Source organism: Phyllostomus hastatus, unplaced genomic scaffold (genome assembly GCF_019186645.2).
Source record: "Phyllostomus hastatus isolate PE091 unplaced genomic scaffold, TTU_PhHast_1.1 phas_scaffold_93, whole genome shotgun sequence".
Lineage (NCBI taxonomy): Eukaryota > Metazoa > Chordata > Mammalia > Chiroptera > Phyllostomidae > Phyllostomus > Phyllostomus hastatus.
In genome coordinates, this window is record NW_025334042.1 from 27,672,807 (window position 1) to 27,816,985 (window position 144,179).

A 144,179-nucleotide genomic window follows, 5' to 3' on the forward strand; every position below is an offset into this window, starting at 1 on the left:
TGAAAGCTTTGCTGGATAGAGCAATCTGGGATGTAGGTCCTTGCCTTTCATGACTTGGAATACTTCTTCCCAGCCCCTTCTTGCCTGTAAGGTCTCTTTTGAGAAATCAGCTGACAGTCTAATGGGAACTCCTTTGTATGTGACTGTCTCCTTGTCTCTTGCTGCTTCTAGGATTCTCTCCTTCATTTTAATCTTGGGTTAAAATGAAGTGCCTTGGGTAATTATGATGTGCCTTGGTGTGTGCTTCCTTGGGTCCAACTTCTTTGAAACTCTCTAAACTTCCTGGACTTCCTAGACGTCTATTTCCTTAGCCTGATCAGGAAAGTTCTCCTTTATTATTTTTTCAAATAAATTTTCAATTTCTCGCTCTTCCTCTTCTCCTTCTGACACCTCTATGATTCAGATATTGGAACATTTAAAGTGGTCCTGGAGGTGCCTAAGCCTCTCCTCATTTTTCTGAATTGTTATTTCTTCATTCTGTTCTGCTTGAATGTTTGTTTCTTCCTTCTGGTCCAAACCATTGATTTAGTCCCAATTTCCTTCCTGTCACTGTTGGTTCCCTGTATATTTTCCTTTATTTTACTTTTCATAGCCTTCATTTTTTTCCTCTATTTTGCAACCATACGCATCCAATTCTATTAGTATCCTGATTACCAGTGTTTTGAACTGTGCATCTGATAGGTTGGCTATCTTTTCATCACTTAGTTGTATTTTTTTTTGGAGCTTTGATCTGTTCTTTCATTTGGGGCTTTTTTTTTGTCTTGGTGCACCTGTTATGTAGTAAGGGGTGGAGCCTTATGTATTCACCAGGGTGGGGCAATCCACGTTGTGATGCTATATGTTGGCGAGGGGTCTGAGAGGGAACAATGCCGCATGCTTAGCTCTCTGCCAGCTTTCAGTCCCTCCCGCCAATACCCACAAGCAAATTGGGCCCTTCTGGTGCTGATTCCCAGGTGGGTGGGCTTGTGTACATTCTAGGACCTTGTGGGTCTCTCCAACGAACTCCCCTGTGAGGCTGGGAGTTTCTCCCTCCACCTCAACCCCCACAGATATTTTTTAGTCAGAGGTTTTGAGGCTTTATTTCCACGTGCTAGAACCCTGAGTTGTGCTGTCTGCCTTGCTCCCCAGTTGTTCCCCAACCACAATTCGTGTGGTTTATCTGCACATGAATGTGGGAATGCCCAGTCCGCCAGCTGCTGTCTTGCTGTGAGTCCTCTGCACCCAGTTTTCTGTCTCTGCCCCCTCCTACTGGTCTGGATGAATGTTTCTTCCTTAACTCCTTGTTTGTCAGACTTTGATACAGTTTGATTTTCTGGCAGTTCTGGTTGTTTTTTGTTTTTAAATTTGTTGTTGTCCTCTTTTTTTTGTGCGAGGAGGCAAAGTATTTACCTACACCTCCATCTTTGCCAGAAGTCTGGTCTCCAATTTTTCTTGAAGGTTAACTTTAAAATTTAGTTGTTGGGTAACAGAATTTTAGGAGTCACTAAAATAGCATAGTGATGGATGGTGTGGTTCAATCCCAGAAATGGGTATGATGACTGTTTTGGAGTTGTGTCTCCTCATTATCAGGGGGTCATGAGAATGGAGTGGTTTCTATACCAGATGGCTACATCTGACTAGCAGGGGAAACTCAGAGATGTCTTGTTACTGTATGGATGTTCAAATATATGTAGCAGGTTTTGTGTGGACACTGTGAAAGGGGTCACTGTGGCAGTTATTCAGCTGTTGTCTGTCAGCTCGAAACACATCCTCTATTCTGTACTCACTTTGTGATGCTAGAACTGGCATTCCTGTATGCTCTGGGACCACATTTCAGCTTTGTTATGTGGCTCCAGATGGCTGTGCCAGTAGGTGATGTCAGGAGGAGACTGAAAGGCAGAAGGAAGAAGGGACTTGCTTCTTTTCAGCCAGCTTCCTGTTGCCTTTTTGTTGTCCTCCAGTCCACTTCCTGCTCCTCTGAGCATCAGTCCAGCAGCAGCAGTTTCTTTCTTTGGTAGAAGCTTAATTCAGTTTGCAGTTTCCCCAACATTTGCAGTATGAGCTTTACATGACCCTGTCAGAGACACCAGCACTAGTGGGCCAGTGGCCCTTCTTCAGAGCTGTGGTTTCAAGCCTTCAATCATCTTCCAACTCCTTGTTCAAGTTTATCTCTTGTGAATACATCTTGTGTTCCCATTAAACTCCTCTCTGGATTTGGGGAAGGGGAATGAGAGCTGAGCGTAGAAATGGGAGGCTATCCCGAAGCTAGCGCTGGAGTGGTTTGGAGTAAAGAGGAAATGCAGGAGGAATAGAGGTGGATGGGTCATTTAGTCAAGGCCACACCATGGGATGAAATACAGAACTGTTAGAAAGTGGTAGGATATAGGGAGAGTCTAAGGAACAAAAAGTCAGGAACTGACAGTGTAATAGAAAGGTTGTAATGTGCTGAAATAAAATTGAGACTGGTAAGCCACCATTGATGTTTTGGTGTGTTTCCTTTTGATCTTTTTTCTATGCTTTTAGTCTGTATTGTATATTCAATTTTATATCCTGCATTTATCACTTAACATTACAACATAAGCATTGCCACTTGTTGCAAATTCTTCATTGTTATCAGTTTTCTGTTTTGTGTTTTTTTTTTTTAATTTGGGCAAGAGAACAAGAGAGAATGTAAAGGGAATACACAGAGCAACAAATAATGCTTACCCTACATGTATTTATCTTTGAGTCAGTGCCATTTAATTTAATTTTTTATTGAGGTACAATTGACGTAGCACTATATTAGTTTTAGTTGTTTAATATAATGATTTGATACTTGAATATTTGCAAAATTATCACCACAATATGTCTAGTTAACATCCATTACCCTATGTAGTTATAGAACTTCTGAATCTGCTCTCCTAGCAACTGTCAAAGAGGCAATACAGTATTATTAACTGTTGTCACCATGCTGTACATTGCATCACATGACACTTATTTTATAGCTGGAGGTTTGCACTTTTTGACTTCTTTGTCCATTTGCTACCACTGCCACTCCCTGCCTCTGGCAACCACAAATTTATCCTTTGTATCTATAAGCTTGTTTTGTTTTTGTCTAAAGACTATAATGCCCTTGAGGTCTACCCATACTGTTGCCAATGATGAACTTTGTTTCTTTTGTATGGCTGAATAATATTCCATTATATATATATATATGCATATATTTCATAATTTCTTTATCCATTCATTCATCAATGGACATTTAATTTGTTTCCATATCTTGGTTACTGTAAATAATGCTGCAATGAATATGGGGGTGCTTGTTCTTTTGAGTTAGTGTTTTTGTTTTCTTTGATAAACACCCAAAATGGAGCTGTAGGATCATATTGTAGGTCTCTTTTTAGTTTTTGGTGGAAACTCCATACTACTTTTCATACTGGCTGCACCAATTTACATTCCCACCAACAGTGTGTTCCTTTTGCTCCACATGCTGGCCACATCCGTTATTTCTTGTCTTTTTGATAATAACCACTCTAACAGGTGTGATGCGATATCTCATTGTGGTTTTAATATGTATTTCCCATATGAACAGTGAGGTTGAGCACATTTTCATATGCTTGTGGGCCATCTGTATGTCTTTTTTGGAAAAATGTCTCTTTAAATTCTCAACATTGTTTTTAGTGCCTGCTTAAAATTTAGCTTTTTGGTTAGATCATTATTTATTTAATTATTTCTCTTCTGATGGGCATTCAAATTATTTTCAATATTTGTTAAAATAACTGCAATGATTGCCTCTGTGCAAAACTTTTTATGCACTTCAGGTGTCCTTAGGATATATTCCCCAAAGTGGAACTGCAGGGTCAGAGAATATGGATGTTTTTAATCTTAGTATTTTCATTCTTAATTTGCCCTGAAATTCTTTTAGATGAACTTCCTTTTTCCATAAACCTGTAATCCAAAAAGCCCTAACAATTGAAAGTATCTTCATATTTTACCTGACCTGTAAGCATTTAGCAGTAAAACCTGAGCGGAACTGATGAAGGTGATTTGTAGACTTTATTTGTCAACATAGTGTGAATATTTGATATTTTGCATAAACAGTAATGCATTTGATTATGGGGTACTACAGAACTCCCTCATAGGCTTAGGTAATTGTATAGTATTTTTTACCATATTTCCTTTTGAAAATCCCAAAACATCTTATAAAACATATCCAGGTTTAAGGTTTTCAGATAAGGATTGTGAACCTGTACTAGTAATGTTGCAAGAATGCTCTGGATATGTTAATTAAAAAAATCTTTGCTGAAATTTTTACCCTGGTATTGTGGACTGAATTGTGCCTCCTAATAAATTCATGTTGAAGTCTTAACCCCCACTACCTCAGAATGTGACTGTATTTGCAGATAGAGTCTTCAAAGAAGTAATTAAAACAAAATGAGGTCTTTAGAGATAGGCTCTAATCCAATATGACTGGTGTTCTTAAAAGAAGATATTAGGTCACATACATGCAGAGGGGAAGAGAGAAGGCAGCCACGTACAAGCCAAGGAGAAAGGCCTCAGAAAAACCCAGGCATGTGGATAACCTTGATATTGGGACATCTAGCCTCTAGAATTGTAAAATAAATTTCTGTTGTTAGGCCACTCTGTGGTATTTTGTTTTGGCACCCTAGAAACTAATACAGCGGTAACCTATAAATTTGATAATCAACAAAATTAGTAAAGTTTAGTAAAGTATCTCCATTTTGCAAAAACAAAATACCAACCAACTAAATTACTCTACTCCCAAAATCAAGCTTTTGAAATATAATTGGTTTTAAAATTGTTGCCATCACTTTTGCAAGTAGATGATATTTCAACTCAGTCTCCTTGAACATTCAGCCAGTTGAGGAATTTAGAAACATCACAGTGTCTTAGGTCTGAAAGGGACCTTAGTTGAGACAATAGTTTTAACTCATTTAATTTACAGGTGGGAAAAAAAGAAGTGACTAATCTAAGTTTACCCATTGCATTACTGAGAGATTGAAGACTAGGCCTCAGATCTTCTCTTGTATGCTTTCTTTTCTTTTTTTCCATTCCATAAGTTTATTTGCAAACATATCTAGTATGCTGTGTTCAACAGTTTGATCCATTTTTCAGAGGAAAACATTCCTCTTCATATCTGTTTCATGGATTAACTAAAACATTCCTATTTTTAAGCAGTTGGTATCTTACTATAAAGAAAGGTGTGACAAATCCATATCCAAAGTACAAAGTCATCATAGCTAGTAACCACCACTTGTTTTCCACTGACAATGGCAAATTCCTCCTGGGACTGTTCTCATAGTGGCTCCCACAGACCATAGAGGTTGTGAACCTTCAATGCTCTGTCCCAACATTTTGCTGTTGGAGGCCCTGAGAAAGGCACAGGAACTGAAAGCAGAAGAAATGATGGTATCACACTAAGTCCCTTTTTCACAGTCTTGTTCCTCTTTGTGCAAATTCTTTTGTACTCATTCCTCATGCTTTCTGTGCTTCTGAATCAAGGTCTGAGTCTTAACAACTGTCACTTCCAAGAAGTACAGATTGTGCCGTGAGTTCAGAGACCCCTATAAACTGGGGTGATATGGTTAATTAGAAAGCAGTTTTGGTGAAAGTCTGAGCTCTAATCCTGGCCTGTTCATTAAATAAAGACCACTTAACCAGGGCTCTAAGTTCCTTGTCTTTCAAATGAAGGGATAGGCTAGTTGACCAGAACATTTGCATAGTACTTTGAGTTCTTTAAAATAAGCGTTTGTTTAGAGATCCACAAAGCTCTTGGCATGTAGTGCTTAAAAATGTTAGTTATTATTAACCACACCACCTCATAAATATAGATGTCATTTTGCAGATGAAGAAGGTAACAATTCCTGAAATTAAGCACACAATTTCGAAGGTCTATCAGCAAAAACACAGGGAAAATAGGCCAAGAACCCAGGACTTCTGTGATTATTATTTTAAAATAATTCAGATTTGCTGTGAATCTAGAAAGATGGATGGAAACAGTACCATCAAAGAGAAGAGGGAAATATTTTATGCAGAAGTAAGCCAATTTTTTTTTGAAGGAGGGTTTTGGGAGGGTAATGAATGAATATCATCTGCGGTCTTTGCTAGGAGGCAGCTTTTCTGACGGGGAATGGGGTGGGGAGTTAGAGGGAAGGTGTGGAAATCCTTAATGCCAGGCTAAGGAGTCGAAGAGCCTTAGCAGAATCCTTGATCAATGTGACGGCACATGTTAACCAGCACTATATTACTAATCTGGTTGTGTGTTATTGAATAGATTGGGGAGTTGGGGCTGGTGCTTCAGAGACCAGTTGTTGCTAGCTTTTCTAGTGTGTTAAAGACGAGGGCATTCAGTATGTTCAGGTAGGCAATGAGACCTGGGAGGATGGTGTTCTATTTTAACCAACAGATTGCGTTTATGTACATGTAAACCCGTTATTTTTAAAAAAAGGGCTTATGAGTACTTTAAAAAATTTTTTAAGCAGCGACTCTAGAGGCTTGGGAAACCAAAGCAACGCATTTGGAATTAAAGCCAGGGTTAGATTCTTGGCTGTTATCTTCTAATTATGTAACACGGAGGAAGTCACCTAATCTTTTGAGCTTCGGTTTAATTTCCTCTAAATTAAGGGCGACAATCCCTACTTGGTAGAGCATTTGCGTGCGTAAAACCAGACAGTATTTTAAAGCCCTTAGTAATGGCCTTCAATGTTAATTGCCGTCTTCCCCCGAGGTATCCTTCGGGCTGGGTCTGAGTAGCCAAGGGCGGCTGAGGACAGAAAAGAGCTTCTACTTGGAGACCTCACCCAGGGACTCTAGTCCCGAGCTGGGACTGACCTCTAAATGCCGCCCCACCTCGGACCAGGCTTCCTGTTGGAGGGCAGGGCATCCCCGGCCATTTGGTGCGACAGAGGGGGCTCCGAAGCGCAAGGCACTCCCAGCTCACCCAGGATGCTGCGGGTATGCGAGGGAGCGCGGACACGAAAAACGACAGCAGCTCCAGAGGCTGCAGCGTCACCCCCACGCCTCCCGCCTGCCAGCGAACTCGCTGCGGGTGCTGGGCCGCGCTGGCCGCGTTTGAAGTCTCCGGCGCGGCTGCTGATTGGCGGGTGCAGATCACGTGCGCCGAGGCAGGAGTTTCCCCGACAGCTGGAGGCTGCGTGGGATCCGGCGGCGGCTCGGAGCTCAGCGGTGCGGCCTTCCCCGCCCCCTCTCTCCCTCCTCCCCCGCCCGTTTCCGCCCGGCTTATTATCCTTCTTATTGACAAACAGCGGCCGCGGCAGCGACTCTCAGCGTGCATCTGTAGCCAAGCCATGGGAGACAAGAAGAGCCCCACCAGGTAACAGCGCTCGGCCCATGGGCCCGGACTGTGCGGGCGGCAGGGCCCTCGCGCTGGACTTCGGGCGGCCGCTTCGCTCGCAGCACAGGCAGCGGGGAGAGAACGAGGGCGGCGCCGCTGCTCCGCATGAGGGGCCGGCGGCAGCGGCTGCCGCCCTACAATGGAGCCGCGATGGCGGCAGCCGAGCCGTAGCCGGGGGTGTCAGCCGCGGTGGTGGCGGCAGCGGCGTGTGCGGAGACTACAGCTGCTCTCCCGCCCTCCTCCTTCCTGACTCCCCTCCCCCTCCCCCTCCGAGCCGGAACGCGGCGTGCTGGGGGCCCACGGGGTGGGGGTCTTGGAATTGGGACAGGGGGCGGGGCGGGGGTGGCTGCGGGGCCTGGGAGCCGGGCAAGGCCTGCTGGTGACCCTGCGCGACGTCGCGTCTTGCAGGCCGAAGCGACAGCCGAAGCCGTCCTCGGATGAGGGTTACTGGGACTGTAGCGTCTGCACCTTCCGGAACAGCGCCGAGGCCTTCAAGTGCATGATGTGCGATGTGCGGAAGGGCACCTCCACCCGGTGAGTCCAGAGCCTGCCCGGGGCAACGCCGGCCACCGGGTTGCGGCCAGAAGAGGCCCTTGCGGCTGCTGCCCCTTCCCGTGACACTCGCGGACCTGGCGGGGAGGAGGCCAGACTGAGGTGGTGGCTGTGATAGGAATTGGGTCAGATTGATCGCGACGCAGGCGATGGTTTGTGGTGAAGGGTAATTGAAGAGTGTAACGTTTTTTGCTGCCAAGAGAGAATAAATTATTTAAGGGAGGCATTAGCTACTGCGATTTAATTCGTATCGCTGGGTGTAATGTCCCCCCTCCCATTCCGGGTATAATAATGTTGGCTGCATTGTTGTTAGTGTAGAAGACCTCTTTAGGAGCAAAAGATGTAATTTAATTTCGTTCCTCAAAAAAAAAAAAAGTATATGATTATATAATACACAATAGATTTAACTTATTTTTTTAACATGGATGCCTGGAAGGGTCAGATCAAGGTTTTGTTTAGTGTTTGTATTCCAGTTCGCTAATATTTTATAAATAGATAGTTGGAGGTGAGCCCAGGCACGGGCATATTTTTGTTGAAAGTATCTGAATATCTTTAGATTGATCAAATGGCAATCTGTTAAACTATATAAGTAAGATTAAATGATCTCTGCCTATTTTCAGCCTTTATTTTACTGTAAGCTTACAATAACTCAGTCTTTTAAGAAACACTTAAGTTAATTAAGTGGATAAAGAAAATCATCCAGGAAATTGAAAGTCAGTGATATTTTGATATGCCAGCACTTAGTTACGGAGTTTTTTCTTCTTTGTAGGAAAGTAGGCTTTAAATTAATTCATTATGATCATGTTATTTACAGCCTGATATTTAGATAACATGTATTTTGATATTACAAAGTCTGTTACAAACTAAATTATGACAAAAGTATAAGCATACTGATATGATATACCATCTTAAAAAAAACTGACACAATATTGACATTAGATTTATATTCAGTAAAATTAGATTTATAAAAATGAGATATCCAGATTTTTAAACACCATTTAGAGCATTTTATAAAGTTTTAAAATGTAGATCCAGATACAGTTGACAATAATTTAAAATTGTAAGATTTGCTTAGTGAAGCTAGCTGCTTTTGATATGTCTTTTTGTAATTCATAATAGGCTTTTTGCACATCACTTCCCATTTACATTGGGTGAAATGAGCATTTTTTCATGATATCCTTTAAAAAGCAAACTTGCAAACATCTTCAGAATTCAAGGGAATGTAATAGAACCAGTCTAATGAAAAGTACCTATTTACTAAAATGAACGTGGTAACTATTTTTGGACCCGTGATTTAAGCATTTTTGAAAAGCAGAATATCTTTATATTTTTATGTCTGTATAAGGTTGGATTTGGTTTAGATTATATTTATATATCTGTATTAGTACCTTGTACTTTTAAACATGCTTAATAAGAAATCTTCGGAAAATTTGGGTTTTGGAGGCAGGAACTTTGAAGTGGAGACAGTTATTATAATCTTAATTTCTGGTACGATATTGTTGCTTTTTGTTGTTCCCTCTATTTTCTTGTAGCCTTTAGAAAAATACTGAAACTAGAAGAGCCTATATGTTTATTTGCAGGGACAGCAAGGAAGGGGGGAAGCTGGTGGCCTACTCCACAGCCAGTCTTGGGGTTAGAGGAACCCTGAGAAATAGAGTAGGTGGTGGCAGCTCAGAAGAGAAGAAACAGGCCGACTACCTGGCACCTGGAAGAAGAAGGAATATAGTGCACAGGGGAGTTGGCCCAGGACAGAGAAGTGGGCCTAGTTTAAAAGAGGCTTGAGGCCCACATGGGGGCCCCTGACATTTTTTACCAGTACATCTGAGCTCTTGTAGATCCAATTTTTAGTGGATTACTTGAGGAGGACTCAGAGAAGCATTGTCATTTGGATTGAAACTGAAGAGGCTCTGGGCAACTCACCAGAAGTCTAAGGGACACTCTGTTCCTAAAAGTAAGTGTTCTACACTACAACCCTCTCAGCTGCTTCCTTCCTCTCTCTGAATTGTCTCTTCTCTTTTGATTTTGGCCAAAAGTTAAACCTAAGAGCTCTAATTTCTCTGTCTTTTATTTTCCTACCGCTGTTTCTGAAAATCAGAGTGGAATCCATGTTTGGATAGAACAATGGAGCAGGGCTTTGTTACTAGGGCAGATATTGATTACACCACAAAATATTGCCCTGTCTGGTAATGTTAGAAAACAGGATTAAAGGCCTGAAGAGCACTATTGAGAAGCAAAAGTTTCAGTAGTTGGAAGAGATATATCTCTACAATGAACATGTTATATTAGCAGTTAAAGCAATTTCAAGGATAAGGTTGAGGATTACCAAAGCTGGATGGCTGCAGAGCAAAAGGATGCAGATTGCAAATGCCTTGTTTGCGACAGAAGGGACTCGAATTCCTTGGGTCATGCTGACCTTTGAACTGATTCTGTCTCAGTGTCAAATGGGAGGCCAAGTCTGAGCCATCCCAGACATTTGAAAAATCTTTTCTTTCTAAACCTCCAGAGAAGAGGGGGTTTATGGTCTCGCTATAAAGTCTTCACTGACATTTTTATTTTCTTTAAAGAATATCTAGTTCAAATCTTTTATATTGCAAGAGAACATCATTTCCTTTGGCTATATCCTTGATGTTTTTCTGCAGAGTAACTGCATGGAATGAAATGAGGTTATATTCATGGTAGTATTTTAAAATAAAATGTGATTTGATGTTTTAATTCCTGAATTGATAAATTACATTCTTTAAATATAAACAGTTTCTGCAGCTGAACTTTAGTTTGGTACTTGCTGGCCTTAATTAGTTTAAATTTTATTAATCTTTTTTAATCCAGAATCTAAATAACTACATAATCCAAGTACCTCAGGTTTTCTACATTTTGCTTTTGTGAACAAAAAAATGATAAATGTTAAAATGACTGGAAAAATTTTAAAAAGAAAAAACTATGGTGACAAATTATTATCAGTGGTACTACATAGTCTCCTTAGTTCTTAAAAGGCAGTGAGGGTCTCAAAGGTAAACCCAAGAAACTTTACGAAATTGAGAACCATTCTGAATCGTCACAGAAAATGAAATATTTAGTATAGCATGTGTGTGAGGATAGCACACACACACGCTATGTGTGTGTGATGTATGATGATTGAGTTAGATTAGTATCTTATTGCCACTTTTTCATATAGGGTTGGAAATTCTTATTTCAGATAGCAAATATTAAAAACAATAATTATGAACTGTGATCTAAAGGAGAACCTATAAAGCACCCAGTTCACAGCAGGCTTTTTAGTGTAATTTCAAGCATAACTAGTAATAGTATATCTTCTCAAGGTAAACTGAAATAGTTCCCTTAGATTCCTGACGTGTTATTTTAGAGAATGATGAACAAGATTTCACATGGTAGAAAGAGCACTGTATTGTACTGGGAGTCTGGCAGCCAGGGTTCTTCTCTTTCCAGCCACTTCAATATCCAGCATTCAGAAGTGTTTACTGAACATCTTATTTTATACAAGGGCTGACCTAGGTTTTGGGAATACATTGGTGAGCAAAATACATGTTTTGTTTTTTTCTGTGAAATTTTATGATTTTTGTCAAGTCAGAATCACTTTGAATTATACCAGCTTCTGTACATGAAGTAGTATTAGTAACTCTTTTCGTTTGAGCTGAGGAGGTAAAATTTACTCATTTAAAGAAAAATAGTTTTTCTAACTGAATACAATGTTATGGTTAGGATGTTATTGTTGGTAAATAGAATGAATTATTTCAGCTTCTATAAAATGTGTAAACTATAAAATTCACATTTTGAAGAAACCTTAAAGAAACCAGTTATCTGATGAAACTCATTTCAGTATCATTGCTGTCTTTTCAAACTTGCTTCTTATCTTCTAATTTGAAGTGTGGCACAGATTCTCCTAGAACTTTTGGGAATGGGAAAAAAAACTGAGGACCATCTAAGTCAGCCCGTTTTTCAGATATGCAGAGTTCCTGAGCCTCCCCCATCTGTCTGAGGAGCCTTTCCAGCTACCACACAGTTGTTCAGAGACTCCTTATTCTAGGAGGTTGGTTGGTTTGTTTGTTTTCCTCCCTGTATCTTGGATGAGAGTAGTTACATGGGTTCAGTGTTTACAGAGAAATTTTGAAAATGATTGCATTTGGATAGTCTAGAGTAGTGGTTTTCAAAGCGTGATCTGAAGAACCCTGGAATTCCCTTTTGTGATCATTTTAAGAAGATGGTGAGGGTCAAACTATTTTCATAATCAGAATTCTTAAGATTTTTTCTGCCTTTTTCACTGTGGTGACACTTGCAGTGGTGGTACAGAGGCAGTGGCAGGTAAAACTGCTGGCCTCTTAGCATGAATCTGAGCAGCCATGCCAAATTGGTATGTTTATCGTAATCTCTACCCCCATGCACATGCAGCAAAAATAACGTCAGCTTCACTTAATATCTCTGATAAACAGTAAAAGCTACTAATTTTGTAAAGTCTTATGTCTTTTAAATATTCTATCTCCTTATCTAGGAAGTACATGTAAAGCACTTTTACTTCATAGTAAAGTAGAGTGGTTGATTCAACGAAAAGGATTTGAGTAGTTGTTTTAGTTGCAAACAAAACTAGTGGCATTTTTCCCGAAGAACATCATTTTTACTTGAAAGAATGCCTGGCAAACTGTGGTTGCTCAGACTTGGATATTTAGCAGATATTTTCTCAAAAATGAACAAAGTGAGTCTGTCACTTCAAGGAAAACAATTGATAGTATTTGTTGCCAATGATAAATAATGAGCTTTCAAGTGAAAATTAGAGTTTTTGAAAACTTGTAACCGCTACAGTGAACTTAAGAACTTCCCAATACTTTAAAGATGAGCTTGTGTGGTAATGTCAGTGAATGTAGTTTCTGATATTTTATCATGAAATTTGTCAATACTTGGAAGATCTCTGTAACTCAGTGACCCAGTATTTCCCAAAAACCTATGTACATTGTTACAAAACCATGCATGGATATAATCCATTCAAAGTACTAAATAAACCAGCGAGTTTTAAGGTAACACTGAAAATTTCCTTGATGTGGTTTCAGATTTCACATGCAGCTAATCTTTGAGAAACAACTACTTGTGTTTTTCTGTCATGCCAAAGAATAATATCCACAATTATCTGAAAATGTTACAGGTGGGCATAGGTAACCAGGTTCTTGGTGATCGTGGACAAAGAATTGAACTGAACACAGATTAAAGAGAGGATTTATTAAGCAATAGTACGCTCCACAGAACATGGGAGTGGGCCAACTCCCGGCAGAGACTGACCTCAGAGTGGAGGGATTCTGTTCTTACAGGGTGGGTCCTTCCTGGCTAGTTTTGGCAGGCTTTCATTGCGCATGTACAAGTAGCTGTATTATTTTAAGCCTACTGTGCATGTGATCTCCCATGATTTTCCTTGATTGGCCACTGGAGAAGGGGGTTGCACAATGTTAATTTATTATAATGCCATTATAATGAAGCACGGGTCATGTAGCATGTTCTGTGAAGGTGCTTTCTTGAGTCACCATGATTCAGCGATTTTCCAGAAAGCAGGAACAACTGGTCTTAGAACAGGGTCTTTGTCCTGTATGGATGTCCTTTATCTTAGGCCTGGGGAACTTCTGGAGTTTCTTCCTTCCTATCTCCTGCCTCAACTTGGCTATTAAAATACTCCTCTCATATTTCAACTACATATTTGTGGGAGTCCAGTTTTCTTCATATTGAACCAAAACAGCATCATGCAACAAATTGAATGCAGAAATAGATATGATAATCCAGATATCTTCTGTTAAGCCAGATGTTAAGAGGTTTTCAAAAATATACAAATGCCACTCTTCATGCAAAGTTATCTTTGTTTTGGAAAATAAAGGATTTTTCCCATAAAAATATTATTTATGTCAATATGTGATATACTTTTGTTAGTTTTTAAATGTGCTAAAATATATATATTTTTTCTGTTTTGATTTCTAATAAAGTTTTTTATTTTTTGACAGATAAGATCTACATAAACAGAAGCTCTTTTAACTTTTGATAGTGTAAGGAGATACTGAGACCAAAAAATTTATGAATTGCTTGGTCTAGAGTTTTACTAACTTGGTTTCTACAACAACTGGTTTGCTTCAGCAGCATTCTTTTCCCTTCTTCATCCTTTGATGAGTTGATCTCTCTGATAATGTAGTGACCTAATTGTTAAACTCAGTCACTTAATCTCAGTCTTCTTTCTCTGTCACTTCCTAGTATTGGTATCAGTAACTTTCTTTTTAAATTGAAATTCTTCTTTTCATTTGTAACACTAATTTTTCCTAGTTTTCCTTTTACATCTCTTAAAATCAATTTCTACCTACCCCAACTTGGCTTCTTCTCTTTGTATGTGGCACAAACTTTCTGGAATCTAAGCTAGAAACTATCATTGACTCATTTTTTATTCTAACTCATCATCATCCCTTATGTTCAGTCTTTCTCTGGATTTTTTCTCATATCTGGCCTTTTCCCAATTTATGCAACTGTAGTTTAGAAGCCCGTATGATTTCTCTTATGAGTTATTGGACAAATCAGTCTTTTCTCCAGAATGCTATGTTATCTTCAGTATATATTTTTTGAAAACTATGTAATTATGTTAGCCCGTGTATTAAAAAAAATAGAGACTCTCCATTTACTCCTGAATAAAGGTCGAGCTCCTGAGAATGGTATTCCAGAAAATAATAAGCTCTTCCTAAACTACTTTCCTAGCTTCATTTTCTGCTGTATATACCAACCGATCCTATGCTGCATTAACAGTGAAGTATTTTGATCAGGTAGTAGTTAAGAGAAACCCTCTGGGATTACACCCAGCCCCAACTCATTGACTCGTTCTATCTATGTATATATAATTATTCCTAGGTAATCACCATAGCATGCTACTGTCTAGATATTTATCTGCCCTACCAGGTAGGATCTGTCTTTACTCACTTTGGTATCCCTAAAAGCTAGTAAAATAGGCATTGTAGGCATTTAAACTTTTTCAATTAATGGGTTTTTTTTTTAAACTTGACTATTGTAATTTGACATCTGGCATTGCTTTTCTAATGTGTTTTTAAAAATATTATCAGACTATTTTGTCCATAAATTATAGGTATATATTAGTTGTTTTAACATTATTTTCACAATTTTGCTTTATATTTTGATGTTGTATTATTTGATTAAAAGCACAACTTTTGCAGTTAGACTGGTAACTGAGATGAGTGACTCTGAGTTTTAGTTCCTTTATCTTTAAACATGACAATAGTATTTTTATAGCACAATAATGTTATAACACAATATGTTTTATTAAAATATTTTTTAAGATTTTATTTATCTTTTGAGAGAGAGGAAGGAAGGGAGAAAGAGAGGGAGAAAAACATCATTGTGTGGTTGCCTCCTGCACACCGCCATCTGGTAACCTAGCCCACAAACCAAGCATGTGCCCTGCCTGGTAATCCAACTGGTGACCCTTCGGTTCGCAGACTGGTGCTCAGTCCACTGAGCCACACAAGCCAGGGCAATATATGGTTATTGTGAAGATTAAACTAGAATATACTTGAAGAACTTAACATGTCTTACTTTTTCTTTACCATATTTATTTTCTTTGTTCTTGTCATGTATATTCTTAAAAACGTGTGTGAAAATAGAAAATATACTTTTCTTCTCAGTTTTTGAACATTGTAAAAAAAGATTTTATTTATTTACTTTTAGAGAGATGGGAAGGGAGGGAGAAGGAGAGGGAAGGAAACATTGTGTGAGAGATACATAAACCAGTTGCCTCTCACATGCTCTCTTACTGGTGACCAGGCTGGCAACCCAGGCGTGTGCCCTGCCTGGGAATTGGAATGGCGACCTTTTGGTTTGCAGACTGGCGCTCAGTCCACTGAGCCACACCAGCCAGAGCAGTATTTGAATATTTTTAGCTTTATCATTTTTTAAGTTGACATACAACATTATATTTGTCTCATGTTTTATTAGTTTAGATATTTTATTACTATTTTAAAGATGAAATAAAGATTTATTTATTTTAAAGATGATATTATATGAATACCTTAGCATTTTTAAGGTTTAACTTTGGAAAGTTTTATGTTTATTTTTATTATCTCATTTACCACCACTTATTTAGATCTTGTTATCCAGACTATTGCAATTTATATAGTATAGCTAAAAATGAGAAGTATTCTGCTGAAGTCAAGAAAGAGTATAGATAGCATATTATATATTTTATTTCTCAACTAAATTATAAATTCCCTTTTGAATTAATTTTTTGGCATGTGTATATACTGCTCCCTTTTAAGAATCTTTATTGTATATTTTTTAATTACCATTTAGACCCCTTATAATACCCTGCTGCCAGCTATCACCACACTGTTGTCCATGTCCATTAGTCCTTTTTCCCTTTTGCTCAATCTTTCCACCTCTGATCCCCTTCCCCCACTAGCTGTCATCTGTTCTCCATCTATGAGTCTGTCTCTGTTTTGCTTACTCAGCTTGTTAGATTCCACATATGAGTGATATCATACAGTATTTGTCTTCTCTGACTGGCTTATTTCACTTAGCATAATGTTCTCCAGGTCCGTCCATACTGTTGCAAGTGGTAAAATTTTCTTCTTTTTTTATGGCTGAGTAGTGTTCCATTGTATAAATGTCCCATAATTGTTTTATCCACTCATCTATTGATGGACTCTTGGGCAGCTTCTATATCTTGGCAATTGTAAATAATGGTGCAATGAACATAGGGGTTCTTATGTTCTTTCACATTAGTGTTTTGGGTTCTTTCAGATATATTCCCAGAAGTGGGACGACTGTATCAAAAGGCAGATTCATTTTTAATTTTTTTGAGGTATCTCTATACTGTTTTCCATAGTGGCTGCACCAATCTTATCTGCATTTCCATCAACAGTACAAAAGGGTTCCCTTTTGTCCACATCCTTGCCAGTACTTGTTATTTGTTGATTTTTTGATGATAGCCATTCTGGCAGGTGTGATGGTATGTCATTGGGATTTTAATTTGCATTTCTCTGATGATTAGTGATGTTGAGTATCTTTCTTTTTATTTTATTTTAATCATTGTTCAAGTACAGTTTTCTGCCTTTTACTCCCATTCCAGCCCACCCACCCATCCCTCCCCACTTCCCTCCCATTACCCCCCCCCTCCTGTTTTAGTCCATGTGTCCTTTAAATTTGTTCCTGTAAACCTTTCCCATTGTCCCCTGAAATTCCCTCTTCTCTCCCCTCTGGTCACTGTCAGCCTGTCCTCTATTTCAGTGTCTTTGACTATATTTTGCTTGCTTCTTTGTTTTGTTGTTTAGGTTCCTGTTAAAGGTGAGATCATATGGTATTTGTCTTTCACTGCCTGGCTTATTTCACTTAGCATAATGCTTTCCAGCTCCATCTGTGCTGTTGCAAAAGGTAGGAGTTCCTTCTTTCTTTCTGCTGCATAGAATTCCATTGTGTAAATACACCATAGTTTTTTGATCCAGTCATTTACTGATGGGCATCTAGGTTGCTTCAGCACTCAGCTATTGTAAATTGTGCTGCTATGAACATTGGGGTGCAAAGGTTCTTTTTTGTTGGTGTTTTAGGGTTCTTACGATATAGTCCCAGCAGTGGAATTGCTGGGTCAAAAAGCAGATCCATTTTTAGTTTTCTGAGGAAGTTCCATACTGTTTTCCATAGTGGTTGTACCAGTCTGCATTCCCACTAACAGTGCAACAGTCTCTACAACCTCTCCAGCACTTGTTTGTTGCTTTGTTTATGATGGCCATTCTGACTGGTGTGTGAAGTGGTATCTCATTGTGGTTTTAATTTGCATCTCTCTGATAGCTAGCGATATTGAACATTGTTTCATGTGTCTTTGGATCCTCTGTATGTCCTCCTTGGAGAAGTGTCTGTTCAAGTCCTTTGCCCATTTTTTAATTGGGTTGCTTGTCTTCTTAGAGGGGAGTCGTGATGTTGAGTATCTTTTCATATGTCTGTTGGCCACATGTATATCCTCCTTGGAGAGGTGTCTATTTAGGTCCTTTGCCCATTTTTTACTTGGATTGTTTTTTGGTGTTGAATTTTGTAAGTACTTTATATATTTTGGGTATTAACGCTTTATCAGATGTATTGGTGAGTATGTTCTCCCATTCTGTAGGTTGCCTTTTTATTTTGTTGGTGATTTCTTTTGCTGTGCAAAACTTTTTAGTTTGATGTAGTTCTATTTGTTTTTTATTTTCTTTTGTTTCCTTTGCCTGGGGAGATATATCTGATGAAATATTGCTATGAGCAGTGTCTGAGATTTTACTCCCTTATGCTTTGTTCTAAGATTTTTATGGTTTCAGGTCTAATATTTAAGTCTTTGACTCTTTGAATTCATTCTTGTGTGTGGTATAAGAAGGTGGTCTAGTTTTATTTTTCTGCATGTATGTGTCCAATTTTTCCAATACCATATATTGAATAAACTGTCTTTTGACCATTGTATGGAATTGCATTGAGTCTGTAGATTGCTTTGGATAGTATGGACATTTTAAGGATGTTAGTTTTTCCTGTTCATGAACATGGATGTGTGAATTAATTTTTAAAGTTAAGATAGTTGATATTGAGGGTCTATCAAAAAATATAAAATATACTAAAGCTATGTAGACAGAGATTTGTTGTATTTGAGATTGTGTAATTGAAAAATACTGTATTTTGCTATGTATAATGCACACCCATGATTTTGGTCCAAATGTTCATGAAAAATCTTTTAATTTTTTATTCAATTGTTTATTTATATCTAGATACTTGTTTTTGCATTATAAAGGAATTTTAAGATATATTTTTGAATATATTATGGTAGAAGAGATTTTATGTAACAAACAGAAAACAGAAGAACAGATACAAGGTACAAGAAATTTTATGTTTTGTTGCAGTTTCATCATGAGATCAGCAAAACAGATGATCATATTCCTGTGTATTATTTTGCATACAGATATCATTATTGCTTTTTAGCGTTATGCTTTTAAAACATAAACATAAATAAAAGAAAAACATTTATATAGATACAGAATTAGTACTACCCATGTATAAGGTTCATCTTTATTTTCTCTTCAAAAATTTGGGCAAAAAAGTGTGCATTATATACAGCAAAATACGGTAATTTAGAATTCAGAGTTTTCATTTGTTTGAACTATACTGAGTTTAAAATTAATGGAAGTTGCCCTGGCTGGTGTAGCTCAGTGGATTGAGCACAGGCCTGTGAACCAAGGTGTTGCTGGTTCAATTACCAGCAGGGCACATACCTGCGTTGCGGGCCATGTCCCCAGTGAGGGGTGTGCTAGAGGCAACCACACATTGATGATTCACTCCTTCTCTTTCTCCCTCTTTTCCCCTCTCTCTAAAAATAAGTAAAATAAAAAATAAAATTAATGGAACAAATTAAATTGAATTATAATGAAATTTGAGCTAATTTTTACCTTCTGATTGAGGTAGTATTGTTTAATCTGTGAATTTACTACTTTTAAAGATAAATAAATTATACAAATCAGATAATGAACTACTATAGAAATTGGCAGACATTAAGAAGTACTTCATTGTGTACTTCTTTAATACATAATTGTCCAGAGTCAGGCTAACAAGATTAGTTGCTGATATCTTTTTTAAAAATTATATTATACTGATTACACTACTACAGTTGTCCCAATTTTTCCCCCATTGCCTCCTCTGGCCAGCCTCCTCACTCCCTTAGGCAATCCCCACACCATTGTTTATGTCCATGGGTCATTCATATAAGTTCCTTGGCTACTCCATTCCTATACTGTACTAACATCTTCATGGCTATTTGTACTTCTTAATTCCCTCACCTCTTCACCCATTCCCCCACATATTCTCCCATCTGGCAACGATCATAATTCTCTCTGTATCCATGATTCTGTCTCTGTTCCTTTTGTTTACTTTGTTTTTTAGACTCAATTGTTGATAGACATATATTTTTTGCCATTTTAATGTTCATAGTTTTGATCTTCTTCTTTTTGTTAAGTAAGTCCCTTTAACATTTCATATAATAATGGTTTGGTGATGATGAACTCCTTTAGTTTTTTCTTGCCTGGGGAGCTCTTTATCTGCCTTTCAATTCCAAATGATATTTTTGCTTTGTAGAGCAATCTTGGCTGTAGCTCCCTGCTTTTCATGACTGTGAATATTTGTTGCTAGTCCCTTCTAGCCTGCAAAGTTTCTTTTGAGAAGTCAGCTGACAGCCTAATCAGCTGACAGCCTAATGGGAACTCTTCTGTAGGTTACTCTGCTTTTCTCTTGTTGCTTTTAAGGTTCTCTCTTTATCTTTAATCTTTGGTATTTTAATTATGATGTGTCTTAGAGATGGCCTCTTTGCATTCATTTTGTTTGGGACTCTCTGTGCCTTTGGACTTACATGTCCATTTCCTTCACTAAATAAGGGAAGTTTTCTCTCATTATTCTTTCAGATAGATTTCTAACTTCTTGCTCTTTCTCTTCTTCTGGAATGTGTATGATGAAAATGTTGAAATGCTTGAAATTGTCCCAGAAGCTGCTTATACTATCCTTTTTTTTTCTTTTTTTTGGATTTGGTGGTTTTTTGCTTTCTTACGTTCCAAATCGTTAATTTGATGCTTGTCTTCACCCACTTTACTGTTTACCTGTAAATTTTTATTTATTTCAATTACTTTATCCTTTGTTTCTGACTAGATCTTTTTTATGTTGTTGAGGTTCCTTACTAAGTGCCTTGAACATCCTTATGACTAGTGTTTTGAACTCTGCATCCGATAGGTTGCTTATCTCCATTTTGTTCAGTTGTTTTTCTGGAGTTTTGATCTGTTCCTTCATTTGGGCTATGTTTCTTTGTTTCCTCATTTTGGCAGCCTTCCTGTGTTTGTTGCAGTGTATTAGGTAGCTGCTATAACTTCCTGTCTTGGTAGCATAGCCTTGATGTACTAGGTGTCCTGTAGGATCCAGTGGCATAGCCTACCCCATCACCCAAGCTGGGTGCTCGAGGTGTGCCTTTGTGTGGGTCAGATATTCTCTCTTCTTGTAGTTGAGCCTTGATTGCTGTTGACAGATCAATGGGAGGGATTTACCCAGGCCAGTTAGCTGCAAGGACTGGCTGTGATAAAAATTGAGCACTAACCTCTACCCTCCATGGATGATCAGCTGTGTAGGGGCAGGGTGGTGATGCTCTGATGTGGTCTGTAGGTGTTAAATGGATACACAGGCTTTAGGGTTTCCCTCATGGTGTAGATCAAGGTCAGTCCCCACCTGTGTTTTGCCTAGGGCCACCCTGTCTGAGCTATAAAGCCCTCTGAGATGGCAGCCACTTGTACTGGGCTTGGAGATTCCCTGGCAAAGCCAATTTGTGAATCTAGGATGGCTGATGCTAGTGTCAGGCCTAGGGCCACTTAGCAAGAAGAACAGGGGAGGAGGGTTCACTGAATCTGGCTCTTGCTTATTTGAGAGGATTTAGGAAGCTGTGAACCTTGAGGCAAGGCCAGCCATTCATATGGAAAAACAGCTTGGTCTGGCCTATAAGTTGAGTGGGACAGAGTCTCTGGGGGTTTCTAGGACAGACCTGTCCTAATGCTAGATTATCTAGCATTAATCTGGCTAAATAATGCTAGCCAGATTGTAGGAGTATCAGATATGGCACCACCAGTTAACTCTGTGGCCCTGTGCAGGGAGGCTTCAGAAAAGGGACAGTGGTCTCTGTCCCCCTTTCTGTCTGGGAGAAAACTGTCCTCCAGCTCTCACCTTGATGCCAGACACTTCAGTTTCTCCCTGTTTGCCACTGGTGCCTTTCAAGCTGCTATCTCAGTGCTGCAGCTAAGAGGGAGTGAGTTTGAGTAAGTCCGTGTGTGGGTTCTTTAAGAGGAACTGCTTGGGACTCTGAAGTTTCTTCTACCAACTCAGTCCCTGCAATTTTTGAGCCTGAAGTGATGGGGTTTTATCTTCCTTGTACTGGAACCCTGGGCTGAGTGGCCTGATGTGGGGCTGGATCCCTTGCTCCTGAGATATCCCTTCTCAATTTTTATCCACCACACATGGATTTTTGACCTTCCTGTTCTGTGTCTGTGCCTCTCCCACCAGTCTTAATGGATGTGGTTTCTTTAATTCTGTAGTTGCAAGACTTCCCTTCTAGTTGATTTCTGATGGTTCTGAGTGATGCTTGTTCTGTATTTTAGTTGTAATTTTGATGTGGTTGTGCAAGGAGGCTAGCCCTGTTTACCTGTTGCCATCTTTGTTCTTTAGATTTTATTTTTTGAGAGAGGGGAAGGAGGAGGGAAGGAAGACAAACATCAATGTGCCAGGGATGCTGCCCCTCACATGTCCCCAGTCGGGGACTTCCCTGGTTTTGTCCCTCAACCCAGGCATGTGCCCTGACCAGGAATCAAACCAGAGATCTTTTGGCCTGCTGGATAATGCCCAACCCACTGAGCCATATCAGTCAGGGTGTTGCTATATCTTTCTAGGATTTCACTGTCATTTTGCCTGCCTAGTTAAGTGCTTAATCTTCAAGACCCAGTTCACATGTCTATCCTGTGATATTTTCCTAGGGACATCCCAAAGTTGCCTTCTCTTGTGTGTCTTTAGTGCATACATCCGATTGTGTTTTCCATCTAGTTTTACCATTTACTCATAAGTCCGGTGTTGATTTTTGCTTGGGAAGCTGAATATGTTTTCTTGAGGACAAATAATCAGTACTGACTTCCAGCCAAGATTGAGGCATAGGTAGATACACTTTGCCTCCTCACAAAACAAAAAGAAGGACAACAGAAAATTTAAAAACAAAAACAACCAGAATGACCAGAAAATAGAACTGTATGGAAGTCTGACAACCAGGGAGTTAAAGAAGAAACATTTATCCAGACTAGTAGGAGGGGCAGAGATGGGCAGTGGGGCGGAGAGTACTCAAGGCAAGTCTGTGGCTGGAAGACCTGGCGGTCCCACATTTTTGAGTGGATAAACTGGGAGTTACAACTGTGGAGCAAGACAGACTTCGAGACCCAGGGTTCCAGCTCAGGGATATAAAACCTCAAAACCTCTGACTGAAAAAAACCTGTGAGTGTTGAGGTGATGGGAGAAACTCCCAGCCTCATAGGAGAGTTTGTTGAAGAGACCCTCAGGGTCATAGAACACACACAAACCCACACCCCTGGGAATCAGCACCAGAAGGGCCCAATTTGCTTGTGGGTAGCAGGGGAAGTGACTGAAACCCAGCTGAGATGAGCTATCAATGCAACAAGTGGCATTGTTCCCTCTCTGACTGCTCCCCCACAGTCAGTGGCACAGTGCAGCAAGGGGGGTTGCTCTGCCCTGGTGAATACCAGAGGCTCTGCCCCTTACAATGTAACTAACAGGTGTGCCAAGACAAAAATATGGCCTAAATGAAAGAACAGATCAAAGTTACAAAATAGAACTGAGCGATGAAGAGATACCTAACCTCTCAGATGCATAGTTTAAAACACTGGTAATCAGGATGCTCACAGAATTGGTTGAGTATGGTTGCAAAATAGAGTAAGAAGTGAAGACTATACAAAGTGAAGTAAATGAAAATATACAGGGAACCAACAGTGATGGGAAGGAAATCGGGACTCAAATCAGTGGTTTGGACCCGAAGGAAGAAATAAACATTCAACCAGAACTGAATGAAGAAACAAGATTTTAGAAATAACAAGGAGAGGCTTAGGAACCTCTGGGGCAATTTTAAACATTCCAACATCCAAATCATGGGATGCCAGAAGGAGAAGAGGAAGAGCAAGAAATTGACAACTTATTTGAACAAATAATGAAGGAGAACTTCCCCAATCTGGCAAAGGAAATAGACTTCCAGGATGTAGAGGAAGCTCAGAGAGTCCCAAAGAAGTTGGAACCAAGGAGAAATATACCAAGACACATCATAAATAAATTACCCAAGATCAAAGATAGGGAGAGAATCTTAAAAGCAGCAAGAGAAAAGGAGAGAGTTATCTACAAAGGAGTTCCCATAAGACTGTCAGCTGATTTCTCAAAAGAAACTTTGCAGGCAAGAAGGGGCTGGCAAGAAGTATTCCAAGTCATGAAAGGCAAGGACCTACATCCAAGATTGCTCTATCCAGCAAAGCTTTCATTTAGAATGGAAGGACAGATAAAGTGCTTCCCAGATAAGGTCAAATTAAAGGAGTTCATCATGACTAAGCCCTAATTATATGAAATGTTAAAGGGACTTATCTAAGAAAAAAAGATAAAAAATATGAACAGTAAAATGACAACAGACTCACAAGTATCAACAACTGAACCGAATGAAAGTAAAAACAAACTTAGCAAACAACTAGAACAGGAACAGAATCACAGAAATGAAGATCACATGGCGGGTTATCACTGGGGAAAGGAGACGTTGGAGAATGGGAGAAAAGGTAAGGGAACAAAAAGCATAAATGTTAGGTTCAAAATAGACAATGGAGGTTAAGAATAGTATAGGAAATGGGGAAGCCAAAGAACTTATACGTACAACCCATGGGCATGAACTAAGATGGGGTACAGGATAGAGGGGAATAAAGGGGAGAAAAAAATGGGACAACTGTAATAGCATAATCAATAAAATATTTAAAAAATAAAAAGGGAAAAATAATCAGAGGAGGATGGCTCTGGTTAATGCTGTGAGTAACTGTATTCTCTAATATCTGCATAGTCCCTCAGAATCAATTTTTGATGTTTTTATACCACTTAACATGCCACAGTTCTGTTATATATATGTATTTAGTCTTTATGCTGTCAATTTCTAAGGGAAATACTCAGCTTTTTATTATCTTTTACAAAGATTGTTGACAAGGTGCCTGGGAGGTAGTAAGTGTTCAATCAAGGTTTGTTAGAATAGAATCGTAGGTTCTCATAAGAAAGGTTGGCCTGGCTGGTGTGGCTCAGTGGAGTGAGTGCTGGCCTAGGATCCAAAGGATTGCTGGTTCAATCCCCAGTCAGGGCACATTTCTGGGTTGTGGGCCAGGTCCTCAGTAGGGGCGAGTGAGAGGCAACCATACAGTGATGTTTCTCACTCTCTCTTTCTCCTTCCCTTCCCCTCTCTCTATAAATAAATAAAGTCTAAAAAGAAAGAAAGGAAAATTTATTTAAAAAAAACTTTGAAAAAGTTGAAATTCTGATGCAGGTTGTATAAATTCTTATTTGGAAAAGACCCCTCCTGTATACATGTGTAAATTATTGGAAGTAAATAGAAGTGAACAAAATTTCTGGAGTTCTATAAATGTTTACTGGACACCTAGTGATGCTAGGAGTTACACTAGCACTGTGGAATTGTGGATGAGACCCAGTTCCAGTTGCCTGACTGTTTGAATTCTCTCAAAGAAGATAGATAATATCACAAAGGAGTAAACAGAAGGAATTTAAAACTAATTTTCTAACATAGCCCTAGGTTTTGGAGAGGTCCTGTGCTCAAATTAAGTATGAAATCAGTTACTGCTGTTGCCATTACCAGTAAAACACTTTTTTCCTTTTCATTGAATTTATCGGGAAGACACTGGTTAACAAAATCCTACAGGTTTCAGATGCACAATTCTACAACACATCATCTGTACACTGTATTGTGTGTTCACCGCCCCCAGTCATGTCTCTGTCCATTACCATTTATCCCCCCATACTCTCCTCTACTTACCCCTTGTAAAGCACTTTTGATAAAATGTGCTTTAATGTCATGGCCAATTTCTAATTTGATGGATTACCTTTCTCCTAAGAAATTTCAGCCAAGTGAAGCTTCCACGTCATTGCTGGGTAAAACCTTCTCTTTCTGCCTCTATACATATGTGTGTGTGTGTGTGCATGTATGTGTGTATGTGCATACAGATGTATATGTCTTTAAAAGAAACTAATGTTTTTGTTATAATAGTTATATAATTGAAGATTTCAGAAGACTAAAATGATTACTTGCTTGTGACATAGGATGTTATAGACTGTTAAATTTATACATATTTCATGCTTACTCATTGCAGAATCTGCCTTTTTGGGGGAATAAAATACTTTTGTAATAGGACCACATTATTAAATTTGATGTGTGTTTCTTCATGTATCTTATTGGTTATACTGGCAGTGGTGCTCAGGTTTTTTTCTTTTCTTTAAAAAGCATTGCTGAGATGATTTAATGAATTAATTTCTGTAAAGCTGTTTCATGGTGGCTTACACATAGCAAGTGCTCACTAAATGGTAGCCATTACCATTAGTATGTATTTGAGAAAATGTAATTTATTACTGCCAAATTAATTTTTAGTTACTGTTGGTTGTTTGTGGGGGGTATAAATTCTGTAAAAGAAGTATCTTTAAATTGTCATTTATATAGTATTGTATTCAGAATTCTTGCCTATATATCCTTCCTTTGGCTCATCAGACCACCTTACTTAGAGGAAAGGAAGATGATCATCTCATCATAGATTTAGTGTTAGAATCCAGATTGGAACTCAGGTTGTTTGACTCATTGATCTTTTCACCCTTCGACCTCTGATAAACAGGTTTATAAAACAGTCCTGTTTGGGCAAAAGGTTTCTTTGCTTATTCCTCTTTCCTTCAAGGTTAGATGTAGAGCCAGCATACTTTGGTAGAAAGATTAGCATTCTGAGAGGTTTCAAGTTTTATTCAAAGATTTAATGAAACCTTAGGGGGTTTTTTGAAAGACACATTTTCCTTAATCATTTTTTATAGGTTGTAATTTTACTGGTATTACAAGTATATAAAATATGTCATAGTGACTTGATAAATTCACTTAATAAATGTTGAACACTTACAGTGTTTTTATTTATTGGCTTTCATGTTTGCTAAAATCTCTGTCTTTTGATATGTGATTGATAATCTGGGTTTTTTTTAGATTTTATTTATTTTTGGGAGTGGCAGAGAGAGAAGAGAGGGAGAGAAACATCAGTGTGTGGTTGCCTCTCATGTGCTCCCCGAATGGGGACCTGGTTGGCAACCCAGGTACATGCCCTGACTGGGAATCAAACCATCAAGGCTATCAAACCAATGACCCTTTGGTTCGCAGACCAGCACTCAATCCACTGAGCCACACCAGCCAGGGCGATAATCATCTGTCTTAAAAGATTTAGTATGCAATTCATTCTGTAATATTGTTTACTGTGGAAAATGACAGAATTACTGAAAGTTTCAGAGCTGGAGGGAACCTTTCAAGAGCTGCCATAATATTTAATCATTTCTCGGGGACAGGCTAGTTTTTATTACTTGGAACCTTACTGGTAGAGGGATAAAATAGTCTTCAGAGGGAACATCTTGAGGGGTTTCACGTAGAGATGTTTGCATTAAAACTTTTGAAATGGGTTGTGGCCACTATTGTTTGCAAACCTTTCTTGATTAGAATTTTCAGCTCAGTTGTGGTACCATCTTAGAGAACTGCCACGTGACAATAGCAATCTGCTGAGAGTGATCTTTTGTATTTGGTGGAATTCATGACTCTAGCCTACCATCATCTTGGCAGGTAAGAAATGTGCCAGAAAAGATTATGCCTTGTTCAAGCTCAGTATGCAGCTAGTGTGAGATTCAGGTATTTGGATTTCTAGCCCTTTTTATTACCTTGCTGTGGTAGCATTTTTAATTTGCTAGCAAGTAACTGCAGAAAGATTCTTTGTAAATTTCAGTATACCTAGATCTAGTGCTATACATCTTGGTAATTTCAAACATCAAGCATACTACTTAAAACTAATATAATAAGAACTTACGTTAAAATCTGGGCTTGCTCTATAATGAATGAAGAACAAAATAACTCAGTTATTTTCCTAATGTTAACTAATATTTTGAAAGTACAAATACAAGCAAACTTCATATTGATGTCTTTTATAGTAGTAATGTTAATTGTGTTGTGTATCCTTTGATATCATAATATTTCTTAGGAGAAGAATCCCAGTAAATATTTTTCCTTTATCTGTGATATAAATACTTAGAGTCACTAATAGTATAATTAATAATCAATTTGATTATATGTATATATATATGAATATGTGTATATGATAAAGTTTATTCAGTCCTTTGACAATTTTTAGGCATGAGTTAAAGCACTTCATTTTTAGATGTTTTGTAATTTGATCCAAGGTACTTTGTACAATATTGTATTTTTATTGGATATACTAGGATTGATTAACTTACAGCAGCAGCAAGTAGGTAATATTTGATGTGAGAGAAGTAGTTGTTCAAGAAGTAGAGCTCTAGGCGTGTTTGCAGAGTAGGCAAAGTTGTTTTGGTCTTCTTTTGTCTTTTTCTATCCCTTTTTGCTATTTATCTTTTGTTTCCCCAAGGCCCCAAATCTCCTCACTAATGTTTGTTTCTAGCCTATGTTCTAGCCTATTCTAAAATGTTCTAATTCCTTTGTTTTCCTTACTCTACCAACAGCTTTTCCTTTACTGGAAAACCTTTTGTGCCTTATGTAAATCTGAATAAAGGAATTCTTTCAAATGTAAATAACCTGATTGTGGTGGATAGAGTTTTTTTCCTTAAGAAAATAACTCTCTGATGACAAAAGTATTCCATACTCATTGATGATACTAAAGAATAAAGAAATATAAGGAGGAAAATGGAATATGCATCATCATCTCCAGCCAGAGATAGCTATTTATTAAAATGTGTTTTTTTTCCCTGTCTTTTTACATGTAGATATTAGCATTTAAAAGTGGTAGTTGAGGTATCTCTTTGGAAAAATGGGAGGAGGGAGGAGACTTTTAAATCTTTGGTCTTCTCTGACTTTCTCCCATGACTGCTTTCACCTTACCTGATTGATCCTCTGTGCTACAGTGTGTTTCACAAACTCTAGCTTTAGGGAATGCCCTTCGGAAACAAGAAGTCCACCAAGTTTGGGAAATACTGCATCTCATACCTTGGTGGAATTTAATAAAGTTTCTGAGAAGTCCTCAGGTAGAACAACTTGTTTTATTTAATTGAGCAGTTCTCAATCTTACTTGACCAGAACATGTTGGGACATACTGTTCTGTAGACCCTTGCTATTGAAGTTGGCTCGAAGACCAGTGGTATTGGCATCACTTGGGTGTTCATTAGAAATGAAGAATCTCAGGCCCCTACCAAGGACTTACTAAGTGAGAACCTACGTTGTAACAGGATCTTTAGATTATACATATGTACCTTAAAATTTGAGAAGCACTGCTCTAGTTTTTCTCAGGATAAGATAATGAGCTGGGCAAGGTTCTCAGGTGTACATTCCACTTCCCCCCCTTTATTGTGTGTGCGTGTGCGCAGGCATGGTTGCAAGAGTGTGTATGTGGGCATGCGTGCATATACAGGCATGTGAGTGTGTGGGTGTGTCTCTGTTTATGGTGTCCCTTCTCTGTTTGGCCAATACTTCCCCCATGAACTTTATGTCCAAAAATGCTTCCTCTATTAATACCTTTTTTCTTTCATCCCTGCTTCTATGTATTTATGCACAACCATACATTTCTTCAACTCTACAGCTCATTCAGGGCCAGCTTTGGAATCCTGTGAGAGAGCAAGTTATAGGAAATTAAGGAGTAGGAGGAGATGGGTTTGCCAGTTATGATGAGGGAACAAGTTTGTTGGGGTAGAAGGGAGCTGGCCTTCTCTCAGAAGGGCTCAGGGACTTTGAATTGTGTTGATTGGAACCCTGAGGTCTCATGGAATTGTCTCATTGATGGGAGTAAACAGGGGGCGCTCTGCTCTGCATTCCACTTCAGCCAGACCACCTGCTCTCTTACACGTTTTCTTTATTAGGATTTGTCTGATTTTTATTTCCTAAACGTGTTTTTCTATCAAACCATTATTTTGAAAATCATTGCCCTGTTCATCCATTTAGCTTTCTGTAATTCAGATTCTTCTGTTCAGCACAGACTGGGTTATTGTGACAAGACTTCTTAGCCTCGCATTTCAAAGGGAAGTTCTGATAATGAGCTTTTTATAGTGGTGGGGAGATTTGAAGCTTTCTCTGTGAAAAGCCTTCTCTCTCCCCTTTCTTTCCTGCATCCTTCTTTTCTTCTCACTCATCTTAAACACATCGCTCTTTTTTTAAGACCTGGGGTGGTAGGGCCCTGAACTACATAATCTGATGAGATAAGTAATGAGCAATACAATTTATAGATGAAAAAATACTAAATTCATAATCAAATTGCACTTTTTCATAAAATTTAATAAGACTGTTCCATTATCTATGAGAATCTGGTTATCAAATTTGGTCACTATTCCTGTGTTGCAACTTTTCCATAAACATAATGTCTTTGTCACACAGCATTTTTCTGTATTAGTCCTTGGTAATTTACACTTTAACTGTAATCTTGCTGTCCTCCATTTTTATAGAATTTCATTATATATCAATGTTTTTAGCACAGGAGAATATACCTAGTTATAGTTTTTCAAATATATATTTATCTTAAATTTTTGTGTGTATTCAGTATGATAAAAGAAAACAAAAAATAGCTATTTAATAATTCTCTACAATTATGTCTTATAGTGGTGTGAAGAGTTTAGACTTTGGAGTCCCACTGTTTGGGTTTAAATATTCCTCTCACCATTTACTGGCTGTGTGACCTTTATGAGCCTCAGTGTTTTCATTTGTAAAATGGAAATAAAAATAACACCTACCTGATAGGGTTGTTGTGAGGACTAAATGAGATAATTCTTGGAAAATACTTGGCACAGTGCCTACTGTATAGTAAGTTCTCAAAAAATGTTAACTAATAACATCAGATACACAAGTGGTAATATAATTCATATAGGGGTATAAGAATCTGTATAATCAAATGTGTGGATTCTAATAGGGTAACTACCAAAACCAGAATAAGTGTTTTCTACTAAGAAAAGAACATCTCCCTAGTAACCTGATATGGACTGTCAAGTAAACATTTAGGCCTTGCCAGTAAAATTCTATCAAGAAAGTACTTCAGTAGTGTTAATAGTGGTAAGCAGTATACATACACCTAAGAACTGAAACAGTTAAAACAGCCGTTTTTACTATTTGCCTTAGTTTTAAAGAGTAAGTCTATTGTCAAGGTTGTATTGGCAGAGAGTGTGGTCATCTCTTTTTTAGGCCACTGTGTGATCTCATTTATGTGTCATATTATGCTTTTTTCTGCCTCTCACTCTCCTGTCCTACACAACTTTCTAAATCTTTTAAAGATTTTATTTATTTATTTTTACAGAGAGAGGAAGGAAGGGAGAAAGAAAGGGAGAGAAACATTGATATGAAAATCATCAGTTGGTTGCCTCTGCAGAGAACCCCAACCCAGGCATGTGCCCTGACCTGGAATTGAATTAGTGACCTTTCACTTTGCAGGACGATGCCAACCAACTGCGCCATACCAGTCAGGGCTTCTTTCTAATTCTGTTTTTTAAATGTATTTATATTTAGGGGGTGGGAAAGGGAGGGAGAGAAATATCAATGTGCAAGAGAAATACCAATTGGTTGCCTCTCACACACCCCCCCAACTGGGAACCTGGCCTGCAACCCAGGCATCTGCCCTGACCAGGAATTGAACTAGCAACTTTTTGGTCTGCGGGGTGGCACTCAGTCCACTAAGCCAAACCAGCCAGGGTATTCTTTAATTCTTTTAAGCATCATCTCTCAAGATGCACTCGTTTATCTAGGCCAGAATGAATGTGCTTTCAATTACTCTTAAAGCATTCTATGCAAAATGTGATGATTGTATTGACACAGTGTATTGAAATATTTTGTTTTTGTTTCTTTTTTCTTCCCTGGACTAATCTTTTTGAGAGTAGTACCATTGGTCCTGGAATCACATTTCAGTTTAAATCCATACCTTGCTATTTGTTGCCATATAACCATAGGACTTTTTGGTGATGATTAAATATGATGAATGATGTAAGGAGATTAACACAGTTCTTAATAATAAAGAGAGTAATTGTAAATATTGATAAAAATTCCCAATGCCTGTCACTGTGTCTTAACATCAGTATTGATAACACTTAACTGAACTGGAAAGGCTCTTTATCATTTATCTGATTCTGTTGCTGCTTTAAACTTTTTTCTACTTCTTGTTTTTTAAGGGACAATGATGTAATTTTACTTCATGAACCTGTGAGTTGGGTGGATTATGTTTATGTCCATTTTATTTGATAAAAGAATTTATGTAAACCCAAGGTACCTTCATGCTCAACTTTTTCAGGAGTTTAAAATGTTTTCTTTTGCCATCAAGTCAATGCATAGTTGAAACTCCAGTTGATACAGGATACAGGATTTTCTTGTCTAATGTCTTGTTTGTTGAGTCTTAACTAGAGGCAGAGAAACCATTTAGTGGACACCATTGCAATAGTCTAGGGGAGAGACAGTAGTGGCCCAACAAGGATAATATCAGTGGAAGAGAGAAATGAATGGATTTTAAATATGTTAAGGAGCAAATTTATAGGACTTAATGGATTGTTCCTGTGGCTATAGAAGGGAGGAAGTTGAGTTGTACAAAGGAAAGAAGCAAAGAAGCCTAGATTCTGGCTTAAGTAGCTGGGTAAGTAAATGGTGGTACTTCTCAATGACATAGGGAACAGGAGGAAGGGCAGGCTTGGGGGAAGGTAATAGTACACTTTTAGATTTGTTTAATTTCAGATATCTGAGAGGGGAAATCTGTGAGGCAGTTGGATATGTGAGGCTTAAGCTTAAGGAGGAGAACATAGCTATAAATATTTATCTGGGAGTCATCAGTGTACATGACTGAGTTGAAGTCATCAGAGTGGTGAGGCAGATCAGGGAGAGAATAGACTGCAGAGCTGAGCAAAGAAAATCTAGGACAGAAAGCTGAGAAACATCACCACTTTTTTTGTGGTGGTAGAAGAAGAGCATCCACAAAGAAGAAATGGAGGAGAAAGAAAAATTAAATATGGAGTAAGAAACCCAGGGAAATGTGATGTTACAGAAACAGAGGGAGGAGAATGTTTTCAAAAGGAGGGTATATCATCAGCCATGTTAAATGGCATTTACTCTCAACAGAAAGAATCCTGAATTTCTCCTTGTGTTCTGTATAATGTTTATTTTAACAAACTTTGCATTAAAATATATACTTTAAGTTGTAACAAGATAATCCTGCATGGTGCTTGTGCTAAGCTTTTCACGATAGTTACAACACTTCTAAATTGTTAAAAGAGGTTAATATTGGTAGGTTGGGAGGTAAGTAAAATTATGTTAGTATTTAACTTTGTTTCTCAAGGAAGAGATTGTTAATTAGTAAAATTTATCACTAAGCCTGTGCTTTTACAGGTAGTTCCTGATTATAGCTACAGAAATTAATAGAATTAATAAAAAACTTGGGTCCTCCTTGGTATCAAGAATTTTTGAAGTGGTAAGTAAATGTACAGTAACTTTGAAGACTCTTGGAAAATTGCATGGTTAATTGTGGAGGAGCATGAATAGTTTGAAGAAGCCCTTTTGTTTTTTATGAGGAATGAATTATATCACTCTTTATGGATCATCTAACCAAACAAATCACAGCATTTTCCATAAATCTGTATTTGGTCTGAAAAGTGATAATTATCTGTGGAGTACATTGGATTATATGCAATTCATGATTTAGATTTTATGAGTGCTGAATAACAGAGTTATTACTTAGAATATAGGTAATAGTTTGAAAACTGCCACTACATTGAAGTTTATGTTAGAAAAGTTTTCCATTTTTTAAATTTATTAATTATTTTAGAGAGAGAGAAAGGAAGGAAGAGAGAAACATTGATTTGTTGTTTCACTTATTTTGCATTCATTGGTTCATTCTTGTATGTGTCCTGACCAGGGATTGAACCTGCAACCTTGGTGTGTGGGGATGATGCTCTAAACAACTGAGCTATCTGGCCAGACATTTGCCATTGTTTTATAAAATCAGTTTTACACAGAAGATATGTGCTTAACATTGTTGAGATGGTTATTAAGAATTGATTTGAAAACTAATGCAGAGCTTAGAATCCAATCAGATTAATTTTAATATTATAATTAGAAGAGATAACAGAAAAGTTGAGAAAAAATGTAATTACGGAGTCAAGGTCACACTTCCTTATTATATTGACATAATTGTTGGTATTTTTGTCTATGAACTTGGATACTAACTATAGTTAGTATATAAAGGGCTGCATATAATGCTCCTGACATTTTGGACTATGGTCAGGAAAATGTTGAGTAGGTGATACCAGCTGTCTAAGGAACTATCCTATTTTAATACGGTTTGAGATATGCTCATTTAAGGGACTGGGGTATCTGTCCAATTAGGAAGATCAAAATGTTAAAGATCAATGAGAATGATTAAGGAATCCTTAGGAAGAATGACTAGAATATAGAATGATATAAAATAAAAATCACACAGAATTACAGCATCAGACAATTGGTCAGTATTTAGCATAGTACAAGAGGTAGTAGAAAGTGATATTATTTGGCATTCACTAGAATGGTACTTTATTCTGGAGTTGTAGAAATATAGGCTTCTTTATATCTTTATTAGCTACATCTTAACATCACGTAATTTTCCTAAAAGTGGTCAGTAGGCACAGCAACCAGTTTCCAGGGCTGCGGCACACTGTGCGTTATGCAGTTCTTTGTCATACGTTGGCCTTGTCTGGATACATTGATATTGGGAAGGAAATCCCCTGGAAAGTGGCATCTGATTTTTTTAATATTTTGGTGAGGATGGTTGGTAAAATTTAGTCATTGAGTTGTACCTATTTTAATATTTGGTTGAATTTTGGGGCCTAAAAACCAAGAGCAAAATTCAGAATTGGGCACCCTACCCATCAACTCATCAGCATTATTTTTCTTTGAGTTCCTTGTTAGGCAGCTAATTGACATTTGCTTTGCCACTTTTCGCTTAATACTAATTACTTTGTATGTCTTCTGTATTAGTTATATATTTGTGTGGAAACAATAGACATTAATTATCTATTAAATTTCTTTTTCTTTTTTTTTTTTTTTGAGTCAGGAATTCAGAAGCAGCTTAACAGGTGGTTCTGGTTCAGGGTCTCTCTGGTTCAGCTGAGGGAGGATACAGGTTAACTCCTGTGGTTTGTCTGTAGGCCTTAGAACATCTGTTTCCAAGTTACTCACGTGGCTGTTGGCCAGACATCAACTTCTTGGTCATGTGGGTCTTTCCAGGGAGCTGCTCACAACATGGCAGTATTCTTACCCCAAAGTGATATCCCCCAAAACAAAAGCTATAAGCCTTTTATGACATTCCATTACTTCTGTTCCTTAAAAATGAGTCACTAAATCCAGCCTGTATTCAGGGGGAGGAGTTTACAGAACAGCATGCATTGTAGGGGGTAGGATCATTTTGACCATCGTGCAGGCTGCCCACCGCACTATCCTTTAACATTTAGAAGTTTTTATCATTACTGCAGAATTCTTTCTTGAAAGGAAAGCATGTGGGAGAATCCCAGAATAACAGTAGATAAAAAGGGAGCTGTTTTCTCCAAAGCAGGAGTCCGAGCTCAACCTGTAAACATCCCTCCTCTTCAAGCTTTTCCAGACAGTTTGAATATTAATACCTTTACCATCAAATCAAGAGCATGAACATATACTGTGTACCTCATATTTTTAATTTAGAATTTGTCAGCAGCTGTAAAATTCTAGCTTGTAAAAATTGGGTATTGGAACATGGAAAATTATTTGTGTAAATGTGTCTGGCAATTTTTAAAGTCTAAGTAGCTTCCTTTAATAAAGTAAATCTAATATAATGGCTGATTTTGTACTATTAGTAAATATAATTTATATATTGGTATGACAGTGATAGTGACTTACTTAATAACTACTGTCTAGAATGTTTTAACTATTTCCAAACTATATACTTTTAAAAAAATGAGGGTCTAGTGATACTTACAATTAAATTTAATATTAATGTGTTCTTATAGCTCTTATATTTTATGCTGGAAATTGTAATTCCTAATTAACATTAATTACTTACTTTCTCTATCTTGCAATATAAAGTATATAGTTTCAAAATAATAGTACCAGAATTAATACAAATGATAGATCTCTGAGTGAAGTTTGGACTTTCTTTATAGTTCTTTTAGTCCATAGACTGCAGTCCTCTGAACAGGTTATAACTGAGATCATTTGAAACTAATTTCATTTCTGGGTAGTCTTGTTAACAGTTTGAAAAATGATTAGATCATGGACATTGTTTTTAAAGGCTTTACTTACATTTAGTTAATGCTTACAGCTGCCCTGTGAAGTAGGTTCTGTTGTTATACTTATTTTACAGATGAATATAGTTTTTGCTGTCTTGATTTCAAGCTAATTTGCATTAACCAGAAAATAATACTGTTTGTTTTTCTTTTTTTTTTTTTTAAGATTTTTTATTTATTTATTTTCAGAGAGGGAAGGGAGGGAGAAAGAGAGAGAGGAACATCAATGTGCGGTTGCTGGGGGTCATGGCCTGCAACCCAGGCATGTACCCTGACTGGGAATCGAACCTGCGACACTTTCGTTCGCAGACCGTGCTCAATCCACTGAGCTACGCCAGCCTGGGCTTCTTGTTTTTCTTTATGTGTTGATATAGGGGAATAGTGGTTAAAAATTGAGGAAAAGAAAAATTTGGATTAAGAAATGAGAGGATACTTATAATTTAGGGACTCTGAGGGTAGTGAAAGTGTATCATAGGCCTGAAAAGTACCAGTGCCTCTGTAAGGCACAATAGACTCAGTAAATTTTTGTCAAATGTATTAAAAAAAGACAAAGTACCAGTCTTATAGTTTTGTTTATAATTGCTGTGCCTTGTAGAACTTTTCTTTTTTGGATGATAATAAGAGAAAGGGTCTAGCTAGGAAAACCCAGAAAAAGTGAGATTCTATACTTTACCTAGACATCTGATGAACTGTTTAAGGAACAAAAGAGAAGACAGTTTCCAGTAAATAACATTATTTAATAAGTTTAAAACTCACTTTTAACCTTGCTTTGGTTAACTGAGGCTCAGCTCAATTATATATATCCATTCCCCTTTATTGTTTTTAAACATCAGTAATATCACTTAAATATGTGTGTGTGTATAATATAAAATTTTATTACACTGTTAGGGGATTTTAAGTCTAGGATTTATTCTGAACAACTTTCTACAACCATAATACCTTACATTATATATATAGATATATTTTTATATAGTATGTAATTATATGTATAATTGTTTTATCCTCACCTGAGGACATTTTTTTTCCATTCCTTGTAGAGAGAGAGAGGAAGGGAGAGAGAGAAACCTTGATTGGTTGCCTTTCATACATGCCCAGACCGGGGACCATATGCGCCTGGGCCTGCAACCTAGGTGTGTGTCTTGATCTGGAATTGAACCCACAACCTTTGGGTTATGGGATAACAGACAATGCTCCAACCAACTGAGCCACCTAGACCAGGACTACATTAAATATTTATATCTTAATGAAAATTAGAAAATAATATACTTGGAATCATGAAAACCAATTGTGATTTAAGGTGCTTCTTGCCAAAATATAATGTCCAAACCAGTGGGTAGTAATGGAAGTAAATGTTAGCTACCACATTGTTTTCTGAGCATTTTTTTCATAAATTTAAATTGATTTTTTAAAAAGATTTTATTTATTTATTTTTAGAGAAGGGGGAAGGGGGAGAGAAAAACATCAATGTGCGGTTGTCTCTTTAGCACCCCAACTGGGGACCTGGCCTGTAACCCAGGCATGTACCCTTGACTGGAAATCGAACCAGTGACCCTTTGGTTCTCAGGCTGGTGCTCAGTCCACTGAACCACACCAGCCAGGGCATAAATTCAAATTGATTTGATGGCATAGATTTTCATTAGTGAAATGCTTGATTTGGTTCTTGATTACTAAGGAAGATGATTTACTTTCTTAGGGAGAGTGTTATGATTATTAAAGTTTACACAGTATACTTTTGAATAGATCATCTTAATTTTTGGAATTTCTTTTCTAAGATATTCTGATAAAATCGGTTGTCTCAAGTTGAGCTTATGACATGGTAACAACAAACATAGCTTTCAGTGCTGGTCTCTAAGTGACCCTTTTGGTTACCTTATAATATTTTCAAGATACTTCAATTCACTTTTTTTTTTTTAAATGCACTTGATTCTGTTTTAAATTTATAAGACCTGAGGTTAATGGAGACTGCATTTGCTATAAATAAAATTTGGAAACTATTATTTAGTTCTCAATGATATTTTATACTAGCTTATACTATCCTTATACTATAAGGATAAAATATTGGATTATTGTTCCTGTGCCTATTTTATCAATCCAAACATTTAAGACCTTTGTGTTGTATACTTGCTTACTCTTCAGAGAATAGAAGTTAACTAGATGACCCTTTTGGTATTTATCCTTGGATTACAGTTAGAAATGAGGTCTGTCTAGTGCCTTTGTTTGCACGAATGACTCATTTAAAAATGAATACATTAGCCCTGGCCAGATGGCTCAGAGCATCTTCTGGAAACTCTGAGGTTGTGGGTTTGATCCCCCTGTTCAGGGCCGCACATAAGGAATCAATTAATGAACGTGTAAATAAGTGGTCTAACAAATTGATGTTTCTTTCTGCCTCTCTCTCTCCTCCTTTCTTTCTCTTCCTCTAAAATCAATAAATTAAAATAAATGCATTAATTGCTTTTTTTTAAAACTCAGATTTATGGAAAAATGGATATAATTTACCAAAGACAATTCTGTATGTTGACATTAAGGAAAGATTTAGCAAAAATCTTGACATTTATGCTCTTAGCCTTTACAACATATAAATATTACCTCATTACAACATTGAAATGTAAGAGTCTTGTTAAAATTACATTTTTGGTTTGTTTTTGTTGAATTTTCTACACCATTTAATCCTGTTTACGATTAAAACAAAGGAAGAGGTGTACATTATCTTTGTTTCCATACACTGAAGAACCATGAAACTGTAATCTTTTGAAGGTAGGGGATAATTATTTAGTAACATAGTGGTAAAAGGGAAGAGTATTACTGAAACATATCCATCTGTGTCTTCACAGGAATTAGTGTTTGAAGTCATCACTGCTGTAGCACATTAAAATGAACATGTGCCTGATTAATATGTTGAATTGAATTACAAATTGAAATATGCTGATTGAGTTAAAAGTAATAGGAGGTCTTAATGGGAACTTGAAGATAAAGTTCTGTTGAGGAGACCTTGTTTTCTTTTGTTGGAAACAGTTGTTTTTTTTTAAATGACAGGTCCATTTTTAGTCAATCATTTAAAAAGTATAACAGTTAATAAAAATGTTGCTATGCTACTTTGTAGAAATATTTAAATTAAAATCAACTTTGTTATTTATCTGTGGCCTAGCATACTTTTATACGTGTCTGTGATTGATTTGTTATAGATGGCAAATTGTCCTTTTAATGACCTATTTAGTGATGAATGGGAATTGTATTGATACATTTTATTTGAAGTCTTGTATATAGTTTATCCACTGTTGTGGCCTTCACCAAAATTCAGTGAACGTTAATGACAATGACTAGTTAGGAAAGGACAAATTTTGATCACGTAATTAAAAGGATAATTTTTACTAATATTAAAAACATTATTTCAGTGTCGATGGTGTTGTTTCAGTGAAATGGCATAGTTTGATAGCTGATACATTTGTATATTAAAGTACAGTTGCCATTATAGCAGAAATTTAAAAATGAAACCAAATCATTTTCTTTTGCTTGTGTTTCTGATAATACTAGAAGTTTTTGTTGACATTGTACTAAGTAGATAGTTTCTGTATTTACTTTGGTGCATGCATATGTAGTCTGGTGAATTTACAACCCTCTTTTCTATAGTTCTATATGTATTAATAATCTCAAATAAAATTATAATCTTCTTATTCTGATAGAGAAGAAAAAGCTGGATCACTTACCAGTAACTGGAGTTCTCCTATTGGGTAATCTCCACAGATCCACATTCTTTGAAGTTATTGTGAATGCCTTGAGGACCAAGGAACCGTTGAAATTTCCAATTTCAGGAAGGTAAGCAAGTGCACTGAAGCATGTCTCTAGCATCTCCCAAATCCCCTCCCCTCAACTTTCTTACATATACGTCTGTACTGCATGCCCCCTCAGTTCCAGTGGATGCCCATCAGGAAGAATGTCATGCTGGAGAGAAGGGAAGAGGTGGATCTGTGAGGGAAAAGACCCAATAGGATAACTCAAGTTACTGGTAAGTAATCTAGTTTTTGCAAACTTGAGATATTTTTTCTCACATTTCTTCTCTTTAGAAGGAGTTCATTTAATTATAAAGAAAGGAAGTTGTTTGCTATAGCTTTTTTTTGTAAGTTTGATGTGGATTACGGAGTTTCTTGTATGGATGATAAATACCTAATTCTTAAATAGTGTGTGAATAAATGTGACATTAATTTCAAAGTGTATCATTTAGATAAAGGTTGTTTATAAAAATTATGTTTATTACCTTATGGTAAATACTATAAATAGTTCTAAAGCAATTTAAGGAAGCTCTTTGTTGAATTATTTTGTTAATTCATTTATTTGGGGTTTTTTTGGTTATTAGTTCATTTATTTGTGACGTTGCTTTTATTGAAGTAAGCACTTAACACTGTAAAATTTATGCTTATGCCAAATTTGGCCAAATTCTTTCGGCATAGTACTGAACAGCAAAAATAGTTTAGTATCACTGGACTATCACTTCTTAATGACATAGTGTTCAGTGTACTTTTTAACTTCACTGAAGGTATATTTGTAAAACAATTCAAGGCATGTGGTAATTCTGTTTACCACTTTCTTGTTCATAGTGGATGGGCTTATTGTTATGAAGAATGGCACAGTTGATTCAGTGTGCACTGTCTGACATGTTACTGTTAGAAATGGATGGAGTTCTTTGCTTCTCATTTTTCTTCCACTCACTTTGCATTGCTACCAGGTTACCATTTCTCAGATGGCACTTTTAGCACATAAAGAGTCTGTAGGGGTGCCCTACTCGAGCTATTTTATAAACTTTTCACCCATTTGCTAGATCCTTAAGGCTTCTTATAATCCAGTCCCATCCTATTTAGCCTGAGTTTCTTCGATTTGGAACTTTTGTTTGGTCTTACTTGCACACTTGTCATACTTATATTTTATATTTTAGTTTGCACTTTTGTATTTTCTTGAAATGACCTTCTTTTCATTCTTTTTTCTATATTTTAAGGTTGAGGTCAAGTCGTACCCCTTAGATACATCCTTTTAGGATAGCGCCTCTCTGATTGCTCTGAGGATTGAACTAATTCATGGAGTGCACTTAGGACAGTGCCTACTGGCACATAGTAAACACTTTTCTCGTTAGCTCTCATTTACTTGTAGATTGGTCTTAAACATTTCTGTGAGTATAGATACAATTCTTATCTGTATGACACAGTTTAACTTTTAAATATTAGCTTCAGGTTATATGGCTATTTCTTTTGAAATTAAACTGTTAAGCTGATTTTTGTATGGCCTTTGAGAGCAAGAATAGGATTTTGTTCTTTTTATCTTATTTAGTTACTAATGTCAGTCACTGAGATTGAATTCATTGAAAAATTTGTTTTTATCTAAATTCATAAATATACCTAACAGTTTTTTCATTTATAAAGAGGTTTATTTGACTTATCAATGCTGTTTATACTATGTGCTTTAAGAACTTTTTTCCTTTAAAACTGGTATAGTGAAATTATAATTGTTCAGTACAATATAAACTTCTATGGAACATTACAAAGGAGTGTATAGTATTAAGAGTGTTAATTAGGTTGGCTGTACTTTAAGGCTTTGTGTAGTGTTAGACAAACTGGAAATTTAGTATACTGGATTTTTGAGATTTGACTATCTTAGAAGGCTATTGCTTAATTTTCAGGAAAGCTTGGATTTAAGTATACCTGTTGATGAAGCAGTAAATTAAGTCCTTTATCAAGGTCATTGAGGAAGGAGATGGTCTTAGACACATTGTCACTTCTAAACCAATTCAGGTCCAATAAATAGACCAAGATAAAGAACATTTAGTCAGATGACTTTAAGTGCTGCTTTTGAGTCTTACATCCATGTAAGAGACTATTCAGTCTCATGGTTTCTTTGGTTTGCTAATAATGTGATGGTTATATTGAGATTGCCCTTATTTGTTAGAGGTACATATTGAAATATTTAGAATTGAAGTATCATAACAGGTTCAGGAATGGGCTCAGAAAAGAAAAATGTGGGTATTTGGGTGTGGTGTATGTAGGTACATGTAAAGAGAGATGAAAGATAAAGCAAATGTTGCAAATATTAATTTTGAGCCTAGATGACAGGCATATTCTCTAAACTTTTCTGTGGCTTTTATATTAAAAAAAAGCAGGGAGAAAGTATTTTAAAAAGTTCACTGTGTTTCAGTTTTTCTAATTCTAAAATGGGAATAATAGAACTTATTTCCCTGTTTCCTTGATGTAGGTAGGCACAGTGGAATAACATTTGGTAGATAGAATAGCAGTCAAGAGAACTTTCAAGTTGGTTTTTTTTTTTACATTAAATAAGAGTTTTATTATGGACAACTTTTCAAAGAACATTTTACCTAAAAGTATAGTAGCTGAAGATATATATATTCTCTTTTTTATTAAGAACATACTGTATTATAACTAAACAAGAACAGTTAAGAAACAGTAAATATATAGATACTGTATAAAGTAACCAGTTGAAATCTTGAAAATGAAAAACATAGTAAGTTTTAACTCAATAAATGGAAATAATAGAAGATTAGACACAGGTAAAGAAAGAAATTGTTGAACTTCTTATCGGGATAAAACTATCTTTTTTGAGATAAAACTGGTGACTTGGGACACAGCACAGGGAAATAAAGAGATAGAGAAGAGCTAAGGAGCCTTAGAGACTAGATTGAAAAGCTCTAAATGAATGTCTTATTGGAGTTCAGAGGAGAGGATACAGAGAATGGGAGAGAAATAGTATTGAAGAAAAAATGACCAAGAATCTTTTAAGAATTAAAAAAGTGGAAATTATGAAGTAATTAGAGCTTAATCACAACAAAACATTGTATCAAAACTTGAGAAATACAAGAAAAGTAGTGCTTAGGGGTAAATTTATAACCTTAAATGCATGTATTCAGTTGAAGGAAAATAAATGAGCTAGATATTCCACTAAAAAAGGAGAAAGTAAAATGAAGAAAGAAGGAAGAGAGGACATAAAAATAAATGTAGAATTTGGTGATAGGAAATAATCAACATAAAAAAATAGTGATGCTTATTCATATCAAAGCTGGCTCTTTTCAGTTGATTAAGTTCTGAAAATACTCATCAAGAAACAGATGACAAATAATAAGATTTAAAAATGAAATATAGTTATAAGGCAATCATGTATAAAAAAGGAATATAATTACAATTATAATTTTAAAAATCACTTGTAATTCATATGTATATACATTTTTTAAACCAAATGAAATGGTCTGCTTTCTAGGGAAAAAAGTCATTCCAAAATTGACTGTACAAGAAAAAGAAAATCCAAAGAAACTAAAAACGGTTTAAGAAATTAAAGCTGTAGTAAATTTCCCCAAGGGGAATTTTTAAGTATAGCTACTATGTTAAGCTGTAATTCACAAACCATACAATTTACCCTATTTATACAAAGTATATAATTCAGTAGTTTCTAGTACTTTTACAGAGTTGTGCAACCATTACCACAGTGAATTTTAGAATATTCTCATCATTCCAGAAAGAAACTCTGTACCTATTAACGTTCAATCCCAATTCTCCACATACAGTGTTAGCTACCATTAATGCACTCTGCTTCTGTACATTTGCCCCTTCTAGACATTACATATAAATGAAATAATTTAATATATGGCTTTTTGTGATTCACTTCTTTCACTTAGCATAATATTTTTAAGGTTCAACCATTTTGTAGCATATATCAACACACTTCATCCCGTTTTATGGCCATTTGTTTATTTATTCATCAGCTAGCTGGTGGATATTTGGATTGTTTCCCGCTTTTTGCCTATTATGAGTAATCCCTGTATCAACATTGTGGACAAATTTTTGTGTGGACTTATGTTTTCATTTCTCTTGGGGATGTGCTTGGAAGTGGAATCGCTAGGTCCATGGTAACTGTGTTTAACTTCATGAGCAACTGCCAGATTACTTTCCCACCAGCCATGTATGAGGGCCCCCATTTTTCCACATTCTCACCAAGGCTTTGTGTGTCTGATTATAGCCACCCTTAGTGGTGTGAAGTGGTTTTGGAAAGAATAGTTTTTGTTTTTTTTTACTTTAAATAATTTTTTACTTTTAAATTACTGTTGACATACAATATTATATTACTTCCAGGTGTATAACACAGTGATTAGACATTTGTATAACTTCTGCAGTGATCACCTCAATAAATCTATTACTTAACTGATACCATTCTATACATAGTTATTACAATATTATCAACTGTATCCCCTATGCAGTACTTTATATCCTCATGATTATTATTTTTTTTTTTTACTTTATTGTTGTTCAGTTACAATTGGCTGCATATTCTCTCCCCCACTCCTCCCCTACCCCAGCCAAACCAACCTCTCTCTTGGTTTTTGTCCATGTGTCCTCCATGGTAGTTCCTGAAAACCCTTCTCCCCACAATCCCTTCCCCCCTCCCCTCTGGCTATTGTCAGATTGTTCTTAATTTCAGGATCTCTGGTTATATTTTTGCTTTTTTCTTTTGTTGATTATGTTCCAGTTAAAGGTGAGATCATATAGTATTGTCCCTCACCGCCTGGCTTGTTTCACTCAGCATAATGTTCTCCAGTTCCCCATGATTATTTTGTAACTTGCAATTTGTATTAGAAGGAATAGTTATTTTACATATTTAATGATTGATTTTTAGAGAGAGAGAGAGAAAGAGAATCATTGGTTTGTTGTTCTACTTATTTATGCATTCTTTGGTTTATTCTTATGTGTGCCCTGACTGGGCATCAAATCCACAACCTTGGCACATGGGGACAATTCCCTAACCAACTGAGGTACCCAGCCAGGGCCCAGAGGAATAGTTTTAATTGTGATATTTGTAATCATAATTTCAGACATACTTTTGCAGAACAGATAATCCCAATTTTATACAACCTGACCAAAATAATAGGAAAAAAAGGGAAAGCTACCTTGCTCATTTAACAGACAAGTTTAGCCTTGAAACCCAAATTGGAAAGAATATGCAAGGGGAAACATATTCCATTCCATTTCATTTATGAATGGAGACATAAAAATTTTAATTAAGAATATAAGGACAGTTCAATATTTGAAAAATATATCAATGTACTTTATAACACTTAGGGAAGAAATCTTGAAAGATTTAGTGAAAATATGCTATAAAAGTCATGGACATAGACAACAGAGTGGTGATTGTGGGGAGGGGGTGGGGGGGTGGATGGAAGTTGAAGAGAGTGTAAGGGATATAAGTGGTAATGGAAAAAAAAAACAGTAAAGAATGAAATATTTTAAAAATCAGTGCCTGCCGTGGCTCGTGTGGCTCAGTGGACTGAGCACAGGTCTGCAAACCAAGGGGTTGCTGGTTTGCTTCCCAGTCTGGGCTCATGCCTGGGTTGTAGGTTATCTCCTCAGTTGAGGTCGTGTGAGAGGCAACTGCACATTGGTGTTTCTTTCCCTCTCGTTCTTCCTCCTTTCCCATCTCTCTGGAAATAAATAAACAAACAAACAAATAAATAAATCTTTTAAAAAATGTCAATGCTGATTGATTTTTTTTTAATAACTCTTAAACTGGGGGTTATTTAAAAAAAAAAACCAGGGGTGTTAAACTCACTTTCACCGGGGACCACATCAGCCTCGCAGTTGTCTTCAAAGGGCTGAATGTAATTTTAACACTGTATAAATGTAACTACTTCTTTAGTAGGGGCAAGGAGCTCGGTAAAAACAAGGTGCCAGGCCTGATAAAACAGCGTTGGCCCGTGGACCTTGTGTTTGCTCCCTGTGCCTTAAACTGTGACGAGAATTGAACTTTTTCCTTCCAATACAGGTTGTTTTCAAACCCAGTCTTTCAGACAGCAAGCATTATGCTGTAATGGTGAAATCTTAGAAATATTCCAAATGAAAGTCAAGAATAAGACAAATGTACTTCTATTAGTAAGATAAGAAAAAAAGAAAAAGAAAATCCAAAAGGATTGGATGGAAAAAAAGGAGATGAACTAATCCCTAGAAAAAAATTTTAAAAAGTCAGCAGTGTTAATATGAGAATTAAATGTAACTGGATATAAGATCAGCATTTCATTTGGAAATAGCTAGTTAGAAAATAAAATATCTCCTTTACAGCAAACTCTATAATGTACCGAAAATTTTATTGAAGGACATAGTTAGACATGAATTAAAGGCAAGATAGACCATATTTACAGGTGAGAAGTACAAATTTGGCCTAAAAACTGTAATTTCTATGTAGTTTTAGACAAAACCCCCCCATATGTTTTTTTAAATGGAAAATGACCTTAATATACGGAAGCAAAGGCACAAGAATGACTGAGACACTTATGAAAGAAGAAAAAAAATAAGGAGGGACTTGTGCTGATGGAGATCCAGACTAATTTTTAGAATGAATTACTGCATAGCCATGAAAAAGAATAAATCACTGCACACAGCATGGGATCAATCTCCCAGACTTAATGTTGAGCAAAAGAAGTGAGACACAAAAGATTACAAATAGAATTATTTCATTTATAGGCCGCTCAAAAGCAGGTGGAACTACTCTATGGTGATAGAGATGGGAATAGTAGTTATCTTGAAAACATGGCATTGGGATATGAGGGAACATTCTGGAGCAGGAGAAATGTTAATATGTTGGTTTGGATCACAAAGGGGTATTAGACATTTGAAAATCAAGCTCTATACATATTTGTATACTTTATGTAAATTAAACTTCAATAAGAAAGTTTAAAAATACGGTATTTAAAGTAGTATAGTCTTAATTTAGGAAAACACAGATTACTATAATGGAGTTCAGAAATGGATGCATATGTACTTGAAGTTAGTAAGTGCTAGAGATGGCATTTTCTCTCAGTAGGGGAAGGAGTGGGAACTGGTGAATTGGTTTTCTAAATGGGGAAAGGAACTAGATCTCAAACCATATGCAGAAATAAATTCTAGTTGAATTAAACACACTGAACATGAAATACTTTTTTAAAAAGAAGAAAATATAGAAGAATATGTGTAAGACCTGTTTAACAAGTCAAGAAAAGAAGACTGAACCATTAAGGATAAAGGCTTTGAGTACCTCAAAAAGAAAAACTTAGGTTTAATAAAAAACGTCATAAACCAAACTAAAAGATAAGTGGCACAACTGGGAGATATGTGCGGTGTAATATCCAGTGGTTTTGTGTCCAGATATATAAAGATTAAAAGGATGAGACAGATGATACAAATAATTAAAATGAACAAAGGATATTAAGGAAATTCACAGCAGAGGGAACTGGAAATTGGAATGGCTAATGAACTGAGAAGATGCTTGGTCTCATTTGCTGGGAAATGCAGTTAAAAATTTAGGAGCCATCAATTTTCACTCATTAGATTGCAAAGCTTAAGGTTGGGTAAGTATTACATTGTTGAAAATGTGCATACCTGTAGTATCCAGCAATTACTATTCAAGGCATTAGTCTAGAGAAACTTGCACATTTACCCATCAAGATTTGTACAGAGATACTTGCTTTGAAAAAAATCTAAACATCTATTAATAAGAGGCAGTGATAAATATGATATAAAATAGTTCTGTAACAGAGAATTACCTAGATCTCTGTTCAGATTATTACCATTGGTGGCTTTTTTGAGAAATAAATTGTACTATCTATGCCCAGGGATTGTTCTAAGCATTTTATAAACATGAACTATTTTAGTCCTCCTAGGAACTCAGAAATATTCACTGTAATCATCTCCTTTTTACATTTGGGCATACTGAAGCATAGAGAGGTAAATGATCTACCCACTCTCACAGGTAGTAAATAGCAGAGCTGGGATTCAAAGGTAGAATTTGAAACTCAGTTGCTCCAGAATTCACTATGCCATGTCTTTTGATGTATATAAATATGGAGAGACCTCGTAAGTGCAAGGAAAAGTTTGTTGCAGAATGATTTGGTCTCTTTTGCATGAAACTCATGGTAGTGGTTACCTCTGGTTGGGGTCGGAAGGTGAGGGAGATATAGTGATAGTGGTGGAAGGAAATTAGCTTTATGGAACTGCCTATTTTTCCTTAAAGAATGTGTGCTCGTATATTACTTTTGAACATCTACTTTTAATCTGTATATGTGATTATTTTTGCAAAAAGAAACACTGGAAGGCCATGGGTGGCTTAGTTAGTTCAAGTGTCATCCCCATAAGCCAGGGTTGCTGACTCCATCCCCTGTTGGGGCACGTAAGAGAATCAGCCAATGAATGCCTAGATGAATGGAACAGCAAGTTAATGTCTCTCACTCATCAATAAAAAAATTTTAAAAAGAAACACTTTCATTGTTTTAATCTTCATTTATTTTGATACTGGTGTATATATAGTAGAAAAAGAAAGCAGTAGCCTTACCACAATGGCTATAATTTAATCTAGTTCTGAGCTAGTGAGCTGCAGATGAGTGCTAGATACTAAGGGGTAGGGAGGTGAATAGGTTTCACCCTCTGTCTTCAAGGAGTTTACAGTATCACAGGGAAAGAGATAGGTAATTTTAATTCAGTATGTTAAGTGCAGGTTTCTTTTCTTCGCTGTTTTTCCATCCTTACTACTTTCCTTCCAAATACAAATAGGAGAAGTGGGAAATACCTTGATTTGGGGCATGGGAAACAGACAGTGAAATGTGAATGGCAGTCTTAATGTCTTATTCTTTTACAAAACTACCAGAGAATAAACTTGTGATGGTCAGAGGATAGTTTATTCACTATTGTATCTCCAAAACTTTTTATTTTAATTAATTAATTTGTTTATTTTATTGTTGTTCAAATACAGTTGTCAGCTTCCCCCACCCTCACCACTCCCTCCCCACCCCAGCCATCCCCACCTTCCTCCTCTGATTCCACCACCCCTTGGTTTTGTCCACCTGTCCTTTATAGTTGTTCCTGAAAACCCTTCATCCTTTCCCCCCCATTATCCCTTCCTACCTCCCCTTTGGTTACTGTCAGTTTGTTCTTAATTTCAGTGTCTCTGGTTCTATTTTGCTTGCTTGCTTGTTTTGTTGATTAGGTTCCACTTAAAGGTGAGATCATATAGTATTTGTCTTTCACCACCTGGCTTATTTCACTTTGCATAATGTTCTCCATTTCCATCCATGCTGTCCCAAAGGGTAGGAGCTCCTCCTTTATTTCTGCCATGTAGTATTCCATTGTGTAAATGTATCATAGTTTGTCGATCCATTCATTTATTGATGATGGGCAGTTAGGTTGCTTCCAGCACTTGGCTATTGTAAATTGTGTTGCTATGAACATTGGGGTGCATAGGTTCTTTTGGATTGGTGTTTCAGGGCTCTTAGGATATAATACAGCCCTGGCATTGCTGAGTCAAAAGGCAGTTCCATTTTTAGTTTTCTGAGGAAATTCCATACTGTTTTCCACAGTGGCTGCACCAGTCTGTATTCCCACCAACAGTGTACTAGGGTTCCCTTTTCTCCGCATCCTCTCCAATACTTGTTTGCTGATTTTGTTTATAATGGCCATTGTGACCAGTGTGAAGTGGTATCTCGTTGTGGTTTTAATTTGCATCTCTCTGATGGCTAGTGATGCAGAGCATCTTTTCATATGTCTCTGGGACCTTTGTGTTTCCTTCTTGGGGAAGTGTCTGTTTAGGTCCTTTGCCCATTTTTTTAATTGGGTTGCTTGTCTTCTTAGAGTGGAGTCCTGTAAGTTCTTTATATATTTTGGAGATTAAACCCTTGTCTAAGATATCATTGGCAAATATGTTTTCCCATATGGTTGGTTCTCTTTTTATTTTAGTACTGTTTTCTTTAGCCATGCAGGAGCTTTTTATTTTGATGAGATCCTATTTGTTTATTCTTTCCTTATGTCCCTTGCTCTAGGGGACACATCAGTGAAAATATTGCTGCGTGGAATATCTGAGATTTTCCTTTCTATGTTCTCCTCTAGGACCTTTATGGTGCCATGACTTATATTTTAAGTCTTTTATATACCTTGAGTTTATTTTTGTGTATGGGGTAACTTGGTGTTCAAGTTTCATTTTTTTGCATGTAACTGTCCAGCTTTCCCAACACCATTTGTTGAAGAGGCTATTTTTGCTCCATTTTATGCTTCTGCCCCCTTTGCCAAATATTAATTGACCATAGAGATTTGGGCTTATTTCTAGGCTCTATTCTGTTCCATTGGTCTATGTGTCTGTTCTTATTCTGGTACCAGGCTGTTTTGATTACAGTGGCCTTGTAATTCTGTTTGATACCAGGTAATGTAATCCCACTTACTTTGTTTTTCTGTCTCAAAATTGCTGTAGCTGTTTATGGTTCCATGTAAATTTTTGAAGTGTGTGTTCTATATCTGTTAAATATGCCATTGGTACTTTAAAAGGGATCTTGCATGTGATCAGTGGCAGGGGGTAGGCAAAATGGATTAAGACAGCAGGAGAGTATTCTATGGGATTTAAAATACCAATAAGTAGAGAAGAGATAGGAGATCCTTTGGGTAAGTATAGAGTTAACTATGAGATTTCACCCAAGTAGCCACATTTTCTAAAAGGTGAAAAGGAGATAAGACTCTTTTTAGAGAGGAGGAGGATTGTGAGCTGAATCCAGAAATGAAAGCGCTTGTGGTAGGTTAGATGATGAGATATAGTGAGAGTAAGGGATAGAAAGTAGGCATAGTATGCAAAAGAATAGAGTTAAACACAACAGTAATAAAGCTCAGGAATATAGTGAAATGGGCTAAGATCAGGGAGAGGTGCTGTGTAGTATTTACAATTGTATGGAACAACAATTATTTACAATAGGACTGGAACAACAATAACATGACAAGAAATATATGATTTGCATAACAAGAATAGAAAGCACATTATCAAGAGAAGTGTGTTATTGGAACACGAGTGAAGTGAAAGAAGGAAAATTAAAATACAATATGAAAGAGAGAATAAGGAAAACCAGTCAAACGATGCAATTAAAGAGAAATAAAACGAAAACTGAACAGAAGAGAAATAAAAAATACTAATAAAATAAGTAAAAATAATGAAAAAAGAATAATACAAATAAACAAAAAAAGGCCAGTTCTCTCAAATAGCAAAGTGAAATTTGTCTCAGGTTCTCAGTTGTTGGGATTAGCCTCTTTAGATCTGTCTTTGGACCTTTCACAGCTCTAGGTCTTATTGTCTGTCTTGGGGGAAGAAAAAGAAAAGAGAGGAAAGGGGAAAAAAGCCTCCTGCTGACTTTAAACCCACTGAGCAAGTCCTGCTGGGCTTCCTGGATGCCACAGGTAGAGGGGAGCTGGGCTTTGCTTTCTTCTTTCCTATGGTTTTATGAGGATGGGGACTAGGTCTGGGCAGCAATGTTCACAGTTGCCCAGCCTCCAGCCTAGGTCCTTTGTGAGCTCCCAGGCCCCCACTGTCCATCTGTGCTAGGTCAGTGCCTTTAATCTACCAGTTGTGTGAGATCTATGCAGTGTGCCTCCTCCTTGCTCTTTGGGAGCCCACAGTGTCCACAACCCACTGAAGGGCAAGCGGCACCAGTCAGTCTCTAGGCAAGTAGTGCAAATCAGCTGCAGGGCCAACAGCCGAGTCAGTCTTCTGGTCCGGCTCAAATCAGCCTTGGGGCCAGCAGTGCAAATCAGCTGCCAGGCAAGCGGCCAGAATCAGCCAGGGCAAGTGGCGCCAGTCATCCTCCTGGCAGGTGACGTGACTCAGCTGCTTGGCATGTGGTGGAGTCAAGCATGGGCAAGTGGTCCTGTATCTCCAAAACTTAAACTTAGAATGCCTTTTGCTTGGTATTAGTAGACTCCTAAATGTTTGAATGAATAACTGATGCGTTTTCACACTTCACTCAAATCAGCTAGCACCTGAACCCAAAGTTCTTCTTAAGCCATCTGGGATGTCTTCTCTTGGTTCCATTTCTTCCCAAAGTCTAAGGTAATCTGACCAAGAGCACTATATGAAGCCTTGAATTGCTTTATGCCAAAGAACTCTTTGACTTGAGAAATATTTTAATCTGTAAGAAATTTAGAATCTCTAAACCTAATTTTATTTTCATTGTGCTAATTCCAATATATATATATTTAAGATTTTATTTATTTATTTTTAGAGAGGGAAGGGAGGGAGAAAGAGAGAGAGAGAGAGAAACATCAATGTGCAGTTGCTGGGGGCCATGGCCTGCAACCTAGGCATGTGCCCTGACTGGGAATCGAACCTGCAACACTTTGGTTCGCAGCTGTGCTCAATCCACTGAGCTACGCCAGCCAGGGCTGATTCCAATATATTTTTTAAAAATCTAGTAGTCTTCTAATAGTGTAATAGTACAGTTATGTTTCTCAGATTACTGTATTCTGTCTTTGAGTCACTGTTTTCTTGTAATGTGTTTATATTCTGCATCTTATTTGCGAAATTAATTTTCTAAAACCACAGTCTCTTGAAGTTTCCAGATGGACCATTGTCTGTTTCCAGACTGTATTAGTGTTCGTTACTTGAGAATTCTGTGTCTTTTAAAATTTGTCATGGTATCCATAAAAGGTAGTTACTGTTATTTCCTTTCAAGTGAGAGAGGTATGTTTCCCTTGGTAGCAAATTAGTCAGTGTTAGGTGAGATCTTTCCCCAAAAGGGCAAATTTTAATATCTAAAAATTGCTGAGAATGGGTATAACAAAACATATTATTATGCTGGATGGATTATAGTTGAACTATTGGCCAAATCCTGTTCCATGTATACATAGTGCTGCTTTCTTACTATGAGGCCTTTTACCTGCGATAATATGAAGAGAGCCTAGTTACTGTTTGGTGGAACAATCCTGGTAGCTCAAGTCCCTGCCCAGAAATTTGCTTGAGTCTCTTTCTGGGCAGTCTGGTAAGCTGTCATTGTTCTTCACATTAAAATCATCTTATTCAGGATGTAACCAAGAGGAGTTTAATACTAAAGGAACAAACAATATTAAATTCAATTAAAATGTTAGAATAGTTAATTAATTTAGGCTTCACATTAAACATGACTAATTTATAACAGTGCTGTCCAATAGAAATGTAGTGTAAGCTCCCTTTTGTGGCTTAAGTAAAATTACATATGTATAATTTTAAAACTTCTTTTGACCAAATTAAAATATAACCAGTGAAATTACTTTTAATATTGTATTTAAGTCAATATATCTCAAGTGTTGTTCTTTAGATATTTTACAAACTTTTTCACATCATGTCTTCAAAATTTGGGGTGTTTTTTATGCTTAGAATACATCTCAGTTTGGAGTAGCACATTTCAAGTTCCCAATACTCACATGTGGCTTCTACATTGTACAGCACAGACTTAGAGTATCTTAAAGAGCATTTGATGCTATATCATTTTTCTGTTACTTCCTATTAAAGGTACTTTGAGTATTTTTTTGTTTTATTCTTTCACCTGTTCATGGTGCTTGGCTTTACTATTGGTCATTGGTAACCTATAATTCTATCATTACTTCCTGAATTTGACAGAGCACTTAAGTCTTTCTATAGCATTCCCTTATATTTAGGTTTACTTAATTTTTTTAGATTAAATGTCAAGTTTCCTTCCTGTAAGCTTTGAATCAGAATATTGACTCCTGCTTTTTATCAGACTGTCAGACTCAGCCCTTTTATATGGGCTTTTGTAGATAGGATTACACGTTATTGTTATCTCCCTCACCCTAGCAGGGTAACAAATCTCTCTTTTTCAGTTTAGAGCCATTGCTCTGAACCAGAAGGATTCCTTATATGATTATTTTTTTTAGACCATTCTTTAAGATATTATTTGCTTTGAGATTTTCAAGTTAATGCATTTTTATCTACTTTTCCTCTAGTAGATACTCACATTGCACAATGAAGCCACATCTAAGGAACAATTAACATGACTTGACATTCTACTAGCCTGTTGGTTTCACCTTTCCTAGATGAGGGTCATTTTCTAGATTATTCTCAGTAAATGAATTTACAAGCTCTAATATATGTTACCCATGTGTCCCAATAACAGCAGAACAGTCTTCCATAATTTATATCAAATAGTGCCAGACTTTTATAATATAAGATTGAACTCTGAATATATAAATAGCCAGATTCTGGGGTTTCTTGTGTTCCCTGTTTTATTGTCTTAATTATTACTTAGCTTTCATACCTGTTCTGAGTTTCTAGTCTTTCTCAGTCTACCTTTTTGTTACTCCACCTTCCTTCCAGGAGTCTTAATCCCATTCTGTTTCTTTCCCAGACCTACTATCCATGCATACCCATTATTTTTGGTGGGTGTTCCCAGCACAGGTATTGCAGCATTTGTGTTACTTATCCCTGATGTTTAGATGGCAGTTTTAGCAACAATATAGAATTAGCATTGGAGGTCCTGGCCTGATGTTGAAGTGAAGCAAAGAATATTCTCATTGTCCACCCACTGTGGTCAGTTTTTTAATTTCAGTTCATTTCTCCTAGGTAGGTGAAAGCTGATAGTCGCTAATTGTGGTCACTGGTGTGTTGGCCAGATTTCTGCGTTAAGAGGCAGTTATACAGCCAAACAAAGAACACTAGGCAGCATGTGGTAGCAGCTGAGAACAAAACTAGAAACTGGTAGAAGGGTGGGCTGGCATTAGGCAAAGGAGCACTGAATTAGTTTTCTTTTTTAAAATTTTCTGCCCTTCAGTTGGTCCTATCTACCGTCATGACACTGATTTTCAAAAATTTCAGTTTTAGCTTCACTTATAAATATTTACTAAATATTTACTGAAACTAATGAAGTGTCAGGTGTTTCTCAGTAGTGAATAAGGCAGACCCTGCCTTCTCAAGTGGTGGTTACTTTCCATTCCTTTTTAAATGTCCAGTAATTCTCTGCTGTCTTCAGGTCCATGTCAAAGGCCTTGGTCTTTGAGGTTCTTCTGCAGTAGAGACTGGAAACTAATGACTGCTGGTTTGACTCTTAGTCTCGTTTTGTTTGGTCCTGCAGTGTTGGTCTGTTCTGTGTTTCAAACAAATTGAATTGCCATTTAAAAAAATTCAGGATATTTCTCTTGAAATTTCAGATTTCCAGCTTCTTTTTATTAATTGGAACATGTAACAACACTGAGTCACACTGTTCATTGAAACAGTTTGCCCCATTTAGAGGGTACTTTTGCTGTCCAGAGTTCTTGCCATTCCCTGTTATCGCCTGGGTTTTTCTTATACCTGGTCCTCTTTCCTCATTTTTATTACTAACCTGGTCTCTGTAGATAATTGGGCTTACAACTTCTGTTTTAGATAACCTGGTCCCTCACTACTGGAAACTTTTCTTTGACATGAACCTTTTAGTATTGCCAAGAGGACATCCTAAGGTAAAGTCTGTACTCTTTAACTTGGCTTATAAGTCCTTTTGTGGTCTGGTTCCTGTTTGTTCCTCCAACCTTAGTTCTTGCCGCTTGCCCCAGTAATATTGTGGCCCAGCCATACCCATCATCTGCCTTTTGGTGTTGTGTTGTGTTGGTCCCGGCCTTTGCACACACACACAATCTAATCTCTGGGTGCTGGTTTGCCTTTCCTCCCATTCTCTATTGCCCTTGCTTCCTGACCCCCACCCCAGGTTTGTTAATTTCTGTTAATATCTTAGTTTAGATGTCACATCCATCAGAAAGCCTTCCCAGCTTTCACAGGATCTGCCTATGTATTTCCAGTACTGCCTGAATTTAACCCAGTCTTAACACTTAACTACAACTGCTTTTGATAGTCTTCTCTCCATACCATTCAGTAGACTTCTAAAGGGTCTTTTCCCCCTTTGGTTTCTGTCATAAAATGGGTATGTAGTTAATATTTCTTGAATGGTTGACTACTTTCTCTAAGCCAAGGGTGTCAAACTCATTTTCACTGGGGGCCACATCAGCCCTGTGGTTGCCTTCAAGAGGCCGAATGTAATTTCAGGACTGTATAAATGTAACTTACTCCTTAACTAGGGGCAAGGAGCTCAGCGCTGCCACCAGGTAGAAACAAGGTGCCAGACCAGATAAAATAAGGTGGAGGGCTGGATTTGGCCCTCGGGCCTTATGTTTGCCACCTATGCTCTAAGCTGTTGTAATAAGTTCTAGTTCTGAGTCTTTGCTTATGTGGTTTCTATTGTATGGAATGTTCTCTTTACTCTTGGAACTCTGTTCATCCTCTAAACTTCAACTTGGAGGCTGTCCTAACATTTTTTTTTTTTTTTGTAGAGGGGAGTGCTCGTTTCAATATCTACTTATATTTTACTCCTTTAAGTTCTGGTGATATTTTTAAGAAACCTGATTTTAGCACTTGATGTTACTTTAACTTGAATTTATATCTAATGTCACAGTTTCATTTGTAAGGTGTTATTGGCCAATAAACTGTGCTTTACTTATGGTATATTGCTAGCTAAAATAATTTATCTATTGATTATATTCATTCATGTGTCAAATATCTAATACTTTCCTGTATATTCTCCCTCATTTATTGAGAAGTATGACATTAGCCAGAAGTTTTTTTCCCTACCTAACTTTCTTCCTCAATTTTGGACTTCTACCATAATGCTTAGTGCAAATATTTTAATTGCTTGAGTATTTTTTCTGTTTCTCACACTAAACTGTAAACTAAGGAAAGGTTGAAACCATGTCTGTCTTGTGATAACCACCTGTTGATATAATATTTTAACCAATATTGGAGTTTATATAATCTTGATGTTCATCATATGCATGTTTAAGATGTGACTAAAAACAATAAGTGTTTTCAATAAGCTTGGCATGAGTATCTCTCATTTCTTTGCGTGTGAATTGTTAAGCAGTCATTTTAGGCAACTCCATTTTTTAGTCTTCCTGGTATCTCATATTTAACACATGTGAAATGCACTTAACATTTCTTTCCCCAAATTTCTCGTCCTCTTTTGATGATACACTCTCTCTTTTCCCTTTCTCACTCTCTACTTCTTGTTGACCTACAAATCCTATATGCTGTATCTCCAAAATATGTTTAGAATTATACCACTTTTTTCCACCCTCTACTGTTGCTGTCCTAATAAAAGCTATCATCATCTCCTGCCTGCCTATTACAGTAAGTTCCTAATTGGTTTCTCTGATTACATACTATTCTCCTACCATCTGGTCTATAATAGCAACCAGGTAATTTCTTTTTTAATTTCCAAAGTTCATTTTTATCTGGTTCTCACACACACCTTTGTAGAATGACTATTATTATAATTATTTTAGCAAGAAAGCAGAGTCCAGAAAGGTTAAGTGACTTACAGAGGAACAGAAGCTAATTCAGTAGTAGAACCAGAATTTAATTATAGATCTTCATGTTTCAGAGCTTTGTCCTGTGAGCCACAAATTCCCATATAACTCCTGCCCCCACACATGCATAGCTTTCCCCAATATCAACATTCTCACCGGAGTGGTGCATTTGTTATAATTGATGAACCTGGACTGATACATCATTATCCCCCAAAGTCTATAGTTTATATTAGGGCTCACTGTTGGTGGTATACATTCTGTGGGTTTGGACAAATATGTAATGGCATGTATCCTCAATTACAGTATCATAAAAAATAGTTTTACTGACCTAAAAATCTTTAGTGCTGTGCCTTTGCATCCCTCTCTCCTCCCAGCCCTTGGCACCACTCATCTTTTTATTGTCTCTGTAGTTTTGCCTTTTCCAGAATGTAATACTTTTGGATTCATACAGAATGTAGCATTTTCAGATGGACTTCTTTTACTTATTAATATGCATTTAGGTACCTTCATCCCTTTTGATGGCTTGATAGCTTTTTTTTAAGTGCTGAATTATATTCTGTTGTCTAAATGTACTACAGTTCATTCAGCCATTTACCATTTTGCATCCCGACTAGCAAATAGTAAGAACTTGAGATGCTGCACATCTGCACCAGCATTTGGTGTTGGCAGTGTTCTGGAGTTTGACTATTCTAATAGAAGAGCCAGGTAATTTTTATTTGAACTTCAGTTAGATCTCATTATTCTCTTGCTCAGAACTTTCCCATTCTATTTAGTTTCTCTTTCTACTTAGAATAATAGAATCTAAGTTCTTTCCATTGTATGAAAGAAAGGCCTTACATAATCTGGCCTAGTAAAAGTAATTTTAGAACTGTCTCTTTCACTCATTGCAGTTCAGACATTTTGGTCACCTTAATGTTCCTTAAACATGCCAGCCTTTTGCGCAGGGCCTTTGCAATTGGTCTAGCCTTTCATGGAATGTTTTACATCCGGTTACTACTTCACTTCATTCAGAACTCTAAAGTGTAATTTTATCAGAGGTGTTTCCCTAATTTCCCTGTAGAAAAATAGCACTTTTCTGTAACTCTCTCTTCCCAGACCTTGTTTTGTCTTTCCTCTCTGACTGTATGTTTGGTTGCCTGTCTTTTCTAGAATGCGTGTATGCTTCATGAGGTGATTTTTCTGTACATCCATAGAATCAGACTGTACATAGATTGTTTTTAGTAAATGTCTGATGACTGAAAAAATGACTGTATTACACCAAAACATGTTTTAGTTGATTTAGAATATTATGGTAGGACATCATTAAAAACATAAAGATGGCTTAGTTTTATTTCACAAAATATAAGCTTTCTGTGGCTAGAAGTTTTTTTTCTTTTTTGCTATATTCCCATGCTTATCATGTTACCAGGCAGTAATAGACATTTAATAAGTATTTACTGAATGAATGAGTTTATGTAAAGGAACAATGATGTTTTTATTACAAGAACAACCAAATTATACTATAGGTGAAAGTAATTTTGGAAGGAGAGGAAGAAGAATCATAGTATTACCTTGATTAAAATCTTTGGATCCAGCCCTGGCTCATTTGGCTCAGTGGATTGAGTTCCAGCCTGCTAACCAAAGCGTTGCTGGTTCAATTCCCAGTTAGGGCACATGCCTGGGTTGCAGGCCAGGTCTCTGATGGGGGGCATGTGAGAGGCAACCACACATTGATGTTTCTCTCCCTCTCTTTCTCCCTCCCTTCCCCTTTGTCTAAAAGTAAATGAATGAAATCTTTAAAAGAAACTTTCTTCGTATCCATTCATTTCTATCCATCTTCACCATTTGCCAAGTACTCCAAGCCACCATCACCTCTTATATGGGTTACTCTAGTAGTGTACCACTTGGTTTTTCCAACTCTCTATGTGTCACACACCAGTTCGTTATCTACATAATATTTAAAAACTGGAAATGTGATAGAAGTCACGTCTCTCTTGAAGAGTATTTAGGGTATCTGTTGCACCTAAAAAAGTAGGTTCTTTAACTTGGCCTATTTATAGACCTGATCTGGCCTGCCTACCTCTTGATCTTTCCCCTCACTCAGTATACTCCAGCCATACAACTTTGAGTTTCTATAATGCACCAAGTTCCTCCACCTTTGTACACTCAGTACTTTCTGTCTGAGATAATCCCCCCTTTTTCATTCAGCAGTTCTATTGTCATATTTAAATCTGAGCATATCAGAACTCATGAGAAAATTTCCTTAATATCTACTCTCACTCCTGTTAGAATTGCTCATGGCATTGGAGTGGGGTGGGGAAGGACAAAACTAGTTTGTAACTGTATATATGTAGCCAACTTTTTTTAGTTTACTATTGTATTCCTAACACTAAGCATGGTGCTTTACATATGGTAGATGCTTAAAAATTTGTTTAATATGTGAAATATCTATGCAGCAAAAGATGGAAAACAAAAAGAATGAACATGAATGGGGAATCCCCCTCCCCAAGAAAACATATAAAACAGGATCAGATATGCTTGTTAAAACAATAAATGCCCATGACATAAGCTCAGCTATTAAAAACTTTGATTAGATGAAATATTAAACCCATCTATACACTTGATGTTAGAAATGCATCCATAACAAAACTATTAAGGGGGTTGGAAATAAATGGGCAGTCAAAACAAAATACTAGGCAAACATAAACAAAAAACTATCAGTGGATTAGTATTATTGCTAGACAAAGTTAAATTAAAAAGCAGTAAACATCAGGTGAGAAAAGTTGCTGTGAGAATTACACAGATTAATACAGGCACAAGCACAATTCTTAGAAAAATGCCTGACATATTGAAAGCACCAATGAGTATGAGTGTCACAAAAACAGAGCAGTACAGCAGGCATAATACTGATAACATCTGATGGAGACCTCATAATAAAATAAAACTGCAGGTTAGTTTTATTTAAGACTATTGATGCAGAGATTCTGTAGTACATTAAAAATGTAATATGCTATTACCCTGTGTGTGTTTATAAAATACGTGCTTTGACTAAGTAGAATTTTTCCCAGGACTACAAAGATATATTAGAATGAGCTTAATATAATTCAGCACATTAGTAGATAAAAGAGGAAAAGCCATATGATCATCTTAATAGATCTTGAACTGCAGTTAATGAAATTGTACATATATTCCTGAAAGTCATCTTTAATAAAACTTTAACATAATTAAAATATGCACCTCAAAACCTGTACATGTGAAAATACTATATATGTGAAATTAATATTAGAAACAAGGCAAGGAAATTCTCTATTACTTTAATTTTGTTCTATATCTGCTAAAAGTTAAAGAAATTAAAGAGGCATGATGTAGAATTAATCCCCTCACACCCTTTGAATAACATTCAGTGCTTTGTTCTGGGCATGTAGTTACTTGTCTTCAAGAACTCTTTGCCTTGTTGAATTTTCAGCCATTTTCTAGTAACTTTCACTCAATGCAGTCTTACAGTGTTTTCAGTTAGCTTATTTTAATAGTTTTTACACTTAAAAGAAAAATTCATGGAGAGGACTTCCAGTAAAGATGGCAGCATAGGCAGACATGGCTCACCTCTTCACACAACCACAACAAAATTACAACTAAAATATAGAACAACCATTGCTCAGAACCAACAGAAATCTAGTTGATGGAAGTCTGACAACTACGGAATTAAAGAAACCACATCCATCCAGACTGAGCCAGCACACTGGTTCCGTATCTAAGATTCCATCAACCTGGCTAACTCTGTTTGACCCGCCTTGGAGATCCCCAGAAATTCTACCCCACCCAACTTACTGGCCTGCCAAGCTGCTTTTTCATATGATCCCTGGAAATCTCTAAACCCAGCACAAGTAGCAGCCATCTCAGATTGCTTTATAGCTCAGACAGTGTGGCCCTGGGGACTGATCAGCCTATGCACCCAGTGGACAGTGGACAGCTACAGACCACATCAGAGCACCACCACCCTGCTCCTGCACAGCTGATCTTCCACAGATGGCAGAGTTGGTGGTCAGTGGTCACAGCCAGCTCTTGCAGCTGACTGGCCTGGGTAAATCCCTCATATTGATCTTCCAACAGCAACCAAGGCTCAACTACAAAAGGAAGGTGTGCTCAGCCCACACAAATGGTGCACCTGGGGTACCTAGCTTAGGTGATAGGCAGGGCCATTCGACTGGACCTTGCAGGACACCTACTACATTAGGCCACAATACCAAGACATGGAGTCAAAGCAGCTCCACCTAATACATGGGAACAAGCACAGGAAGGCTGCCACAATTAGGAGACAAAGAAGCATGGCCCAAATGAACAGATCAAAACTCCAGAAAAAGAACTAAACAAAATGGATATAAGCAGTCTATCAGATGCAGAGTTCAAAACACTGGTTATAAGGATGCTCCAGGACTTAGTGAGGACCTTACCACCGTAGAAAAGGTCCAGTCAGAAACGAAGGGTGTACTAATTGAAATAAAGAACAATTTATAGGGAAACAGTAGAGTAGAGGAAGCCAAGAATCAAATCAATGATTTGGAACATATGGAAGCAAAAAACAACCAATCAAAATACCAAGAAGAAAAGAGAATCCAAAATAATGATAGTATAAGCAGCCTCTGGGACAACCTCAAGCATTTCAACATTTGCTTTATAGGGGTGCCAGAAGGAGAAGAGAAAGAGCAAGAAATTGGAAATCTGTTTAAAAAAATGATGAATGAAAACTTCCCTAATTTGGTGAAGAAAATAGATGTGCAAATCTAGGAAACACAGCGAGTCCCAAACAAGATGCAGGCAAAAGAGACTCACCCCAAGACACATCATCATTAAAATGCCAAAGGTTAAAGATAAAGATAAAGAGATGGGAGGGTGTGTGTAGGAGAATGGGTGAGAGGTAAGGGGATTAAGAAGTACAAATAGGTAGTTACAGAATAGCCATGGGGATGCAAAGTTCAGCACAGGAAATGGATTAGCCACAGAATTTATACACATGACCTATGGACATGAATGAGGGTAGGAGGATTGCCTGAGGGCATGGGGGTTGCTGGGTGAATGGGGGGAAACAGAGCAAAATCAGGAGAACTGTAAAAGCATAATCAATAAAACATGATTTAAAAATAATAAATAAAATCAAGAAAACAAAAAGTAAAAAACCCTCATTTTTGTTTTGAACACGAGTTAGTAAAGAAAGCAAAAGCAGAGCTGCTTTGGTTACACAGGGATTAATTACCTCTTCCTCATCATCCATCCCTCTGGCAGTAGATCCTGGGTATATAATATGCATGTAACATAGTTTAGGAAGAAAATTAAAATATTTGGTTATTTATTTTTAAAGATTTTGTTTATTTTTAGAGAGGGGGAAGGGAGGAAGAGAAACATTGGCACATCAAGAGGTACATTGATCAGTTGCCTCTCACACACCTCCAACGATGGTCCAGGGCCATGGCCCAAGTGTGTGCCCAGACTGGGAGTTGAACCTGTGACTCTTTCTCTGGTTCATAGGCTGAAACTCAATCCACTGAGCCACACCAGCCAGGACAAGATTGTTTTTTTTTAATATATATTTTAGTTAGCTGGAAAATTAGTGTTCTCTAAATACTTCATCCTCAGTTACCAATGACTAAAGTCTTTCTATATTTAATTTTTTGACTGAAGTACAATTAATGTATGATAAAATGCATAGGTCTTGTATTTTCAGTTTGACTACATTTAACTTTGACTATTAATGTGATAGTATCTTTCATTTGCAGTAGACTACTTACTAGTGAATTGAAAAATTTAGTTGATAACTGTGATAACTTAGTAAATTCTGTGTTAAGAAAGCTCTTTTATAGGAGGTTAATGTTATTTCAAAAAACTGAGTTGATTTGTAATCATAACTCAGTCATAGTATTTTTAGTAAATTATATTATGTGTGGGTTTACTAACAAAAATTTTTGCACATAGCTTTTATTTATTAGTACATAATACATGTTACCCGGTGTAATACTGTGTTTAAGATTATAAATTTTTTTTCTCAAGTTGCTTTTTTAAAAAAAAATAGTTTATTTTTAGACAGAGGGGAAGGGAGAGAAACATCAATGTGTGATTGCCTCTCGCGCACCCCCTAGTGGGGGGCCTGGCAGGTAACCCAGGCATGTGCCCTGAGTGGGAATTGAACTGGAGACCCTTTGGTTCACAGGCTGGACCTCAGTCCACTGAGCCACACCATCCAGGGCTCAAGTTGCTTTTTTATTTATTTCATTTGGAGAACGCAGTATACTTCTATTCTTCCCTATACTTCCCTTTCATTGAAAAGCAAAGATCTGAAGTAGTCATTTATGCCTGCTGGTTGGTTGACTCATTACTAATATGTACTTATAAATTTATCAGTTTAGTGATACATTGGTGTTTTAGCTCTGTGTGCTAAAGTGAGTTTTGGCTAGCATGAGCAGATGGGCAACTGTAGGATGGAAGAAGAAATCACAACGTTTTCCTCAGCTGATCTGGGATAGAGGATCCTGCAGTGGTTCCTTATTGTCTTTGGAAAGAGAAGCTGGGAGTTCACTACTGTTTGGCTGAGAATTGCTGAGGAGAGAGGGCCGTTTGTTCTTCCTAAAGAAGAGCTCTCTGTCCATCAGTAGAAATCCCTTCCTTAGTCTTTTCCTCTCCTCTTTTACTTTAGTTAGGCCTCTTTTTTGGTTGCATGTTTCTTTATATTTAATGTTATTGTTAAACCTTAACTTTCCCTTTTTAGTTATTTTGGAATATATCATCATAACACATTCATTCTACATGAATTTAGTTCACTTATATATAATCCCAGGTAGTCACTTAATATTTTCTGATGTAATTTAACTAATTAAAGCTAAATCTGTCTTAGCAAACATATGAGTGTTTATTTTCATTCAGAATGCTGTTTTCTAAGAAATATGATATTCTGCCATAAATTTCATATATGAGATATGCTTGGAAAATGTCCAACCATTGTTAATTTACCAAGAACATTTGTGTGTATTCATGTAACCTGGCAGCCATGGAGAGTGGACTGGAATGCTGATATGTGAATGACGATGACTTCACTATACTAGTCAGTGAGGGTGGTAGACACTGTTGAGTGACCGTGTGGCTGTTGCATTCAAAATGACTGAGCAAAAAAAATGATCAAGTAGAGCAACAAATCTGATCAATTTTTGCATTAAGCTTGAACATTCCTCCATGGAAACTATGTGGATGATTCAGAAGGCTTTTGGGGACGATGTGATGAGTGCAGCACAAATGAAAGTGTGGCACAAATGCTTCAAAGATGGTCAGGAGTCTGTTGAAAGTCATCCACATTCTAGAAGGCCTGCAACAAGCATAATACCCAAGAATGTTGAACACGTACAGGCTGCAGTCAGCAAAGACGAGTGACATTGTGAGAACTAGAAACTGATCTAGGGATTCTAAAAACTACTGTGTCCGATATTTTGACACAGGATCTTGGCATGAAATGTGTCATGACAAACTTTGTTCTGTGCCTTCTGTTGCCAGAGTAGAAGGAATATTGTGCTGCATTTGCTAATGACTTGATTCAAACTGCTACCAATGAACCAGATCTCCTCAAGAAGGTCATAACTTTGAAGGGGGCTGAAGCATCGTTGTCCTATGTACAGTGTTTCTTGTATCTTCTTCAGTAAATTTCTCTGTTTTTCATATTACATGGACAGACCTTGTGTAGCCAGATTTTGGATCCAAATTTTGGAGAACTGAATGAAAGCTGAATTAAATCTTCTGTTAGCAGATAGAAGATGACGACCATTTGTTGATTTCTTATGACTCTTAACTATGAAAAATTAATATGTAGTATAATTAAAAAGAAATAGGCTAGCTGTGATTGGTATTATTAGGCTCAATTTTTTAAAATTTTTATTGATTTTGAGAGAGAGAGAGAACCACTGATTTGTTCTACTTATATTTATTGGTTGATTCTTGTATGTGCCCTGACTGGGGATTGAACGCATAACCTTGGCATGTGGGGATGATGCTCCAGCCAACTGAGCTATCTGGCTAGGGACTAAGCTCAATTTTTTAAATCTTTCTGATTATAGTTATCTTTAAAAGGACATTCTTTAAAATGGAGTGAAATCTCTGTGAGTATGGTCATCATGCTTTAAATAGAAAAGGCAACTTAAAATGGTATGGCATTGTATAATATATTAAAACAGGTGTTTTTGCTCTTTGTGGCTGGACTGGTCTCTCGAGAATCTCTCCGACAGCATGATCTTTCTCAAAAGGCTTCCCGCAGAGATTTTATTGACTTCCGGCAAGATGGAGGCATACGTGGACTCACCGTACCTCCACGTACAACCAAGATTAGAACAACAACAATTTAGAGCCAAAATAACACCCAGAACTGATAGAGAATTTATCTGAATGGAAGTCGGACAGCCAAGAAGTTGAAGTAGACCTGTTCATCCAGACTGGTAGGAGGGGCAGCGAGGAGGAGTGGGTGCGGGTCGTGGTGCGCGGAGATTGGATAGAACTGGGCGCATAAGGCAACTGGGAGCAACTGGGAGTGTGTAAGCCTTCCAGGATGCGCAAGATCGCAGTGGTGGACCCTGAGTACCAAGTGGCGGCTGGCGGACCCAGTGAAGCGGCGATTGTGGACCAGGGCAGAGTGCGCAACCCAGGATCCCAGAGAAGGGACTGAGATCCCAGGAGAACGGAGCTACTGCCCCCGTCCCCACCCCCACATATAATGTCACAATCTAGCTACTGGGGTGCCCAGCCCTGGTGAACACCTAAGGCTCCGCCCCTCACCGTAACAGGAGCGACCAGACTGAAAAAAAAAGGAGAGAGAGAGAGAGACATGTCTCCAACAGAAGAACAGATCAGTCCCCCAGGACTCATCCTTTTGAGTGACCAAGAAATAGCCAATCTATCAGATGCACAGTTCAAAACACTGGTGATCAGGAAGCTCACGGAACTGGTTGATTTTGGGCGCAAATTAGATGAAAAAATGCAGGTTACCATAAAAGAGATGAAGGAAGATGCACGGAGAACCAGTAGTGAAGGGAAGGAAACTGGGACTCAAAACAATAGAGTGGACCAGAAGGAAGAAAAAAACAAACAAGCAGGAAAGAATGAAGAAATAATTTTAAAAAAAGAGGAGAAGCTTAGGAACCTCCGGGACATCTTTAAACGTTCCAACATCCAAATTATAGGGGTACCAGAAGGGGAAGAGGAAAAGCAACAGATTGAGCATGTATTTGAACAAATAATAAAGAAGAACTTCCCCATTCTGGCAAAGGAAATAGACTTCCAGGAGGTCCAGGAAGCTCAGAGAGCCCCAAAGAAGTTGGACCCAAAAAGAAACACACCAAGGCACATCATAATTCCATTAGCCAACGTAAAAATGAAGGAGAGAATCCTAGAAGCAGCAAGAGGTAAGGGGACAGTAGCCTACAAAGGAGTTCCCATCAGACTGTCAGCTGATTTCTCAAAAGGGACCTTACAGGCAAGAAGGGGGTGGAAAGAAGTATTCCAAGTCATGAAAGACAAGGACCTATATCCCAGATTACTCTATCCAGCAAAGCTTTCATTTAGAATGGAAGGGCAGATAAAGTGCTTCTCAGATAAGGTCAAGTTAAAGGATTTCATCATCACCAAGCCCTTATTTTATGAAATGTTAAAGGGACTTATCTAAGAAAAGAAGATAAAGAAAAAACATGTATAGTAAAAGGGCAGCAAACTCACAATTATTAACAACCACACCTAAAGCAAAACCAAAAGAAACGAAGCAAACAAGTAGAACAGGAATAGAACCACAGAAATGGAGATCACATGGAGGGTTAGCAACAGGGGAGTGGGAGGAGGAGAGAGGGGGAAAAGATACAGAGAATAAGTAGCATAGAATGTAGGTTGAAAATAGATAGGGGGGAGGGTAAGAATAGTACGGGAAGTGTAGAAGCTAAAGAACTTATAAGTATGACACATGGACATGACTAAAGGGGTAGATATGGGTGGAAGAGAGTGTACAGGGTGGAGGGGAGTGAAGGAGGGGAAATGGGACAACTATAATAGCATAATCAATAAAATATATTTTAAAAAAGTGTTTTTAATCAAGATTTGTGTTTAACATTTTTGCTTTTATTTTCTAGAAAGTGTATGCTATCCTGATGTGTACATTTTTGAAACTATTGTTTGTCTTAAACTGATTATTTGTATACGGATTATCAACAAGATATGTTTTCTTCTGATACTTAGTAATGGTTTACTTTCCCTATCTGTAGCACATACCATCAATTGGTACTTATGAAATTTCATCTAATGTTAATATTAACTTAAGAAACATAATCAGGAACATAAAATTTCTAAGGATTTTGTGTCTACTGCAAATGTTATATATTTTATGTAATATATAAAGTATAACATTTAAAAGTCAGGTTTTAATATATAGATATTATGTATATATGTGTATGTATATATATATATATATACACTCATATGTACATACACAAGAACAGACAGAAAACATGAAGTATGTTTTTGTCTGTTCCTTATGTTCTCTGGCACCCAACTTTAAACCCTGAAGGAATAATTTCCTCCTTTCCTCTGTCTCTGCAGCCCTAAATCCAGTTAGACTTATGAGGTTTTTTGTTTTTTTTCCTCACACTCTCTCATTTAGCCTATCTAACCCCTTAAGCACTGTTTTAGGCCCTTGTCACCTTTCTCTCAACTATTGTAATAATTTCTTAATAGTGTTCTTTGTTTCAAGTCTGACCCTGATACTCCTGCATTGTCAGCAGTGAGAATTTTAAAATACTATTTCAGTTTTTTAAACTTTTTATTACATAACATTTCAAACATAAAATGTAAAAGAGAAAATAGCATATGGATTAAACTTGTGATAAATAGCTCCCCATTCCTTTAGAATGAAATCAGAACTTTATTTTTTTTAAAGATTTTATTTATTTATTTTTGGAGAGAGGGAAAGGGAGATAGAAAGAGAGGGAGAGAGATCAATGTGTGGTTTCCTCTTGCATACTCCCAACTGCAGACCTGGCCCGCAACTCAGGCATGAGCCCTGACTGGGAATCAAACCGGCAACCCTTTTGAAATTCAAACTTAGACCACCTATGATGTCCACCAGAACTCTCCATAGTCTGGTTCCAGTTTACCTTTCCAGTTTTGTCTCCTATTACAATCTCGGTATTGCACCTGTCCTGGGTTACTTGCTAATTGTGTGTTTTCTGAAAATGCTTTGGAAATTCCCTGTATCTACCTGACATGACTGCTAATTTTGCTCCCTTTCCCTTGATGGCCTTTCTTTCCAACTTTCCGTTGAAATTCTGCATATTACTTAAGGCTCAGTTTAAATATCAGGTCCTCAGAAAGGCTTTCCTGATGTATTTCTTTTCCACTTTGACTCTCCTAGTTGTAGGTGTGCCTTTTTAAGTATTTTCTACCTCTCATATTTCTTCAGCCAATATTCTTTGGGAATATACTGTGTTCTAGGCCGTATTGGATTCCTCATGTCTGTTTCTCCTACTAAATTGAGGCTACGTGATGTTAGGAACCATGTGGTCTTCATCTTGAGTCACTTCTTGCATTTAGCATAGTGATTGCATACAGGTTTGAAGTGAATAGTGATTCTCATCAGTTGACCTTCAGTTGTTTTCAAGTAGTTATTACATAATAAAATTATACATGTGAATACTTAGAAAGTTTTTAAGATTAAAAAGTATATTTTTGTTTTTATTTTGCAAAGTAAACTATATTATTAAAAGTATGAAAATAAGCACAAATAAGAAAATTGAAATGATCTAAGGGATCTAGAAATAATGATAGCCTCAAATATTTTTAATACTTTGCATTGATTTATTCTGTTCACTTTGATTGGCTGTATTTCCATTTCCTTCCTTCTTTTCTTCTACTATGCACCCCCTTTCCATATCAGACACCACTGTTTTTTCACATGGGTTTTTGGCAAACAGATTTATTGCATATTTCCGTCTAACAAATTATCCCAAAGCATTTATTTCCTCACAGTTTCTGTGAATCAGGAATTTGGGAGCAGCTTATCTTGGTAGTTCTGTCTCTGCATTTATCATGAGGCTGCAATTAAGATGTCAGCTGAGGCTGCTGCAGCCATCTGGGGGCTTGACTCAGTGCAGCATGCACACCCACACTGACTGCTGTTGGAAGGAGGCCTCTGTTCCTTGCTGTGTGTACTTCCTCATAGGCCTGTTTTCAGAGTCCTGGTGATACAGCAGCTAGCTTCCTCCAGATCAAATGATCCAAGAGTGAATAAGGAGGAAGTCACAGGGTCTTTTATCACCTGGCCTCGAAAGTCCCACTTAGTCATTTCAAACCTGGTTACACAGGTCAGCACTTTTTGGTGTGGGAGGAGATGGTACAAGGACATGAATGCCAGGAGATGTGAGGCTCATTTGCCACCATCTTGGAGGCTAGCAGCAGTTATCTTGAACTGGGAAACATAGAGATGAAATGAAAATACCAAATAGCTTTTAGTTTTTCCAAATTGGGTATAGTGTACCATTGCCATTTTGTTGGAAAATGACAAAGTATGAAACACTTAAACTCTTGTAAGTATGCATTCCTAAATCAAATTTTAGCAGTGCCTTTACATATTAGCTTTCAGGATTTTATACACTCAATTGTCTGAATAACCTCAAAGAATAAGAATAACTGTTTATTATTAATCTTTATTAGTACGTATTACACATAAGACAGTTGTGTGAAGGTATTTTTATGCTCACAATATTTATTCCTCACAACTGCTGTTTTATAAACAAGAAATGAGGTTTTAAGTAAGTATCAGAGTAGGATCAGAGTCACCTCCAAATACTTTTAAACATTATGCCTTTGAATCTCAGTCTTACAGTAGCTTTGGAACACAGAGGATATACATCGTATAACCATACCACTAATATTTGGTAAATTAAAAAATACTATCACACCTAAATAATAAAAATAAAATAGTATTTTTAAAATAATAGTTATTATTTATAATAAGTCACAATTATGAAAGATATATTGTTAACCAGGTTTTCTATAGGGCTTATGAGCTTGAACTATATAAATCAGGTTTCCCCAATTGTATGTTTCTTTAACTGCTCTTAATTTGTGCTGACTTAAAATTATAGATTGCTGAAGTGGTAGCAAACAATGGCTGGCTCATATAATTCTGGATATTCAGATCAAACATAACCACAAAATAACTTCTTAAGCTGTTTCTTGTACTCTCAGACTCTTGATGAACCTTGTCCCACTAAAATATTTCAGATTGAGGCAATGGCAAATGTAATATTAATTAGCTTTTTGGTTATTAATGGAAAAGTCAGTCTCTTGGTAATCAACCCTGTACACCATATTTGGCTTTTTCTTAAATTAAATATTAAATTTATTGTATTCTAAATTAACATATTCATACTAGTCAACATTTACTGCTCATGTCTGTATACCACTTGAGCAGATCTCTAGAAATCATAGAAACAGTCATTTCAGAAGTTATTAATGCCTTGAAAAAAATACAGTTTTTCCTGCAACAGACAGTTTATATTAAGGTAGAAAAAGCAATATATTCAATAACATTTTTATATAGAAAGACGTTTAAGACCATTCTGATCATACTGAATCAAAATTGGGAAGTGTGCCCTGGCTGGTGTCGCTTAGCAGATTGAGCACCATCCTGCTAACTGAGAGGTTGCTGGTTTGATTCCCAGTTGAGGCACATGCTTGGGTTGCAGGCCAGGTCCCCGTTTCGGGTTGTGCAGGGGGCAACAGATCAATGTATCTCTCGCACATGTCTCTCTCCCTCACTTTCCCCCTTCCTTCCCTTCTCTCTAAAAATAAATAAAGTCTTTGGAAAAAAAATTGGGAGGTGTATTTTTTATTGCTAGCTATACATTAAAGCATAAAGCAACATGTAGATTAGGCAATTAACTGCAACCTCTCTTATAGCTTTACATCTAGACCAGTACTAGGTCTTCTATCAGTAGTAATCCCAACCCACCTTTTGCAGCTGTTTTCAATGTAGTTTCATTCTACTAGAAATAACTTTTCTGTAGCTTCGGATGTCAGTGATAAATCAAACAAAAAGTCATTGATTACTTCTTTCTCAAATATGGTATCTATAATGATATAAAAGATTGATATTTTTTCACATTTGTTATTTGTTCCATCTGTAATGCAAAAATATCTGCTAGAATGCACATGTAACAGTATTAACTCTTCTATATTGCATGCTGTTAATATTATACAGTGCCCAACTATATCATATAGTTACATTTTTTAAAAAGATTTTATTTATTTTTAGAGAGAGAGGAAGGAACAGCGAAAGAGAGGGAGACAAAAATTGATATGTGAGAGATACAACCAGGGACCTGGCCCACAACCCAGACATGTGCCCTGACTGGGAATTGAACCAGCGACCCTTCTTTGCCTTGCAGGCCAGAGCTCAATCCACTGAGCCACACCAGCCAGGGCTACATCATATATTAAAAGAATTCTGTGTCTTCCACTTACTCTCAAAACACATGTCATCAACATTATGAATTTTTTAATTTCTCTACAGTGTTTTTGCTGTTATAGAGTACAGCTGTGAATGACGCCATTGCAGTTTTAGACTTTTCTTGGTGACAGAATACATCAGTTTTACACTGAAGAGCATATTTTGCCCTTCATGTTTTGTAAAATCTTACTTGGTTTTCCAGAAAAGTACTGTATTTTGAAAATTTCACTAAAGGTTTTATGCTTCGTGCCACTGTTTTTACTGTGTGGTCACTAGAGGCAAAAGGATGCTGATTTATTAAAAAGCAGTTTTAAGACATTTATCAATACACTTCCCATTCCATTTTTCTTTTCCAGGTACTTGTGCATACATATCAATACTTGAAGATTTATTTACCTCAGTCATACTGATTGGCATTTCTGTATTCTAGTGAAGCCCTGTTCAATGTTTATATCATTACTCTGAATTCTGGCATTTCTGGAATTGTCTGCTTTCATGAGTTAAACCAGTTTGTTTGAATTTGGATTATACACTAGAATAACACTGTTATTTTGTTATACACAAAATAACACTGAGGTTTCTGTGAAAAATCGTGTTTCATCTCACCTGTTAAATTAATGATTATACCAGCCAGTGTGCGGAGCACCAGTTGGACTGACAGGGCCCACTGGTTGTACACAGACCATGCTTTTGCAAATTGCACTCAGCTGCTCTAGGCACAGTTGTTAAAACAGTCATAGATCTGATTATTATGCAAGTAGCAGCACATCTGCCTGGTAAAAGGTAAAAGAGATAAAATGAAAGGAGCAGTACTACTAGTGCATGTTGATGACAGTGAAAATCAGTTTCTTACTCACATTGGGCCAAGAAGCAGAGGGAAAGCAATAGAGCAAGGACTAAGGAGAGACAATACGAAGTAAGCTGCATACCAGGAATAACTGACAGTACAGCATAATGGCAAACATTGAAAGGGAGTGAAAAACATCAGCTAGAACAGCTCTGCGAGAATGTTAACTGAAGAACAGATCCAGTAACCTCAAGCAAAGGACAGGCAGCTTGTCCCCCACTGAAGGTGCTCTAATCTGGTGGATGATTTGTTGTAGTCAGTACCATAACTTCTGTGTAATATATAAAGATTCAGTGGACCAGTGTGAGGTGTCTCAAGCAGTATGGGTGCCAGATTTTCTATAACGAAGGATGGCATCTCAATTCTTGGAATGTCATATTAGTATATTAGTATCTATTGCTGCATAACAAATTACCTCAAAACTTAGCTGCTTAAAATGAGAAATACTAATTATTTCATAGTTTCTGTGGGTCAGGAATCTGGGCACAGCTTAATTGGATCTTTTGATTCAGGGTCTGTCATGGGCTGCAGTTATCTCAGGGTATCAGGTGAGGAGGAATTTCTTCCAGGCTTCCTGTTGGCAGGCCCTATTCCCTGAGTTCCTCACTGACCTCACTGACCTGTTTGTTGACCAGAGGCTTCTCTCAGTTCTTTGTCATGTGGGCCACTCTAGAGGGGAGCTCACAAGGCAAGAGAGGGTGGGCGAGATGGAAGCTAGAGTCTCCTAGTAACCTAACTCTAGGTCCAGCACACTCACAAGGAGGGGATTAGACAGGACATGAATACAAGGAGGCAGGATTGAGGGCCATTTTAGAAGACTGTCTGCTACAATGAACAACAGAATGAATGAATGGGAGAAACGTAGGAAAAATAACTTGTACACACATGCCTCAATTTATTTTGCTTTGATTTATTGCTCTTTAAAGATACTGCATTTTTTACAAATTGAAGTCAAGATCCTACACTAGCAAAAAGATAGACTTTATTGTTGTGGTCTGGAACCGAACCTGCAGTATCTCTGGGGTATGCTTATGCTAAGTTGTCCATGGATACAGATGACAAGGATGGAAATTGAACCATAAGAAAAGAAATTTGTGGATAAGAACTGTTTTAGCTAAAAGTAGACAAATTTTGATGAGTAAAGAAAGGCTTGAAAAATAGGAATGCTATATTTGCAGATCTACATCAAATGACATCTTTTAATACAGCCAGTCTCTATATTTAGAAATGATATAGCATCCAAATTTGATCATTTCAGTCATTGGTTTTCAAAATTACACCAAAAAAGGATTCCTGGGATCTATCTCAGGCTAAATAACTCAAAGTCCCTATAAAAGAGGGGCTGAGCCAGCACATTTTTTTTTATAAAGGTTTCTCACTGACTCCAGTGTGTATCAGGCTTAGGAACTGCTGATTTCAGTGATTCTCAGTGAAAGGATTTGAGTATGCACCCTTTCTCTGGTTTAGTACAAAGTGAATAAGTAAATAATTTTATGAACAAGCGTTCTTCATTCAGCATGAATTGTATTTATTGTGTCTAGAATGTACATAGGAGTTGTAAGGGATTAAAAAAAGAAATGTAAGTAATTTAAAAATGAGTATAAGCTATACTTCATGATGTAGTTGTGTATGTATTTACTATGATTATCTGACAGTCCACATGTGCCATCAGGATTCAGAGAGGGGACAGATGAGTATAGACTAGAGTAAATAAGAAAGGCTATTTGGACAAGATGGGATCTGGGAGGACATCAGGAAATCACATTAGTGAAATGCATTAGTTTGCTGCCTTTGACAGAAGCAGATCCTGGGATCTGATTTGGAGAGATCTGACAGTTTAGCTAACACCTTGATCTTACTCTGTAGGGGGTGGCTGTGAAAGAGGGGCAACTGAGGAACTTTGAAAAATACCAGGTTTCACTCCTAGAAATTTTCATTCAGTTGTTCTGGGTGGGGCCCAAGTATTGAAATTACAGAAAGACTCCCTGTGGAGCTCCTGTGCAGCCAGGGTTGGAAAACTACTATAGGATCTCTTAAGGTCCCTGGAAATATTTGAGTAAGCGGGTTTAACATCCACCCATCTATGAAAAACACATTAGGTATTTTCTATGTTACAGGCACAGGGCAAACAACAGTGAACAAAATAAAACAGGAAAAAGTCCCTGTTTATATTTATGGGGGTGGTAGGGAGCTTATATTCTTTTCTGGTAGGGGAAGACAAGCAATAAATTAATAATATATGGTAAGTAGAAACAAGTACTTTGAAGGATGTGAAGTATAATAAGGGGTACAGAGTAATGAGCAGAATGGAGTGGAGTGGGAGAGGACAGTGCTATTTTATGTCAGATTAGGAAAGAATTCCAGCACAATTGTCATTTGAACAGAGACCTGGAAGAAGTGAGGGAGTGAGTTAGGCAGAAGGGGTAATGGGAAACCCTCAGGCAAGAGTAGAAGACCAGTAAGGTTGGATAGTATGGATTGAATTATAATCCCCCCCCCTTCAAGTTTATATCAAAACTCTAATCCCCAGAGTGACTGTAGTCAATATTTGGAGATAGGGCTTCTAGGAGGCAGGTTAAATGAGGTTATAAGGGTGAGGTCCTGATGCAATAGTATCATTGGCCTTATAAGAAGAGGAAAAGATACCTCTCTCACTTTACTATGTGAAAACACAGAAGGAGGCCCTTGGCAAGCCAAAAGGACAGCACTCACCATAAGCTGAGCCTTGCTGGACCTTGATCTTGGACTTTCTAGCCTCCAGAATTGTGAGGCAATAAATTTCTGTTGTTTAAGCGACCAGTCTACAGTATTTTATCATGGGAGCCCAAGCTGTCTAAGACACGAGAATAGAGAGTGTCAGAGGGGAAAGGATAGAAGATAAAGTGGGGAGAGAGTCTAAATCATGTAGGGTTGTGGACTAGTGCAAACATTTTGGATTTTATTCTCAATTGCTATATACTCTGGTTGCCAGAGTGTAACAAAGGCAAGGTTTGGGTGGGGAGGAGGAACCCACTGAACAGCTTTAAAGGGAGTAGTTAATAATCTAATTTGATTTACATCTGGAAGGATCTGCTACTTTGTGCGAAAATATCTGTAGCAAGCCAGTTGAGGAATCAGGGATATTAGTTGTGAGAATGTTAAAGGGTGGTATCAGTGGTGGTAGTGAGAAATCATCCAATTCTACATGTGTTTTGAAGGTAGAGTGGAAAGGACTTGCTGGTAAATTAGATGTGGGTATGAGAGGAAGTATGGAACGAATATTTCTAAGCCTTTGGTCTGAGCAAATGGAAGTGTGGAGTACTATTTGCTAACATAGGAAGACTGTCAAAAGAATGGAAGAGAGAGAAAGGAATAAAAAGTATATTGTTAAACAATTGCTGAGTTATTTTGAATTTCTACTAGACATCCAAGTGAAGATGTTAAATAGGCAGTTGGTTATTTAAGTCTGGGGTTTAGGGGAGCCATTGGAGCTTTTAATATAAAATTTGGAGTATCATTGTATAGATGAGTTGTTCTTATCTATGGATGAACTTTACAACCTTGGATGTAATTTACAATCATCTTGGGAACTTTCAAAAAATTGCTAAGCCTGGCTCCACCCCTACAGATTATTATTTAACTCTGGAGTGGGACTCAGGCATTGATGGTTTAATTTGATTTGTGATTAGATTAAAAATTTTAGGCAGCTTTTATTGAGGTATAATTGCCATACAGTACACAATTAACTAGCTCTGGTAACCAGCTGTTAGGGAAATACAAATGAAAACCACAATGAGCTACCACCCACATCTGTTAGAATGGTTGTTATCAACAAGACAAGTAATAACAAGTGTCAGAGAGATTGTGGAGAAAAAAGAACCTTCATACCCTGCTGGTGGGAATGTACAATAAATTGGTGTATATATAGCCACTATAGAAACAGTTTGGAGATTCCTTAAAAAATTAAGAAGAGTTACCATATAACCCAGTGATCCCACAGTTCCTTAATTCAGCTGTTGATGAACATTTGGGTTGTTTTCAGTTTCTGGCTATTACAAATAAAGCTGCTATATACATTTGTATGTAAATCTCTGTATGGACACATACTTCTTTGTCTCTCAATAAATAATTTGGTGTGGAGTAGCTGGATAACATGAATCACATTTGTTCATGTGTCAGCGTGAGAGGTTGTGTGGGTGTGTGTCCTGAAGAACAATTTTTATTATTAAAATTAATATTCATTTGGTTTCATTAAAATTATTAAAATTAATGTTTGATTTATTAGTTTCAGTTTAAAAAATCCAGGGTTTTCTTAAATGTTTGTTCATTTTTACAAATATTTATCAACTTATAAAATTTAATCCCCCCCCAGGCATAGTTATTTTTAAAAAGCATTGGTTAATTGTAATTGGAGTTGGGGCTGCAAATCATTGTGCAAATGGTATATATGGCCAAGACTGAATTAGGTCACCTAGACCAGCATTTCTCAAGTTTTGTGTGCATAAAAATATCCACAGTTTTGGGGGTCAAGGTCTGAGAATTTGCATTTCTAGAAGGCTCTCAGTGTCGATTCCCTTGGTTGGGTTGGTGGACCACACTTCAAGTAGTAACTGCCCTGTAGGGTTAACGTAGATAGAATAGATATCTGAAGACTGAGTCCTGGGGCACTGCACAGTTTAGAAATTGGGAAAGAGAGGAATGAATCAGTAAGTGAGACTGTGAAATAGTAGCCAGTGAGGCATGAAAAAAAAATGGAAGAATGTGGTGTTCTAAAGGCTTGTGAAGGAAGTTTTGCTGGAAGTGGAATGATAAACTAAGTTAAATGCCTTTTAAATGACCAAGTAAGATGAGAGCTACAGTTGATCACTGGAGATGATAAAATGATTCTTGGTGACCTTGAAAGCTCCAATTTTGGCAAATGGTAGGAGGCTGCTGTTGGGCTAGGCTAGAGTGGTGTTCATGGGAATGATAAAGAGGAATTATTCCAGTAATATGGAAGAAAAACTGATGTTTATTTGGCTAAGGGGAAGGAAAAGTTGAGGATGACCTGTTTGTAGCTCTAGAGAGTGCCCTTGGTCTTTCAAATTAAGTGAACTGTGATGTTGTTTAATGATTTGAGGGATTTTTCAGAGACTTAATTGCTGAATGCTCTAACCTAGTTTTTATAGCAGATATAGTCATCTGTTTTGTCTGTACTTACCAAAGACTATTGTTGTGCTGCCAAGGAATCATCTCCTCTGCTGCCATCTCCCAGGAGTTTAGGTAAAATTGTGTTCTGGGCTTCTACAGAAGTGTTTGATATTGAAAATTGAATATATATATAGACCTTAAAGACTCTTCAAAATACTCTGCATAGATTCTTGAAATGGTGAAAGATATTGTTCTATACATTCTATAAGCACACTTAACCAGATGACTAGAAGAGAGTATGTTGAACCTAAGGTGCAATTTAATTAGTATAGTGGGAAATATGTTAGATCAGTGGTTTTCCCATTGTATTCACCACAGTCACACTTCAGGGATAACTGGGAGATTTGAGGTTGAGCACTGAGCACATGGGGGTTAAGGAGCTTCCACATGAACTCTGTAGAGGTAGAAGTTAGATTTTGCAGTTTTATGTATTGAGATTTCTTGTAACATTTTGTTAGAATGATCATTGTGCTGCAAAACAATAACAGACACATTTGAATATCCTTAATCTAGCTAATATTTAAATTTTGCTGATAAGTCAGATTCTGCTGGTATTAACAGAGTAGATGACTTCATTATTTGGAGGTGGAGAAAACTATGTAAAAAGGACTCTTTATCCTTTGATTTAATAATAACTTTATAGAAAGCAGACATGTACATTAAAATCTTTATTCTGTCTTTATGGGAAAGAATTACGTGTCTCAAAGGCAAGATGACATCAAATTTTTTCAAGAAAGTAAGCCCCTAGAAGTTGGCATCTAATCTAATCAGTGTTCATGCTATTGATGAATAGTTTTCCACATCATAGTTAATTTGTATTACTAGTGCTTGTTAACATTAAGACATATTTATGAGCATCTAATAAATATAAGATCTGTTGTACTAGATGCTGGGGATACAGAAATAGGTAAGATGGGATCTTTTCCCATGTAGGAAATAATGTAGTCCAGTTGGTGGGGAGATAGAACACATCATGAAATGATCAGTAGCATTACAGAGAAATACAGAAGACCATGATTCCACAGAGATTCAAGGGTTCTACAAATATTTTTGAAATATTTTAACCATTTAAAAAATAAGGAACTTCTGGCCAAGATGGAGGTGTAGGTAGTACGCTTCACTTTCTTGCACAACCAAGAGAAGGATAACAGCCAATTTAAAAACAAAAAACAACCAGAACTGCCAGAAAATAGGAAGTGTATGGGAGTCCAACAACCAAGGAGTTAAAGAAGGAACATTCATCCAGACTGGTGGGAGGGGCAGAGACAGAGAGGACCTGCAGCTGGGTGGTGGCCGGAGGACTGAGTGGTCCCACATTTGCATGCAGATAAACCGGGAGGAACAACTGTGGAGTGAGACAGACCTTGCAACCTAGGGCTTCAGCCCCGGGCAAACAAAGTTTCAAAACCACTGGCTATAAAAATTTGTGGCAGTTTCCGCAGTGGGAGAAACTCTCAACCTCACAGTAGAATTCATTGGAGAGACCCACAAGGTCCTACTAGAACATACACAAACCCACCCACCTGGGAATCAGCACCAGAAGGGCGCAATTTGCTTGTGGGTAGCAGAGAAAGTGACTGAAAGCCAGCTGAAAGGCCAGCAAGCGGCATTGTCCCTTCTCTGACCCCTCCCCCACAGACAGTGGCACAGTGCAGCAAGGTGGGTTGCTCTGCTCTGGTGAATACCAGAGGTTCTACCCCTTACAATGTAACAGGTGTGCTGAGACAAAAATATGGCCCAAATGAAAGAATAAATCAAAACTCCAGAAAAAAAACTAAGTGACAAGAAGATAGCCAACCTGTCAGATGCATAGTTCAAAACACTGGTAATCAGGATGCTCACAGAATTGGTTGAGTATGGCCACAAAATAAAGGAAGAAGTGAAGGCTATACAAAGTGAAATAAAAAAAATATATAGGGAACCAACGGTGAAGGGGAGGATACTGGGACTCAAATCAATGATTTGGAACAATAGGAAAAAATAAACATTCAACTGGAATAGAAAGAAAGAACAAGAATTCAAAACAAAATGGGGAGAGGCTTAGGAACCTCTGGGGTGACTTGAAACATTCCAACATCTGATCATTGGGGTGGCAGAAGGAGAAAATGAAGAGCAAGAAATTGAAAACTTATTTGAAAAAATAATGAAGGAGAACTTCCCCAATCTGGCAAAGGAAGTAGACTTCCAGGAAGTCCAGGAAACTAAGAGTCCTAAAGAAGTTGGACCCAAGGAGGAACACACCATTACCCAAGATTAAAGATAAGGAGAGAATCTTCAAAGCAGCAAGAAAAAAGGAGAGAATAATCTACAAAGGAGTTCCCATAAGACTCTCAGCTGATTTCTCAAAAGAAACCTTGCAGGCAAGAAGGGGCTGGAAACAAGTATTCCAAGTCATGAAAGGTAAGGACCTCCATCCAAGATGACTCTATCCAGCAAAGCTTTCATTTAGAATGGAAGGGCAGATAAAGTGCTTCCCAGATAAGGTCAAGTTAAAGGATTTCATCATCACCAAGCCCTTATTATATGAAATGTTAAAAGGACTTATCTAAGACAAATAAGATAAAAAATACAAAGAGTAAAATGACAACAAACTCACATGTATCAACAGCTGAACCTGACAAAAACAAAAACAAACTAAGGAAACAACTGGAACAGGAACAGAATCACAGAAATGGAGATTACATGGAGAGTTATCAGTGGGGATGGAGACGAGGGAGAATGGGAGAAAAGGGTAAAGGGAATAAGAAGCATAATTGGTAGGTACAAAATAGACGGGGAGGTTAGGATTAGTGTAGAAAATGCAGAAGCCAAAGAACTTCTGTGTGCAACCCATGGACATGAACTAAGGGAAGGGAATGTTGGAGGAAGAGGGGTACCGGGCAGGGGGTGGGATACAGTGAGGAAAACACGGGACAACTGTAATAGCATAATCAATAAAATATACCTAAAAATAAATAATAAAATGACACGTTATATAAATGTGTTCTTTGCATCAAATGTCAACATGCATAGAAGGAAGACCATAAAGCTAATTAATTTATTTTGAGGAATTACTGTGTTTTTTTTTTTAGTTTCAAAATAAAATAGCAAGCCCTTTATTTGTATTTCTTAAACACTGAAAAAAGACATATCAACCTGGAAGCATCTTTAGTCATTATTTTCCCTTTTCCACCTCTACCCTCATATAATAGTTTTGTTGCCAAGGTACAGTTCTCAAAATCTCTCAACCCCCACAAAGAAACAAAACCTTTTTTAGCAATGTCTAACTTCCTTTCCTTCTGATTGTCCATCACAGATTCTCAGAAACTGGTCTGTCAAGTAAGATCTACCTCAGAAACTCTGGAAGGGAAAGAGTCATTGAGTGGGCCAAGCAAGAGAATGCTCTCTGAGGGCCTGGGAGGAGAAATCCAGGAACTTGACAACATGGAGTAATTTTCATCCCTTTATGTTTGTTAATCCTTGGTTGGCTTCAGGGTGCTTTAGCTCTCTGACAAAGTCTTAAAATGGCAATATCCTAGATGACTTTTTTGCTAACTTGAGTCATTACATGAGCAATATATGCTTAAGGACAAAAATGAAATACAGTTTCTCACATGAGTGAGAAACAAATCCTTTCAACAGAAGGGATTTTATCATGCAGTATTTTGCAATAGCGAATTTGAACCATCTTGTTTCACTATTAGGACATATGATGGTGTTCTTTTCTATGATATTCACATCAAAAGAAGTGGATAGATACTGGATGATAGTTTCGTATACTAGTGTAAAAATGAAAATGTTTGATCATTTTGGAGCAAAGAAAATGGCTGTCCTTTCTTCAAAAAATCATGAGCCATCAAGGTTTTCAAAGATGTTTGGACAATGCAAGTTTAAGAAGTGGACGTAAAGATGTCAGCAGTGTATATGAATACAGGAAACTAGTGGTATAAGATAGATACTCTCCTAGAATTAGACATAATAACTGATGAGTTACTTAACATTATTAAAAAAAAACTTTGTAATCTAGGGTTTATATACCTTTAAAACCATATTATTAGGGAATAAAAATTTGAGTTTACTGTCTTACTAAAACTTTTAGTATTCATTTTTTCTTTATTTCATCTAAATTATTCATAAAATGACAATATATTTAAAAAAGGGTTCTGTGGTGGTGACTGTTTTTGCTACTGTACTGACAGTTTAGACATGAACTAAAGTTGTTTCTATCATGTCTAATAGTAAGTCCTCTGTCTCTTTTCTCTATTACAGCACACTGTTTTCTTCTCAGTGCTTTTGACAAAATTTACTTTTATTTAGTTTACTTTTGTATGGGGTCTTTCTCATTCACTGAGTAAACTCTGTAAGGGCACAAGCTGTCTGTCTTGTTGTATGGTTAATCTGCAGCACCTCACCTAGATTTGTCAAACAGGGTGGGTGCTTATAAACTCTTCCTTGGTTAGATTTTTGGGTTTCTATTGACAGTGGATCAACAGACTCACAGCAGGTTTGGATTTAGTTCAGCCTTTTTTACTCACTGAGATTTATTATATTGCTACAATTTATCATGTTTTAGTGCTGTGAACCAGATTACGTCTTTCTGAGCTATGAGTCATGCTGTCTTTTTTAGAAAAGAACCAGTAACTGTTTTATATGTTTGTTTTTGTTTTGCCTATCCAGTTTGACAAAGCTAAATTGTAATGAGATTGATCCAGCTTAAAGCATTTTTCTTGTATTCGGCACATAAAATTTGTATTGAAGAGTGATGGCGGTGAAGGGCAGACATATACTTAGAAATGGAATACATTAAGCCTCCTATTCACATGAAAGGTTTAAAAGCTCCTAAAATATTTTGTTCTGATGAATAGTAGATATCCATTAAATGGTTGTTGAAATGTTCCTTTTTTTTCTTATGTTGCAGTAAATCAACAGACCTGCCTAACAGTCTCTTTGGGCTTTTAAGATGGATACATAGAGACATGTAGGGATTCTAAAAATTTTGAATACCGTATTTCACAAGTTACTGCCAGATCATGACATATGTAAGAAGATAATAGAGTGCAAATAGGATATGGCTGGACAGCACTTATTGTAATAATTAGATGATTTTTTGGTCTTTTTTATCAAAGAACCTTTGGCACCCCAAATGATAAATTCCTGAACATAAAAAGGCATGCCTTATAAATGATTCCCTGCCCCTTATTTCCTGAGTTAACTATCTCCTACCTCTGAAATTTCCTACCATCCTTCTTATTTTTCTCATTAAGTAGAAAAGGGATCACAGTTAGACCTTAAGTTCCCTGGATATAGAAGGGCTTTCTTTTTAACAGGGCATGGTGAAGATGAGTCACTTTTCGATATGATAAAAAGATCATCATACGCTCTGTTCCCTCTGTCTTCAGTGAAGGATCTTTAAAGCTCACTAAGCTTCTAGAGAGCAGCAGAAAACTTTCAATAGTTAGGCTATATGTATACACATATATTTTGTTCCTTTCTCCCAAATTTAAACCAGAACAAATACTTGTAGAACAGGGGAACAACGTTATAATCTTTAAGTGAAAATCAGCCACCATTAAACTAATAATAAAAGAATGGAATAGTATACATTTAGTAAAGTCTCAGATAGAAAGAACAAGAACAGAAATAAATAACATTTTTCTTAAGGAAGAAGAGAACCCCTATAGAAAATTTATTGGTTACTAAAAAATTAACAAACAACACTAGGTACAATGATTATATGGTTGCTAACAGACCACTAGTCTCACATTTCCACTGGCCCTAATTACAGCTTTGCTTATATTTTTAAAATTTATAAACCCAACCTTGCACCACCAAGTTCATCAGTCCCTCCTGTTGAGAATAGTCCTGTTCTTGGCTTCCTGCAACTGCCTTAGTCCATTTGAGCTGCTCTAACAAAAATACTGTAGACTGTGTAGGATATAAACAACATTTATTTCGTACAGTTCTTGAGACAGGGAAGTCCAAGATAAGATCTTGACACTGGCAGATTCAGTGTCTGATGAGGACACACTTCCTCATTGTGTCCTCACATGACAGCAGGGGCAAGGGATCTGTCTGTGGCCTCTTATAAGAGCATTAATCCCATTCATGAGGGCTCAACCTGCACGACCTAATCACCTCTCAAAGGGACACAACATTCAATCCATAGCACTGTGCTTCCTAATTCCCGTTTTTTTTTTAAAAACTCCCATTTTGGGCAGTAGGTAACGGGGAGAGTTCTAGATACCTGTTACTCAGCATATGTCAGGTTGTATTATTCTTCTGAAATGTCAGATTTACTGCTTCAATTCCATTCCCCTGACTACACCATAGAATTGATCATTATTACTATCACTTACTTCATTTCTAGTTTGATGTGGTAGTCTTCTACCTAGTCTTGATTCTAGTCTTTCACTTGAGTAGTTCAACTAGTTCTTTCTGTGTTGGTTGTGCCTTGTAGGAGAGTGTACACTGACTATTTTGTTCTTACACTGAGAGTTTAACACTTAGAAGAATTCTAGGTTCATAACTTGTTTAGAAATAAATTATTAATTTAATTTAACCTCATGGTTTTTGAAGCAAAATCTGCCTTACTAATATGCTTTTATTTTTACATTAATGAACTCATTTTATATGGGCCACATAAAAAGGGAAAATGATTCTAGGAACATTCTGGAGACATGAAAGTTGTTAAATATAAAAAAGACTTGGCATCAGTTGTATTGCAGGATTCATGAAGCTGGGGAATTAGGATTATCCCTTTCTCACATAGAAGTTGGAATGAGAATCTTGAGGAGCAGTGTCACAAAATAGATGGGTGTACCCACTGGGAGACAAATGCTGAAGGGGAGAAGGGAGAGTGATTGATCATGCTATAAAAACATTGTACCTAACCACAGTGCAGTAGTTATAGTCTTGAAAATCTTCGTGACCTGAGTGAGTATCCATGATGGAGATATGTAGGTTTTATGGGGGAGCGGGGGACAGCATTGATCTATCAAGGTCATTAATGAATCCAGAAAAACCTAGAAAAAGTCAATTTTACTTCAAGGCAGCACTAAGTAAACAATATAAATTATATATTTTAAGTTAGTATTAATGGCTACTGAGTAAGTAACATCAATTTATTTCTTGAAACTTCAGGATTTTAAATGCAAAAGAATGTAAATTTTAATATTTGCATTTTTTTATAATTCAATTTAATTTATTAACCTTTTTGTAAATTAACTTTGCTTTAAATTTTGGGATGCAAAAGGGAGCAACAATACAAAAAGCAGTAAAGGAAGTTGTCAAACCTTCATTTATTGTGGAAGGAATAGATCCATAGATCCCCAATACCTTGGAGGCCAAATGATTACTATACCTCAATTGGGTTTTGTATCTTGGAGTGGCTTTGAGTTTTAGGTGACTCACTGTTCACTAGGCACTAGTCTAAACAAATCTTTTCTCAACCCGGGCACACCTTTGAATTTTCTTTCTCTTTCCATATTACAGCATTATTAGAAGAGAAGTTAATTCTTGCTGCTTTTACTTTTTCATTACTTGTTTTCTTCTCTCTAGTAAGTGGTTGATCCTGGCCAATGAGTAAGTGTAGACATTACTGTACATCTTTTCTTAAAAAAAAAAAAAAATCTTCCCTTGCCATTAAACCTGATTTTATCATTTCTTTAGTCTTTAGCAAATATTAATTATCTAGTATTTTTTCAGCACTATGCTAGGTACTAGTTATACAGTGGTACATAATACAGTCTCTTTTCTTGTGGAGTTTATTTTAGAAGAGGAAACAAGACAAAATTAAAACTGCAACCCTTTCCCCAACACTCCCTGTTCCTTACTTACTTCATTTTTTTCATAGCATTTATCAGCATTTGTGTCTTTATTTTTAATAATTTATTTATTTTTAAAGAGAGGGGAAGGGAGGGAGGGGAAGGAATGGGAGAGAAACACTGATGTGTAAGAGATACATTGATCAGTTACTTCTAACAGCCCCCAACTGGAGACCTGGCCCACAACCCAGGCATGTGCCCGGAGACTGGGAATGGAACTGGCGACCCTTTGGTTCATAGGCCTGTGCTCAATCCAGTGAGCCACACCAGCCAGGGCTCTTTTTTTTTTTTTCCCCTCCCACAGAAAGTTGGCTACATCCAGGATTTCTGTATGTTTTGCTAGAGGAATGTTAGTTGATTGAGAAGTGAGGAAGGCACATCTTGTTTAGTCCATCCTTTTCCCTTGATTCTGCTTCTTCAGTGTCTTAAATAATTCCACTGCTGCTTCCTTAAGTCAAGCCCTTTTTAATTTTGCCTGAGCTAATAAAGTAGCTTCTTCTTCTTTTTTTTTTTTAGAGGAGGACAACACATTTAGTTTTATTTTCAGGTAGCTTCTTAATAGTTTCACTGCCTATGTATACCTTTCCCCTTAAGACTGCTGCCAATAGTCTTTGTAAAATTCAAAACTGAATTTCTTCCATCTTTTAAGGGGAAATCAGACCCCTTTGTTTTTCATGATCAGGTTCCTTCCTAGGCATCCAGCCTTGCTTTTTTTCTCCACCACTTCCCACTTTTCTTCTTAAGCTTTAAGCTATAGTAGTAGCGACATTGTATTTCTTCACTTCCTCGCAAAGTGTGGTGACTAGATGGGGGAGGTATCAGCATATCTTGGAAACTAGTTAGAAATGCAAATTATTGGATTCTTTCTCAGGCCTTCTGAATCAGGAACCCTGGGAGTAGGGCTAATAAGCCTTCCCCATGATCCTGTTATAACTTAAATTTGAAAAATTTAACTCCTTTAACCCCCTTTTTTTAAAGTTCATTTCTTGAATAAGCTCAGCTATTAATTACCATGCTTTCAATGTCACTTTCATTTGTGTAACTCTTAATCTACATCATTAACTGTGATTTCTATGTCCATCCTACCTTTTTAAATTGTGTATTGGACATCTTTCCTGGATATCCTTCTGGTACTTCAGACTCTTCATGCTCTAAACAAAATTCATTATCCATCTGCTGAAATCTGTTTTACACATTACGTTTCCTGTTTCCTTCTTCAAAAGATTGCTCCTTGCAATTTTGGATTGTAGATTATATAGTATTTTCTCATTGGTTTCTATTTTGTCTTGATCTATAGGAACCAATTTTTAGTAACTCTACTGACCAAAATAGGGTCAGGATTTTCCAGACAATAAAATTACTACTGTTTATAGATCATCTGTTGAAATGTATTCTTATCCTCCCTAACTTTTCCCCTCCTTCCCTTTTCCTTTTCTCAGTCTTCTTGTCTCTCATTTTAAGAACTTAAACACTACTTTGAATCTTGACCTTAGTTGCCCAAGTTCTCCCATAAAGCTGAAGGGATCCTTAATCTGTGCCAATAGAGTGATAGCTTGTACTGGCACCAAGGTTAAAGCCAGGCAACATTTCGGGTATCTCTGTGCAGTTCCTACAGTAGTTTTTCAGTAAATATCTTTTAAATTAGTAAGTGAACGAGGAGGCATGTCTTAAAGGACTGGGTAGATTTCCAAGGTTACAAAAGTATGGTGAGATTTGGCTGGATACATCAAGTACCTCAAGGAATTGAGTGCTAAGGACTGAGAAATTTCCACACTCAAATATTTATTAAATGAATAAATTAAAGATTTTAAGGAAAAAACAACAATAAATAATCATTGCCACACATGGTTTTGTGAGGGAGGAGGGATAATTCTAAATTTTTTCAGTGTAAATTTTCAAGTTTAATTTTTAAAATTTGTTTATTTATATGTGTTTTCCTATGAATGTTCAGTTTGATAACACATTTTTAATAATTTTCACATTGATTTATGTAAGTTATATTCTAATGTTTTGGCCATATATCTTGGGCTATAACTTTCAACTATTATATTTCTATTTTTGTTGGATTAGGAAAACAATAATTATGTGTGTATATTTGTTAAATTGTGCATCTGAATTACCTTACATATGAAGAACTTTAATACTTGAAAACCGTAATATGTATCCTCATAATTTGAGGTATTCTCTCATAAAGAATATATATTAAGTGATAATATTAAAAAAAAAAACCTTTCTTTTTAACATGCACACAGGAAGCCTCGGCCTGTCTCCCAGTTGGTTGCACAGCAGGTTACTCAGCAGTTTGTGCCCCCTACACAGTCAAAGAAAGAGAAAAAAGATAAAGTAGAAAAAGAAAAAAGTGAAAAGGAAACAACTAGCAAAAAGAACAGTCATAAGAAAACCAGGTAAATTTAGAGTATTTTATGGCACTTTTGAAATAATAAAATTCACCATTTTATTTCTTTTAACATTGATATATACAAGGTGGAAGTAAAAATTTCATCTTTATTATAAAGTATCATGGGATGGTTTTTTTAAATTTGAAAGATGTACTAGAAATTAAACAGAGGCCACAAATACAAACTTAAATGTGAGGATTTTGTTTTGTTTTTTTTTACTAGGTTAAAAGACATTTACATTTGAGCTATTTTTTTTCTTTTTTATGGGGTGGGGGAGGGGAATCTATTGCTTTTTCACTCATAAAGCCAGGAGTGATATTCACAGTATTCATAGGTACTTGCTCGGGCTTTAATCTATCTAAACTGTCATGGATCTGGGTGGAACAGACAATCTGGGTGCCCTTATTCATGCACATCAGTGGAGTAAGAGCCCTTTGTATAACGAAGCCTTAGCTGTTACCACCTTCCTCTGTGATGCAACTGTCATTGCTGGTCTAAAACATTTGTTTTAATAAAGTTGGCGATCTGTCTGCAAAATTATGATAAAGCTATAAAAGCGCAATTAAGAGACTGTTGCTTCCAGAGTGTCACATTTTTTTTGTCACTTTGAAGATTTCATGATTGGTTTGATTAATGTTAATGATGAAACATTTAATGATATTTTTGTGGCTAGTTAGTTACACATGAATGTGTAACTTTAAGCATAGATGTATTCATAAAAAAAGTAGATGTGTTCATTTTGTTAAGAGTATTTTTACCTAATTTATTCATTATGTGTACAGAAAGTTAGACAGAAAAGCTAGTTTAAAATTTTATCATCTTTTGTATGTTTAGGCCAAGATTGAAAAATGTGGATCGGAGTAGTGCTCAGCATTTGGAAGTTACCGTTGGAGATCTGACAGTGATTATTACAGACTTTAAGGAGAAAACGAAGTCACCGCCTGCATCTAGTGCTGCTTCTGGAGATCAACACAGTCAGAGTGGCTCTAGCTCTGATAATACAGAGAGGGGAATGTCCAGGTCATCTTCACCCAGAGGAGAAGCCTCATCATTGAATGGAGAATCTCATTAAAGTTTATTTTCTCCAGTTTCTTAGTCACTTCTATCATACCATGCAAGTACACAGATTATGCCAATATTACCACATTTTCATGACAAACATACTCATGCACAATCCATAATTTGCGTTTTACATAAAATAGGAATTTGTTAGAATTTGTTAGATTTTATTGCAATCTGTGCCTACCAGACATTTCCAGACTTTAACATTTTGGTCTCCACAGTTAAAGGTGCCATGAAAATGTGTTTGACTTATTCATTATTGCAGTGTTATTGGTAAGTCTATTTTCACTTTTAGTTTAGTGAATTCTAACACATAAATCTTAAATTCTCTACTATTGGCATGTAACGAATTTAAATTTTTATAACATAGTGCAAGCTGCCTAAATATGTATTATTTGAGAATTGTGAAACAAATAGTTATATGTATACAAGTCAAAGATCAACTTAATCAACTATTGCTGCAACAAGATTTTCTTAATGGTTATCCTCTTAATACACCTGCTGGTACTTGGTGTGGTTAAATAGGAAAATTGTTATTAAATAAAGAATTTGTATGAACCATTGCCAATGTTTTTGACACATTTTACTAAATTATTATTCCTGAATTATATTTCTGGTTTTATCTTTTATTTTTTTTTTCTTATCTTTCAAAACATTCATTTATTGTAATGTTTACTCTCACATAAGTAAACAATAAAACATTGACTATTTAGCTTTATAATTCAGGTTTAGTGCTATTGTCATTGAACACTGGTATTTTCTGTATTATATAAAAAATTAAAATTCAATTAATTATAATTGAAGCATTTGGCCAATGCAGAAGAGAAAAGAAACCTGCCATATTTTAAAAGCTGTAATTTTGGAAAAGCTTTAACTTAATAGTTCTATCACTGTTTCCTTGCCCCAAACTTTATCCAGGGTTATAGAGGTATGAATCTAATTAATACAGAAAAGGAAACTGTTGCACAGAACTGGGGAACAAATAGTCTTAAAATCAGTTTAATTGGCCTCTTCTTAAATGTAACAATTCTTATGAAAATCATAGTGCCCTGCTTACAGACACATCTGCCAGTTTATGCATTTCTCAATATCTCCAAGTGAAAAGTATTTACAGCCCCGCTTACTATTATGCAAAATTATGAATAAAATATTTTTATGACTACAGATTTTGCATTTTTGTTTACAACTAATAAAGTGTTTTATGTTATATTTAAAAATCAAACCTAGAAACCACACAGTACTTCCTAAGTTCTCCTAGGGTCTCCTGCTTTTTCTTAGCCATTTGCTTAATATATAGCCACCTGTAGGAGACTTCTGCAGTATAAATGAACTTAAAAACATAAGTTGGATACGAAATATCACATAAAGACATGATAGCATTTCAAGAAAAAAATAAAGCTGTAGACCCTGACCGTTGTGATATTTGGTGGTTTCATGTGGCAATGTAATTTTCTGTTTAATTGCAGTACTTTTTATAGGCACAATGGTACTGTCTTATTTGTAAGATGTAGTTGTGAAAAACAGTTATTTGCATACAGTAAAAGTCTGTGATTAAAGCATTTATATACCTCATTCTTTAGTGTTATTAAGTGACAAATTAAAATTTGTTTTTATTATAAGATACTTTCAGTGGAACCTCAACTAACTGGTTATGTTCTTTTAAAACATGAAGTCTTTTTGTCTTAATTTTTTTATGTGTTTCAAATATTTTTTATATACTTATTTTTAGACAGCAAAAATTACAAGTAATAGTTATAGGGAAAATATCCTAAATTTTAAGTCAAAACTATGCTTTAGAGGTACTGGATCTTCTGATGATGCTCAAATACTTTCAGGATGTATTTTCAATGGACTGCAAAAGAGAAAAATTTGACAGAAGGTGGGATTTTACCTGAATGTGGGGTGGGAGCACAGTCATCTTTCTGTATTACTGGGGAGATAATGTAGCATGGGAATTAAGAGTACTAACTGGTGTCTGGTGTTTGAATCCCTGTTGTAGAACCTAAGTGAGCTTGAGGAAATCACTCAAGGTCATTTCCCATGTGTTAAACAGGGTGATGATAATCATATCTAACTCATAGGGTTGTTGGGAGGATTAAATGCCAATCATATCAAATTCTTAAAATTACCTGACACATACTGGATACTCAGTAAATGTGAGCCTTTACTGTCTTAATCAGTACAATCCCACTACAAAAATACAAAAATCATTTCCATGCCCTCTTGGATGACTGAAGGGAATTGTGTTCTGCAGGTTACACTGAATTTTCTACATCAGGTGTCTGCTCTGATCCCAGAGCAGCCTGTCTTTCTATAATTGAAGCACATGGTGGTATGCACTATGACACAGGAGAAATTAATCTAGTTGGCTAGTTTAAAATTTTGTTTTCCTTTCATTAATCATAATGATCTTACTTGCCTTCACCCTACCTCAAACATTTCCAAATGAGGAAGCAGTCCGAAATCTCCTAAATATTTACACAGAATATTAAAATATTCGAAAAGATTCAGAGCCTGGGTTTAAGGTACATTTTTAGTTCTGTTTCATAAATTTACCCTGTGATTTTAGCAATGGAGGTTTTTTTTAACCAAATCCCTTACAAAAAGAATTTGGATGATTTTCAGAGTTTATTACCATATTTTGATATAAGTAAGAGTGAAGATACAATTTAAGGCATACAAGAGCACATACTCTTAAAGCCTTTTGTATTACACAATAGAAATAGTTGACTTAAATAAAGGTTTTATTTTTATTAAATATTTCCCTAAAGTTATAGTGATGATAGTAGACAAAGTGAAAACATTAAAAAGGAAGAAAAACAGCATTTCTAAGTTGATTGCATATTGCCTTTCTTTTATATAAAAATCCTTATTGCCTAAAAAGAATGTAGTTTTTGCATATTATATGCATTAATGCTAACAGAGGTGTCCAACCTTTTGGTGTCTGTGGGCCACACATTAAATACACAAACACTAACAAAAACTGATGAAAAAAAAAGTTTTAAGAAAATTTCTGATTTTGTGTTGGGCCACATTCTTAGCCATCCTGGGCCAAATGCAGGGCACGGGCTGGACACCCCTTAGTTTCCATTTAGGCCATTTTTTACTTATTTTCTTGGTGTGCAACTTACCTCTTCTCCAGAGTCTTTTAAAAACCTGATGTAGGAACTGGGAAGTTGACAACAACTTGTGCTTTGAAAATTAGGAGAAAGAAAAGTAAGTTTGTATAAGGATAAGGATAACCATAAAATAATACTCTGACTTATTAGCATTGCCCCACCTACCTCATCCCTTTAAATACAAGCACCTTCTGTTGTCTGGAACACATGTAGAAAATCGAAGTGTGGAAAAGTTATCAGTGACAAAAACAGCTGAGCAGGATCGAGAGATGATGAAGGTTACAGAATATAGGACATGACTGATCACTTCGTGAAAGCGGAAGTGAAAGAATGCCTTCACTGGCTATTGATGAAAAATAAGCCCCACTAATACCAAAGGCAAGGACAATAGGAATGGGAAAGAAATGAGGGAAGAAATGGGGGAAGAACAAAGCACAAATAGCACAAATTAGATAATGGGGCGTTGGGATGCAATCTGGATAATAGAGAAAAATCACTAGGAATGGAGAGAGAACAAATAGAGCATATTTGTCTCAATATTTAAAAACATTTTATGATACGTTCATAATGATTCAATCATTGAAGTTTCAGTTGTTTAGACTTCACTAGGGCAGCAGTATGTATAATAACTTCAGAATGATTTTCTTCAAAACCAGTTCATTTTAAGAGCTGCCATAGAGAAGTTTTACCTTGAATTGCATTAACACTTTACTTCCCTGAATGCACATCCCTGCTAGCCCAGGTAATGGAAACTCTATGTTTTAATGTGGCATTGTATTTAGCCAGTGAAGAATATCCCTGCCTTTATGGAATAAGCTAATTCTGGAGCATATGAAAGCTGTGATAAGAACTATGGAAAAATCAAGTATAGCTCTGAAAGGTTTCAGTGCCATGGCACATATTTCATGTTCTGAATCCTTTTCTGGCGGTGGTCCTCGTACCTTACCCTCCTCCTCTCTGACCTCCCCCTTCCTCCACCCCAGTCCCATCCCTGCCCCTCCCATCAGTAGCTGTAGACTATAGTAGCTGTTTTATCATTGTAATACTTTCAGTATTTTCCTGAATATATCAAAGGCAAATCAATTTGCCTTTTCCTTAATCAGTATTATTCAACTCTGAACATTTATTGAGTATTTGTATTCTAGGCACTGGGCTTGGGGTTGGTTACAAAGAGGACAAAGATGTATTCAGAGGAGAGATCTCTAAATTATTACAGTGCCATCAATGCATTAATAAAAATATTTGTACAATACAGAGGTAGCAGTGAGGAGGGTGTGCTTGTTATGCTTTCTTGTCTAGAAAATTCATCTTGGCCAAAGTATCCACTGCAGGTCCACACCGAGAATGTTAGGATCTCACCTTGATAGTTACAGATGGTAATGTTGGGTGTCACAAGTAGTTTTAGCCAGCACTGTTTCATTTCCCAGCTTGAATTTTGCAAAGTTTAAAACTTTAAGCCATGTAATGTGATGTTATTATTTTCTTGAACAAAATTTTTAAAAATCAGCAAACAGCTGAATGAGTTCTGTGGTTGTCTTTTTGTGAAGATTATTGAGGGAACATTACATTACTCAGAATTCAAATGAGGGCTTTTATTTAGACCTGTTTCAGGAAAAGTTTTACTTCTGAGAAATCAATTTGCCTTTTCCTTATGGACAATGCAAATCATCAATTTTTTGCTTTAGTCATGAGAAATCTCAGATTAAAATTAAACTTACTTTTAATAGTTATGTAGGATACAACTGCCTGCATGTCTATATTCTAACTTATTTTTCCTAGATTCAGATTTTTATCTACTTACAGTCTCCCCTGTGTTCTTATAAAGTTCCTCAAATCTCTTCTGTAAATAAGGCTAAATAGTAATATTTTTTTAAAAAGCTAAAAAAACTGCTTTATTTCAGGGTGTGAGGATAAGCCCCAACAGGAGCTTTCTGGGGCAAGGAGCCAGTAAAGTAGTGCCTCTCCAGCTGGAATTCCTGATCAGTGGCAATAATATCCAAGTTTGGCAGGTCTTGAGATTATACCTTGGTTTAGATCTGCTGACCTTGGAAGTAGGGAGTTGGGATGAAAGCTACCATACCATCTTTATACATCCATTAACTCTTTTAGCAAGACAGTTTAGAAACTAAACTGGGTACCAAGATTTATTTAGACTTTTTTATATATATTATTTTCACTACCCTCTTTTAATTCATAATAATAGCAATGAAATGAGCCTATGTTTACTTGGGAGTCAGCAAGGTTGAGAAGAGTTGGGATAGTGTTTAAAACCACTTTGAGAGAAAAAGACTCCTAAAGGACAAAATAGCAGTGAAAGCATTTTTTTTTTTAAAGGAAAGCAGTCTTGAGTTTAAGAACAGAGTGGCTTGGCCTTAGGCCTAAGAGGTAGTTTTTGATCTTTGATAATAAAAGTAAATTTTAAAAAATAACGACCTGTGTTTCTAGTACAGGATAATTTAAGGGGCACTTAATTAGAACAAATTTTTTTTTTTTTTACTTTATTTAAAATATGTAGCCCCAGCTGGTGTGGCTCAGTGGATTGAGTGCTGGTCTGCGAACCAAGGGTCCCTGGTTCGATTCCCAGTCAGGGCACATGCCTGGGTTGTGTCCAGGTCCCCAGGTTTGGGGCACGAGAGGGAAGCACACAATGATGTTTCCCTCTTGTTGTCCCGTCCTTCTGCTTAAATAAATAAATAAAATATGGAAATGTAAAAAACCCATTTATTGTAGGACTGTCTAGTGATATAATTTCTGTATAGAAAAGAAGATGGATAACTAGAATTCTGATTGTTTTCAGCTAAGCACTGGACTTCTGAAGTGTGATGGTATTAGAATTCATTTATTTTCAGACTTCAATTTTTGGGAACCTGGGTTAGGAGAATTTGTGCATATGTATTTGAATTCTGATTTTCCCCATGACTATACTTCCCTGCATACCTAGCTTTTAATTTACTGATAGCATTTATTTTAAAATCATAGATTATAATCTATTGTAGTAATCGGAATGAAGATTGAACCAGGAAGAAATACAGAGATGGTCCACAGGATAGTTCTTGCTCTCCTCCCCACTCTAACCTCTCCATACTCTCCCTCCCTTGTGGCTATGAACACCAGCTAAATTTGGGGATTATATAGGAGCTAAGATGTCCCCATTCATTCATTTTCTACTACCACTTTTTCTAATCTTGTGGTTTATAGGTGAGCTTTTTTTTTTTTTTCAGTTTTTTTTACTCTCTTCCTACTCTGACCCCACCCTCTTCCCAAATTTGCTGGTCTGAATGAACACTTAAAATGAAACACTTTTTGTTTAAATTGGCTACATTATTGTCTTTTTCCTCCAGTCCCACAAGGTCTTTCAGAAATGGACTGTGGAAAATGGAGAAATTTCACTAGAAGCCTGCTGGAGGAGAGAATAATTTTTACTTTCAGTCTGAGTTTCTGGGTCTTTGTGCTCTGTAACTAATCTGACCTGTATTTTTGATTGTAAAATTTTGTTTTAATCTGTCAACAGGTTTTAAACCTCTCAACAGGTTTTCATATAACATTGATGTTTTTCTTTCTTAATTTGCATCACTCAGTTTAGCATTTATCTGTTCATATAGCATGGTATAATAGAAGAAAAAAACATGGATTTTGTATCCTCAAAAATTTTTATTCATGTTATGGATCTTCATTATTAATGTGGTTAACTAACTTCTCTGAATTTCAGGTTCTTTGTTGTTTAAAAGAGTAAAATATCTCCTATTTCATATAAATGTTATAAGGATTAAATTAGATTATATGTAAATCTTTATAAAGTGGAAGTTATATAAAAATGTTTTTGAAGTTTAGTCTGAAAAGGTACAGAATTTTCCTTTTTCCCAGTAGAATGTCTTCTTTTAAAAATCAAGTAATTGAATGTAGACAGAGGTGGGAAGGAAATACTGAGTAGGACCCAAAGTTTGCTCTGGAGTGACTTAGAGAAGACATAAAAAAACAAATAAAAATATGCGTTTATTGAATGTCTATTATATAGCCAATATGTACTAGGAGGTGTAAGAAAAGTCAAGATTAAGCTTTTGAATATAAGATTATGGAGACTTTGATTATCCTGGATCTGAGAGTTTTCCAGATCCTGGAAAAGATTTCTATCTCCATCATTTAAACAACAGTTATTGTTATTCTTTTATTTCTTTTTGTCTCCTTAAATTATTTTTTTTACAGGATGAAAGATCAAAATTGATTAAAAATTTGGAGATAGCCAGCCTGTCATTAGAGAATTAAGACGATGGTCTGGATATAAAAAAATAGATTTAGGAATACATACATATACAGATTAAATGAAAAAAAAAACCTACCTGTTATGATATTAAAATAATTTTAGGAATATGAAAATATGTGAATCCTAAAAATGATCAGAAGGGCATGCACACAGCTCCTTACCTTCCAAGATAACCACTAAGACAGTGTGGGTAATACAAAGATCACTTCTATTTTTGGAATACCTTATATACTTTTTCAACAGAATTTCCTTTTTAATCAAAGGATTAAAAGGAACCTAAAGGGATGATATGGTCCAGGATCCTGATGTTAAGCAAATGGATGATTATTTTTCTGAATATGCTCTTCCCATAATGTTTTGCAGAAATGAATACTGCCATTCCAGTATTTTAACAATCTGTGGGTCATTAAATTATTCTTTATTTTCACTACATTTAGTTTCTTTGTTGAAATAGAAAACGACTGTAGTTAGCATCTCTTTATATCAAACATCGTTTGAGTACTGATTCTTAATCTAGTTTCTTGGTACAATATCTTTTAGTTTTCTACCTCAAAATCTATTTTCCATTCTTATACTTTGTATCTCCTTACGTTTATCTTTATTTCCCTAAGAATTGTAAGGTGTAGTGGAAGGATAACTTAATATTGTCATCGTTTTTATCTGCCTGTCCCCCCTTTGGCGGCAGTATACTCTAGCCCCGTGTCTGGCATGTAGAATATATTCAATAAATGTTTATTGAATGAATAAGTGTATGTTTTCTTTCTATTCACACATCTTGATAGAATCCTAGTTTTTCATTTTTTGTCAGGTAAGGCATGACATTTTATTTTTTATAAGGGAAGAGACAGGTTTAAATTTGATGACTTCTCCAGAGTCACAGAGCCAGCACTTTCATGGTGTACGGATTTCAAGTGGAGAATTGTTAAGTTACATGGCACTGCCCTGCTTTGTTTCTCACGGCCAAACTCTTAGAGCTCCAAATGGAATTTGAACAGTTTAACAGCATGATTTTTCTCCCTGAAGTGTGTGTGTGTGTGTGTGTGTGTGTGTGTGTGTGTGAGAGAGAGAGAGAGAGAGAGAGAGATAGAGAGAGAAAGCTTCCTTTCCCTATTGGGCACTGTAGATGCTTCCTGGCCCCAGTCTCAATCTCTGTCCCAGCCTTCACACCGCAGCCAGAATCTGCTCCCTAAAAGCCAGATGTGATCATGTTACTTCCTAATTTAAAAAACCCTTCAGTGGTTCACCATTGTCTGCCAGATTAAGTTCAAATTCCTTGGCATCCTAAACTAGGCACTCAGGTATCTGGCCCCTTCAACTTCTACAGTCTTATCACTGATCATATCCTCTCTTGCCTTCACTTAGCTGCTGGTATCACTTAGCTGGGAGTATCAAACTTCTCACAGTTCCCCTAAACACAAGAGCGTATTTCATCGATCTCCCAGCGTGGAATTACTTCCCTTACTCACCGCCCCGCCCCCCTCCCCTTCTCCAATCCTCCTCAAGACTCGGGCCAAGGAGCTATCAAGTTTCTCTTGACCACACCCAGATAAGAACTGATTGCTCCTTTGTGTGTGTACCCATACCTTTACAGGCTCACATCCTATCGTCTGTATTGCACTTACAAGTATCCGCTGTCCCACCCTACACTTCAGCAAGGCGTCTTTCTTTATACCCCAGGGTACTCACACAACACTTGGCACATAGTGTTACTCTAACAAATGTTCCATAAGCGAATTAACTGTTAATATGGCTAAGGAAGAGGGAGAAGAAATGCACAGCTGATGAGAATGCTCTGTAAGAAGAATACGAAATTGTTTTGGAGGTAGAAATGAGTTGCGAAGAAGGCAAAAAAAGATGTAAAGAGGACCTCAACTTTACAAGCACAGCCTCCTTAAGGAGGCAAAATGAGTATTCCCAACAGTTTTACAAGATAATTAGGTATCTGGGTGAAATGGCTCATACAGACACCATTATAGGAACTCGGAGGCTGGGTATGTCCCTGCTGAGGACGATGGAGTTGAAAAATGGCTTGATCATGTGATTTCTAACTGAAAAGCGTTTTATGTGCATTAAGCAATTTAATCTTTACAACCGCACTGTGATGAGGATATTGTCTCTATTTACAGACGAAGAAACAGGCTCAGAGAATTTAGGTTGCTCAGCATCACCAACTACCAAGTAGAAGAACCGTCATTTGAATTTGGGTCAGCTGTCTCCAACACCCTCCAACGCCCTGTTCGTTGCGCCCCACGTCTCCCGTGCAGTTCAGAGTCCGGAGTTCCTGGGTCAGCGTCTTTCCGTGACGCGGCTAGATCCGCGTCCGGCCCGCACTCAAGGAGAAGACCCCCGCGCGCCTAGCCCTCTGGCGCTTAGTGCGCCGGCGCGTCCGGCCGCGGCCCGCCCTCCCGGGAGGAGCCCGCGGCGCGGGCGGCGGCACAGGCCGGGGTGGCGAAGTTGGTGGGCGGGCGGGCGCCCGCCCACCGCGGAGGAGGGACTTGTTGCGCCCGCGGCTGCGCGGTGCGGCTCCCTCCCCTCCAGTTGGACTGGGCGGGCGCGGCAGAGGCGGCGGCGCAGGCGGCGGCGCAGGCAGCGGCGGCGAAGGGGGAGGCGGAGGTGCGGGCCGGCGCGATGCGGCGCTACCTGCGCATCGTGGTGCTGTGCCTGGCCTGCGGCTTCTGCTCGCTCCTCTACGCCTTTAGCCAGCTCGCCGTGTCCCTGGAGGAAGGAGCCGGCGGCAGTGGCGGGAAGCCGCAGGCCGGAGTGGCTTCCTGGATCGCGGGCGGTGGACGCGGCGCCGCGAGAGGGGCTGGCGAGGCGGGCACTTCAGCGCATCCCGGCCGGTGGGACAGGTACCGGCCGCTTCCAGTGTGGCGGGAGCCGAGGCCGGGGTTGGGAGCGCGGGGTCGCGGGGCTCGGCCTGGTCGGGGCTGCTCGCCGGTCTGCCCCGCGCCTCCCGCTTCTTTGCCGCCGTCTCGGACCCCTTCCCTGTTTTCCCTCCTTCCCTCAGTCCCGGGGCGTGATTGAGGGAATCTCGCGCTGCTCCAGCCTGGGGATACCCCACGCATTTGTGTTTACCTCCTAACCCATTCCTTACACGCCTTTTAAAGTGGAAAAAATTAATTTTCAACTTTTTAATTGGCAGTTGAGTTTTAAAAAAGATTCTTTCAAAATAAGAGGTGCCCCACAAAAGCCTTCTTGCTGTCTGACTAGTGAGAGAGAATTCCCTCTTGTTTCCATGGTGTTCAAGTTGAGCTATTTAAACATCAGGCTGGCGCCCTAGTTCAATCTTTTTTTTACCCCCTCCTGAATGAGACGTCTAATTTTTGTGTGTTAACGCTTAAATTTGTCATTATTAATTGATTAATCTGGACAGAGCATTTATGCGGATTGTGAGTTTTTCTTTAGGAAACAATCTATTCTGAAACTTGTAACAACTTTAGAAAGGTGAGCGATACTTAACATGCTCACGTCTTTTGTGAAAGGGGACAGAGGCATTCTTCTTTAAAAATTGGTGTTAAAAAGCAGTAGAATGACTTACGTGGATTCACACACATCACTCCCAGAGTTGGAATCCACATGCGATTTAAATAGAGAAAAGAATGCAACGCGTTTGAATGCTTAACAAAATCTGAGCGTCTCCACTTCCTTGAAAATAGACTCTCCTCTTTGTGGGCACGTCTCTGGGAGCCATCGGAGCGCTTCCTTAGTAAGTGGGGAAGGCTGCTTTGATATTGAAAGTAGGATATTGGTAGGAGAAGGGAGCAGAATCAGCTGTGGGCTGTTGAACGTTGTTTTGAGAGTTGATGGCCATTCCCAAATTGAAAGGGGGACGTTTGGGCAGAGGGGTGTGGAAATTGTCATGCTTCTCTACTGTGATTTGATTACAGTCAGGTGAATTCCTACATCAGGACGATTCATGAAAGCAGAACTACTGCCAGAGCCAGGTTTGTCAGCTCTCAGTTATTTGTCCTGGGAGAGGCAGTGACTTGGAGAACTGAATGAGGTCCTGAGAAATTCTCATGAAAAGCAGCGGTTTTTGGTCTGTTATGTTATTGTGAAGCACTGAAAATTGTGGAAAATAAATTATTTTTTTTATGGCTAGAATTTTTTGGCTAGAATTACAAAGAAGCAACATTTTAATCAAAACATTGAATTAAATTGTACAATGGTTAGCTTTTCAATTTGATAGAGTAACATTCATTTTTAACTGTATCTCACATATACTTTATTTTGTGACTGATTTTTATAAATTGTATTTGTTTGATCAGCTAATTTTAACAAAATTTCTTTATTTGACATTTAGAAAATACACACCTCCTTCTTAATAAATATTTTGTAGAGCCATTATTGCAATCTTAAGTTTGATGTGTCAGGGTAGAGTCCATTAAAAAGCTGTTACATAACAGGTCCTCTGAGCAGCATAACTCTTCATTTTAAAAGGGGCATACATCTAAGTTAAAACTAAAGGTGTAACAAAAAACAAACAAACCCTAGTCTTTGTAAATATGTAGCAAAGTACTTGTGCATACATAAGGAGAAGTGCGCAGAGGAACAACAGGGGGAAGTTGGGTTGTCATGTTTTTACCCTAGGACTTGATTAAAGTTAGGATAATTCCTAAGACATCAGGACTTTTCATTTTAGATATGATCATTTATAACATTGTTACAGAGTTCAGGCAACTTCTTTGGCTCCTGTGGGATATGGAGTAGGTATCCTTAACCTTTCTTCCTGTGTTTAAAGTGTTTGACCAAGGTTCATAGGGCATCTGTTGTTGAGTCAGGATGAAAACTGTATCTTTGCTCTCCAAGTGCTCTTTCTACAAAGCTGTGTGATAAGAATCTAGTCTCTAGTGTTTCATCAGTGGAGAATGGGATATGAGGCAAACAACATCTCCCTGTTTTCATTAGGACTTGATTATCATTGCACGGTTTTTTTGAAGCCATCTTAACCTGAAAGATTAAGACTATTATTTCTTTTATTTAACACATGGGATCTAGGGTTCTATATAACTAGCAGGTTGCACGGGCAACTTTTACAGAAACTTTGAATTGCACAGAATTCCATGACAACAAAATATTTGGAAAAGGTCTTTCCAAGGTTTTATCATAAAACCTATAAAATGATGGGAACAATTTTTTTTAGTGAAATCAGTTATTAATTAGTGCATTCCGTTCAAATCCATTATTTTGGTATTCAGGAAATGCACAGGTCTTAGAGTCGGACAAACCTGTGTTCTTATTCTGGCTCTGTTTGCTGTGAAACCTTGACTACCTCTCTATTTCAGTTTTCTCACCTGAAAACTGTGAATAATACTTACCTTATTTAATTTGTAATAGAATTGTTTGTTGCCAGTGATCAAAATCTAATAAAACTCACTTAAGCAAAACAGTTATTTATGGGCTTTTGTGGGTCGCTGGAAGAAAACAGTTGAGGGACAAATGCCCAGACATCTCCATGGACCTCAAGAACTGGGGACTCTCATGCTCTTCCACTGTAGGCAGGCCAGTTCATGGAGTCTTTCCATTCCTTGCAGTGTTTCTTCTTTAATCTGAAATAGAAAATTCTAGGGAAAGATATTCACATCTTGCACATGTCACTTGCACATCCTTTTGGTGGAGAGAGTAACATGGTTGGTGTTGGAGAGGAGCGATGCCTCAAAGGAGGGAATGCTGGGTGGGGGTTCTCCCTCATAGACTCTTAAACTGTCCAGTATGGACAGTCTTAATACAAACTGTATTAAGGTATTCAGCCTAAAGCAGTTGTTATTACAAGGCCTCAATATTTTTGCAAAAGAGTCATGTAACATTTTGTGACACTTTAGCTTCTCCGGGTGATTAATTTCCCACACTGCACTTGACAAATCTTGACAGTGATTATCAAGATCTCACCCTGTTGTGTCTGTACAGCATGCTGGTCATGGGGAATCAAGAAACACTAAGCATTTCAGTGACACCATTTCTAGACTGTTTGTGTCCTTTCTGTGATTGATTTTCACTCAGGGAGGTTGTCGCCTCATGCCCCTTTTCAGATCTGGACAGGCCATCGAGTTATTTCTGCTGGGTCCTGGGAACACTAGTAGGATACACTGAGATTTTAGAATAAGGGTTTTGGAGACACAGATTTCAGCTTTGCCACATTTCCTCATCAGGCATAACAGCACCTCTGATACTGGGTTGTTTGTGAGAATTGAAATAACTTCTGTAGATTACAAAGTATGGTGCCTGGAATGATGAAATTGTGACTAATATGGTGATGATTTTGATCATTTAAATTTTGAGGGGTTTTCCCCCAGTTTTTGTGCTCGGGCACAGGTCCAGACTTGCTAAGCCCAAATGCCTGGCAGTGGGGGTCCAGGTTATTGTTACAAAACCAAAGATTGAGAACCACTCTTTCAACTGAAAATGGTTGACCACTATTTTCACCCTGCTGCTTTTGGTGGTGAAATTTTGTTTTTCTCTTCCCTGCAGTTATTTTTGAAGAAAAGAGGAGTTGGGACAGTGAACAGTGAAGAAGGTTACTAAAGTCACTTTAATCTCTGCTTTAAACAATTAAAAAAAATACAGTTGACAGTCAGTATTATTTTATATTAATTTCAGGTATACAACATAGTGGTTAGACATTTATATAATTTATGAAGCGATGATGCCCCAGTAAGTCTGTTATTCACCTGGCACCACACATAGTTATTACAGTGTTATTGACTGTAATTTTTCTCTTTGTTAATGCAGAGACATCTTCTATAAAGCCAATTTTTGTGCTTGTTTTAGTTCATTGAAGATCATATTTCACATAGGTGTAAAGTGCTTAGCACAAGCCTGGCTAATAATTAACTAATTAAGATAATATCGTTCCATGTTTTTGGACGTGAAAGTGAAGAGACTAATGAGAAAATATATACTTTTGACTTAAGAAATTCTCTTCTAAAACATTAAGATTATCATCAGTCATACTTGTTGACAGTACTCCCTCCCATGTTGACTTGAACTTTTTTTGGTGTGTATACCACGTGAAGTTTAAAATTCTTATGTATTCAGATGGGCAGTTTCTTCCTTTATTGTTTTTACTTTTGTCACTCATAGAAGAACTTGATAAACAGAGGATTTTTCCCTCATTTTTTTTCCATGTAAAACTTTAATTCAGTTTTTTGGGGGAATTTTTTGTAGGGGGTGAACAGTGGGATGCCAGCCTATTTTTGAAATTGTTAGATAATACTGTTCAGTGCCATTTGTATGTAAGCAGTCCTTTTCCCACTTCCGGAGTGTTCATGAAATTAGAGATTTGTGAAAGAAGAAACTAGATATTAATTGAAGTTGTCTGGAGACAATTTTTAGTTGAAAATGAGTGGTCCAGAAAACTGGTGAGATCTTCACAAAATGGTGTAATGTCAGGCTCACGGGCATGGTCTGCTTTCCTGGCCGCCCGCATCTTTGCTTCTCCTGCACAGTCACTGTGCAGGTACCCACGCCTTGTGGTTGTGTTGTTGGCTTGTGCACCTCACTCAGGCTTCCACATTCACATGCTGGATATGCCTGGGCTTATCCCTGACTCTTAAGTTGTGCATGTTTTCACTAATGCTTCATGGACATTTTAATATGAAAAATACCTTTTTTTCAGTTTAATTTAAAAGTATAACAGACCTGTTAATCAGATTAAGTAAACTTTTAAGTTTTTAAGGAACACTTTGTAGGTTTGAGAACTGATATTATGGTGAGCATTGTATTGAATGCTCACTTTAATCTAGAGCATGAACTGTCTCAATTTTTGAAACATTTTTCAAGTACTGAAATTTGGGGGGATTTTATTTTTGGCCAGTTTTTTAAAAACTTTTGAAATAAATGTAAATTCATAGGAAGTTGCTGGCATACCCCATGTTCATTCAGTTTCCCTCAGTAGTAAAATCTTAACATGGACATAGTACAATACCTCTATATTGAGAATATGTATCAATATAGTGCAATATTATAATCCAAGAATTTGACATCGAACAGCCCATAGATCAGTTTTCAGATCTCACCAGTTTTATATGCACTCATTTGTATGTGTAGTTTTATACAATTTTATCACAGATGTAAGTGCATGTAACCACCCCACAATCACGATACAGAACTTTTTATCACAATAAAGATTAATTGGCTTGTAGACAAGCCATCTAGAGCCACAATCTTTAAACCGTATGAAATTTGAGAATGAGCCACAGTTAAGTTTTATTTCAGTTTGATTCCCAGTGAAAAACTACATTTATGGACTTGTCTGATTTGGATACCACTGTTTACTGAAGACATTCCCACTTAGCTTAGCTTACAATGTTACCCCTTTAAACGTATTTAAAGTAAGTAGCATGTATACTCACTAGTGCTTATGTTTTATATTATTGTTAAAGAAAGACAAAACATCCTTCTATAAACTGTGTTTTCTAGCATTAAGTTATGTTAAAAAAACTTACCTAAAACTTGACTTTTTCCTTGCAGTTTCATGATCTAGCAATTCTACTTGTAGGTATACATGTAAGAGGATTGCAAACATGTTCACAGAAAAATTGTGCATGAATAGCCATGACAGCATTATGTATTATAGCCAAAAATTGGAAAATAACCCATATGTCTATCACTTGATGAATGGGTAAACAAAATGTGCATACCCATTCATTGAATGGAATATTATTTGGTCATAGAAAGGAATGAAGTGTTCTGTTAAATGCTATAGTGATGAACCTTGAAAATACTATATGAAGTGAAAGAAATCACATCACACTCAAAAGGCCACATATTATATGATTCCATTTATGTGAAATGCTCATAACAGGCGAATCTATGGAGAGTGAAAATAGATATGTGGTCGCTTAGGGCTGAGGGATTGAGGAGTACAAGTTGAAGCAGAAAATGGTATTATTACATACTTTCAAGAGATTTTTATAGAAAAATTTAATTCAGGAGTAAATTTTTTTGAGATTTTATTTTCCATTTTCATGTTTTACCATCTTAAGGTTAGACATGAGGAGATGAAATTCCCGGATTAGTTATTTCCTTCCTGGAACAAAGGCTCTCTTTAGGTTTGGTTATAAATAAGTTGTGGATCTGTTGAAAGAAAGCAGTGATGATGCCTGTCTCTGAGAGACAGAGATACCTGTTGGAATAGGTTTGTCCTGAGGCTTCAGTGGATGTGCAAGCCACTGAGCCTGTTTATGATATGAAATGCAAGACTTAAAACAATACATAACCGTGTCTTAGTGGAACATAAATTTTTGATCAACTTGTATGTTTTATTGGTCTGCATGCAGTTTCTTTTTCTGATTTGTCAGCCATTTATATTAAGATATGTAACATTTTATGTTGTGTTTGAAAATGGTGTCCCTTTAAAGGAAAACCAGATTACAGTGTAACTTTTTTTCCCACTGATTTTTAAAATTTAGACTTTGTAGTTTATTATGCAGTAGTATACACAATTACTTTAGGCAACATTTTTAAAAACCACCATGGCCAGATCCTGTTCTCAGAGATTCATTTAATAGGCCGGGTATGGGGCATAGACATTTGTGAGAGGTATGATCAGAGATCTTTGCGAATCTGAAATTTCATAGACCTTTCATTGTAAGAAGAGCGACTTATAATTAAATTCATAGTGAGAGAAAACAAAGCTACATGGTGATGGGGTATCAGGTGATCGGGCGTAGTGCCTCACCCTGAGTTCACACTTGCTTAATTTAATACTCAGGCCTCTGCTGCAGTGAATTTCAAACAAGATTATTTTGAAAAAGAATAACAATGAAAAACGTACTTTTTGTAATGTGAGGCATTGCTTTATTTTTGCTCCAACTTGCAATTGAAGAAGAAAGAACACATTTGATATCTTTCATTTTAGCTTGTGTAATTTAGCAAAACTGAAGTAGTGTAGATAATGAAATTGAGCTACTGAATAGCAGTGTGATTTCTAATTTTTTCAGTTTGAAACACCATATGAGTAGCTTTGGTTAAGGATTATTTTGAAAACATTTAAAGTAATTCTCTTACCTTTTTATCTGCATTTGTGGCATTTTTGTTTTGCTTTAGGATAAGCAAATATTTTGTTTGGCTGAAATGGATTTTATTCTAGGGGGAGTAGCTCATGAAGGAAAATTTTAGAAGTATTTCCATATTTTCTGTGTCATCTGAGGAGGGGGTTTTAATATATTAAGAGAGTTCCTGACTAGGAAGCTGGTTTCCAATCTGTAGTATATTCTAGGGTTATAGAATATATTCTAGGGTTCTATGTAGTATACCCTAAGGTTTTAAAGTTCTACTTAAAATAATGTTACCCTAAGTAAGGGAGAAATCAATTTTCAAAAATCCTTAGGTTATCATAGCAATATTGAAGTTGCAAAATTGGATCTGCAGTTTCTGTAAAATAGAATAGTGAGTTACTGTGTTATTGAGTAAATTCCTTGTTAGTTTTAAGGTGAAATACTCACATAGGACTCTATTTCTTCTGTCTTACTCTGTTAGGTGTAAAGATATCTCTCTGTGTTACTGGAATCCCTATTGGATGCTGCCCTCTGATGTTTGTGGAATGAACTGCTTTTGGGAAACGGCTTTTAGGTAGGCACTTAATATTTAATTGGTAGATCAGTGTAGGTAAGATTAGATAGTAGATACATTTTTGATACTAAATAGGATGTAAAAATGTTTCTTTTCATGTAATATAATATTATCATACAAGTAAATGATTTATTTTCTGATTAATTTTTCTATTTTTCCCACTTTGTAGTTATCACTAATTTTTAGTACATACTGCATATAAAATACTCTTAACATCTTTTAGATATTATTATGATAGATAAATCATTGTTCTTAGAATTTATATCAAGTTTTAGGTAAGAGGTGAATAAACTGGTGGTTTAAGATAGACTTACACTGACATTTCCAGGCATATATAAATATATATGACATTTATTTAATTTAAAGTTGGAATGCTAAGAAAACATTTTGTAGGCGGATGGTGACAGCTGGTCAAGGATTAAGCTAGTTATTAACAGAGAGATTGAATACTGGGGAATGGGTGGATAGAAATAAGGTTTAATGAAGGAGCAAATGATATGGCATTGTTTAGTGACCTTTTAAGTTACCTAATATTTTGGCTTTGTCCACCCCTCCAGATAAGGAAGGGATTGGATTGGCTGACCTCTCAGGTCCCTTTTCTGCTCTAACTTGCAATGAAACAAGCAAGTATTGATAGGAATGGGATATTAGCCTATTTCCCTGAGCTAATGACAGGGGAGAGTAAGGCACTAGCCTGAAACACCCTTCCCAAAAGTAACATTTGAGAGTCACCTACTTTTACTGTGTTTTGTGACTCATTTAAATTTTAATTTTACTCACATAATTTGCCAGGCATAGTGCCAGGTGCTGAGAACGAGACTGTGAGTCTGTTGAATGTGGCTCCATCCTCCTGGAGCTTGCATTCTGATGGATCTTCACACTGGTAAACCTGAGCTTACAATAGAGGGTGAGGTACTGTAGCTGAGATGATGGGAGAACAGGGGAGTCATCAGACAGGATCATCTTAAGGCATCTCAGGGAAGGCTTTGTGGAGGGAGCAACCGCACTGTGAACAAACTCAAGGGCAGGAGTCAAAGTAGTCTAGGTGGGAAGAGCTAATGCAGACTTTTGATCCGTATTAGTAGTATATATTTTAAAATTCTTGTATTCCCAATACATTATGCCTTTCATGAACTACTGGAAGGGAATAGTTGAAATCAGATATTTTAATTATATTACATTGCTCTGGAAAAGATGGAATGATTGAAGTTCTAATACGGATCGGTCCTATCAGGTTACTCAGATTTTTTTAAATGTTCTTACCCTTTTGGAAGACAATCTCATTCTTCAGCTTGTTCATCATATTGGAGACTTGGGGCTCCGTATCTTTCATTCTGGTACAAGTTCATTAATGAGTAGGGCATTGACAAGCACCGCTTTCCTAGCTCCAGTCTTTTGACATGAGTCTCCTCTCTCTAGAAGCTGGGTGAGTTTGAAAACTTTCACATGCTCTGATTTCTACAACTCGGACCCTTCTGTAAGTTACCTCCTCTACTACAAGAGTGGCCCAGGGAAGTAGACCTCATCTGAATACTGGAGCCTCTGCTTTTCATGCCTTTTGTTTTGGCTTCTCTGGCTCATTATTTTGTTAATGCTTCCAAGTATTCCCAGAGGAATTACATGTGGATGAATACATAATGTATACCCTTGTGCTTTTTGCTTTCCTAAATTTGAGGTTTTGAAAGTTACACTTTAAAAAAAATTATTTGTTGATTTTAGAGGAGGAGAGAGAGAGAGACGTTAATTTGTTCTGCTTCTTTGTGCATTCATTGTTTGATCCTTGTGTGTACCTGGACCAGGGATCGAGCCCACAACCTTGGCATATCTAAACACCCTAACCAACTGAGATATACAGCCAGGACCAAAAGTTAGGCTTTTCTGTCATACTCTCTACTTGTAATATATCTAACTATTTTTGGTTTGTTACTTAGAACTTAGTATCTCTTACATTTACTCATTCTCTTCAAATATGCAGCCAAGCCAGAATGTCATACAATTGCCATATCATTCTCTCCCTCCGTTTCAGTGTGTACTCTAAGTAATACCTCATTTTTGCCTGACTCTAAGAACTTGTCTTGTTTGCCCCGCCTCCTTAAGAAGTAAAGCTTCTTTGAAATCCCCCTTTTCCATCATCCCCTTACATCTCACATTTTGCCTGGTACCAGTGGGCACTTAGCTGGCACCTGGAAAGAGGAAAAGTGCTGAGACTGGGAAGAGGAAAAGCTGAGACTGTCTCAGCTTTTTCATTTTGAATTCTTTATGTGATTTTATTTTGAATAAAGCTTATCTAGGGGTTTATTTTCTCCCAGTTAATTTATTATACAGTGAACATTAAGTAGCGTTAAAAAAAGAAAAGAAAATTTGCCTCAGCACCTGTCAGCAGTGCTTTCACCTCTGATAAGCAAGCATGTCCCTTAGTTTTTGTCTCTGCATCTACTACTGGGTCACCTGTTTGCCCAACTCCTTCCCAACAGCCTGTCAGAATGCTCTGCTTCTTCTGTTTTTCCTGTCCTTGAAACAAAACAAAACACAAAATTCCTACAGAGGCTTGCTTTCGTTAACCCTTTTTCCTTCAGGCATTCTTGTTGACTCTCTTCACCAGCAAACTTCTTCTAACAGTGTCTGCTGGCTTTATTTCCTTCAACCAACCACTCACCCAACCAACCCTTCACCCCTCAATCCACTGTGAGCGGTGCCTGCCATCTGACTACAAACCCACCCTCACTGAAGTCACCCAGTCGAAGTTACCCCAGCCTTTGTATTGTTCCTCTTGGCCTAGTCTTACTTTTCTCATCTCAGTTTGACACTGACTACTGCTTCCACTTTCTTATTTCAAGTCTGCCAGTCTCTGGCTCTGGAGACCAGAGTCCTCAGCTCTTTGATCTCTGCTTCTGGACTCCTTTCACTATTCCTGACTCCTCAACATTGACATTCCTTAGGACTCTGCTCTTTTCTCTCCCCACTGAGGATAATTTGTTTCACAGGTATCTCCAGTCCAGAGCTCTTTTTTGAGCTCCAGAATGGTATTTCCAGCTGCATATGGGACATTTTTATCTTGCTGATTGAGATGCCTCAGATACTGTTGTTCAAACCTGAAATCATGGGCTAACCTCCTCACACTTTCCCTCATCTGTAGTTTGTATCTTGGTTTATGATGGACTTTCCACATGTCAGTCCCCAGTGACTCTTCTACCTGCCACCTTTCACAGTTGTTCCTGATGGCCTCTTCCTTCCTGTTGCCTTAACTACTGTGCTCATCACTTCTTATGCAGCTGCTGTGCTCTCCCTTCCCTGCCCACTGCTCCTGCCTTCTGTGTGTTCTCTGTACTATTGTACCTATTGCTATGGTTCTCAGTCTGCTTCTGGATACCATGTGGTGTTCGACATGTAAGCCCCATGCCTAGCAAAGTGCTTGGCAACCAGTAAATAACTCATGATTTTCCCCAGCACTTTCTGACCAGTGTAGATGTTTGTGTAGTAAGCTTCCTGAGCAATCTCATTTTTTTTTCTATTTAAGCAGTTACCAGGATGTCATATTAAATATTTTTAAATTCTGTCTTTTCACAATAGGCTAGAAATTGTGTGAAGTCAGGATTCTCGCTTTTCTGCTTATTTCATGTCTAGCACATGAAAGGAGTTCACATATTCATTAGAAAGAATGAATTATATAATTGAATTGTGTCCTAAAACTAATATGAATTTAAGTCTGCTCCAGCATTGTGTGAATGTACAGGTGTCACCATAATCTTAGCATTATTGGGAGTTGTAATTTTGTCACATGTTAGGGTAAAATGATGGCTTATTGCTAATTTATATTTTATTATTTGTTGAACATATTTCCATATTTATTTAGCTTTTTAATCTTTTCTGTATTGATGTTGCCTATTGAGTTTTTAACACATATTCTATGAACTCTTAGAACTATATATTTTGCTTTTGCCATGGATTAGAAATATTTTCATAATTTGTTTCATTTAAAATTTTATTTCTTTTTATTATGCAATGTTTTAATTTTAGTATTACAAATATTGTGTTAATGTGCTAATTTTTCAATGACTTGAGCTTTTAAAAAATTTAATCTTTTTCTTTATTGTGGTTATTGATTTTCAGTTCACGGAGTCTATGGTTATAGGTGAATTTAGTGTTACCTGTCTTCTCCTGAGTGGGCACATGCTAGTTTTAAGAAATATATTTTTGCAGGTTATTTAAAGTTATATTTTAGCAGTTAATATTTATATTTAATGTAGAATTTTTAGATTTTACTTTTTATGCCTGCATAACATTATGAAGAGTTTAAGTATTGTATTTTGTTTCAAAAGCGATTTTATGTTCAACTTTTTAAAGTAGCTTTGCCTAGTATAATTCAGCACATCTTTTTCTTTTCATAGTAAGAGGAAAAACATTTTTTAAGTTCTACATTAAGGAAATTATCATTAGTGTTTCTGAAGATAGTTTTCCATCTTGTCAAACTACAAGTTCTTTGTTTAAGTAATTGGTATAGGAAATTTAATTTGTTTTAGACTTCAGCCAAGATGGAGGCATAGGTAAGACACACTGTGCCTCCCCGCACAACCAAAAGAAGGACAACAATAAATTTAAAAACAAAAAACAACCAGAACTGACAGAAAATGGAACTATGGAAGTCTGACAACCAAGGAGGTAAAGGAGAAATACTCACCCAGACCCGTAGGAAGGGTGGAGATGGGTAGCCAGGCACAGAGGACTTGCAGCAAGGCGGTGGCTGGTGGAGTGGGTGGTCCCACGTCCAAGTGCAGATAAACGGGGAGGAACAACTGGGGAGTGAGACAGACTGAGCAATCCAGGGCTCCAACTCAGGGAAATAAAACCTCAAAGTCCCTGACTGAAAAAAACAGTGTGGGTTGAGGCGGCAGCAGGAGAAGCTCCCAGCCTCAGAGGAGAGTTTGTTGGAGAGACCCCCAGGGTCCTAGAACATACACAGACCCACCCACCTGGGAGTCAGCACCAGAAGGGCCCAGTTTGCTTGTGGGTAGTGGGGGAAGTGACTGAAAGCCAGCAGAGAGCAGAACAAGCAGCCTTGTTCCCTCTAGGACCCCTCCCTCACAGACAGTGTCACAACACAGCCGTGTGGGTGGCCCCTCCCTGTTGAACACCTAAGCCTCTGACCCTTACTAGTAACAGGTGTGCCAAGACAAAAAAAAAAAAAAAAAGGCCCCAATGAAAGAACAGATCAAAGCTCCAGAAAAAATACAACTAAGCGATGAAGAGATAGCCAACCTATCAGATGCACAGTTCAAAACACTGGTAATCAAGATGCTCACAAAATTGGTTCAGTATGGTTGCAAAATAGAAAAATGAAGGCTGTGCCAAGTGAAATAAAGGAAAATGTACAGGGAACCAACAGTGATGGGGAGGAAACCAGGGCTCAAATCAATGCTTTGGACCAGAAGAAAGAAAGAAACATTCAATCAGAACAGAATGAAGAAACAAGAATTCAAAAAAATGAGGAGAGGCTTAGGAACCTCCAGAACTTTTTTAAACGTTTCAGTATCCGAATCATAGGGGTGCCAGAAGGAGAAGAGGAAGGGCAAGAAATTGAAAACTTATTTGAACAAATAATAAAGGAGAACTTCCCCAATCTGGCAAAGGAAATAGACTTTCAGGAAGTCCAGGAAGCTCAGAGAGTTCCAAAGAAGTTGGACCCAAGGAGGAACACACCAAGGTACATCATAATTAAATTACCCAAGATTAAAATGAAGGGGAGAATCTTAAAAGCAGCAAGAGGAAAGGAGACAGTTACTTACAAAGGAGTTCCCATAAGACTATCAGCTGATTTCTCAAAAGAAACTTTGCAGGCTAGAAGGGACTGGCACGAAGTATTCAAAGTGATGAAAAGCAAGGACCTACAACCTAGATTACTCTGTCCAGTAAAGCTATCATTTAGAACCGAAGGGCAGATAAAGTGCTTCCCAGACAAGGTAAAGGAGTTTATCATCACCAAGCCATTATTACATGAAATGTCAAAGGGACTTATTTAAGAAAAAGAAGATAAAAACTATGAACATTAAAATAGCAATAAATTCACAATTATCAACAATGGAATCTAAACAAGCAGAACAGAAATAGAGTCATAAATATGGAGGTTATTTGGAGGGTTATCAGTTGGGAGGGGGAAGGAGGAGAATAGAAGAAAAGATTCAAGGATTAAGAAGTACAGATGGGTAGGTACAGAATAGATGGGGTTGTTAAGAACGGTATAGGAAATGGAATAGCTGGGGAACTTATATGCATGACCAAGTGAAATAAAGGAAAATGTACAGGGAACCAACAGTGATGGGGAGGAAACCAGGGCTCAAATCAATGCCAGAAGGAGAAGAGGAAGGGCAAGAAATGTCCGTGGGCATGAACTTGTGGGAGGGTGGACATGAACTTGTGGGACATGTGACATGAACCACAAGTTCATGACATGAGCTTGTGGACATGAACTTGTGGGAGGGTGGTATTGCTGGAGGGAGTAGGGGGGTACTGGGTGGAGGAGGGCAAAGGGGGAAAATTGAGACAACTTTATTAATAACAGTCAATAAAATATACTTTTATAAAAGTATGAGGACAATAAAATTGCTGCTGTACTGCAAATCTTATCTGATTAACCTTTTCCCATACCCTTTACCTACTTTTCCTTCACCTTAGAAAAAGATAAGATGTTAAGATGGTTTTCAGTGTACATAACCCACCGTATTCTCAGATCACTGGCATCTGAATAAAGTGCCCATAAAGATTCAATCCTTGTCTGTATTTATTGGTTCTGGTAGTGACAGACAGCACAAATGCCGACTTTTCTGGTTTCATTTTCAAATAACATTTCTTTAAATCCACAGGGCCATTTCTCTTATTTACACTGTGGTTAAAATACAGCACACTTTTGTAGAGCCTGATAAGATTGCGCCATTCAGTTGTGACCAAAATTACCTGAATGACTGATTTCCCTGTGACTTCTTAGAAGGTTTTAGTTTTCCCTTCCTGCAGAGTAGAAGACTACTTTAGATTTCTTCCAGCTGCAATTATTTCCTGTCCTTGGGGTCTGGGGATAGGGTGGAGGGCAGAGACATTTTAAAGTGTTTCCTCTTGTCAGTTTAGGTATTAAGTCTGTACTGTTCATAATGCTTTTACTAAAAAGGGACATGTAACAAAAGCAAACGCAATGTTGTTGATGGTATTTCTGTAGAAATTGGTGGAAGGGGTGGTGGTAGTGTGACTAAAACAGGCCTTGCTGAAATGCTTGGGAGGACAGGTCTCTGGTGTTGCGGGCCGCCCTGCCTGGACTCAGGAAGCTGTAACCCCCTGTGACTTAGGCTGAGTGACAGACCTCCGGACCAGGAGCCACTAAGGAGACAAAACTTATTTCCCTGGCATGAACGCTGCCTGTTCTGTGCCTGGCCTCCTAGGCTTGATCAGTTAGCCAATGATGGGTAAGATTTCCCATGGAGGGACTTGCCTAAGACAGGCATGATCACGAGGAGGCCTCTGGGAAGAGACTCAGGGGCTGTGGAAATGAAGGGGTGATTGACATCAACCCCTGCCCCCTTGGCTTTGTCAAAGCCTGAGTCCTTGTTCTTAGATGTGAGAAATCCAAGTCCCCTGGCTGCCTTTGTCACCTCTGCCCAACTCAAGCCTGTGGAAATAGCAGAGGGGTGCAGACCAGAGATGGCAGCCCCCCTGGCGCTCCGAGGTAGTCAGGCCTGGGACATAGAATATGCAAGATCTTGTGAGATCTGTTTGCTGGAGGATGTTATTGAATTAGAATTTAAAGGCACAGACAGGAAACCAAAAACAGCTCTTTGGGCCCTGTAGTCCTTTCAAATGATAAAACTCCAGACTCTGCCCAGAATCCCAGCGGGGGTTCTGTCAGCATCTTTGAAAGTCACCTATTTCTTTTGATCTTTTCTGCCAGACTGTGAATCCACAAACTAAGTCTGTATTCTCAATAAAACCCTGCTTGGGAATGGAAACGGTGCGCTCCCCGCTAGAGAGAGTGGCCATTTTGTCCCTATTTCCCCACAGGACCCGGTTGTCTCTGTGTATGTTTTTCTCGTGTTTTGACGAGCCATCTGCAGCATTCCGTGATCACTGCAGGCCCGTGAGCACGCGACACCCTGGGACTGATTTTAGAGGGTTTTTTTTTTTTTTAAACAACATTTGGCTTATTTTTTTAAAAAAAGGTTTCTTATACTTCTTGTCTCTGTATGTAGAGAATTCTGTGCAAAACAATACATGACTATTCAGGCTTTTGAAATCTCTGGCTTTGAGCTTTGGGGCAGGATCTAGTTATGGGCAATTAAACAATCCAAGCCCATTATAGATTTTCATGTCTTAGTTCTTTATTGAGGGCCTTTATACCACCATCAGAAGTAGGATGTAGAGGCATTTGCTGGGAAGATGAGATCATTTAGAACTCTATGAAGTTGTTGCGTGTCTTCATTGCCTTGTCTTTTCTTGTGTCATCATGGTTTGAGATGAACTGTGTCACACCCCCTTGAAGGTATAGAAAGCATAAATACATTTAGTCCTCCCTCTGCTAGGGTTTTAATATAAACTGAGAGGCTCCACAGAAAAGGGGAACATACAGAGGGTGCAGACAAGGGAATCTCCTCCCTTGCTGCTTTTTATTGCTTGAAGAAGACCCAAGCTCTTGCTGACACCGGCATGTGGAAGAAGTGGCAAGGTGGGTGGGGAGAGGATAAATTGGTAACTATAACAATGGTGCTTGCACAGTTGGATAACCATATGCAAAATTATGTAATTGTCCCCTACCTCAAATCATTAATAAAATTCATTCCTGGTAGATTAATTTAAATTTTAAAAGCAGAGTATGTACCTAATATATTAATTTAATGATGATCTTAATACCTTGATGAAGAGTATCACCAATGCTTCTGGAATAGTAAAAATAATTCTTGCAAGAACACCATTTAATATGTAACTTCTCCATTTAAGGCCATTTAAATAATATTTACCTTTATGAACTATCCGGGAAAGGTTTTTTTCCCCTTAAAAAAGCATGTTCTTAAGGAACCTCATCTATAGATTAATTGACTCATTAGTTTAAACAAAAGCTGAGTTACAATATATTGAGGAGTTTATGTTTCAGCCTGCCAGGGGAAGAAATGACCACTATGTTTTCTAGGAGATAAGTAATTTGGCTGAAGAGCTCTTCTACTCCTCTGCTGAATGAAGGCCGACAGTCAGTTACCAGTAGCTGTGGATGTGAGATATTGCAGAGTAAGAGAAATGAACCCGCTTTCAGGCCTCAGGAACCCAGTCAGAGCAGAAAAGCAGCAGTTTCAACTGCTGTCTTAAATATCTCCAGGCCCTAAGCAGAACAAGATCACAGTAAAAGCAGGATTCAGACATAATTTTCTATCCTACTGTTGTGAAAAATTCCAAATGTTGAATAATGTTACAACATTAAAATGTATGAATTTGATATTCAAGAATATTTTATATACTCAGTTGTTTGTATTTAATGCTACTTAGTATGATTTTCTTTTTTGATATCCTACTTGGTTGAGGGACTACCCATGAGCAAGACTAAGCTTTTCATCGGAAAACACTTTTGGGAGCACTCTAATACAGGGACTTGTGAATACTCCAAGATTCCAAAGTCCCATGCTAAGGAATAGAACTGCAGTAATTTTGGCTTGTAAATTTAAGAGACGTGATTAATTACCCATCCCTGCTACTATAAATCTCAGTTTTCTATACCTACAACTGGTAATGTTAAACAATAGAATTTCTAATTCTTATGTATTTTACAGAAAGAATCTCTGTAAGCAAAAACTCAGTTGAAGTCAAATTTATATATTTTTAGTTTAGTTTGGAATGTTTGTACTTCATGATGCTTTAATGTGTTACTTTGTTTTATGTTGTTTTCCATTCTTTCATTAATGTTAGCTGTCAGTTCCAAAAAGATTATTTTATGCCATAACTATAGATGGGATTTTTATTTTATAGTATAAATGTTATTTAATGACAATACAGTCATACATAATTAGTTCTGTTCTTTAGGTACTGGTAATTATTAGTTCAATGTTAAGGTGCAAGAGGTTTGAAATAGGCCTAGGGCTATTTCCTGCTGCTTTGGGTTAGAAGTGGGGGTCGAACATAGCCTAGGCCCACAACTTGGGTCTAGGGGATATTTCCTTCCAAGATGCAATACTAGTGTTCAACTTGTATGTCTCAGATCTCCTCACACATTTTTACTGCTTACTGATTACTTGGTAAATGGGACTGAATATATGCCAGTGAGAAAAGTTATGTGAAGGAAACTTTTCTTGTAATTAGCATGGGTGAAAATTGGATATAATATTGAAATATTTATGGTTGAATTCATGTATGTGTTTGCTTTATTATTTGTTGGTTAGTGAAAGAGGATGTGGGCAGGGGGTTTAGATGAATTAAGAATGATTTTGAGTGGGCCCTGGCTGGTGTGGCTCGGTGGATTGAGCGCTGGACTGTGAACCAAAGGGTTGCAAGTTCAATTCCCAGTCAGGGCACATGCCTGGGTTGCAGGCCATGTCCCCAGTAGGGGATGCATGAGAGGCAACCACTCATTGATGTTTCCCTCCCTCTCTCCCTCTCTGTCTAAAAATAAATAAATAAAATATTAAAAAAATAATTTTGAGTGGATAATTGTTGCATTTGGGAAATTGGTACATGGGGATCTTTTGCTGTATTCTCCAGTTTTATGTGTGTTTGAGATTTTTTTAAATAATAAAATACAGCCCTGGGTGGCATAGCTCAGTGGATTGAGCTCGGGCTGCAAACCAGGCATTGCAGGTTCGATTCCCAGTCAGGGCACATGCCTGGGTTGCAGGCCATAACCCCCAGCAACCACACATTGATGTCTCTCTCTCTCTCTCTCTCTCTCTCTCTCTCTTTCTCCCCCTCTTCCCACTCTAAAAATAAATAAATAAAATCTTTTAAAAAATAATAAAAATTAAAAAATTGAGTGGAAGATCATGAAATCAGTGATGCTCTCTTTCTCAGTGAGGGGGAGCACTCCTTGAGAGAGTTAAACCCTAGTGCCCTAAGGTATCCAGTGTGAATAATACTTCTCTTGCATGCATCTGGAATGGTGTTAATTATGTACTGTTCTTGCAAGACTTGAGAAAGGAAACTAAGTAGGTTTTTTTTTTTTAATGTTTTGTGGTTCCTAGTGAGGAATGTTGAAAGGCTGGTTGAGGGTATAGAAATTTCTGGTTGAGAGTACAGAAATAGATGATTGAGTCAACATTGTACTGTTTTATAACTTGATTTTTCTTTGCTTTTTAAATAGAAGTTTCGAACTTCAGTTTTTGAACATGGTCACAATACTGTGTTGTTTAACATGTTAACCCTGTACTAAAACTTTTTGAAAATGTGGTTTTCTTTTCTATTAGGTACAGTCTGAAAATACAGCCCATTGAGAGAATGCACCTAGCAGTAGTTGCCTGTGGTGAAAGACTGGAAGAAACTATAACCATGTTGAAGTCAGCGATCATTTTCAGTGTCAAACCTCTTCAGTTCCATGTTTTTGCTGAAGATCAACTACATGATAGTTTTAAAGGCATAGTAAGTATTTAAGACTTAAGTCTGTATAGTTGAATATTTAATGGCATGCTCTAATAGAATGTTGTGTTATTCCTTCATTGAACAAAAACATTCTGTAACTGGCCTTGTAGAGAGGGGACTGTTCCCTGCTCCAACTTCCAGCTGAGAGTCAAGATCTAGGATGTAAAGATGAAGGTTTGTTTTTGAAAGGGAATAGGTTACATGAAGTTTCTGCTAATTATGGAGGTTTAAATTTACTGACTATAGTTCTAGGATGTTTGCCTGGGAAGTCCTGTGATTTAATTTTGCTCCTATCCTTGGCATGTGAGTGCCTCAATCAGAGGGTACACAAAGGTTTGAATTCTGTTTTGAGGAAAGAAAACTCTTGATTGACAATATGGAGGGAAATGGCTTCTTGTTCTGATAAAAAAATTTATTTTGGTTTTATATTAGTTTTAATCAATTTGGCTATAATGTCAGAAAACTCACAATGGAGTAAACAAGACAGAAATTTATTTTTCTCTCACATAAAAGTAGGCAGTCTGTAGTATATGGTGGCTCCACTTCCTCGTGGACTCGGACTTCTGTTTTGTGGCTGAGCCTTCTTTAACTTAAGGCTTGTTCTTCATGATCCAAGATAGCTGCTGAGGCTCTAGCTTTCACCCTCATATTCTAGCCATTGTGAAGGAGGAAGCAGTGAAGAGGGCAGACCCCTCCTTTCCTGTAAGGACTCTTTTCAGAATTTGCACAGGACATTCCTGCCAGTATTTCATTCAACCATACCTAGCTGTTAGTGAGGACTGAGAATATATTCTTTAATTGTGGCAGCCGTGTAACCTCCTTACAGCAACAACAAATTATTATCGTGCAGGAAGAGAACATAAAGATAGGAGGAAGAACATAAAAAAAAGAAAATTCACCTGAAATCTTAATGCCTTGTGTTCTGAGATGGTGGTAAAGAAGATGATAATGAATCTCTTTCCCCTCCCCTTAGCTACACTAAATTAAGCTTTCAGGCAGATTTGGATTTTTATGGTTGGTCTAAACATGTAGAAACATGTATTTGTTTTTTGTTTTTGTTTTTTTTAGTTAAGTTAGTTCATTTTGCACATTGAGTGAAAAAATACTACTTGTAAACCCCGGCTGGCGTAGCTCAGTGGATTGAGCTCGGGTTGCGAACCAAAGTGTTTCAGGTTCGATTCCCAGTCAGGGTACATGCCTGAGTTGCAGGCCATGGCCCCCAGCAACCGCACATTGATGTTTCTCTCTCTCTATCTCCCTCCCTTCCCTCTCTAAAAATAAATAAATAAAATCTTTAAAAAAAATAAAAGAAAAAAGAAAAAATACTACTTGTGATCTCAAGTATTTTAGTTTTCTGCCAAAATCTTTGTTCCAAGAGCTATAAAGCTTTACTTACTGTTTTAAAATATTTCCAGTAGCTATATGAGGGGGGACCCACAAAAAGACTTTGGAATTATCCTCTGGAGGGCAAACGCCTTGTAGTACATGTTTCCGCTGCAGGGTGGGTGTTCTAGGAGCCCATCTGTATCAGTGTACCACCGGCTGGTGTTGTGAGAGGTTGTGGTCAGATTCAATGAATTTTTTTTTGAAGAATCTTTCAACATGTTTGCTGATTTCATGATGTGTGATTTACGTGCTTATCTGCCAACATTGCTCTGAGTGTTCAGCAGTTTTTGACCAAAAAAACGGCATGACCCCCATGCCCCACCCACTCTATTCACCTGATCTTGCCCTGGGTGACTTTCCTTTTGTTTCCCGGGATGAAAAAAATTCCAAAGGGAAATGTTTTGCCCTTGGGGAAGAGGTGAAACAAAAAATGGCAGAAGCACCAAAGGGATCAAAATTGAAGAGTTCAAAAACTGTTTTAGAGTAGTGAAAAAAAATCTCATAGGTGTATCATATCAAATGGAGAGTACTTTGAAGGTGACTGAAGTTTAAACATGTAAGAATCAATAACATGATTTTTTATAAATAAGTTCCAGTTTCTTTTTGGGTCCCCCCTTGTATTTTCAATATGAGATTTTGTGATCTTAATCTCTATCTGGATTGTTTTCTAAAATGTTAACTGAGGAATTAATCCTATCCTAACAGTTCATAGAATAGATTCCTACCAACTGTGGAAACCTTTGAAATTGCAATAAAAAAGTAAAATAAATTTATTGCTTCATTTTATTTATTCATTTTTTAAAAGATTTTATTTATTTTTAGAGAGAGGGGAAAAGAGAGAGAAAGAGAGGGAGAGAAACATCAAATTGTGGTTACCCCTTGTGTGTCCCCCACTGGGGACCTGGCCTTCAACCCAGGCATGTGCCCTGACCAGGAATCAAACCAGTGACTCTTTTGGTTCACAGGCTAGCACTCAATCCACTGAGCCACACTAGCCAGGGCTACTGCTTCATTTTATATGCAGCCTCTTTATTGTGTTCAGATCTGGCTGAGTTATTGCTTGTGTAATACTATTGTTTTAAATTTACTTTTGTTTAATTATCATAGTCAACTCTGAGAATGGTTTTGTTTTTGATGAAAGGTATCAAATATTCTGTGGGACATGTTTTTATTGCAGAAAAGAAGACTAAATATTAGAATGTTTAATTAAAATTACCAAGATTTCATCTTGAAGTTGGTATTGAGAGGATCCATATAGGTTGCTCAGGGAAAATGCTAGTGTTTTTAAACTGATTAACAGAGACATCCAAGTAGTGTGTTGGAAGTAGAGATACTCCCTCAAACTATGTGGAAGGCATTGTTTTAAAAATTCCTTGAACACAGTCATCATTCAAAAAGAACATCTTTCACTTGTTATATAACCTACTTGTTTTGCGACCCTCCCAGTTGTGAATGCTTTGTAAGAAATTTGAATCAACAGTTCCGTTGAAGCAGCAGTGGTAGGTAATACTTAAACTAGATTTGACACAATTCAGTGTCTTGAAATGCATTCAGGATGCTAAAGGGTAAACGTGTTCATTATAGATTTTCAGATGTTTTGCTTTTTTATATGTTACATTGGATATGTATTTAGCATATGTAATATGTGCTATGCATATTAAAAGCACATAGACAAATATTTTCTAGTCAGTTTCATGTAGGTCTGATTTTGAATGTAAACATTGTCTATTATGTCATACATATTATGGTAATAAAATTAGTATTTAATTTTTTTTAGTTTGTTTAAAGATTGAGAAGAATTATGTATCAGGTAAAATTCAGAGAGATGAACAACTTGCAAAGCTCTTTCAACTTTCTGATTTTGTAATTGATTTCCTTAAAACCTTTATTGTGCCTTTGTGGTAGACTCTTTCTAGCATATTACTGTGATTTTAAATGAAATCAAAGTGGTGAGGAAAGAGATTCTGGCTTTCTCTTAACTGTATATAACACAAAATGTATAATATCTTAATTTTTAGCTTTTAAAAATAATCTGTTGATATATGATTTTACAGAGAAAATTAAAAGTGAAACAAATCTAAACTGAGTTGTTTTTTTAATGTTTTTTAGCTTGATAGCTGGTCATTTCTACATACATTTAATTATTCATTATACCCAATAACTTTTCCAAGTGAAAATGCAGCGGAGTGGAAAAAGCTCTTTAAACCATGTGCTTCCCAGAGATTATTCTTACCGGTAAGTTTTTCCCTTGGCAGGGTGATTTTTTTTTTTTTTGGCTCTATTTTTACACACAAGTTAATAAAAGAGTTACATTTAAATCATTAAATAAGCACACGTATACTTTTCCCTTTGAATGTAAAGGAAAAAATACTTTCCCATAGAACAAATAAAAGCTACAATGAAAACCTGTGTTAAGATGAAAAATGTGAGTAATTTCTGTTGAAGTACTATTTCTTACATTTTAATTTATTCAGTGCTATAAACTGGTATATCTCTAAGTAGAAATGGAGGTCGTCAGATTTAATAGAGCTGAGTTTGTTGCCAGCAGAAATGCAGTGGTAGTATCATTTTCAAATTGCAGACTTCATTTATAATTTGGGAAATGAAGTAGATTGCATCATTAAGTAACCCCTTTGTTACCTTTTCTAACTAATATTTTAACTCACAAAAAATTTAAGGCATGTGAACTCAAAGGGACAGGGGAACCATTTATTTAGTGGGGCTGTTCTTTGGTGTTCCCTGGTGATAAACCTTGATGATGATGATGGTGATGATGATGATGATTTTTTTAAAGATTTTATTTATTTATTTTTTAGAGAGGGAAGGGAGGGAGGGAGAGAGAGAGACACAGAGAGAGAGAGAGACAGAGAGAGAGACAGAGAGAGAGACAGAGAGAGAGAGACAGAGAAACATCAATGTGCGGTTGCTGGGGGCCGTGGCCTGCAACCCAGGCATGTGCCCTGACTGGGAATTGAACCTGCGATGCTTTGGTTCACAGCCCGCGCTCAATCCACTGAGCTACGCCAGCCAGGGCTGATTATTATGTTTTTAATCTAAAAATATCCAGAAAGAAGATTACCTGTTTCATTTTGAATTGAAATGAAAAATGATTTCACCCATAGTTTTAAAATTCACAGTAGTTAAATTAGGACCACTACATTGTTTAATATATTTACAGCAGTAGAAATGCTGAATTTAAGAAGCTTACAAGTTTCTTGAAAGTATATGGATTATGGGGAAGAAACTTTAGTTACTTGTTAGTATTAATTGGATTAAGGCAAGTCTTAGCATATTAAAAATGTAGTTTATTGAATTCACAATATCAGTAAGATTTAAAATTATAATTTTGATTGCTGGACCTCCTAACTAGTATCTTAGTTGCTGTGCATAAAAAAATGGGTCCTAGGATCTTTTTCACTTTCCACTTCCGATGTAAGATGCTCACAAATAAGGGATTAAGATGGGGGAAAAAAGCCTAAGAAGTTTTAGATACTTTTAAATATGTAGACTTTATAAGTAAAAAAAGTTTTTACATTGAATTATTGCAGTGTTACATTCACTTAATTTGAATGCCTGTATTTTTGTCAAACACCTGTGATAAAGTGCTGGATACACAGGAATGAATAGAACAGACAGGTTTCTTGTTTTTATTGCTTCTTGTCTAATGTGGGAGAGACATTAAGCAAACACTATATGACATTAAATGAACACAGATAAGTTACTAAAAATGTGATGAAAGAAGTATGAGACTACTGCTATTTATATTCTATTCTTCATTATAGACAAGTTTAATTTTTTTATTTTTAATTACAGTTGACATATATTATGTTAGTTTCAGGAATACAACCCCATGATTGCACATTTATATAACTTATGAAGCGAACATCCCGATAAATCTGATACCTGTCTGACACCATGCATAGTTCCTACAACAGTATTGACATTCCCTGTGCTGTACTGTACCTCCCCATGGCTGTTCTGTAACTACCAATTTGTGGTTCAGAATCACTTCACCTCTTCTACCCATCCCCCAACTCCTCTCCCATCTGGCAGCTGTCAAAATGTTATCTGTACCTGTAAGTCTGTTTCTGTTCTGCTTGTTTATTTGATACTTTAGATACTTTACATATAAGTGAAATCATCCGGCATTTGTCTTTGTCTCTCTGCCTTACTTCACTTACCATAATACCCTCTAGGTCCATCCATGTTGTTGCAAATGGCAAGATTTCATTCTTTTTTATGGCTGAATCATACTCCATTGTATATATGTACCACCACTTCTTTATCCATTCATTTATTGATGTATACTTACAAGTTTAATTTTTGATGTTATAAGATTTGCTAGATCATTTAATGATGTAATCTGGTTGAATTCCTAAATAGAACTTGAAATACAAAAAATACTCAAAATCCTGTCAATTTATCTTCATACTTCACTGTTACTTATGCATCTTTTAAGTTGATGCTTTATTTTTCTAAGTGATAAACCTGTTTTTTTTTACTGAGTTTTCTCTTCCTTTAAAAATGGATGGATCAAAAGAACTAATGCACAGGTGGCAAACACAAGGTCCGCTGGCCAAATCCAGCCGTTCGCCTTGTTTTATCCGGCCCGGCACCTTGTTTCTATAGGGCAGCAGCACCATCATTGAGCTCTCGCTTAACTGTTACGTCGTAGTTACATTTATACAGCCCTAAAATTACACTTGGCCCTTTGAAGGCAACCGCAAGGCTGATGTGGCCCCTGGTGAAAATGAGTTTGACACTCTTGAACTAATAATGTAAGCTCTGCCAACTATTTCCCCCAAAAGGAACCACAGAAGAATACTGATGTGGTTATTGTTTAACATTATGTCTGATCTCCAACTGGCAGGGGCTCCAACAGTGAACTTGGATCTTTATGCAGTGTCTTCCTAGCCTGCAACAATACAGAATCTATAGTCACACATTGTATCATGGTATGGAAGCAGAATGTCGACATAAAAAACAATTACCCTCATTTTCCTTTCTCCAAAAGAGAGAGAGAGACAGAGACAGAGAGAGAGACATATAGACACACATAACATTCTGTTTTAATTGAGGCTTTGAACAGTGAACTTTCCCTCAGATTTTTTTCAGTCTGAAATTAAACCAGCTGGTGAAGGGAATTAGGTGATTTCAGCCTACCAACTGCTTGTTAAGGTCATTGCTTAACTTTAGCTGTAGGAGGAGGTAGCGTCTTTGAAAAGGAGCAGAATCAACATCAAGCTCTTACCCTTATATTTTTAACTAAAAAGGTTTAGGTTAAACTAATTATTGAGTCTTACCAATACACAGGGGTAGGCAATAAATTTAAATTTGCATGAGTCAGATTCTAAAGTTCATAAGTAAGGCAGAAATTTAAAAAAAAATTACCTTTGAAAATCCCTGCAGAAGACATGGAGATTCAATATCTCTCAGAAAGTAACAGTATAGCAGTCTGTCTTCCAAGACATGAAGTCTTGTCTTTACTCTTGCTAAGCGTGTGCACATTTTCTTTGATTTGTTGGTGCAGGGGGATAGTAAGCACACAAGTATGAGCTTGGACTTGTACTAGGTAGTCTGGGTTCCAATTTTCACTCTACCATTTACTAGTTGGGACCAAAATGATGTACAGGCACCAGCCATTAGTGTTATAAGCCAAGGGAACAAGTTCAGAAGATCTTCACTTGTATTGGTTTATTTCTTTATCTATCCCAAGAAATTAAGATTTGAGATAGAAATTCACCTAAGTCAATGTTTTTTCCTTAAAATTTTCTCCCTAACCTCAGAATAGTGCTTTTATTTTATTCTGATTGTTAAGAATTTTTGTTCTGATCTGTTTTTATAGCTTTTCTTCTCTAAAAGTTAATATAAAGATTAACATAATACATATATGCTGTAAAAATGACAGATTGAGGAAAAATCACTTTAAAAAGTTGATGTAAATTAGCTTATCTCTTAGGTATTTCTTTGTAATTAAAGCCTCTTTTATATTTTATTAAATAAATAGAATTATAGTTAGTGATTCAAATATCTCTCCTCATAGTTAATCCTGAAAGAAGTTGACTCACTATTGTATGTCGATACCGATATCCTATTTTTACGGCCCGTTGATGACATTTGGTCTTTGCTGAAGAAATTTAATTCCACACAAATTGCTGCAATGGCACCAGAACATGAAGAGCCTCGAATAGGATGGTATAACCGCTTTGCCAGGCATCCATACTACGGAAAAACTGGAGTGAACTCTGGAGTTATGTTGATGAACATGACTAGAATGAGAAGGAAGTATTTCAAGGTAAGTCAGTGATAGAGGTAGTTGGTTAACATTACTTTATTTTCCCTTCACATTGGTTTCTAATTGAATTTTGCTTTATTAAAAACTAGGCTGAACTATTCAGAATTTTTCCATTTACATGAAATATTTGAAGAAATGTGTTCTTAGTATTTTGTTTATTAGGGCATTACAGTAGCTCGAACCAGATAGCATTACAACGAAGTAAAATAATACACTGTAGTGAACATCATCTTCCTAGGTGGTTATTATTCCAGGCAGTAGTTGTCATTTTGTGGTGGTTGCAGCCATAGACTTGAGTCTAAAGTATGATACATCGTGGAAGGAACACAAAGAGTTGTTAAGAGTATAAGACTCTGAATCCTGCTGGCTTGGTTCAAGCTCTAGGACCTTGGGTAAGTTTTGAATGTCTGTGGACTTTAGTTTTCTCATCTGTGAAATGAGGATGATAAGTAACAGTACCTATGTCATAAGTATTTGTGAGGATGAATTAGCACAGTGACTAACATAGAGTAAATGTGCAGAGCATGGCACATAGTTAAGCACTCCAATGTTAGCTAAAATCAGTGACTTCTGAAACACCCATATAGACTTACTGTTTCTCTCTTTGCATCTAGTTAGGACTAAAGTAAACATTAAGAGATATTACGTCTTACATGATATGCATATATGCAAGGTCTGTCCGGAAAAAGTCCAGCCATTGTTAATATATTGTGTGACATCAGTGTAACCTGGCAGTTGAGGAGAGTGGACTGGAATGCACATACATGAATAATGACGATTTCACTGTACTAGTCAATGGGGGGTGATAGACACAGTTTGAGTGAGCATGTGTACTGTGTGGCCATCACATTCAAAGTAACCGAGTGTGTAGAGCAGTGGATCTGCATCAAATTTTGCGTTAAGCTTGAACATTCCTCCACGGAAACTATCCAGATGATTTAGAAATCCGCAGTTATGGGTAACTGGTGACTGACAGCTTCATCACAACAACGCATTCTGCTCATGCATCACTTCTTCTGCAGAGTGTTTTTGGCAAAACATCAAATCACCCAGGTGACTCAGCCCACCTACAGCCCAGATCTGGTGCCCTGTTACTTTGGGCTTTTCCAAAAACTAAAATCACCTTTGAAAAGGAAGAGATTTCAGACCATTGAAGAGATTCAGGAAAATACAAGGGGACAGCTGATGGCGTAGGGAGAAGTGTGTGAGGTCTCAAAGTGCCTACTTTGAAGGGGACTGAGGTATCACTATCCTATATACGGTGTTTTTTGTATCTTCAATAAATGTCTCTATTTTTCATCTTACATGGCTGCATACCATCTGGGCAGACCTTATATGTATGTTTATATATGTATGTCTGATACTTTTCTTATGGCTTCTGGTGGAACAGAATTTACATTGTTACTTATTACCCTTTTTACATGTGTGATTTAAATCTTGCCTCATTTAGAGTTGTTCCTCTTTGGTACAGGCAGCAGTAATGCTTGTTGCCATCACCACATCCTGACACTTCAGCCTTAGGACAGACCGTTTATACCCATCACTCTTATCTTCTATAGACCTAGTAAATCTAAGCTTTTTTTTTTTTTTTAATAAAGCTTTTCCATTTTCTGAACCTTTCTGGAAACTTGATTTGATTTCATTTTACGTTTGTCTCCCACAATTGAATGGATTAATGAGGCTGGTGTAACCTGTGTTCTTGCCTAATAGTGAACATCTTTCTTCATTTACCCAACTTGTTAATATATCTTGAGTTTTGAAATTTCATGTACTGTAAATTTACTAAATAAGGTATAAAACTATGAGTTTTTTCCCCTTTTCTATGCACAGTAATAGTATACCAGAAGATGGTGCTATAAGATTATCTGCTAAGGAATAATGTGACTTCTCAGTAACCCTTCATTTGAAATTCACAGAATTATGAGAAACCTAGTGTTACAAACAACCTTAGAGATAATTTAGTGTAACACCATTGTTCAGTTTTAAAAAATTTTCTAAATGCTGCTATACAGTTAAAATCTATGATTATTTTTACTAACTTTTTACTTATTTAAATGTCATTCTTAAATATTATAATAGTTTCTCCCCTTTTCTCTTTTTGTCTGTGGCATATTCTAAATAATCTGGAGATGTAGATATGGAACTTAACATCATTTTTAAACTTTCAGTCTTGCTTTCTTCTGTGTGTTAATGACTCAATGAAGAAAACTGAGAGGCATGATTGTACATTAATCAGTAGGTACAGTTTGCTTCACTTACTGTCTCTTATGTTCCAAACAACCCTCTTCTTGGTCACTGGGAATGACACAAATTGGCTTTGCTTTCAAATGTTATTATAATTATGAGTTCTGGGATGCTTCCACGAAATTTGTTGAGTTTTTAATCCCTTTTTCATAATCTTTCTTTGTTTTCCTGATTGCTTTCCAGGCTGTATCTGTAGCAAACATTGCTTTGTTTTTTCCTAATTTTACAGTTTCTGGCACAGATCTTAAATTTTAGAGCTCTAGTGATGTAACTGAATTACTTGTAATAACTTTCCAAACTATTTCATACAGATCCATGGATATTGTCCCATAGTTCTTACCACATGAAGAGTTGTAAGACGACCCATTTAGGATAATGGCCATGTTTTAAATTCTTGCTGCTTTGCTGTCTCCCAATTTGTAACATTTATGACTGTTCAGTTCTAACCTGATGTATTATAGTTATATATATATTAAAAGTAGTAAAGATTCTGCCCCAGCCAGTGTGGCTCAGTTGGTTGGAGTGTTGTCCTGTGGACCAAAAGGTCTCAGTTTCTATTCCCAGTCAGGGTACATACCTGGGTTGTGGGTTCAGTCCCTGGTTGGGGTGTGTACGAGGGGCAATCAGTAAATGTTTCTCTCTCACATTGATGTTTCCCCCTCTTTCTCCTTCCCTTCTCCCTCTCTAAAATAAATTTTAAAAAGTAGTACAAATTCTACTTTTTCATTCTTTCTTCATCATAATGCCTGATAGACGATGGTATAACTGGTTAAAGTGTTGCTTTGTGTTTTGTGTTATTGTATGTGCAGTATTGGATCCCTGTTAGGATATTTCTTAACTTTTTTCTATTTATTACAGAAAAAAAGAAGAATAAATAAGGCATCTTGGGAATCCTTTCCTTCTTTGTCTACTGTACCCATCCATTTCCTGCCATATATTACTTTTCACAGTAATTTTTGTCATTTTTCTCCACCTATTGAGAACAGGAGGTGACTTCTGTTCAACTTTGTATTCTCAATATTCTCAATATTTAGTATGGAGCCTGGCATAAAGTGACAACTCAGTAGATAATCATGGCAAAAGACAGATGAAAATTTTAGAAACTAGGACTTTAATAAATTATTGAAAACTCTGAGAAAAAAGAACACTTACCATGGAGTGGACATGGTAGTTACTTTTACGTATTTGAAAGATGTATGTGACAGAGAACTTTTACTGGTTTATATATACTATATACCTTATGAGAATAGAATATCAATGGATATCTTACCAAAAGGGATAGAATTTTCAGAGATGAGTGGAGTAGCTAATCTTTGGGAATTGATGAGTTTGTTTCTAGCATTGTTGGAACATAATATGAATAGCTGCCTGTCATTTTCATATTTATAAGGTAGACTGGTAATGATAATGAGCCTATGTGTTTTCAAAAGATAGATAATTCTAAAAATGAAACTAATTGATCTTAATATAATACATTTGCCATTTGCATGTTGGTAGTAGTTTTCTAAAATTAGTAAATTAGAATTATGTTTGGGGTGGGTAAAAGTAGGTGTGCAATTGTTCAAATAGAAAATAATTCAGTAATAATAACACGAATAAATTCTTTTGTGTACTCATAACTGCCAAACCCCTGTGTTTTTTTAAATTGTGAAACTAAATTATACTAATAAAATTTACATAATTCATTGTATGTAAACTTAAAAAAAACATCACATTGTGTGTAGAGTTCCCCCGTTACACACCACTCTCCCCAGTTTAATTTCTTTGCCCAAATGACATAAACTTTGCGATGTACCATATTCTCTAGGCCCTTTAAAAAATCTAATTTGCAACTCATACACATGTATATTAGCACGTATATATAGGGTCCTTTTATACATCTTTACCTTGCTTTTGTTTTTACTTAGTAAGTATATAATTGATTGCTTTTTGTCAGTATACATAGTCTATCACATTTTTAATGTACACATGGTATTGTGGAGAATGGATAATTCTGTTTTATTGTTCTTGTGTACTAGTATGAACATGAAGTTATATGGCTGAAAAATATCTCATTTTAATTTGTATTTTTCTGACTCTGCTACCAGTATAAAAATCTTTCAATACAATTTTTAGTTATTCCTTTTTCCTCCTTTATGAATAGCTCTTTGTTCATAACTTTGAACTCTTTGTGTACTTGATTGTTTTTCTAATTCTGTTGACTTGAACTCCTTTTATGTATAATGGCTTTACACTAAACTCATTTCTCATTTTCATTGGTTGTCTTGGATATTCTAGGTTACATCATCAGCAAATAATATGAGTTGTTGCTTCTTGTCCAGTATTTTTCTAGTGAGATTTTTTTTCAGTCATAAAGATTTTTTTACCCCCTTTGATTTTTTTTCCCCCTCAAGACTATATTGGACCTTGTATTAATTGATTTTTTCTTTGAATAGATATATTTATGTATGTGTATGTGTAAATCTGTCTGTCTGTCTGTCTGTCTGTGTACATGTGAAGAGATTGGGCCCAGTGAGAACTTGGGCATGGCATGGTACAGCGGTTCCACCAGTCCTGTCTGTTAACTGTGTTGCTGCTCTTTGTCCTTGTATAAGTCATATTTCCTTTGCAGATTCTAAGAACATTTTGTTAACCCATTCAGTGACTTCTTTCAGAGTCATCCTTTCAATAAAGTATTTTCTTATTTCCTTAAGTCATACTAGTTGTAGTCATTTTCCAGATTTGGGGGGAGGAGGGACTTTTGATTATTTTATAATGACTGTGATTACTGCACTATGACATACTTCACACAAAGGTAATACAATTATAGCAGATCAAATTTAGTTTATTGTTTTCTTCATTTGTACGTATTGCAAAATGACCCCCACAATAAGTCCAGTTAACATTCATCACCATACATGGTTATAATTTTTTTCATCTGATGAGAACTTGATAAACTCTATTCTCCTAGCTACTTTCAGATATGCACTACCATATTATTCAATGAAGTCTCCATGCTGTACATTACAGCCTAATGACTTACTCATTTTGAAACTGGAAATGTGTGCCTTTGGCTCCCATTTTGCCCATCTCCTACCCTCTACCTCAGGTAGCCACCAATCTTTTCTCTGTATTGATGAGCTTGTGTTTTTTAAAATTTTGTTTAGATTTTTAGATTTCATAAGTAAGTGAGAGTGTGCCATGTTTATCTCTTCCTGTCTTATTTCACTTGGCATAATGCCTTAAAATTCTATCCATGTCATTTCTTTTTTAAAAATTATTTTATTGTTGTTCAACTGTAGTTGTTTGCATTCCCCTGCCCACCCCAGCCAAACCCACCTCCCTCCCTTGCTTCCATCCACCCCCCTTGGTTTTGTCCATGTGTTCTTTATAGTAGTTCCTGAAAACCCTTCTCCCCTCTGTCCCTTCCCCCCTCCCCTCTGGTTACTGTCAGATTGTTCTCAATTTCAGTGTCTCTGGTTATAAGATCAAATTTAGTTTAAGAGTGTGTGTGTGTGTGTGTGTGTGTGTTTCCAGGAATTCTAGCTTCTTCAGTGATAGATTGTTTATACCCACATTGAGTTTATTATGTATCCTAGTATAGCTATAACAGTGTTTTTCAAACTTTGGAGGAGGATTATTTATTTATTTATGCATTTATTTAATTTTAGAGAGAAAGGAGGCGGAGGAAGAAAGAAAGAAAGGGAGAGAAACATCAATGTGACACAGAAACATCAATCTGTTGCCTCTTGTTCTTTCCCCAGTCAGGGACTGAACCCACAACCTAGGCATGTGCCCTGACCAGGAATGGAACTGGAAACCTTTTGGTCCATGGGACAGCTCCCAATTTACTAAGCCACACCAATAAGGGCCTTTTTAAAAAAATTCACAATCTGTCATGAGCTGATACTTTTTAAAAAATGATGTAATAAATAAGTTACTAGAAAAATACTAGATTAAATAGACATAAAATTATTCTGTTAAATTGCTATAAAAGTATTTAAACCTTTTTCTTAATTTCTGTACTTAGCCTTGTAGAGGGCATGAAAAATTCACTGACTGGCATGCTGCACACTGCACTTTCAGGAATACTGGTTTAAGTCTGGAGAGTTTAAGAGATTCAAAGAGGTATAAGAAGCTTACTATTTAACCCCATCTTTTCACACTCCAGATTCATATGATCCAGAGACCTCTTTCAATGCTGTTGTTTACTTAGGTATTTGTGTTTTAAAATAATCTATGAGGCTGAAAAGGCAACTGATGAAATTCAGTATCTTTTTTTTTCTTTTTAATTCTCACCCGAGGATATGTTTACTGATTTTAGAGAGAAAGGAAGATGAGGAGAGTGGGAAAGGGGGGGAGAGAGAAAGAGAAATAGTAACATTGTTGTGAGGAAGAAGCATCAATACAAGTATCTCTCACATGCACCCTGACCCGAGACTGAACCCCCAACCTAGGTATGTGCCCTGACTAGGGATTGAACCCGGAACCCTTTGCTATATGGGACAATGCTATAACCAACTGAGCTACCTGGCCAGGGCCAGTATCTATTTTTGATAATATCAGTTTCAAATGATCGCTTTGAAATGCCAGTTATAAAAGATGAGCAAATCAGTCTAAGAATAATAGTAATCATGGCAAGAATAGTAAAAGCTACCCATGTATGTACCATGTGTCAGGTACTGTTAGAAATACTTTTTAATTGTGTAGTTACAGATTTAATCCTCAATAACTCTGACACAGAGGCAGACACTTTCTCTAGACATATGACAGAGATACTGAAATGCTCTGCTTTTTAAGATGAGGTCATGGTCATAAGACTTACTATTTCCTACTTCACATTTCTCTCCCAACTTTATTAGTGTTATCACTTCTCCATGCAGCTTCAGATAGCTTCTTTGTCTTCTCCACTCCAGCTGGACAGCCTTACTCACATTTAGGTTTACATTAGAGTCACTGGATTTCATAACAAAAGAAGTTTATGTTTACTCTTGTTACTCTGTAATGATTGCTAAGGAAAGAAGGGGGAACTGTCATCATGCTGCCATTTTGAGCCTGGAAGCCTGAGGACCTTTTCACTGTGTTTGCCAACAGAACGACATGACACCTGCGCGGCTGCGATGGGGCGACATCCTGATGCCACTGCTCAAAAAATACAAGCTGAATATCACATGGGGTGACCAGGATCTGTTGAATATCATATTTTTTCATAATCCAGGTACCCATTTAATTTCACTAATTCTTTGCATTTGTAGAAAAATCATAATAGTCAAAATGATGAAGTGTATTTATTTGATTTTGGCTTATAAATGATTATCACTATGTTAAAGACAGTAAAACTTTTCTTGAATATTGATTTAGTAGGAAGAGATCTAAATGCTAAACCTATTTTAATTCACTATTTTAAATTTTATTCTGTAAGGACTGTATTTTTAAACTGAAATTTTTGCAAACTATGAATTTTGTGGAATTATGCTGGTTATTTGCTTCATTGTTTTGTCTTTCTTCACATAGAAAGCCTTTTTGTTTTTCCATGTCAATGGAATTATCGGCCAGATCATTGTATCTATGGAAGTAATTGCCTAGAAGCAGAAGAAGAAGGAATCTTTGTTCTTCATGGGAACAGAGGTGTTTACCATGATGATAAGCAACCAGCATTTAGAGCTGTTTATGAAGCACTGAGAAATGTAAGCATTTTTTAAAAAGTTTTTATGTGGAAATACTTGCAAGCTTACAGAGAATCTGTGAGAATAGTACAAGAATTTCCATATCCTTTACTGCTGGAAGTGGGTGTGTTGTTCACATTTTACCCCATTTGCTTTATCATTGGTTCTCTTTATAATACATTTTTTTCTGAATCATTTGACTATAAGTTGAGTACATTATGTGTTTTTACCCCTAATAACTTGTGTGTTTTCACTAAGGATAAGGATGTTTTCTTATTACCCTCTGTACAAATATCAGACTCAGGAAGTTTCACATTTGATATAATACTTTACCATCCACGTGGCTTCACTCTTCTTTGATCTAGAACAGTTTCTCAGTCTTTCTTCATCTTTTATGGCATTGGCATTTTTGGGAGAATAGAGCCCCTTAACCGCTTTCATTGTTAGAATGTTCTTCATATTGGCTCCTGTGATGTTTTCTTATGATTAGGTTCAGGGTGCTCCCTCCTGCCCAGCATGCTATTTAGGTGAATTTGTGCTCGTCTCAGGATATCACATTCACACTCACCTCTGTCTGCTTGCCTCTCATCGGTGACATTGGTTTTAATCACCCAGTCAAAACGTTCAGTTTATCCATTGTATAGTTATTTTTCCTCTTGTAAACAGTTTACGGGGAGACTCTTTAAAATCATATAAATACCCTGCTCATCAGAATGTCCACAGTAGGGTTAGAGCCCATTGTTGCACGTCTTCACTGTTGTTGCAAATTGGTGATTGTCCAACTCGAGCACTCCTTCCACATACAGCTTTGGCACTGTGCACTCAGTCCCTTTTGGACCATTTATTGATCTATACATTATTAGTATGAAATCAGTATGTATTTTTCTGATGGTTTATAATGCGTTATTCCTTTTTATTTATGTTCAAAATTTGGTCATTGGGAGCCCCTTTTGGCTACCACCTCTTGTGCCCTTTTGACACATTCCCATCGTTATTTTGAGTAATTCACATTATTGTTTTTGAGTAATTCATTACTTGTCCCAACAAATTATTCCAGGCTTAACTTGATATGCCTTCCCTACTGCAGCCCTGAAATTAACTATATGACAAAGGAGCCTTGTCCTTTTGGTGAGCTCTGGGTGCTGGGCATGCTTATTGCTATAAGGGTATCTTTACTTCTTAGCCCTTCCAGTAACAGAGCTAGGAAATGTAAACACACACACTCTTACAATAATGCACCCACACCAGTGCACCTATTTCTGTTCCCCCAAGGCCTTTCCTTGCCATTTTCTATTCTGTGTTTGTGTGTTTTATCTCCTTCTATAGTTAGAATCCTGGCTCCTAACATGAAACATTTCCTCATTTGCTTAATCCTACAGTACATCTAAAATTATTTGAAAAATGCTCTATTCATAACTATTATCTCTGCTCCCCACTTCACAAAAAACCAACCTATTAAGAAGAGTTAAGGATTATTTTCAGTCCTTTATCTTCCCCTCCCATGCCCCAGGACGAGGGTGTACACTCTATAATTGTGTTCAGAAGTTACTTGAATTAGTTCTTTTATTCTCCCTTTCAGTGAAGTTAATTTTATTCATTTGGAATACCTTTGGGATCGTTTGTTTCAGTATGCTTTTAGTTTTAAGTATTTTCTCCCTGTCCCTGTTGATTTAACTTGCATTTGATATGTGGAGTACTAATAGATTTAAAAAACTTAAACTGTGTAAGGGTTTACTTAGAACTATCACTCTTTCCCCTCCTTTCACCCCCCCCCCCCAATCCCGTAGGTTTTCTGGTCTGTCCTTCCTACATACATGAGCAGATATGTGTGTGTTTGTAATTCCCCACTTCTTAAACAGAATGTAGCATACAGTTGATACATTTTTGCTCTTTAATTTTTTAAATTAAAATATTCTGGAAATGCATGCATTTATATATATCTTTCTCATTTTTTATAGCTGTATGATACTCTATCATTCATGCACCAAAATTTACTCAATTCGTCTTATATTTGAATAATTTGTTAGTTTTCTAACGATTTGAATTACAAATGATATAGAAGTGTAGAACTGTGCCATATGTATATTTGTATTATTGGGAAATGTGACTCAGGGTAAATTCCTGGAAGTGAGGTTGGTGGATTGATGGTCATGCCTGTTTCACCTGCAGAGAGATTGTTGCCTTCCCACCAACCATTTATGAGGAGTCCTGACTTCCACAGCTTCCTCAGTGGAATGTACTAACAGGCTTTAAAAATGTTGCCTTTTAGATGAGTAAGAAATGGCATCTTAGTTTAGTTTTAATTTGTATTTCTCTTATGAATGAGGTGAGCATCTTTTTATGTGTTAAAGAGCCATTTTTATATCTTTTTTTGGTGAATTTTCTTTCAGCTCTTTCACCTATTTGCAGTGTTTTAAAAATAACTTGATTGATACATACTGTATATTCCACAAAGTTCATCCATTTAAAATGTAAAATCAGTGATCATTGAGCATATTTGCAGAGTGATGTAACCATCACCGTGAAGGTGTTTTGGTCATTACTTCCCTGACCCTGACAGCTGTAGCAAGTTCTTTGTGTATCAGGGATATCAGTCCTTTATCTGCAATTTCTGTTAAATGTTTTTTTCCCAGTTTTAACTTTGTGGCATTTTTTTTTTTGCCATTCAATCTGGATTTTATTTAAAGATTTTATTTATTTATGTTTAGAGAGAGGGGAAGGGAAGGAGAAAGAAAGGGAAAGAAACATCTATCAGTTGCCTTCCGTGTCCCGTCTGGGGACCAACCCCGAAACCCAGGCAGGTGCCCTGACTGAAAATTGAACCAGTGACCTGTTGCTTTGTGGGATGATGCCCAACCAACTGAGCTATACTGGTCAGGGCTCAATCTGATTTTTTAAAACATTTTGTGTAATCAGTTTATTGACTTTTTTTTAAGCATAATTAGAAAGCCTTTTTGTAACTAAGGTTATAGAAAAATTCACCTATGTATTAGTTTTATTTATTACATTTAGTTCTTTGCTCAATTTGGAATTTACTCTTTTGTATTGGGTCAGGAATAGATCTAATTTGATCTTTTTCCGAATGGCATTCTTGTCCCAGCACCATTTATTTAAAAGTCTATCTTTAACCCAAAGATTTGAGATACTGACCTGACCTTATCATATACTGAAGTTGCATTTGTGATTTCTGGGTTTTCTATTTCACTTTACTGGTCTGTTCATTGGTACACTAATGTCATTACACTGTTTCACTCATTAAGGCCTTATGCTGTGTTTTATTCTCTGGGAAGGCCACTTCCTCTTCATAGCTTGTCCTTCTCAGAGTGCTCCTAAATTTTGTATATTTATTTTTCCACAGATACCAGCTCCTTTAACTACATAAAAATCTTGTTGGTATCTTTATTGAGAGTGTGTCAGCTTCATATATTAGGGGCTGCTGACATTTTGATGGTGTCGAGACATCTTAAGAACAGGGGCTCTCTTTTCATTTGTGTTTTTCAGGAATATCTTAATGGTTTTCTTTATATAGATTTTGAACATATATTGAGTTTATGCTTAAGTATTTTATCCTCTTTGTTGCCTTTGTAAATGGGGTTTTCTTATTTTTCAGAATTCTCTTTCACTGAGTTTGGGAGGGGGGGATTATACTGCTCCTCCCTCCACCACTGCCCTAGATAGCTGTTCTCTCTGTTTTTTTTTTTCTTGTTCTTGTAGTCCTCTTTTGTGTAACTATGGTGGTTTGACGAGGGGCGGTGGTTATACTTCACACACCTCTAGATCAGGGGTGTCCAACCCACGGGCCGCCTGTGGCCCCTGATGGCTGTGAATGTGGCCCAACACAAAACTGTAAATTTACTTAAAACATTACTTGGTTTTATTACTAAGTTTTATACTTTTAGATATGTACATTTTCTATATTAGCAGTCACAAACTTGGGACCTGCCTGACGATTTTAAAGATTATTGAAAGGGCTGCTGCATAGGTTAGTTAGGGTTATTATGCGAGGACTTTTTTGCTTACCTGTGGTGGCGGATATCACGAAAATTATGCGCGGACTTTTTTTTTGTTGTTGTTCATCAGTTTTTGTTAGTGTTTGTGTATTTAATGTGTGGCCCAAGACAACTCTTTCTGTAGTATGCTCAGAGACGCCAAAAGGTTACATACTCCTGCTCTAGACTGATGCATGAAACCAGGTCTCTGAACATGTTGTGGACCAAGAGATTGAGCAAATTCAAGTAAGGATTGAATTTATGATTTTGTGTAGCGAGCCGTGTCACTTGCTGTGCCTGCAGGTAGTTTACTGATACCTGGGGAGATGTGTCTGTGACCACTTACCTCTCATGTAGTTCTCTCTTTTAGGCTGGGCTGTGCCTTATCTTATATGGATGTGAAGACAAAACATAAGCAAATACTAGGAGTGCTAGTTTGGTTTTCATGTGGGGGTCAGAAGAGCTGATGTCCCTACTGGCTGGGTTCTCATTCTAATTAATTTCCAATGACCGAAAACCTCTGGTCTGGTACAGCCTAATTAATAGGAATGAGTATAAAAATACTTAGCACACAGTGGTCTAGTGACCCACTGTGACTCGACACAGCTACACTCATTGAAGAATGTAAAAGTTAGTATGGATGTTCATTTAATGTAGATTCAGAAATCAATATATATAAATGATGCTTTTTCAAGGGTTTTCAGAAGGTGATAAAAATGAAGAGAAGTACTTTTAGGGGTTCTGACACTGCAGGACACAAAAGAAATGAATTCTTATAAAAATTCAGTTTGTTTCCTTTGAGCATTAAAAATCCATTATTAAAGAATTAAATCTTGCTAATTTATTTGATCTTTTATAAATATGTACCTTTAAAAAGATGAGTAATAGTTTTAGGCTGATTAATTACACTTGATTTTTTAATAAGTCTTTTAAAAGGATCTCAATACTGAATTAATGATTTTTTCTGTTTTGGGTCTGCAGTAACTCCCATTTATGAAGTTAATCAGCCTTTTATGTTGTTTTTGGTTAGCGATTTTATCTTCCCTTATCTATAATTCAGTGAGAGGTAAATTTTTTAAAAAATTACATTCAGACAAAGGTATTTATGCAAGTTTCAGGCAGACACTTAGTCACAGCCATCGAATATAGTGAACAATATAAATAATAAAGGAGTGAATAATTTTTAAATTGTAAGTGCATGGCTGTGTCTGCCAGCAAATCAGTTTTTACAGTCCATACATATTAAATATTAGTTGTTGGGTGAATAAAAATATTAAGATTAAAAATTACAAATTCAAAGTGGGAACATCATATTTTATTACAGTATCAGATACTTTAATGTATTTTCTGAATTATTACATTTCTTGATATTTGTATGTTAATTTTGATTCACTTCATACCCTGCTCATATTTGCATAGCTGTCTCTGCACGGGAGTCTTGAGTATGTACCTTTTACCCTACCTTCTTAAAGATAGTTGCACCCAGCATTTGTTGAACTGCCATTCTGCCATATTTTAAGAACATGTTCTGTTCTCTGAAAATGCTTTGAATTATCTAATTGTTGTCATCATAGCCCTCATTATTTATTTGCTGCCTTTCAACTGACAGTCTTATACACAGAGACAGACCTTCCTGAAAGTTTCTGTACTGGGTGCTGGGTCAGTGATGGAAGAGGGTGATTAACTGCAGAGAGGCTTCTCAGAGGAGTTGATACTTAAACTGAGTTGTAAGGATGAGCACCAGGCAAGTGAATGAGTCCGGTACAGCATGCAGTATAGAAAGAAGCCTTGCTTTCAGGTGAGGGCAGTGTGACCTCTGGGAAAAGGAAAACACCCAGATGCCAGTTATGTACTGCACAGTTGTGGGCATTGTACATTATGTAAATGGAAGAATGCAATGACTTTGGGCTGTATTCATATCAGTGGAAATTTTGGTAATTTATCATCTTTTTTAAAATACTTATTTTTAGAGAGACGGGAGGGGAGGAAGAGTGGGAGAGAAACATCAGTTGGTTGCCTTTCGTACATCCCCAATAGGGACCTGGCCCACAACCAGGCATGTCCCCTGACTGGGAATTGAACTAGTGGCCCTTTGGTTTGTGGGATGATGCCCAATCCACTGAGCCATACCAGCCAGGGCTATCTTCTTTCCTAAAGGGCAAATTAGTTGTTAAATGGTGGACTAAGGAACTCAATTCCTGAGGCACTAGTTTTATTCCAGGAAAATAATCATCAAAAGACTGTCTTGGTGATGAAAAAAATTTTAACAAACACTGGGATTTAAATCCCATGAAAATGAATGAACTGAATCTGAAATACTTCATATTTCTGAGAATTAACTTCCAAAATACCTTTATAATGTTTTCATTTTACTGTCATTGCATAGTAAAAAAAAAAATCATGGTTTGGTCTTCTCATTCTTACCCATCTCTCAGCCACAGTTGTCCAGGTATGTTTTTTTTGTGCACATTGAAATGTTACTGGATAGTGTCACTTGGTAAAGGGGAATACCCTTGATACATGTTACCTCCTTCAACTTGGCTGCCATTTTTAACCCCAAACGTGTATAACTCTGTATCCATATACATAGTGTATCCATATACAGCACAGCACTTTCTCCAGTCTCCCACTGTTAACTGAGCTTCAGCTTTCAACAGGATTTTGGAAACCGACTTGGCGTGGTTTCATTTGCTTATGTGGATCTGGTGGCTTTTGGAGCTGGGTAGGTGGGGTGGACGCTGGCTTCACCACTTACTGGATTTGTGGGGCAAGTATCTCTCCCTGTCTTAGCTGTCTCATTGGAAATGGGGATAATTATATTGCCTATTTTATAAGGTTGGTGTGAGGCTAGCATGGAGCCTGAAACGTATTAGTAGGAAGCCCCCTTTTTAAAATCAGTCCAGCTTTCAGTAGTTTTTCCCAGATACCTAGGGGCTGACTGTTACAATTTTTATTATATTCTTAGTTAAGCTTCACCCCTGTTTTTCTTTCTTTTTCTTTTTTTTTTTTTTGGTCTTTGAAACAACTTTAGATTTTTATCTTCAGTATAGATGATAGGGCTTTAAAAATCACCCCAAGAGGTTTTTTGCAGGTTTTTATGCAGTTAATGGTCACCATTTTCTCAACTCAAGGGATACTAAGGTTTAGGAACTGTTTTGGCACCTCTACACTGATAAAAGTCCAGGTAATAAATTAGCACAAGGCTCATCCTTTACCACTGATTGGCTTTGGCTTCCTACAGACTTACTAATTGTGATTTGAGTGGTGCTTTCATTTCCTCTCCCTCATGTCTGATAGTGAAACTCAGGGATAACCACAGGCCATTTTACAGCCCTCTGAGATTGCAGGTTCTGAATTTCCAGTGCAATCTTGCATTTCTCACTGACTTTAAACTTTCACATCAAATGTTCTATTTGCAAGCTTCCTCCAGCGCTCTCTAACTGGTTTCAAATGCTAATTAAAAAATATATCTGTCTGAATATACTAGAATCACAACTTAAGCACTACCACATTGTTTTCCAAAATATATTCCTTGGGATATGGATATATATATATATATATGTATGTATGTATGTATTTTTTTTACAGTAACAAAGGACTAGTTAGAAATATATTTTGGAACTAGTGTGTCAAACAACATTCAACACATGTATTTTGTTTTACTTTTTAGAGTTTTTCATGTGCCAGTGTGAATCCCCATGAAGAGTGTAATATTTAGCAGGTCTCACGTGTATTTATCTTTGGGATCCATTTGTGCAAACAGGGTTGTTTGGGAAATGCAGAACTGTGCTATCATTTGCATTCCTGCCACTCCATGCCACTATGTCGTTCCTTTCCAGTTTAGCCTCAACACTATTATCACAGTGATTTGGGGCTTTTATTGGTTTCTGAACTTTCAGTCATTGTCTCACAGCAGTCAGTACTTCTGGGTATTCTCCGCCCTTGAACTTGTAAGAGCTTTGCCTTGGGTTGGAACACCCTGCTTTCATTATCTTGTCTGTGAAAAACTTTCCCTGGTACCTCAGTGATTCACCATTACTTCCTTTCTCTAAAACATGAGACCATAGTTCTGTTTAATTCACTGAAAATATTTGTTGAGCATATGCTTTTTGTGAGACTTTAAATGAAGGTTGACAATATTAAATTGATCGGTTATTTGAAAATAATTACATATTTATATGTGTTTGTCTTTTTATTATCTTTCTCTAGTGTTCTTTTGAAGGTGGCCACATCCGTTCCTTATTAAAACCTTTAGAACTGGAATTGCAAAAGACAGTGCATACGTACTGCGGAAAACTTTACAAAATATTTATTAAACAGTTAACCAAAAGCATACAAGCTCGTTATGATAGACCACCAAAGGAAAGGTGATTCTTGGAGATCACCAAATCAAATGAATTAAATCACAAAATATTGAGGATACGTGTGAAGGAATAGTCTTGGATGAAATGTTCAGGAAGGAATTATTCATCTACAAAATAATTTTTTTCCTTGAAGAAGTTAAATAAGCAATATATTCATTTAATGAAGAATAAAGTCTTGGACTCCAACAAGAAGACATTTTTTCATCTCTGGTGTTTTGTAATGTTACTCGCTGTCATTCTAGTACTGATGAGAAATACTGCCTGGTTGTAGCCTACAGACTCTGGGTGACTCTTATTCTCAAGGGAGCGAGAACAGTAGGGTGTGTGGATGGAGATGTACCTCATGCACAGTGGGAACACTCAAACTGTGAGTATAGCAATAATTCTGTGTCAGCACTAACCTCACTTTAAATGTGTGAGAAGACGTTTACAGGAGCAGAAAAGGTTCTGTTTCTAAAGAAATGTGATGTAACCATTGACAATCTATAGTGTGCCTTTAGATTTCATCTCTGTTTTCAAATCTTTTTGTGACAATCATATTTAAAATTATTTTTACATTACAAGTAAACTGCACGTTTAAAATGGACCTGTATAAGAAAGAAGGAAAACAGTGAAAATTGTGGCATTTTAGTCTCTGTCTGTATACTTGTGCAATGTAGTATTTTCATTTGTGTATGCTAAAACTGTCTTGCCAAACTTGGATCTAAGATTGTTAAACATAAATTTTGGGAAATTTTTTATGAGTTTAAATGAAAATTTTCAGCTTTACTGGGCATTCTGGAAGAAAAAAGTGCTGATAATAACGTGAAAACCTAAATAATACACATATATGATGGTGGAAAATGTGACAGACCAAAATATGTAGCTATATACTTTCTGTGAATAGTTATTTTAGTTACAATGGAGCAGGAAAAAGTGCTCATTTTTAAACTTTTTTTCTTCTACCTCAAAATAATTTTGCAAGATATTTTTGAAGAAGCGTATATAGAGAGCCTTACTCTAAATAAATTAGACAGCATTTGTGGGTGATTTTGATTAAGAAAATCATTACCTCTGACTACAGAAAAAGTGGTTTTGATTGGGTCAGTGTGAATGTCTTTCTTTTTTGAATATCACTTAAGACAGCTATTTTTTTAGTGTTGAAAATATGAAAAATAATTATTTCTCATAGTGTTCTTGGCCACTATCTAATGTACATTTGAAGGGTATATAGAAGGCTGTTTTTAATGGTCCTCAAATAAGACCACTGCCTGCCGGGCTGTATTCGACTCCTGCTGGTGGGTGTGTGGAGCTTGTTGAGAATGGATTCTTGGGCTTCACCTTTGAGGACTCTGATCCCCTGTGTCTAGGGTGAGATTTACAGACATTTCTTATTAAGAGGAGATTTTAAAAATTACACAAAAGTAGAGAGAAGTGGTACTGATTTTCCAGATGAAAAGAAAATCTCAGACAGCACGTTATTTCACTGCCACGAATACTTTGTTAACTACAGTGACATCATTCCTCCTCCATATTACATGAATCTCCAGTCCCTAAGCAAATTACCCTGCTTGTCTCCACTGTTAGAAGCGGGGTGCAAAAATAAGTTACATTATGATTCTGTTTTTAATAAGCATCTCAGGTGATTTCAATGTCTTCTAGTTTTGGAACCACTGGAAATCATTTTGCCAACTTGAAGTTTGAAATTAGAATATTACAATTCTTGGCACAGTTAGTGGATTATAATTGTGATTCTGAAATATTAGAGGAAGTACTTGGGGTTATTGATAAGATAGAAATTTATCCCTTAAGCAAGTTCCTTAGATTTGAGTTCCTTACT

General features: G+C 37.0%; 2 protein-coding genes and 1 pseudogene across 6 annotated transcripts in view; 2 read left to right on the forward strand and 1 right to left on the reverse strand.

The window, feature by feature from the left end:
• Positions 1 to 5,121: 5,121 nt before the first annotated feature.
• LOC123812640 lies at positions 5,122 to 5,333 on the reverse strand (annotated as a pseudogene).
• A 1,806-nt stretch (positions 5,334 to 7,139) lies between these two features.
• YAF2 (YY1 associated factor 2) lies at positions 7,140 to 90,457 on the forward strand. Of its 4 annotated transcripts, XR_006784617.1 has the most exons (6): positions 7,140 to 7,312; positions 7,742 to 7,867; positions 9,466 to 9,836; positions 39,725 to 39,796; positions 39,890 to 39,986; positions 87,688 to 87,806. XR_006784617.1 is itself a non-coding variant. In XM_045829350.1 (5 exons), the coding sequence occupies exons 1-5, from the start codon at positions 7,287 to 7,289 to the stop codon at positions 88,904 to 88,906; spliced, it is 615 nt and encodes a 204-aa protein (XP_045685306.1). In that variant the 5' UTR covers positions 7,142 to 7,286; the 3' UTR covers positions 88,907 to 90,457. The 4 variants fall into 4 exon arrangements, 2 of the variants coding, with proteins under 2 accessions (XP_045685306.1, XP_045685304.1); XM_045829350.1 differs by lacking the exons at positions 9,466 to 9,836; positions 39,890 to 39,986 and adding an exon at positions 88,669 to 90,457 and having other exon boundaries at positions 7,142 to 7,312; positions 87,688 to 87,840; XR_006784618.1 differs by lacking the exons at positions 39,725 to 39,796; positions 39,890 to 39,986 and having other exon boundaries at positions 87,688 to 87,797.
• Positions 90,458 to 98,828: 8,371 nt separating this feature from the next.
• GXYLT1 (glucoside xylosyltransferase 1) overlaps positions 98,829 to 144,179 on the forward strand; it is a 48,658-nt gene continuing 3,307 nt past the window's right edge. Inside the window, exons 1-8 of one of the 2 annotated variants that reach the window (XM_045829442.1) lie at positions 98,829 to 99,125; positions 106,756 to 106,848; positions 118,266 to 118,437; positions 121,933 to 122,058; positions 125,867 to 126,118; positions 133,436 to 133,559; positions 133,856 to 134,028; positions 142,206 to 144,179. The exon at positions 142,206 to 144,179 is cut by the window's right edge and continues 3,307 nt beyond it. In XM_045829442.1, coding sequence (XP_045685398.1) covers positions 98,905 to 99,125; positions 106,756 to 106,848; positions 118,266 to 118,437; positions 121,933 to 122,058; positions 125,867 to 126,118; positions 133,436 to 133,559; positions 133,856 to 134,028; positions 142,206 to 142,367 — 1,323 coding nt within the window. In that variant the 5' untranslated portion in view covers positions 98,829 to 98,904 and the 3' untranslated portion in view covers positions 142,368 to 144,179. The remainder of the gene's footprint in view (positions 99,126 to 106,755; positions 106,849 to 118,265; positions 118,438 to 121,932; positions 122,059 to 125,866; positions 126,119 to 133,435; positions 133,560 to 133,855; positions 134,029 to 142,205) is intronic. The other variant, XM_045829443.1, reaches the window with a different exon arrangement.

What these genes read in the sequence shown, in the direction of transcription:
- YAF2 (XM_045829350.1), top strand. Translation starts at nt 7,287, where the DNA reads ATGGGAGACAAGAAGAGCCCCACCAG. An exon ending in AAATTTCCAATTTCAGGAAG is followed by an intron (nt 39,797 to 87,687) that starts GTAAGCAAGTGC and finishes ACATGCACACAG; the next exon opens with GAAGCCTCGGCCTGTCTCCC. An exon ending in AACAGTCATAAGAAAACCAG is followed by an intron (nt 87,841 to 88,668) that starts GTAAATTTAGAG and finishes TTGTATGTTTAG; the next exon opens with GCCAAGATTGAAAAATGTGG.